At 42.0% G+C, this 143,777-nt stretch overlaps 3 protein-coding genes and 1 long non-coding RNA gene across 5 annotated transcripts; 2 read left to right on the top strand and 2 right to left on the bottom strand.

Moving 5' to 3' along the window:
* Positions 1–48,038: 48,038 nt before the first annotated feature.
* Positions 48,039–48,558, bottom strand: LOC125352277 (ubiquitin-60S ribosomal protein L40-like). Its single transcript, XM_048347393.1, has one exon. The coding sequence runs from the start codon at positions 48,524–48,526 to the stop codon at positions 48,140–48,142; it is 387 nt and encodes a 128-aa protein (XP_048203350.1). The 5' UTR covers positions 48,527–48,558; the 3' UTR covers positions 48,039–48,139.
* Positions 48,559–53,416: 4,858 nt separating this feature from the next.
* Positions 53,417–75,677, bottom strand: LOC125353087. Its single transcript, XR_007211260.1, has 3 exons — positions 75,428–75,677; positions 72,676–72,679; positions 53,417–53,444 (listed from the first exon to the last, which is right to left on the bottom strand). It is a non-coding gene; the product is annotated as an uncharacterized LOC125353087 (long non-coding RNA).
* LOC125353085 (desmoplakin) lies at positions 56,340–110,358 on the top strand. Of its 2 annotated transcripts, none has more exons than XM_048348546.1 (24): positions 56,340–56,567; positions 69,242–69,344; positions 72,406–72,554; positions 73,877–74,051; positions 81,031–81,159; positions 82,035–82,085; positions 83,668–83,829; positions 85,468–85,572; positions 86,664–86,759; positions 87,375–87,500; positions 88,023–88,175; positions 90,222–90,376; positions 91,931–92,057; positions 92,813–93,014; positions 93,897–94,123; positions 95,896–96,062; positions 96,587–96,725; positions 97,902–98,095; positions 99,940–100,102; positions 101,212–101,295; positions 101,751–101,858; positions 102,643–102,741; positions 103,494–103,991; positions 107,110–110,358. In XM_048348546.1, the coding sequence occupies exons 1-24, from the start codon at positions 56,380–56,382 to the stop codon at positions 110,356–110,358; spliced, it is 6,849 nt and encodes a 2,282-aa protein (XP_048204503.1). In that variant the 5' UTR covers positions 56,340–56,379. The 2 variants fall into 2 exon arrangements, with proteins under 2 accessions (XP_048204503.1, XP_048204502.1); XM_048348545.1 differs by having other exon boundaries at positions 103,494–105,788.
* A 6,715-nt stretch (positions 110,359–117,073) lies between these two features.
* Snrnp48 (small nuclear ribonucleoprotein U11/U12 subunit 48) lies at positions 117,074–133,476 on the top strand. Its single transcript, XM_048348547.1, has 9 exons — positions 117,074–117,255; positions 120,180–120,293; positions 120,534–120,594; positions 121,614–121,688; positions 126,672–126,860; positions 128,213–128,334; positions 128,886–128,974; positions 131,036–131,200; positions 133,302–133,476. Exons 1-9 carry the CDS (start codon positions 117,100–117,102, stop codon positions 133,348–133,350), a joined length of 1,020 nt encoding a protein of 339 aa, XP_048204504.1. The 5' UTR covers positions 117,074–117,099; the 3' UTR covers positions 133,351–133,476.
* The last annotated feature ends 10,301 nt before the right edge of the window (positions 133,477–143,777 follow it).

Below are 143,777 nucleotides of genomic sequence, written 5' to 3'. Positions count from 1 at the left end.
TTCTCAGGAGGAAAGTTGAGAATGATAGCAAGCATACGTTGAGTTTTAACTCATCAGTTGGGGCATTTCTTTTCTTTTTCATTGTTATTAAGTAGTTGTACAAGTTGTTGTGCCTAAGTCAGGTAATGAGTACAGCAATGCCTCTTGGATAGTGTCAACCCTTCCTTTGCTTTTCCCCATATACTCCCTCCCTCTCTGCCCACAAGTTACATAATTTTGTTTTGTTTTGTTTTCTGTATGCCAGTCCAGGGCTTGAACTCAGGGTTTGTGAGCTTTTCCTAGGCTTTTGTGCTCAAGGCTAGCACTCTACCACTTGAGCCACAGCTCCACTTTAGAGGTTTTTTTTTTTTTTTTTGTAGTTTATTGGAGATAAGAGTCTTACAAGCTTTCCTGCCCAGGCTGACTTTGAACTGGGATCCTCAGATCTCAGACTCTTTTTTTTTTTTTTGGCCAGTCCTGGGCTTTGAACTCAGGGCCTGAGCACTGTCACTGGCTTCTTTTTGCTCAAGGCTAGCACTCTGCCACTTGAGCCACAGCGCCACTTCTGGCCATTTTCTATATATGTGGTCCTGAAGAATTGAACCCAGGGCTTCATGTATATGAGGCAAGCACTTTACCACTAGGCCATATTCCCAGCTCAGATCTCAGATTCTTGAGTAGCTAGGGTTATAGGGATGAGCCACAGGTGCTGCGCCATAGTTCATTTTAAAAATAGTGTATATTAAATACTGTGACTGCATTTGCTCACCCTTCTGTTCATTCCTTTCCCTTACTGGGGCATTTCTACTGATGTAAAGACTATTGATAGGATATGTCCTGGCCATCCCAGGGGACCATGCAGAGATAGTCACGGACAGGAAAAGGTTTATAAGGAGGTTTATTAGTGGGGCCATACCTCCCATGGGAGAGGGAGAAACATGGCATCTGCACCTTATCCAAGTGGCAGCTTCTCTCTGGGGCTAAAGGAGAAGTAGGTAGGTATTAATAGTGAGTAGGAGTGGCTCATTAGGTATGGGTGGATCTGAGGGCTAATGGGAGGAGCTGAGGACCTGAGGCAGGGGAAATGCTAACATTCCCTCATTTGTTGTTTATTAATAACTAGGGAGGGTTACCAGGCGGGGAGTATGGGCAGAGGTTGTTTCTTCTGGAGCTACTTCCTGCTGTGAAGAGGTGAAGTAGTCAGGGGTCCCTGATTTGTCACTTGGCTGGGTACCATCCAAGAAGTGACAGTTTGGTTGGTAAAGGTCTTCATTATTTCCATGAAAATGGTTATCGAAGCCAGTGGGTGTCATGGTCTTCTCTGGCTACCTCCTGCAGCTTGGGAACATCAAGGAGTCACTGGGGCTGGGATCTTCAGGATCCAGATCTGTGCTGGACAGAGCAGTGTAAGTGAAGCCTTCATTTGCCTGTAGTAACAGGATGGCCTTGAACTGCAAGTTCCCAGGTGACATCTTGGGTGAGGGATGTTATCCTGTTAAAAGAGACTTTTGAAAAGGTCAGACAAAAGGCTGACTGGTTCACAGGGCCAGTTAACATGAACGACATGAGAGAACACACTCTGGCCATGAGCCAAAAGCAAAACAAAAAAATAAAAACCAAGAATGGCAGGTGGTGGCAAGGGCAACTCTATTTTTTTTTTTTTTTGCCAGTCCTGGGGCTTGAAATCAGTGCCTGAGCACTGTCCCTGGCTTCTTTTTGCTCAAGGCTAGCACTCTACCACTTAAGCCACAGCGCCACTTCTGGTATTTTGTATATATGTGGTGCTGGGGAATCGAACCCAGGGCTTTATGTATACTAAGCGAGCACTTTACCACTAGGCCATATTCCCAACCCTGCAACTCTATTTTTATACCACCAGCTTACTGAAGAGTTTGGTTGGGTTTTAAGATTCATGGCTCATTGGCCCTAGGACCACTTGTTCTACCTCAATCCGGTTTTACAATCCAATAACACAATTTAAATTATGTATCTTAAGGTGAAGATGAATGAAGTGTGCAGTGACTTCTTTTGTTGCTTATTGAGGAGGAGGGATTGCAGCAAGTCCAGAACTTTCTCTTCACATTCTACAGGCCTGATTTCTTGCTAATTTGCCCCCAGGTCACAGAAATATGGATCCCCAAACCCACCACTCTCCTTTGTGCCTTTGCTCATTCCTAGAGGGTTCCCTGTGATGTGTGCACACACATGTGTGCACACCAGTATTTGAGCTTGAACTCAGGACCAGGGTGTTCTCCCTTAGCTTTTTTCACTCATGGCTGATACTCTACCACTTGAGCCACACCTCCTCATATCTAGCTTTTATTTATTTATTTTGCCAGTCCTGGGCCTTAAACTCATGGCCTGAGCACTGTTCCTGGCTTCTTTTTGCTCAAGGCTGCCACTTGAGCCACAGAGCCACTTCTGGCCATTTTCTATATATGTGGTGCTGGGGAATCAAACCCAGGGCTTCATGTATATAAGACGAGCACTCTTGCCACTAGGCCATATTCCCAGCCCCTCACTGCTAGCTTTTTGCTGGTTAATTGGAGGTGAGAATCTAATAGACTTTTCTGTCTAGGCAGGCTTGGAACACTGATCCTCAGATCTCAGCCTTCTGAGTATGATTACAGGCGTGAGCCATTTGTGCTAGCCTTACCATATGAAAGTGGGGACTTTCACGTGCCAGGATAAGTCTTATTCATCTTCAGTCTTACCTTAGACCTTTCTGTCCTCCCATGAGGACTTCCTACCCCCTCATCCTATCTCCAACACTCACTAACTGATGGTACCATTAGCAGACTTTGCTTTTTTTAGTTACCTGTCAGTCTCTCTTTCTGTCCTGTGAACTCCTTGAACACAAAAGCTCTACATTGCTGGGGATATGGCCTAGTGGCAAGAGTGCTTGCCTTGTATACATGTAGCCCTGAGTTCAATTCTCCAGCACCACATATACAGAAAATGGCTGGAAGTGGTGCTGTAGCTCAAGTGGTAGAGTGCTAGCCTTGAGAAAAAAAAAAGAAGCCCTGAGTCCAAGGCCCAGGACTGGCAAAATTAAGCTCTATGTTTACATTTGTTATTCCAATCCTGGGACTATTCATGAGGGGAGTTTCTGGGTTTATTATATCCTCACAGCTGAACAATCTACTTGTAGGATTATCCCAAGTTAGCTCTTGCTCAGAAGTAAAAATTACACTCCCCCAAAATTAGGACACTCCCATTTTAGGGGTACACTCCCAGAGAAGCTAGTAAATTTGTTCAAAGTCATTGTTTATCTCTAGGGTGGTACAGTGCCATAAAATATATAGTTATACATGTGGAGTATATAATTTACTGTGTAATTAAAGATGGGTTGCTAATTGAGTCTACTTCCCCTCAGGAGCTGTGTCTTAGCAATCAGCATTGGAGGCCAGTTGTGTAAAAGTAACTTCAGACCTTGAATAGAATGAAACAGCCAAAACAAAAGAGTGCTGAGCAAACTAGCTGTCCTCAAGTCCATCCACATGTCACTAGTACAGAAGTATTTAAAGATCCTTTTTTAACTTTAAACTGACTGATAGGATAGCCACATCTTTTTTGTTTTATTTAATTTTTTTGCCAGTCCTGGGCTTGGACTCAGGGCCTGAGCACTGTCCCTGGTTTCCTTTTTGCTCAAAGCTAGCACTCTACCACTTGAGCCACAGCAACCATTTCTGGCCTTTTCAATATATGTGGTACAGAGGAATCAAACCCTGGGCTTCATGCATGCAAGGCAAGCAAGCACTCTACCACTAAGCCATATTCCCAGCCTCCGCCCACCCCCACATCTTTTTTATTTGTGTTTTTTAATAGCTTGTTTAAACCTCATTAGGAGGTTTTAGATATTTGAGAATACGATCAGTTGACAGTGGATATTTCTGAGAATCAGTTGTTGGTTCACTTGTAGGTTTAGTATGGTCCAAATGAAATGGCACTGGTATTTGATGAGACTTGGAATAAATAGGACCATGGGCTCTTTCAGAAACTTGGCCATTGGCAGGAGCAGAGGTAGGGATGGAGGTTGCTGAAGATTATACCAGGGCCTTGTGTCTGCTCTGCACATGTCTACCAATGAACTGAATCCTCAGCCCATAAAAAACTGAACTTGAACTTCACTGGTATTATATGGATGTGATTTCTTCATGTCATAGAGAAATGAGATTTCTTATATTTATTTGGTTATTTATTTCCTATATTTATTTATTTGTTTGTTTGTTCATTTGGTAGTGCAGAAGTCAGGGGCACAATGTACAGGCTATGCAAGCTCTGTATCATTGAGCTACATCCCAGAATCTAGCTACACCCCCAAATATAGCTACACTCTACAATACATTTCAACAATATATATGCCATGTGCCAAGATGTATTTAGCAAATGCCTTCCACATGCATGCTGTCCTTTGTCCTAAGTCCTGTGCCTCTCTGGTGCCAGTACCTGAGAAGCCCAAAGGCTTCTTCTTTCTGTTTTAATACTTTAGAGATAGGATTGCTGTGCTATACAGTAATTCTATGTTAGTTATTTTTTCCCTTGTCTACTGGGGTTTGAACTCAGGACCCTGAGATTGCTAAACAGGCGTTCTACTCTTAAGCCACACACCCAGCTCTGCCAACTTTTTGAGAAAAGGCTGAACTATTTTCTACATGGCTGCATTATTTTCCATCTCCAATGCATTAATATTTAATTTCTCTACATCTTCACCAACAATTATCATTTTATACTTTCTAAAAAGAAATTTTAGCCAGATATGGTGACTTATGCTTCTAAGTCTAGGATTTCATGGTGTAGAAATTGGGGGGATTATGGCTCAAGTTCAGACCAAGCAAAATGTTTATAACAAACCATCTTAATCAATAAGCAGGGGGTGGTTGTGCCCTGCCATCCCTTCTATGCAGGGAGTGGAAGCAGAAAGCACATACTGGAGCAGTCTGGGTTGGTCCAGGGCAAACATGACTCCCTAAGGAAAGCCAAAAGGGTTGAGGTGTGGTTCAAACGATAGAGGCTCAGTGCAAGGCACTGAGTTCAAACACCAGGATAGCCAGAAAAAAGTTATAACAGACATCCTAATGGGTCTGAAGTGGCATATCATTTAGGTTTCAAATTTATTTTACATGTGTCTAGTGACTAATAATTTGAGCAATTTTATGTGCTTATCTGTATATATTCTTTAGAGAAATATCTATTAAGTCCTTTGTTCATTCCTCCTCTTTTTTCTCCTCCTCCTCCTCCTCCGCCTTCTCCTCTCTTCTTTCTTTTTCCTTTCCACCTATATTCAGGCTAACTGGGAACTTACTATGTAAAATAGGCTTGTTGTAAACTCAGAATCCTCCTTAGCTCTGCATCCCAAGAGCTTAAAGGTATGTGCCCTCATGCCTGGCTGGTTTGAACTCTGTCTAGGTTATTAATCCATCTGAGTTAATTTTTGGATGTAGTAACAGATAGAAGCATCTTCTTTTGCATGTGGAATCTAGTTTTCCAAGGCCCATCCATTGAAGAGATTGCTCGTTCCTAGACTAGATGAACTTGGCATACTTGTGACCAGAGACATGGATTTATTTCTACATTTCCAATTCTAGTTCATTGGTATATACATCTATTATAATATACTACTCTGGGTTTTATCTTTGTTTGTGTGCTGGTACTGGGGTTTGAACTTAGGGGTTGGGAGTTGTCCCTTAGCTTTTGCATACTCAAGGCTAACCCTCTACCACTTGAGCCACAACTCCACTTTGAGATTTTTTGTTAGGGCTGGGAATGTGGCTTAGTGGTAGAGTGCTTGCCTAGCATGCATGAAGCCCTGGGTTCGATTCCTCAGCACACAAATATAGAAAAGGCCAGAGTGGTACTGTGGCTCAAGTGGTAGAGTGCTAGCCTTAAGCAAAAAGAAGCCAGGAATAGAGCTCAGGCCCTGAGTCCAAGCCCCAGGACTGGCAAAAAAAGAAAAAAACAGGTTTTTTTTTGTTAGTTAATTGGAGTAGCTAGGATTACAGGCATGAGCCAACAGCACCTGGCTTAGCTGTTTTCCGTCCTTCCTTTCTTCCTTTTCTTTCTTTCTTTCCTGGTTAACTGGAGATCAAAGTCTCACCAAGTTTCTTACCTTGGCTTACTTCAAACCACAATCCTCAGATGTCAGCTTCCTGAGTAGCTAGGACTACAGACATGAGACACCAGCATCCAGCTACTACTCAGTTTTGAGTAAAGTTATGTGTTGTTGTAGTTTTGAAATTGGGGTGTGGGATTGCTCTAATTTTCTTCGCTCTTAAGATAACTTATGAATTTTAAGTCTGGCAATGAGGACTCATGCCTGTAATCCTAACTACTCAGGAGGCTGAAATCTGAGGATTGCGGTTCAAAACCAGCCTGGGCAGTCTCACAAGTCTATGAGTGTCTTATTGTCTAAAGGAAAAAAAAAAAAAAAACTGAAGTGGAGCTGTAGCTCAAGTGGTAGAGTGCTATTCTAGCCTTGAGCAAAAAAGCTCAAAGACAGGACCTAGCCCCTGAGTTCAAGCCCTAGGACCTGTGTGTGTGTGTGCGCGCACACACACACACACACACACACACACACACACACACACATACAAAGGTAACCTGTGGCTCTTGGAAAACCTATACAGTTCCATATGAATTTTAGGATAGCCTTTTATATTTCTAAAAACAACAACAAAAACACCCCCCAAACTGCTTTCTTCCCCAGAGCCTGCCCTGGTGTCAGCTCCCCTCAAGCTCTCTGCATGACCCTTGTCACAGTGTTGGTCCTACTTGCCTGGAAGACAGGTTAATCACCTTCTGCCAAGAGCTTCCTCCCTTTCACCAACATTATGCACAGGAGGATACATCTGCCTGAAACTACTACCCAAGAAGCTCCTTACAGAGGTCCAAGGCCCTTTGTCTTCAACTAATGCTGTGTTTGAGCTGCATTAAGAGAGAGGAAGGGGAAGGCTAGAAGTGTGTCTTAACTGGTAGAGCACCAGCTGTGAAAGCAAGCGAGCAAATGCAAGGCCCTGAGTTCAAGCCTCAGTACTGCCATAAACAAACAAATAAATGTGGGTTTGTTTTTTTGTCAGTCGTGGGACTTGCACTCGGGGCCTGGGCACTCATTCCTGGGCTCTTCAGCTCAAGGCTAATGCTCTACCACTTGGGCCACTTCACCACTTCTGGTTTTCTGATGGTTAATTTGGAGATAAGAGTCTCACAGACTTTCCTGCCTGGGCTGGCTTTGAACCGTAATCCTCAGATCTCAGCCTCCTGAGTAGCTAGGGTTACAGGTGTGAGCCACCACCATCTGGCTGTTCTTTGTTTTGTTTTGTTTTGTTTTTTAAAGATGGCAAGGCGAGTGGCTGGGAATATGGCCTAGTGGCAAGAGTGCTCGCCTCCTATACATGAAGCCCTGGGTTTGATTCCTCAGCACCACATATATAGAAAATGGCCAGAATAAATTAAAAAAAAAAAAAAGAAAATGGCCAGAAGTGGCGCTGTGGCTCTAGTGGCAGAGTGCTAGCCTTGAGCAAAAAAGAAGCTAGGGACAGTGCTCAGGCTCTGAGTTTAAGGCCCAGGACTGGCTGGTAAGGCTGAGACTTAAGATCTCTGTCCGGTTGGGTACTGATGGCTCATTCCTGTAATCATAGCTACTCAGGAGCCTGAGATCTGAAGATTGCCATTTGAAGCCATCCAAGACAGAAAAGCCCATGAGACTCTTATTGCCAGTTAACTACCGAAAAAAGCCAGAAGTAGGTCTGTGGCTCAAATGCAAATAAAGCTCAAAAGATAACGCCCAGGCCCTGAGTTCAAGCCCCAGGACTGGCGCACTGGCAAAAAAAGATTCTTTTCTCTAGGTTTAAATTTATACACTTGTATTCTATTTCTGGCCTTCTACTCTACGTTCTAGGCTAAGGCAAAAATCCTACATAGATCTTTAACTTGTTGGCTATTGGGTCAGTATGAATTTGGTAAGAATTTGTTATTGCTAGCCCAAAAGCCTCCTCTCTCATACCTCAGCATGCTCTATCCCTGGGCAACACTGGGCCCATTTAGTAAGTAATTAGCCTCCATCTCCCTTTACTTTGAGATAGCACTCCTTTGGAGTAGCTTTAGCTATATAAGGCAGCAAGATCCCCTCAACCTCACAGGTCATGTAGGTCACCTGAGATGGCACTCCTTTGGGGGCAGCTATAACCATATAAGGCAGCAAGATCTCCCAAGCCTTGGAAGTTATAATGGTCACCTAACAATTGCCAGCACTACTTTTCACTTCTCTCTTGTGAGAAGGGGTCTTGCTGGTCCCTTTGTTGGCAATAAACCTTTCCTTTTTTCTTCATACCTGGATGTCTGTGAGGTTTCTGGCAAAGTCTAATGTATTCTAACAGTTATGTACTGAATTGGGCAGTGTAACAGACACAGGAGAAAGCTTATGTTTATGACCTCTGGGAGTTTGGAGTCTGATAGGGGAGTTTGCATGGTAGACCAGTGCACCAAATATCCGAAGCATGGCATGGTTATTAGCTAACCGTGCAGTGTGTTTTGTGGTACAGGTAGTATGTAAGATGGGGTTCAGCGGAGGAACAGCAGCTAAGATTGCAGTGATCATGAAGGGCTGCACGGAATACAATTGAGGTTGATTTCCTGAAGGGAGAAGAAAAGTGGAACACTTGGGGGCATGGCTCAAGTGGCAGAGCACCTGCTTAGCAAGCTAGAGATCCTGAATTCAAACCTTATTACCACCAAAGTTTGGGGGAGGGAGAGAGAAGCAAAAACATTCTAAAGATGCAAATGATGCTATGAAGAGAGATGACAGCAAAATCCAATACCTCAGTGGGAGTGAGCTTAATTAGTAATTGCCTCTGAACCAGTGAAAAATTTCCTTTTCATTGTAACCCACCCATACTAGAGAAGAGACAGGCCCCCAGCCACAGGGCTGGAGTAGAGCCCAGTCGACCATGAGCCAAAAATCTGCAGTTGTTGCTGTTCCAGGACTTAGTAGCTCATGTCAGGTAGTTTCAGTAGCCACTGACTTTCCAGTTTCCAGGGGGCCCATGTTCTCCATGTGAGGGTAGAATGCCATCCTCACAGGTGCCTTACCTGTGATGGAGCTGGGAGTGAAGTGGGGAAGATAATTAATCTGTTGCTATGCTAGCTTTCTACAACAAAGTATTGCTAATACTGTTCTGTAGTGTTCAAAGTAAAACTTTTCTTTTACTGTTCTGTAGTGCTCAATGTAAAACTTGTCTGAAGCTGGCCCCTGCTGTCAAGTTATGTAGTTGGATTTACCCAACTTGCTTTGAACTTGTTTTGCTCTGTATTGATCACACCCATAACACCCCCTGGAGAGTTTTATCCTGTTTGGCCACCTGGTTGTTGGATAACTTCTAGTGAAGATCAAGATGCCCTGACCTGTTGTAACTGATACCTCTTGGAAGTAACAAACCCCTATTGTTAAGCTAAAGGGAAAATTCCTGTAGTTTTGGGGTACATAAGCAACCTTCTGAGCTGGCCTGGGGCTACATCTTGAGATCCCTACCTTGAGTGCAGCCCTGGCACACCAGGACTTTCTAGCTTGATATAATCCTTTTTAAATTTTCTAGTCTGAGTGTCTCATTGCCTGCCGATCGGTGGACCCCACAACAGGAGCACCACCAGGCACACCCATGGCTCTAGCTTTTATTGTGTTGTCACACCCTGGTTACTCCTCACCTGGAATGACTGAAACAGCCTTATGTCTGACTTCCCTGCCCTTAGGCTCATCTCTGCTCCACTGTCTAAAGCACCCACAAGGTTCAGTGTCTCTCATCATCATGTCGCTCCTTTACTCAAGAGCGTCTCACAGCTTGGAGCTGGACTTCCAAAGCTCAGGCTTTCTGGGATTTTACTCATCTCAAGTGTCCCATAACTTCGTCGCACATGCAAAGAAAGCTGTTCTGGAGATGGGTACTGATGGCTCATGCCTGTAATCTTAGCTAGCCAAGAGTCTGAGATGTAAGAATCTCAGTGTAAAACTATCCCAGGCAGGAAACACCATAACACTATTATCTCCAATTAACCAGCAAAAAGCTGGAAGTAGAGCTGTGGCTCAAGTGGTAGAGCACCAATGGAGTTGAGAAAAAGATAAGAGGTAGTGCCTAGGCCTTGCTTTGTTCACTCAGTTTTTCAAATAGTTCCCGAGCATCTATTAGATCTCAAATACAACAGTGTTATAGGCTGAATGGTGTCTCTTCCCCCAAAATTCATGTGCCCAATAATCAGGCCAGTCATATGAATTCATGGAATAGGACCTATAAGGTCCTATTAAGTACCTATAAGGTACTTAAGATAAAGCAAAGTCATTATGGTAGACATTTTTTTTTTTTTATCTGTGTCCTTGAGATCAGGGCTGACACACAGAAGACCATGGGAGGATACAGAGAAGATGACAGCTAAGGCCAAGGGGAAGATTCCTTGGTCCTGTATTTCTAGTATCTGACAATGAAGGTGATAAATATCTGTGGTTTGAGCCACCCAATCTGTGTTACTTTTATGGTATTTCTGGCAGATAAATACAGATCCTTTTGCCAGACCTATCTTAATAGTGGCATTAATGTGCATGAGCGTTCAATATTTCCTGGTAAAAAATAAATCATATGGTATGTATATTTCAACCAAATACATCCTCTACTATTGAGCTCCAACAACTTGATTTTGTAACTTAGCCACTGATGCCATCCATACCAGTATTTATAAATTACCCTCATTCTTTCTAATATGTGCTTCCTCAATAGAAAAATGTGCTCAGGCCCTGAGTTCATGGCCTAGGACTGGCAAAAAAAAAAAAAAAAAAAAAAAAAAAAAAGAATCAAAATATATACACAAAACACGGCATCAGAGTCAGTCACTTTTTTTCTCCTTTGAAACAGGGTCTCACTGTATAAGCAGGCTAGCCTTGAACTGATACTCCTCCTATCCTAGCCTCTTCAGTACTGGGACTACAACTATGTACCACACATCATTTTACAGATGAGAAAGCTTAGAGCCAAAGTTCCATGGGAGGACTTCTTTATTTTTTTCAGTCCTGGGACTTGAACTCAGGGCCTGAGCACTGTCTCTGGCTTCTTTTCTTTTTTGCTCAAGACTAGCACTCAGCTGCTTGAGCCACAGCACCACTTCTGGCCGTTTTCTATATATGTGGTTCTGGGGGATCAAACCTAGGGCTTCATGTATATGAGGCAAGCACTCTTGCCACTGGGCCATATTCCCAGCCCCGGGAGAACTTTTTAAAAATATAATTTTATTGTTATTGTTTAGGTGTTGTACAGAATAATTACCATTTCATAAGTCTGGTAAGCAGCACATTTTTTTCTTTTTGTACAATGTCATCCTCCTCAGTTTCTCCTTCCTGTCCCTGCCCACAAGTTACATAGTTCATTTCTACATAGTATATACTGAATAGCATGATTATATCTGTTACAATTTGCTCATCCTTCCTCCCTCCCTTTCTGCACACCCCAAAAGGAAAAAAAACCCTCAAAAGCAAAAGCAAAAAAGCAAAAAGCAAAAACACTACCACCACCAACAACAACAAAACTATGTTTCTATTTCTTGGAATTTGTGGTTATTTTTTGTTTTTCTTTTGGTTTGTTTTTTGTCAGTCATGGGGCCACTTCCAATTTTTTGGTGGTTAATTGGAGATATGAATCTCACAGATTTTCCTGCCTAAGCTGGCTTGGTGATCTTCAGGTCTCAGCCTCAGTAGAACACAGATATGAGCCACTAGCGCCCTGCTGGAATTCAGCTTAATAAGTACTAAGTAATAATAATAAGTAATAAGTAAACATTCAGAGGAATTACGCCTTTAGGTTCCTACCCTAAGGGTATCTGAATGTGATAAATATTTCTTTTTAGCTATTTTTTTATTTTGTTATAAAGGTGATGTACAGCGTGGTTACATAAGTTAGGTAAAAAGTACATTTCTTTTTGGACAATGTCACCTCTTCCCTCACTCTCTCCCAGTTTGATAAGTATTTCTTATAATTGGAATAATAATATAAGTAGCTGCCCAATTTAAATATATATATGTCAGATTTAATCCATTTCCTAGGCATCAGTCACTACAGAAGCTCCTACTAATTATATTTGCAACGAAGCAGCTCACACTCAATTCTACAGTCTCAATTCCAGTCTGGATTGAGACCCCATAGTCCCCATTCAATCACTATGCTTTTGCCATTCTGTCCTCCTTGCTGTTCTTTAATAACCAAATATTCATTGAACACAACAGCCATTTCAATGAGCACTTCCCTATAAGTCCTCCAAAGATCTCTTGAAGTATCGAGGACCTGGCTGTGGTAGCACATGCTGATAGTTCCAGCACTCAGGTGGGCCAGGGTTGGGGGATGGTGAGAGCCAAGAGTTTTGGTTTTGTTGTTTGTTTTAATTTTTGAGATAGTATCTCACTATGTAACTCAGGCTGGCCTTGAACTTGCTATGTAGACCAAATGGGCCTCAAAGGGCCTTCAGTGTAAGAGAGAACTAGACAACATAGCAAGTCCTATCTCAAGAAAAAAAATAACAAAAGGGGCTGGGAATGTGGCTTAGTGGTAGAGTGCTTGCCTAGCATGCATGAAGCCCTGGGTTTGATTCCTCAGCACCACATAAATAGAAAAAGCCAGAAGTAGCACCGTGGCTCAAGGCCCTGAGTTCAAGAACCCAGAACTGACACCCACACATACACACATACACACACACACACACACACCCCAAAAGATGTATATAGGAAGATGTGTATAAATTCTATGCAAATACTGTATCTTGAGCTCCAGACCCAGAGCTCTTACTTCCATGTCTGGCTTTTTGCTGGTTAATTGGAGAAAAGAGTCTCAGATTTGTCTGCCCAGGCTGGCTACAAACCTACATATACACATTGAGAGTGTTATGTTTGTTTGTAAATCCTCTTTTACAGGTGAGCAAACAGGCTGAGAAAGCTTAGCAGCTTTCTGAGGTACATGGATAGTGAACAGGGGAGAGATGCAAGGCTGCCTATGTCTTCTTCAGCCCATGGGTCATGTCCTGCCTGCCCTTGCTTTCTGAGTAAAGATGGATTGAGCTATAGTAACAAAAGGGAGCATGAACAGAAGGGGTTAGAGAGGAGTCAGATCTTCAGAGGCAGACCTGAGAACACTTGGGTGCCTGGTAAAAGGATAGGAGAAATCTGGAACAAGGCTGATATTTCTGGCATGGGCAGCTGGTATATAGTGGGCTTTCCTGAGGTGGGGCACAGAAGAAGGAACAGGTAAAAAGCAACAAGCTCAGGTGTTGCTGTGATACAAGGCAGAAGAGGCGGAGGAGTGGCCCACAACTGGGGAGGATGCAGAGGAAGAAAGGGATTGGGAAGGTGTCAGTCAGCTTTTTATTACTGTAACAAATATCCAAGAGAAATGAACTCTGCAAAGATTTTGTCTTTTCTCAAACAGAGGTTTCAGTCTATGCTTGAATGACATGAGCGTGGAAACATAGGGTAAAGCAAAATCCACTTACATCATGAGCCAGGGAGCCAAAAAGAGAAAAATGGAGGAGCTGGGGTCCTCTAATCCCCTTCAATACTTTAAGGACATCCCAACCAGCCTCACCTCCTAATGGCTGGCCTCATCTCAACAGTACCACAAGCTAGCTTGCCAGTCCTTAACACATGAGCACTGGGGGGCCATCACAGACTCCAATTATAGCAAGAAGTGTAGGGTTGTGTTTAGAGAACCTTGAATGGCAGGCTGAGCAAGGTGTTACAGGTGGAGCAGAAATCCTCAAGTAGGGTTGATGTAGATTGATTTAAAATGAAGAGACTTAAAATGGGGAGACCGGTCAAAGGATTTTGCAATAATGCTGAGAAGTAGTAATGGCACCTGGGGTTGGATGGGGACACAGGGATTGGAGAGAAGAAGATGGTATAAAGTCAGTAAAAGGACTTTGATAACTAGATGTGCTGGTCCTGGGTCTTGAACTTGGGGCCTGGGCTCTGAAGCTGAGCTTCTTCTCAAGGCTAACAATCTACAGAGCACTTTCTGGCTTTTTTCGAATAGCTTATTGGAGATAAGAGGCTCATGGACTTTTCTGCCCAGGCTGTCTTTGAACCATGATCCTCAGATCTCAGCCTTCTGAGTAGCTAGGATTACAGGTGTGAGCCACCAGTGCCTGGCAGAACCAACTTCTTTGCTGGTGGTAATGTTCAAAACACATGCTTTTATCCTTGTCTCCCCGATGTGTTCCACACAATATTGATTCTTTGACTAAAGTATCTGAAGTACTTCCTGGATGGATCTGATAGGGTCCATCTCTGTCCCCTGAGAGACTATTTTCAGCACAGATATTTATCTCTCACTTCCCACAGATATTGCGATAGCATGCTCATGATTCTAGTTTTGGATAAGATGCTGGATTTTTGGGGGGTGATGGTGTTGGTACTGGGGTTTGACCTCAGGGCCTTGTGCTTGCTAGGAAGAAACTCTACCAACTGGGCCATACTTCCAGGCCCAGAATGCAAGATCTTGAGCACTAATATGGGATACTGCCAGGCCTCGCTCTACCTCCCCCCCATCTGCGTGGGAGGGGGTCCTGGGCTTGTCTGTCTCTTCCGTGTGGGATCCATTCTCGCTCTTTCATGCCTCCTGGCCAGTAGAGGTTAATCGGGGAAGCGGGGTCCCAATGTAGCCTCAGTTCACGTGTGGTTGCGAGACCCCACGCCCGCCAGCCCAAGGAAAGACACGGGTGTGTGGGAGTCTCGGAGAAAGCCTCTGGGGCGTTCTGTTTATTCAAATGAGGAGCCAACAGATATACCCCCAAAGGTGGGCACAGGAGAGGGGCTACAGGTTGGCCACAAGGGCTGTCCCTCAAGTGATGTCAGGGGACTTCCTCTATGGGCAGAGACCCAGCCCCCCAAGGCCTGGGTTCTGGGGTCCTGGCCATCAGACACGTGTCCCAGTGGTGGGGGCTTCTCTTCCTGTTAAAGGTGGAAGGGGAGGGGACAGGCTAAAGCCAGCTGTGGCCTCTTAAAGGCACAGCTGTCCCCAACAGGATACAAAGAGTTTTGGATTTTAAATTGTGTTACTAATTAATAATATGACCCTGAGTTAGTAATTTCCCTCTTTGGGCCCCAGTTTTCTCATCTATAAATGAAGATTTGTGTAAGACCAACGGTGTTACCAAACTTCTTTGGAATCAGCTCAAGATAGAGTGGAAAAATAGAAGAAGCCCTGATTTTTGGGTGATTGTCAATTTCTGTGATGTTAATTCCTTCTTATAAATGCCCGCTTCAAAATACCGACTTAAGTGCTGAGCATAGGAGATCTCACACCTGTGATCCTAGCTACTTAGGAGGCTAAGATCTGAGGATTATGGTTCAAAGCCAGTTGAGGCAGGAAAGTCCATGAGACTCTTACCTACAACTAACCAAAAAGCTAGAAGCAGTAGAATGCTAGCCTTGAGCAAAAAAGCTCAGGGACAGTACTCTGGCCCTAAGTTCAAGCCCCAGGACCAACACAAAATGAGACAAAAAATACACTGGCTTGAACTCAATAGGATTTCAAATTTCCTAAAAAAATTAACAATGCCTTTTGATGTCAGGATAACACCAGCTAGGATTAATGGCCACACACTATTTCTATCCTAAAGTCTTGTGATAATATATGTCTAAAACCTCTTCAGGGAAGAGGGTCTAAGAAAGAGTGAAAGAGGAAGTAAGTTTGATCGGAGTACATGTTATGCATGTAGAAAATAGCACAATGAAACTCCTTTGTACAATTAATTTTAATTCAATAAAATAAAGTAAAATCTCCTTCAAGGCCATAACACAGCAGTCCTCTGCTGCTGACATTGGTGAGTTTCCAATTGTCTGTATACACCCTGCATCTAACTCCCAGCACTGGCTGGCTGACATCGGTGCACTGGCATACTGATCACAGTTGGCTTATGTCCACATGTGGAGTGATCCTCCCTCTGAGGGCAGCAGCACTAGTCTGCCCTGTAGCCTTTGAACTAGGAGAGGTTCTGAAGGGCTTGTGGCTGTGACTCGTGGAGCCTGAGCCTTGAAACTCTGACAGTCATGGGAGAGCATCTGGGCCTTCCCTGCTGGTCTGATAGGTGATGACTCAGGGCTATGTCATTTCAGCCTCTGGTTCCCAGGGTGTCTGGAAGCCAGGAAGGCCTGAGAGCATTAAGCAGACAGGGAGGAAAAACTGGGAGAAAGAGAAAGGGCCCCACCTTGGGCAGGGCTTTGCTTCATTGTAGGCCAGGTGACTCATTCCTCATGGCCTAGGCAGCCACACCTTTTTGCCTGAGTTCTGAATGTCAAGTGGAGAATTTACCTAGACCAAGCTTCCTTATCAAGTCACAACAGGTCTCTGGAAAGATCATTCAAATTAAAATTAATCAAATCAGAATGGGCCAGCCTTTCTTCTTTCCTTTATTTCTTTCCTTCCTTCTTTCCCCTCCCTCCCTTCCTTCCTTCCAGAGTGTTTACAGAGGGGGTTCCTGCTTATAAAGACACTAGAAGTATAAAAGAAAGAGAAGAAGCCTATGTTGTTTACATCCAGAAGGCTGAGGGTTACCAGGAAAAGGAGTGGTTTTTTTAAAATATATTTTTATTATCAAACTGAATTACAGAGAGGTTACAGTTTCATACATTAGGCATTGGATACATTTCTTGTACTGTTACCTCATCCCTCTTTCCCCCTCCCCCCTCCCTCTTTCCCTTCCCCCTCCCCACAAAAGGAGTGGTTTGATTCCTGCCCTCCTTGCCATCTATCTCACTACCTTGCCAAAGAACCAAGCTGAGAGCAGCAAGGATAGGGCAATGCCATACAATGCTTGGGAATCTTCCTATGGGATGTATGTTGCATGGACACATGTACACAAACATAGAATGCTATTAAATTAAGAAGGAAAAATCTGATCTAGAAGGGGAAATTTGGGATATAACTGAATTTCAAAACCTGAAGGGCACATTTCCCACTCATCAGAATGGACACTATCAAATAAATGAGAAAGAACGGGTAGAGGAATCAAAATCCTGGTACGTTGTTGGTGTTGGGGGAGGGGGAAAGGTAAAATTGTACAGCCATGATGGAAAATAGTCCTTCAAAAAATTAAACTGAGCAAGGCACCAGTGGCTCACATCTATAATCCTAGCTTCTCAGAAGACTGAGATCTGAGGATAAAGGTTCAAAACAGCTCAGGCTGAAAAGTCTATGAGCCTTTTATCACCAATTTACCACCAAAAAGCCAAAAGTAGAAAAGTGTTTCAAGTGGTAGAATATTAACCTTGAGCCCAAGGACAGCATTCAAATCCTAAGTTCAAGCTTCAACACAGGCACAAAAAGCAAAACAAAACAAAACAAAAAACTCCAAACTGAATTATTATATTATCCAACAATTCTGCCCATGGGTACATGTCTAAAAGATTTGAAAGCAAGGTCTCAAGGAGACATTTGTACACCCATGTCCATTGTCCTATGTAATGTCCATAATAGCCAGAACGTAAAAGCAGCTGGAAGATTTGCTGATGGATGAATAGATACGAAAAACATCTGTCCTGTGACTTTGAAGAGGAAGGAAATTCTGTCCTGCACTACCACATGAAAGAACCATGAGGATTTTATGCTAAGTGAAATAAGTCGGACCAAAAGATGAAGGCTGAATGACTGCATGTCCTCCTAGAGGCTCCTGGGGGACTTAAATTTGAAGAAATAGAAAGGAGAATAGGGGTTGCCAAGGACGCAGGGATGGGAGTGTACAATTAATGCTTAAGTGCTATAGAGTTTCAGTTGGCAAGGCAAGAATTCTTTGGAAGGATGGTGGTGTTGGTTGCACAATATTGTTGTTAGGTTTATTAAAGTAGGTAGCTGATAAAGGAGAATGCCATGTGGTATTCAGACAGGAGAGAAAGTTTATTACTGAACTGCTGGCCTGTGGCCGAGTTGATGCATGGCAGGAGAGAAGACCCCCATCTGGCCCTGCCTTATCTAGGGCAGGGGTGGGGGGTGTGGCCAGGTGGATGAAGATGTGACCTCAGGGAAGGGGGAAGTACTGCCTCCAGGTGTACTTGTTACCCAGGTAACTGGGTGGAGACTTAACCAGGTAAGGGGCATCTGCTTGGAGACCTCCCAGGGCCGACCTTACAATTGTGAGTGTATTTGACATCAATGAACTGTGCATTGAAAAACGTAATTAGAACAGCAAATTTTTTTAAGACAGTGTCTTGATATACGGCTCAGGATGGCCTAGAAGTTTCAATCCTCTTGCTTCAGCCTTTCAAATACTGGAATTACAAGAGACAGACACTATGCCCTGTTAAAGATGATAAATTTTATGTTTTGTATATTTTATCACAATTTGAAAAGATTTTGCACACACACCCTACATTAAAAACTATACGTGTACGTGTATATGTAGATGCATGTTAAGTAAAGATAATCTAATATCTCTAGTGACCTTTTTTTTTTTTTTGGTGGCACTGAACTCAGGGCATTGTGCTCTCTTGCTAGGTAAGCACTCTACTACTTGAGCCACACCATCAACCCCTTTTCCTTGTTTTTTATTTTCAAGGTAAAGTCTCCCTAAAGGGTGCTGTGTCTCTGGGGATGATGGGTGTGTGCCGCTTTACCCAGGCATCATGCTTTTCCAGTTAGCTGGGATAATTGTCATGTACCACAATGCCAGCCAATGGTTAAGATAGAGTCTCATGAACTTTTATACTTGGACTAGTATCAAAACTCAGTCTCTCTGATTGATATCTCCCAAGTAATTAGGGTCATAGACTTAAGTATTTTTTTCCAGTCATGGGGCTTGAACTCAGGGCCTGGGCACTGTTTGTTCTTTTGCTCAAGGCTAGTACTCTACCACTTGAGTCACACTGCCACTTCTGGCTTTTTCCATATATGTGGTGCCAAGGAATCAAACCCAGGGCTTCATGCATGCTGGGCAAGCACTCTACCACTAAGCCACATTCCCAGCCCCCGACTTAAATATTTTTAAAAATATATTTTGGCCTCGTTGAGGATGGAATTCAAGGCTTTCTGCATGCGAGTCAAGTGCTTATATTACTGAGATGCCTCCCCAGTCCTAGTTAGCATTCTTAATTTGTCTCTGCTAATACATCCAAGTGTGGCTTTGCCTTAGATGTACTACATTCAGAGGTGTTGTAGGTTTACCAACATCATCAAAGCTTGCATATTAGCTTCCAGAAGTTGCTCTGTCTGTGTTGTCCACAGGAGCATGGGGTGAGTAGCTGGGGTAGGTAGTTGCTACAGGAACCAAATCAAGTCTGCAGCTAAAGCAATAAGGACAGAGCAGGCCTCCATTCCACCCTGGACTCAGGTTCCCTCTGTGCTCATTTGCCAGCAGCTAGCATGTGGCTCTAGAAAATGCCCTGGGAAGTTCATCTTCACTCAGAGAAGGTGGCAAAACAAAGGTAGAAAGTCTTTTATGAGATCTCAAAAGTTTATGACACAGTATTTAGAAAAGAAAGTAAAAGTGACAGGCTGCCATGGTGACAAGCTTTTGCAGAAAACTCAGGATGTCTTACCCCTCCATTGCCGGGGAGATATGTGGCAAGATATTCTTTTTTTTTCTTTTTTTTATATATATTTTTATTATCAAACTGAATTACAAAGATATTCTTAATTGTCACAAAATTCTGATAACCAACGTATCTAGTGAGTAGAATTCTGAAAAATTTCCTTTAATCCATAGAGCAGTCATCCAAAACAAATAATTATCTTACCCAAAATGTCAATAACACTGAGGCTAAAAATTTTTCATGAAGAATAACCAGAGAAATTGGAATAAATAACTTCTTCTGTGAAAGAAGCATGAAAATTAAAGGCTGTTGAAATGACATGGTTAAAGAGGCTCTAGAAGAAGGATGCATTGTGTATATGAGTTGAGTTTGACTTTGTGTATGTATGCGCACACACACACACACACACACACACACACACACACTGGTACTGGGGCTTGAACTCAGGATCGGTGCGCATTCCCTGAGCTTTATTGCTAAAGGCTAGCATTCTACCACCTGAGCCACATCTCCACTTCTGGAATTTTGGGTGATTAATTAGAGCTAAGAGTCTCACAGACCTTTCTGCTCAGGCTGGTTTTGAATCCTCATCCTTAGATCTCAGCTTCCTGAATAGCTAGGATCATAGACCTGAGCCACCAGTGCCCACCAGGCAGTATGTTTATTATATTTGCTTTTTTTTTTGCCAGTCCTGGGGCTTGAACTCAGGGCCTGGGCACTGTCCCTGAGTTTTTTGCTCAAGGCTAGCACTCTACCACTTGAACCACAGCGCCACTTTCAGCTTTTTCTGTTTATGTGGTACCGAGGAATCGAACCCAGGATTTCATGCATACTAGGCAAGCACTCTACCACTAAGCCACATTCTCAGCCCCTATATTTGCTTATTATTGGGAACAACTTTCTTTTTGAAACACTGAGAACTACTTTTAAATAAAGAGAGGGAAATTGCTTTGTGGGATACGAAGACATCTTTGTTTAGACCTCCCCAGGATTTGTCAGAACTTTTTCCAATCTTGCTCCACATGCAGGAGGAGTTTGTCCAAACGTGCAATCCTTTTCAGCTTCACAGTGGGTTAGACCTGGGAAACAGCTTTATGAGGCACAGATTAAAGTGAGAAAAGGGTTTGGAAAAGCTTACCAAGTGTTCTGTGCAGAACTGTGAAAGAACAGGAGAGGTCACTATATCTGGAGACGGAAGCCTCATACCTGAGTTCCTGGACACCATTCTTGAGGATCAAATAGCAGAACAGCCCAAGTATGTGGTGAGTGGGTCTGCCTGCTTGGTCTTGGGTTCTGTCCTCAGGAGAAGGGATATTGCTTTCTCTTACCCAAAATGAAGGGTAACAATACAATATCCCTTCTAGGGTGGTGGATAGATTAAATGAGATAACAGGCATTGTAAATGCTCTGGAAGTGTTAGTTGTTAACACTTAGCATATAAAAGTTCAAAGTGGTATGTTTATTTTAGATGCTGAGATTAAACCCAGGACTTGTTGTTCTCTAAATCAGAGACATATTATGCCTGTAGCAGTGGAACACATGCTATTTATAAAGTGCAAAGTATAGGACCTATTTACTTTTAAATATACCCAACAATTGTAATGTTGTGATTCTATCTGTAAGGGTTTTTTGTTTGTTTGTTTGTTTGGGCTGTACTAGGATTTGAACTCAGGGTCTCATACCTTCCCAGCAGACATGTAAGTTATCCTAAAATGCAACAAAACACGATTAATTATACCATCACTAATGAATGCTCACTGGGGAGCTGAGAATGTGGCTTAGTGGTAGAGAGCTTGCCTAGCATGAATGAAGCCCTGGGTTCAATTTCTCAGTACTACATAAACAGAAAAAGCCAGAAGTATCATGTGTGGCTCAAGTGGTAGAGTAGCAGCCTCGAGCAAAAAGAAGCTCAGGAACAGTGCCCAGGCCATGAGTTCAAGTCCCAGGACTAGCAAAAAAAAAAAAGAGAAAAGAATGCTCCCTGAAGTAGGAAGCAGGAATAGGGAGAAAAAGAGCCCCAGGAAACAGGATTTCCATGCTTGTCTATGAAAGGAAACTTAAAAACAGGATTTGTTTAGGTGAATTACAGGCTCTTCAGAACATCAGATGAAGCTGAGTAGAATTTTTATGGAAGATGAGGTGTACTGCAAAGGGTGTGGCTCAGTGCTAGAATGCTCACCTCCCATGTACAGTATCTTGATTCAATGCTGAGCACAGAACAAACACAAAAGAGATGTGAGCCAGATGCTGTGATTCACTCTGGAATTTTAGCTCCTCAGAGGTTGAGACCTGAGGATAGCAGTTCGAAGCTAGTCTGGGCAGGAAAGTCCATGAGACTCCTAGCTCCAAATAACCAGAAAAGATCAAGAGGCTCAAGTTATAGAGCTCTAGCCTTGAAGGAAAAGGCCAAGGGACAGGGCTCAGGCCCTGAGTTCAAGCCCCAGTGCCAAAAGAAAAGGAAAGAGAGAGAAGTGATACAATCTAAGAGAGAGTTGCACAATAAGGAGGAATCAGTCCATGGGCAAGATACCAGGCTTATGAAATATTCTAGAGATCTAGGAGAGCCCCATTGGAGACATTTGGAGTGCTTCTTTCTCATCTCCCATCCCGCACTGGGGCATCTTTAAGGAACTCTATTGCCCAGATTTCTCTCTGGATTGATTAAATCAGGAACCCGGGCACTTGCATATCTGAAAATGCTGTACAGTTCCAGTGTGCAGCCACATTGATGTTGAACACTGTGGTGTTGGGGTTGGTAATGAGACTCTGTGGTCAAGTGCTTGCTTAGCAGATTTGAGGCCCTGGGTTTCATCTCCAGCACTGTGAAAAGTATGAACTATGAAAAATTCTTGTTTAGACCAGTTATTCTAAACTTGAATGCCATTAGAATTACCTGGAGATTTTATTCAAATGCTAATTCTGTTGTGTGGGCTATGTAAAAGGAGAGAGAGGAAGGGTGAGAAGGAGGGAACCAGGGGCTCCAATGCCTTCATTCTAAGAAACTCTCAGGTGTATCAGTTCTGGACTCCTGAGGATCCTTATGGAGCTGCAAGCTCATATATTTGAAAATGGCTATATAAACAAACACCTAATAATATCATTATAAAGTGCCACAGTTGTTCTTTGACAGAAAATTCACCTGATGGACATGTGTATAATATACTTTGGCAACCTAGTCTTGGAGGAAGACACAGTTGAACTCATGGATTCCCAATCTCCAAGTTGTTTTAAATTTAGTTTACAATATATGGTATTTAAGTTGAGCAGAAAATATTGGCTGGGTTCTAGTGCCTCAAACCTGTAATTCTAGCTACTCAGGAGGCTAGTTCAAAGGCACCCTAGGTAGCAAAGTTCCTGAGACTCTTATTTTCAATTAACCACTAAAAAGCTGGAAGTGAGACTGTGGCATCAGCCTTGAGCAAAAAAGTTAAGGAAGAGTGTGCAGGCCTTGAATTCAAGCACCCAGTAAGGGTGCATAAATATACTTGTGTAATTAATAATAATAATAACTAATAATAAATACAACTTCTTGCTGTCAGGATTTTTAATGGGGTTTGAATGTTGAAGGGTGTTGGATGGGGGAAGAAAAATAATTTGTTATTGCTATTATTATTTTTTTTGCCAGTTGCGGAGCTTGAACTCAGGGCCTGAGCACTGTCCTTGGCTTCTTTTTGCTCAAGGCTAGCACTCTACCACTTGAGCCACAGTACTACTAGCTTTTTCTATATATGTGGTGCTGAGGAATCCAACCCAGGGCTTGATGTATGTGAGGCAAGCACTCTACCATTAGGCCATATTCCCAGCCCTACTATTATTATTATTAATTACGTTTGAGTAAAATCCAGCATGACAATTTATGAGTACAATGCATCTTTGTCAATGTCACCCCTTTCATCATTCTCAACATCTCTCACAACCCCACCCATCCCTTCAAGTTTCTGGTTCCATTTTTACATATACACGAGAGAGTTAAGTGTCAGAAAAGTACTGAAGGAAAGATATCTATGTAAAGAAAGCGACAGGAAGGTGGAAATTCAAGCAAGACGAGGAATAATTTCAGAAGAGTAAATTGAACAAAGTTTTAGAAAGGAATGTGGAAGAAAGTTATGAGTACCTGAAAGTTTCTGGGGAAAGGCAAGTTTTTCACTGAAAGTTAAAAAAACCTCATTTCTGAATGTGGCGTTTATCTGGGAGCTGCCTCGTGTCCATAGTATTTCATTTCACTTTGCACCCATCTATCATCTATCTATCTATCTATCTATCCAGTAATATTTTTCTGGGGCTTACTCAGATTAGTGTTCTACCAGTTAAGCCACAGCTGTACTTCTGGATTTTTTTTTTTTTTTTGCCAGTCCTGGGGCTTGGACTCGGGGCCTGAGCACTGTCCCTGGCTTCTTTTTGCTCAAGGCTAGCACTCTGCCACTTGGGCCACAGCTCCACTTCTGGCTTTTTCTATATATGTAGTACTGAGGAATCCAACCCAGGGCTTCATGTATACAAGGTGAGCACTTTTACCACTAGGCCATATTCCCAGCCCCTATTTCTGGATTTTTTTGGTGGTTAGTTGGAGGTAATAGCATCACAGACTTACCTTCATGCGCTGGCTTCAAACCTCAATCCTCAGCTCTCTGAGTAGCTGGGATTACTGAGCCAGCAGCTCCAGGATCCAGCAACCAGTGAGGAAACAGAGGTTACTTGGGACCTCATCTGAGCCTGTCTGCTACCAACTTTGCAGAGCTTGACAGGGTGACCCAGTCTTACAACATCTCTACCTGCTTATGCAAGCACAAATGGGCCTCCTGAGTGTTTAGACCACAGGACAAACTTGCTCCTCCTCCCCTGTGTGCCAGCAGATGCAGAAATGCTTTTGACAATCATTTCTCGCGCTCGAAGGTGTTGTTTTTTAAAAATCATAATTACATTTGTTAAAAGGTAGCATTATTTTAAATTAAAAAAAATTTAACAGGAGGATGTTCCTCAGCACCCCATATATGGAAAAAGCCAGAAGTGGCGCTGTGGCTCAAGTGGTAGAGTGCTAGCCTTGAGCAAAAAGAAACCAGGGACAGTGCTCACACCCTGAGTTCAAGCTCCACGACTGGCAAAACACAACAAAACAAAAAAAAATTATAACAGGGGCTGGGAAGGTAGCTTAGTGGTAGAGTGCTTGCCTAGCATGCATGAAGCCCTGGGTTCGATTCCTCAGCACCAGATAAGCAGAAAAAGCCAGAAGTGGTACTGTGACTCAAGAGGCAGAGTGCTAGCCTTGGGCAAAAAGAAGCCAAGGACAATGCTCAGGCTCTGATTTCAAGCCCCAGGACTGGCAGCCAGGAGTGGTGGCAACAATTATAAGTCAGACTATGTGGGAGGCTGAGATTCGGAGGATCACAGTTCAAGGCCCACCTGGGGCAAAAAGTTAGCAAGACCCCACTTCAACCAACAAGCTGGGTATGGTGAAAAACATCTATAACCCCAGCTGTGAGGCATAGGCTCAGGAGATCAGGATCTCAGACCAGCCTGGGGAAAAAGACCTAAAGCAAAAACAACTAAAGGCATGGATCATATGGTAGAGTGGTTGCGTTGTAAGTACAATGCCCTGAGTTCAAACCCTAATGCCATTAAAACCCCCAAAGATAGCTGTACTTGATATAAAAACTTAGAAATCATAGAAAAGCATAAGGAAGAAAAGAAAAATCACTATAGCTCCACTACACAAAGATGAGCCCTCTTCATACTTGAGTAGATTTCTTCTTATTCTTTGGAGAGGAAATTCAGTTGTTGGACAATAATAATAAATAAATAACCCTGGTGAGTTCATACTGCTAGATACATGGGTTCCTTTATAGTTTTTACATAGTGGGATGGTATTGCACATACAACTTTGTTATCCTACTTTCTTACAAAATTTCCTCATTAAATCATGCTTAAGTCTCTTAGGTATTAAGGAAAACAGCTTTTCTGGAGTACAAATGCCCACAGCTAAGTCATAGCCTGCATTATAACCTGAGCACAGTGTTTGGTAAGGGAAGTATCTTGTGTCTTAGAGATCTTGTGCTGAGTAGTCTCAGTAAAACATGGTTTCATTTGTGGTAAGAATTAGCTAAGATAGGTCTGTTTGTTCATTCTCTTATCACAGTATAATCTTCTTTCCTTTCTTACTTTTTCTCTCCCTCCCTTCTTCCCTCTCTTCCTCCCTTTCTCCCACTCCTCCCTCTGGATTTTCAAGACTAGCTCTACTATGTAGCTCAAGCTGGCCTTGAACTTGTGATCATCTTGCTTCATCCTCCCCCTTCCACCATTACATGGCAATATCCTTGAGAATAAGAATCTCCTTCCATCAGGATGGTAGCCTTACGGTCTTAGAAGTCCACTTGAGTTTTTGTAAAATAATCAACATATTGTCATAATGTTTGAATAATTGTAAGACCCACTCCAGGACATTTTCATACGAGATCTTGATTATTTTGGAAACACTCCTTCCTCTCACTTGTCTAATCGCAGTGATTCTCATTGAGAAGTTCTTTGAACAACATTTACTGAACACTGGCCATTAAGAATAATGGCTCACACCTATAATCATAGCTACAAGGAGGCTAAGATTTGATGATCATACTTTGAAACCAACCTAGGCAGGAAAGTTCATGAGACTCCTATCTCCATTTCATCACCAAAAAGTCAAGAAGTGGAGTTTCAATGGTAGAGTGTTATCCATGATGACAAAAGCTCAAAGACTAGAACACACAAGAACACACAGGTCAAGACTAGAACACACACACACACACACACACACACACACACACACACACACACACACACACACACGAATGGTGGTCCTAGCCAGGTGCTGGTGGCTCATGCCTATAATCCTATCTTCTCTGTAGGCTCAGATCTGAATATTGAAGTTCAAAGTCAGCCCAGGCAAGAAAGTCTGTGAAACTCTTGTCTCCAGTTAACCACCAAAAACAAAAACAACAACAACAATAAAAAAAACCAAAACACCCAGAAGCAGAGCTGTGGCTCAAGTTGTAGAGTTCTGGCCTTGAGTGAAAAAGTGAGGGGACAGTGCCCAGGCCCTGAATTTGAGCCCTAGTACACACACACACACACACACACACACACACACACACACACACACACACACACTACAGAAATAAATACAGAAATAAAAAAGAATGATTGTCCAAGCCCTTTTTCAGGCTATGACTTTGGGCAAGAAATTGCTGGTGTGAGGAGCCTGTGGGCAGTGGTTCTCATTCCTGATATGTGTTAGTCTCATCTGGGGAGTGTTGGTAAAGGCCAATGAACTAGGTAGTATCAGACAAGGCAATTGAGCATTGCTGAGGATGTAACTCAAATGTGCAGCTTTTGAAAACTTCATGTGAGCAATTGTAATATACAGCCAGGATCAAGAACCAGTGCCACATAGCAAGGCTATCGATGTGGCTGCAACCAAACTATCAATGGATGTTTTCTAATGAATTAAACTGTTCGGAGCTTACCCCAGGACAAATGGTCAGAATCTCTCTAAGAAGAGTCTGGCACCTATACTTTTCCAGAACACCACCAGATGATCTGATGCACATCCAATAATGAGTAAACCTATGTTTGAAGCTATGATTGGCTCTTAGGCCCTGCTAGCCATATTTGAATGCAGCATGATGGAGTTACTGCCATGAAGACATGTCAGAAAAACGAAAGAGCATGGCTGACAGCCTGCAGATCTGTTAAGTATTAGCTTGGCCATCTAACATTTGGGTGCAATGTCAGACAAGACACAGGGCCATACTACAACCCAGTACATTTTTTAAACCACACCTAGTGTTTCTAGACTTTTCCTTTTTCTTTTTTTTTTTTGTGCCAGTCCTAGCTCTTGAACTCAGGGCCTGAGCACTGTCACTGGCTTCATTTTGCTCAAGGCTAGCACTCTACCACTTGAGCCACAACACCACTTCTGGCTTTTTCTGTTTATGTGGTGCTGAGGAATCAAACCCAGAGCTCCATGCATGCTATGCAAGCACTGCACTGCTAAGCCACATCCCCAGCCCAGACTTTTCCTTTTTCTTTCCTAATTGCTGTTTTGCTGCTTCTGTTTGATGATTGGAAGATGGATATAATGATGCAAGAGGATCATGTCAAATGTGTGATTGCACATGTGTTTGTATATACAAACAGACAAATCAATAGGATTTTTTGGTGATTTTTTTTTTGTGTGTGTGTGTGTGGTCTGAACACAGGGCCTCGTGCTCTCACTTGGATTTTTCACTCAAAGTGGTTGGCACTCTGCCACTTGAGCCACACAATATACAAATTTGGGGGACAAATTTTTTCTACCCTGGTTCCAGGGATCATGCAGCATCTTCAGCATGTCAGGGAAGAGCTCTCCTTCTGAACTCTATCCCTAAACTAACACTTTATTTTCTAAAAAAAAAAAAAAGACTCCCAGGAAACTGGTAGAGAGCAAAGGAAGGGGTGACATTGCCCCAAAAGAAATATATTTATTACCTGATTTATGAAATGATAACCCTTCTGTATACCACCTTTATTTATTTACTTATTTTTGCCAGTCCTGGGGTTTGAACTCAGGGCTTGAGCAATGTCCCTGGCTTCTCTTTACTCAAGGCTAGCACTCTGCCAACTTGAGCCACAGTGCCACTTCTGGCCTTTTGTATATATGTGGTGCTGAGGAATCGAACCTAGGGCTTCTTGCCACTAGGCCATATTCCCAGCCCTGTATATAACCTTAATAATAACAATAGAACAATTTTTAAAGACACTCAGGTGCCATTATCTTAAAACATTGGTTATTTGCTAAGCCCAAAATTCTACTAATTATTTTGTATCAAATGTACTTCAAGCTCACAATGAAGTTATTAGAGAAAACAAGATTCCCACAAACAATAGTGTAATGGAAGATTCCCCCTTCTGTCCAATTGGGCATCAATTTTGTAAACAATTCCACTGAAAGACAACAGGGACTGAAGTTAAGGAATATACAGTCTACAATTAGATAATATATGCCTATGGCTCCAAATTGCCATTTGATTATGGTTCTTGTTATATTGAGCACATAGCTGTGACATGCTACAGCTGACTTGATCATCCTGAGAGACCAGTTGAGTACTGTGTTTGTCAGTGTCTGTCACTGTAGCAAAGTGCCTGAGATAATCAACTTATACAGACTTCAGCTCACACTTTCAGAGGTTTCAACCCATGGTCACTTGACTCTATTGTTTCAGGGCCTGTGTCTGCAAAGTACAGCACAGCTGGAGGGCTAACCTCTCACAGTGGAGAAGTTTGTTCATTTTCTAGGAGCCAGTAGTCAAGGAGAGAAAGAGGGAAGGAGAGAAAGAGGAAGGCCTGGGGTCACTCCATGTCTTCCAAGCTTCTCCTCACCCAATGACTTAATTCCCTCCCACTAGACACAACTTCCTAAAGGTTCCACCACCTCCCAATAAGTGCTATTAGGTGGGAGAGTAAGCCTGTAAGAAATAAATATTCAAGATGCAACCTATAGCAAGTACCAAGTTAATCCCATAACTATTGAGTCCACTGAGCCACTTCTATTTAGTGACCTATGACCTTGGTTAATGGTCAGTAATCTGTATTCATACAACTTCTAGCTAGATGATTGGTGTGGGCTTTGAACTTAGAGTAGCCCCATATTTTCTTTAATTATGGAGGACTAGTTTCTCATGCCCCTGGAAGTCCCCAACACTTGACTCATGAACAGAAACTCTATTTATGGAACCAGGGCCTCTTGTATAAGCACAGGCTCTACCACAGAGCTGCAAGGATGAGACAAGAGCCAGTCTGATAGGACTGCTGCTCTTAAGCTTGCACCCAGAAAGAAACAGGTTATTTGTGAGGTCCACAGCCCAGGAGGGCTGCAGGTGTTCTCACCTGTTTAAGTCTCCACTCAGTTACCTAGGTAACTGGCACACCTGGAGGCATACCTCCTTTCTCTGAGGTCACACCCTAATCTATCTAGACACACTCAGATACACTTGAACACACCTCTCACCCCAGGCATTGCCTGGGAGTGACTCTCTAGCCTGCCACGCATGCTTTCCAATTTTCTTAATAGAGCTAGTCAACTCCAGTCAACTCAGAGGAGTGGGAAGGTTGCCAGAGAAAGAATGTCCCCCCCCCAAATCTTACTTTCAGCAGGTACAGGAATCAGTTGCACATCAGTTGCGCATGATGGAGTCCAATCTGCTTGTACCATAGTAGGAGTGCTTAGGGTGGAGATGTAGATTCTTCTAGATGACTTTCAGGCTGTCCTTGATCTTAAGGGCAGGGGATGTGGCTGCAGCAGGCAGCAGTGTCTCCCAGTGGCTCCAATAGAATGTCACACCTTCTGTTGGGTTGCCTGCAATTTCCTGAGTAGACTGGTTAAAGAAGCTTAACCTAAGGCCTGACTTCAGTGAAATCCCCTAATATTTTTCTGGTTGCCTTTTAAGTACACTGACTTTCACAGGCTGGTGCCCCATTGAATTTCAAGACAGCTTTAGGCAATCAATGTCCCTAGGGTAATTTTTCCATGGCAATTAAGTTTAAATAAGATATTTCTAATAAGGCTAGGATTTTTTTAGGCCATCATAGAAGGCTCAGCCTGTAACCATTTCTCACAAGTGCAGTCTCTACTCCTGTACACTTGTTACCTCTGTTTTCCATGCCTCTAGTTTATCCTGTCTCATCTTCCCCAAAACAACTCTGCTCCCTTGATCCTAAAGGGAAGCTTATGGGCGAAGATCATCCATCTTCTGTAACTTCTTCAGGTTGACTCAGGGGTGTTGGTCTTACCTAGCCAGGAACCTATAACCTTAGTCTACTTTACCAAGGGGCTGCAGGATCAGATGTCCATTGGGAGCTTTACTCCAAACTGGAAATTACATTTAACATTTAACTTTTTTTTTTTGGCCAGTCCTGGGCCTTGGACTCAGGGCCTGAGCACTGTCCCTGGCTTCTTCCCGCTCAAGGCTAGCACTCTGCCACTTGAGCCACAGCGCCGCTTCTGGCCGTTTTCTGTATATGTGGTGCTGGGGAATAGAACCTAGGGCCTCGTGTATCCGAGGCAGGCACTCTTGCCACTAGGCTATCTCCCCAGCCCCAACATTTAACTTTTACCAACTGTACAGACTTCTCTTTGGGCTACAGCAGTGTAGCCTTTTAACCCTCTGGTTTGCAAAAGCTTTTTCCTGACTGGGGAAACTGGTCTCTGATGACCTAACAATGCCTAACATACCCTCATAGGCCTTAGATCTCAATAAAGACACAATCTCAGGTCCACAAGCTTTCTTTCCTGAACAGATGTACCAGCTCAAAATTCACTGCCAGGGCTTTGAGCAGATGCAGAGGGTTGGGATTTTAAACTATCCCCCCATTTGACAAACTTAGCTTTACTACCCACTACCACAGATAACTGGCAAGTTCCTGCCCAGTAGACAGACATGGGCATCAGAAAAGCATGCTTATGAACTATTCTTCTAGGACCTCCCGGCTTTGACTAACTTTTGAAAGGCCAAGCACACATGACTCTAACATCTGACACCATCTCTGCCATCCAAGCAGTGGCTTATTGCCTCTAGATGTTCCATTTGTCCCAGGAGCGACTTTTCCATTTGTAGTGGGTAGATTTCTTGTACAATTTGTTATCTCCTCCCTCATTTCCCCCTCTCTCTTTTCCTCTCCCCTCATGAGTTGTTCAGTTGGTTTACATCAAATGGTTTTGTAAGTATTGCTTTTGGAGTTGTTTGTCTTTTTATGGTTTGTCTCTTGATTTTGATATTCTTTTTTGTTAGGTCTTTTAAAGTAGGTAGCTGGTAAAGGAGAATGCCACACGGTATTCAGGCAGGAGAGAAAGTTTATTACCGAACTGCTGGCTTGTGACCGAGGTGATCCATGGCCTGAGAGAAGGGAGAGAAGGGAGAGAAGGGAAAGAAGGGAGAGAAGGGAGAGAGGAAGAGAAAGGAGAGAAGGGAGAGAAGGAAGAGAAGGAAGAGAAGGGAGAGAAGAGGTGACCCTCACCCAGCCCTGCCTTATATCTACTGCAGGGGCAAGGGGTGTGGCCAGGTGGATGTGTCCTCAGGGAAAGGGGGGGGGGGTAACTGCTTCCAGGTCTGCAGGTTACCCAGGTAACTGGGTGGAGACTTAATGAGGTGGGGGCATCTGCATGGAGCCTTCCAGGGTGGGACCTTTAATAGTTATGAAAAAGGATGAAGACTCTCTCTGCTGGCAAGGGGCATAGGCATTAGGGGTAAAAGGCAGAAAAGTGGCCTGTCCTGGAGAAGGCAAGCAGCAGGGTCCCTTGGTGGTAGATGCCAGTCCTTGAATGAAGCCTGGAGGAAGTCTCATGAGGCAGGGGCTGGACAAAAAAAATATTAAGGCAAAAGGAAGGGTTTAGGGCACAAAATTAAATTTGGATGACTTGGATAGTTCTTATACTCAGGCATGGACTTTAGATGGGCAAGCTACTATCTCTTGATCCCCGGCTCTGATTAATTTTGAAAGGGCTAGACAAAGTGATTCCATTTAGGATGTGATCATTTTCCTCTTACTCTACTCCATGATCCTTGTTCCCTGAACTGGCTGAGTCCCAGGGGTCCAGGTGCTTGTTGCTGGGATGGCTAGCCCCTATTGGCATTCACGGTTTGAACTCAGGGCCTGGGCACTGTCCCTGAGCACTTCTGCTCAAGGCTAGTACTCTACCACTTGAGCCACAGCTCCACTTCCAGCATTTGGCTGGTTAGAGATAAGCCTCTTGAGCCATGCTTCCAGCTTGGCTCTTCACTGGTTAGTTGGGAGATGGAGTTTGAGAGAGATTTTCTGCCCGGGCTGGCTTCGAACTGCAATCCAAGGAGTCTTTGCCACAACTTGGGAGTTTGATAAAGTAAACAAGTAAGCAGGCAGATGAGAGAGAGAGGAAGAAAAAGAGAGGAAAAGAGAAAAAGAGAGAGCCTGAATATAAGTGACTTCTGACCATTTACCATTGCAGTGGCAAAAACTGTATCTTTGCCAGTATTTCAAGCAGGCCCCATTGCACTGTCAAGAGGTGTACTAGCAGTTTCCCTGCTTGGGTGTTGACTGTGATGCAAAACCCAAAATGCACGGGAAGGAGGCGCCTGGTGAGTGGATGAGAGCTTACCGGGCAGAAGTGGTGGACGGAGCGGCAGAGAACCCGAGCAGCAGCAGTTTCACTCACCAGGGTAGACAAGTGGTGTGGAGGTGGAGGTGGATGTGGAGGCCAGCAATGGTATTAGTGAAAAGTGCTGCGTGGCGACTCGCAGCAGTTCGGCGGGGTCACATTGCCAAAGGGCAGATCTTATGTCTGGGTGCGGGGGGCATTCTATGAGCTTACACTTCCCTAGTTCTAATACCAGTATATACAATATCCAAGGTACTCAGATAAGATACAGTGATAGCATGGGGGCAACCACTGGCAGGAGATACAAGAGGATCATCAACAAAAAAAGCTATGGTTTCACATGGCATGTTGAAAATAATTACAAGTCATTTCAAAAACATGGAGTTCATTTCACTTTGCATCATCTTATGCATTCAGAGGGGCATCGCTATTAGGCTCATGTGATCCTCTGCTGTAAGTAGCCTAAACCTGTACTAATTATTCCCTATGAGGGAAACCATAGAGTCCATGTTTCTTTGGGTCTGGCTCACTTCACTTAGTATAATTTTTTCCAAGTTCTTCCATTTCCTTACGAATGGGGCAATGCCATTCTTTCTGATAGAGGCATAAAATTCCATTGTGTATATGTACCACATTTTCCTAATCCATTCGTCTACTGAAGGGCATCTGGGTTGGTTCCATATTTTAGCTATGACAAATTGTGCTCCAATGAACATTGTTGTGCTGGTGGCTTTAGTGTGTTCTTGCTTGTAATCTTTTGGGTAGATGCCCAAAAGTGGGGCTTCTGGGTCATAGGGGAGCTCTATGTTTAGCCTTGGGAGGAATCTCCATACCATTTTCCAGAGTGGCTGAACCACTTTACATTCCACCAACCATGTAGCAGGGCTTCCACATCCCCTCCAGTATTTGTTATTGTTACTTTTCCTTATAATGGACATTCTTACTGAGGTGAAGTGTGAAGAGGTAAAGTAAACCTCATTTTCAGGCATCCCCTGTTTTGTTGTCTGTTTAAACTATGAGTAAACCAGGCCACCAATTATCCCGGCTAGCATGACAAGCTTATTAGGGCCCAGCTGGTCAGGAAACTCCCTGCTTAACTCTAACTGCCTGGGAATGCTTAACTCTAACCGCCCCGGAATACCTCAAGCCCTGAGACAATCAGATTTGTACCCGTATCCTAATCTTGCTTGAACACCTGATTGCTGTAACTTTGGGTTTTTGCCTTTATAAGCTCTGTGAAATCTCAGCTCAGGGCCTTCCTCCTAACCTCCGCTATATTGGTGGGTAGGACGAGGCCCGAGTTGCAGCTGGCCTGAATAAAGCCTTGCTTTTGCATTTCGGAATGTCTAGCTCTTGGTGGTCTTCTTGGTGGTCTTCTCGCAACTTGGGCATAACAGTTGGGGGCTCATCCGGGATAGCCCCAGAGACCCCTGAGACCCCAGACTCTGAATGTAAGAATACAGCGCTGTTTATTTGTCTTGTCCTGTCATTTGTCTGTTTGTCTGCTTTGCTTCCTTCTTGAGGACAGCCGTTTCGACTCGTATTTCTTGAAGGGGTTGTCGAAGCGGACGTGCTTGCATGGCAATCCTGGAGGGACTGCCCCCAGTCCCAGACTCTCCACCCTTGAAAGGGGTCCCCTGGAGCCCCGCTTTGAACTTGGGTCCACTCCTTCTGCACCCTTCCAGGAGGTCATGGGCCAACTTGGGAGATCTCCAACTCGTAGCTTTTCTTTTTCTCAAGCCTGTGTGTTTTCCTCCTTTTGTATTAATTGTTTTGGTTTTTGTAGCCTTTTGGACAGAACATCTGATCAGAGCTATGGGTAACGTTCTATCATGGGAACCTCCATCTAGCCCCCTAGACTTGATCCTAGCTCACTGGAGGGAGGTTAGGGAAATAGCTCAGAACCAAGGTGTGGCCCTTAAGAAGGAAAAGTGGATCACCCTGTGCAAGTCAGAATGGCCCACCTTTGAGGGAGCTAATTGGCCACCCAAGGGGAGCTTTGACATAGGTAAGATCAAGACTTTGCAATGCCTAATCTACACCCCTCATTCGGGCCATCCAGACAAGAGAGAAACCAAGAAGGAAGAGAAGAACCCACCTGTCCTCCAGGGAGGAAGCACAGAGGAGGAAATGTTTCCCCCTCCATACTCCCCACCCCAGTTAACTCTACAAGAGGAAGACTCTGAGGAAAATGTTTCAGCTGTGCCCTCCACTCCAGAGGGTCCCGCCCAGTCAACTCGCTGGCGCCAGCAGCCCAGGACACGGACCGTCAGCCCTGAGTCCTGACCCGCAGCCGCTGACAGGGGCGGACGTGGGGCCAGCCCAAGCCACCCATGGGTGGCAGGGAGTGACCCCACCATGCAGCGCTGCCGTCTCTGTGTTGTTTGTAAGTCTGACAGTCTCTTTTGTGTCAAATCTGCATAGCTCATTGAAAAGATGTATAGGTGATGGTTCACAATCAGAGTGTGAGTGTCCACAAAAAGAACTCTGGGGAACCCCCACCCAACCTTCTTAAGCAGAAAATTATTTGGTGTGCTAAAATGTTTTACTAAGACTATCAAGCCCTGGAACATGAGGCTGGAGAATGCTAAAATCATTTGTTAAAGGTTTTGTCTTAAAATTTGTGTGTTGCAGGAGTAAGATTGACAAAAATACTTCTTGCTACTGGAAAATGTACGGCTGATGCTTATTTTGCACGCTTTAAGATCTTTTGAATATGTATGTGTGTGTGCATGTGTGAGTGTGAACATGTTCAAGACTGTAGTATGATGCAAAATTAAGTTTAAGTTTAAATTCAAATGGTCATCAATTTCGGGCATTAACAAATGTTTTAAAATTAGTGCATTGTCTTTTTTTTTTTTTTTAACAAACAGGAACTAGAGTTAAAAAAGGATTTCTCAGGGGCTGGGGATATGGCCTAGTGGCAAGAGTGCCTGCCTCGGATACACGAGGCCCTAGGTTCGATTCCCCAGCACCACATATACAGAAAACGGCCAGAAGCGGCGCTGTGGCTCAAGCGGCAGAGTGCTAGCCTTGAGCGGGAAAAAGCCAGGGACAGTGCTCAGGCCCTGAGTCCAAGGCCCAGTACTGGCAAAAAAAAAAAAAAAAAAAAAAAAAGGATTTCTCAGGGTTCTTTAATTAGCAGTAAAAAAAAAAAAAAGTGGGTATCTTAATTAAGACTTGTTTAACAAAGGGCAAGCTGGTGTGAATTCATCAAGCCCTATGGAGTCAGGATGGAGCCAATAGAGGGCTTTCTTTCGTCTTTGTTTTCAGGTGAACATTGGAAACCTTGTGGTAAAAATGAATAATTTGACTGGAATTTCTAAAACTGCCCCTTGAGAGGTACTAAGAATTGGAAAAGTTTTTTTAAATGGTTGAAAAGTTTATTTATCTGATGTGATCTGATTCCTGTGCTATTTTTGTAATTTGGATTTTAAAGGACATATTAAACTAATGGGGATAGGAGTAAACTCTCAATAACTCTATGTATGTAGGAAGAAATGGCAAAATGGGCTAACGTTTCTCACTAATTTATTGAAAAGCTGAATGGATAAGTATTTCTAATTCTGTAATTGTAATTCTTGCATTAAGGAAAAATTGTCATTTGGGTTCAAAGGTCTTCATGCCATGCGGTAACTGGGACTGAAGAAAAGAAAAAAGAGAGGTTCTTTTAAAACAAGCAGCCTGGGGGGCTGGGGATATGGCCTAGTGGCAAGAGTGCTTGCCTCGTATACATGAGGTCCTGGGTTCAATTCCCCAGCACCACATATATGGAAAATGGCCAGAAGTGGCGCTGTGGCTCAAGTGGCAGAGTACTAGCCTTGAGCAAAGAGAAGCTAGGGACAGTGCTCAGGCCCTGAGTCCAAGGCCCAGGACTGGCCAAAAAAAAAACAAAAAACAAAAAAAAAAATCACAAGCAGCCTGGAGGCAAAGGGCAGCACCTGGTTTCAGAATGCTTGTAAGCTTCAGAGTTTTTCCAATGCAGATAAAAACTAAAGTGTTAGTGTTAAAGCAGAGGTTAGTAAAAAGGCTTTGGAAATCAATAATACATCTTTAGATAAGAAACTTGGAAGTAAAATTGTCCTAAATGATTATTGCAAGGTGAGAAAAGGAGAATATGGCTACCAAAATGTTTAATTGCCATTCCAGTTTGTTTGTAGGTTTTTGGTAACAGCAGACAGTTGATTCCTACAAGTTTGTCAAGATCTAACATTGGCCATTAATAAGTTCCAGGTAAGAGTATGCTTAAAAACTACTTCTGTGTGGACCACCTTGTTCCTTTTAATTGGAGTAAAGTGGCCTCTTGTAAGACTCATTGATCTGAAATCTGCAGTTCAAAGCCAGCCCAGGCAGAGAAAGGTTCCTGTGAGAGTCTTCATCTCTAGTTGGCCAGCAGAAGTGCTGGGAACAGAGTTGTGAGTCGCTTTGAGGCTCAAAGTGGTAGAGTGCTAGTCTTGAGCTGGAGAACTGAGGGACAGCACTCAGGCCCTGAGTCCAAGTCCAGTGAAAAGTCACTCCTGGGACAAAAGTGATGGAGCATCCAGAGGCAGTAAGCCACTGCTTGGATGGCAGAGATGGTCAGATCCTAGAGTCACTCCTGTTTGGCCTTTCAAAAGTTAATCAACGGGGCTGGGGATATGGCCTAGTGGCAAGAGCGCTTGCCTTGTATACTTGAAGCCCTGGGTTCGATTTCCCAACACCACATATACAGAAAATGGCCAGAAGTGGCGCTGTGACTCAAGTGGCAGAGTGCTAGCCTTGAGCAAAAAGAAGCCAGGGACAGTGCTCAGGCCCTGAGTCCAAGGCCCAGGACTGGCAAAAAAAAAAAAAAAAAAAAAAAGAAAAAGTTAATCAAAGCCGGGAAGTCCTAGAAGAATAGTTCATAAGCATGCCTTTCTAATGCCCATGTCTGTCTACTGGGCAGGAACTTGCCAGTCATCTGTGATAGTGGGTAGTAAGGGTAAGTTTGTCAAATGAGAGGATAGTTTAAAATCCCAACCCCCCGCATCTACTCAAAGCCCTGACTGGCAGTGAGAATTTTAAGCTGATACATCTGTTCAGGAAAGAAAGCTTGTAGACCTGAGATAGTGTCCTTACTGAGATCTGTTAAAGGCCTGCAAAGGCAATGTAGGCATTTTTTAAGTCATCAGAGATCAGTTCCCCAGCCAGTCAGGACAAAGCTTTTACAAACTAGAATATTAAAAGGCTGCACTGCGGTAGCCCAAAAAGAAGTCTGTATAGTTAAGTTAAATGTTGAATGTAATTTCCAGTTTGGAGTAAAGCTCCTAATGGACATCTGATCCTGCAGCCCCTTGGTAAAGTAGACTAAGGTTATAGGTTCCTGGCTAGGTAAGGCCAATGCCCCCGAGTCAGCCTGAAGAGGTTACAGAAGATGGATGATCTTCGCCCATCAGCACCCCCCCCCCACTCTTAGGACCAAGGGACCAGAGTTGTTTTTGGGAAGATGAGGCAGGATAAACTAGAGGCATGGAAAAAAGAGGTAACAGTATACAGAGACTGCACATGTGAGAAATGGTTACAAGCCTTCTATGTTGGCTTAAAAAAATCCTAGCCTTATTGGAAATATCTGATTTAAACATATTGCCCTGGCAAAATGATCCAAGGGCCATTGATTGCCTAAAGCTGTCTTGACTTTCAGTGATGTGCCAGCCTTCAAAAGCAAGTGTGCTTAAGAAGGAATCAGGAAAATACTAGGAAATTTAACTAAAGTTAGGCTGTAGGTTAACTTAGGTTAAGCTTCTCTAACCAGTCTATGGAGAAAGTTGCAGGTAACCCAGCAGAAGGTGTGACATTCTACTGGAACCACTGGGAGCCACTGCTGCCTAACACCACCATGGCTCCTGCCCATTGCATTTGAGTGAGGATCAAGGAGAGTCTAACAGTCATCTGGAAGAATCTACATCTTCAGATGGGACTCTTATCACACGCAGCTGATTTCTGCTGGAAAGTGCTTTGGATCTGCTAAAACTTAAATTTTTGGGGGAACATTCTTGAGTTGACTGGAATTAACTAGCTCTATTAAGAAAATTGGATATTGTAAGAAATTTTCAAGCTGACTGGCCTGCTGCTAAATTCAAAGCATGTATAACAGGCTGGAGAGTCACTTACAGGCAAATGCCTGGAGTGGGAGGTGTGTCCAAGAGTATTAAAATGTGTCCAGATGGATTAGGGTGTGACCTCAGAGAAGAGAGGGAGGTAACTGCCATCAGGTGTGCCAGGTACCAAGGTAAATGGACAGATTTAAATTGCTGGGGGCATCTTGATGGAGCCCTCCTGGAGGTGGATCTTACAGATGCCACTGGCCAACCTTAGGCACTTAGAGGAACTGGAAACTGGAGAAATCCACTCTAAAATAGTAACTCATGATAGTTGGCTCTGGTCTGGCTTCTTAGGAGCAGCAGTCCCATTGGACTGACCTTTGCCCCATCTTTGTTTTCCCCAACAGCCTGTGGGTGGAGTCACAGTAAATTGCCTTGATGTAGTTGAGAGAAACTGGAAAATGTAGACAGTTTAAAACTCTAGCAGCAAAGAAGCCCCAGGAAATGTAAAGAGGAAAGGTAGTATAGAAAGCCTTGGAGAAAGGGATAGAGAAATGGTTTCCTCTGGATAAGAAAGGAAAAAGTAAATTGTCACAGAATGTTCCAGTAAGTCACTGATGGTGTGAGGAAGTAGAAGATGGTGTGAATGGGGATATGTTAAATTTTTTTTAATATGTTAAATTTTTAAGACACAGATTTTAAAACTGTATAAGGAAAGACTTTAGAGAGAGAATTGGGGAAGCAAAAATGTTTCCTTTAGATTAAAAGGTTTTGGCATGTTAAAAGTGAGAAAGACAATCCCTAGAAAGTTTGAGTATGTAACAAATGGTATCAGTATGTCTTAAAATTAGAGCATATGAGTAAAGTTGGTATGTAATCAAATTGGCTATCATATAAATAGGGTCAGAATTGGGGCTTCGGTGTAAAACTATGTTTATCTGTACCTGCATCTGCAGGGCTAAGGGACTTGTCTGATGTCATCTAAACATTATTCCTAACTTGCAATCGCATTTGTCATGAGCTTTTATACCCCCTCATAGCCCTATAGCAAGTCCACCAAGAGATCTGGCCCAAGCTAAAGGCCCTTTATGAGACTGGACCTCCTCCTGAGCCACACCCGCTACCAACTGAGTAAAGTGCCACCGACAACTTATGGTATTTCGGGCACAATACCAAACTGTTCCTACCGATTCTCAGTCAGAATCAAACTAATAAGCAAGAGAACCATGATTGGTTCTCGAGTTACCAATCAGAAGGGGGGAATGAAGAGGTAAAGTAAACTCTATTTTCAGGCAGCCCCCATTTTGTTGTCTGCTTAAACTATGAGTAACCCAGGCCACCAACTATCCCAGCTAGCATGACAAGCTTATTAGGGCCCAGCTGGTCAGGAAACTCCCTGCTTAACTCTAACTGCCTGGGAATGCTTAACTCTAACCGCCCCGGAATACCTCAAGCCCTGAGACAATCAGATTTGTACCCGTATCCTAATCTTGCTTGAACACCTGATTGCTATAACTTTGGGTTTTTGCCTTTATAAGCTCTGTGAAATCTCAGCTCAGGGCCTTCCTCCTAACCTCCGCTATATTGGTGGGTAGGACGAGGCCCGAGTTGCAGCTGGCCTGAATAAAGCCTTGCTTTTGCATTTCGGAATGTCTAGCTCTTGGTGGTCTTCTTGGTGGTCTTCTCGCAACTTGGGCATAACAGGTGGAATCTCAGTGTTGTTTTGATTTGTATTTCTTTTATGGCCAGTGATCCTAGAACATATCTTCATGTGTCTCTTGGCCATTCTCGTTTCCTCTTTAGAGAAGTCTTTTTTTAGGTCTTTAGCCCACTTTTTGAGGGGGCTGTTGGTTCTTTGGGTTTTGTTTTGGAGGAATTTAATTTTTTTAGTTCTGCATATATTTTAGATATGAGGCCTTTGTCTGTTGTATGGCCAGTAAAGATCTTCTTCCAATCTGTGGGCTTTCTGTTTATCTTGCAAGCTATGTCCTTTGCCCTCCAGAAGCTCTGCAGTTTGATGCAGTCCCATTGGTCCAACCTTTCTTTGATTTGTTGCATTTCTGGGCCTTTATTAAGGAAGTTCCATCCTGTGCCAAGGAGCCCAAGTATTTCTCCTACTCCTTCTTGTAGTGTTTTCAGGGTGTCTGTTTTTATTTCAAAGTCTTTGATCCACTTGGAATTGATTTTGCTGCGGGGTGATATATAAGGATCTAGTTTTAGTTTGTTGCATGTGTTGAACCAGTTTTGCCAGCACCATTTGTTAAAGAGGCTATCTTTCTTCCAGACTATTTTTTTAGCTCCTTTATCAAAGATTAAGTAGGCATAGTTCTGTGGGTTCATTTCTGCATCTTCAGTTCTGTTCCATTGGTCCTCAGGCCTGTTCTTGTGCCAATACCAAGCCGTTTTTATTACTATAGCTTTGTAACACCACTTGAAGTTGGGTATTGTAATTTCTCCAGCACTGTTCTTTCTACTTAGGATTGTTTTTTGCTATTCAGGGTCTTTTTATTGTTCCATATGAATTTCTGGGTTGTTTCCTCTATTTCATTTTTTAAAATGGTGTTGGGATATTAATGGGTATTGCATTGAATTTGTAGATAGCTTTTGGCAATATTGCCATTTTGACAATATTAATCCTCCCAGTCCAGGAGCATGGGAATTTTTCCATTTCCTTAGTTCTGCCTTAATTTCATTTTTCATGTTTCTAAAGTTCTCATCATAGAGGTCTTTCACTTCTTTGGTTATTCCTAGGTCCTTTTATGTTTTTTGAGGTTATTACAAAGAGAGTTTGTTTTCCTAATTTCAGCCTCGGTCTTTGGATTGTTGGCATATAGAAAAGCCATTTGATCATGTAGTTCTTAAACCCAGAACTGACTTGTAACGTGTAGGAATTCCCAAGTTTGGGGAAGTGGGCTACTGCAGCCCAGGGGTGTTGAAAATTCAGGTGATTCTAGTGGGAACTCAGAATACCAGAATGGCAATTGAAATACACACAATACTGTTCAAGAAGAATCAAATGCAACCAACGATTCTATTAAGTCTACACTAGAAGCCATTTGTGTTACATTATAGCTAAGAATTTTCTACATTTTGTCCATGTCTTGAGGCTTTGTGGAAGAGTGAATTTAAAGGTGATCAACAAATTAATCTGATGAAGGAAATTTAAAGGCAAGCTTTACACAGGTAATAGTATAATTATTTCTAGGTGCCTTTAGCCAGGCTCACAGTAAAAATCAGGGTAAAATGTAGAGCAAAAGGAATATAAAAATGTATAGTTTGGCAAGAAAAGCTTGTATAAAGTTGAGGCTAGGGAAGTAATGGAGAGATTAGCACCATTAAAAAAAAGAAGGAAAACAGCAGGACACTGGTGGCTTGGGCCTGTAATCCTGGCTACTCAGAAGTCTGAGATCTGAGGATAGAGGTTTGAAGCCACCCTGGGCAGGAAAGTCTGTGAGACTCTTATCTCCAACAAAGTACCAAAAAAGCTAGAAGTAGAGCTGTGGCACCAGTGGTAGAGCACTGGTCTTGAGCCAAAGAAGCCAAGGGATAGCACCCTGATAGACACTGAGTTCCAGCCCCAGGGCTAGCAAAAATAAATATATAATGATAAAGAAAGAAAACATAATTTTTAGTGAGCCCATAAGAAAGATACTTTAAAAGCATCTCAGGAATCAGGAAGAGCTCCAGGTTATAAATGTGTAAACTTGTTTAAAAGATTTATTCCTGCCTGGTTAGCGCTAGTGGCTCATGCCTGCAATCCTAGGTGCTCAGGAGGCTGAGATTTGAGGATCACTGTTTGAAACCAGTCTGGATAGGAAAGTCCATGAGACTCTGGAGCCACAGCACCACTTCCAATTTTTGGTGATGAAATGGAGATAACTGTGAGCAAAGATGCTCAGGGATCACACAGGCCCTAAATTCAAGCCCCAGGGCCAGCACAAAACAAAAACAAACAAAAGCCAAAACCAACTTTGCTTTGGGAAGGGAAAACTGTAAGCTTATCAAGATAGCACAAGGTTTCCTACAAAGCTGATTTCTGGGATTCAGCTGCTTAGACCTTCAGAAACCACAGGGCTAAAACTGGTGGTAAGTCTTGGTATTATCCATTACACTGCTCTTTTTCAGGGTTGCAGAATGCAAGTGTTATAGAGTTATGGAGGCTTCCACCTACACTTCAAAATAAATGCTGGAAGGCCAGGTAATGTGGGAGGTCAGAGTCCTTGCAGACAGCTCCTAAATGGTAATGTGTGAGGCCTCATCTGCATCAGAGACCCCAGGATGTTGGAGATGTGAAAACTCTGCTAACAAAAGCATCAGGCAATGACAAGAGGCAGCCCAGGAAATGGTTTATGTGGCCTGCACACAGCAGACATAGGAGTGGAGCTCCCAAACCGGGTGGAACCTACATCATGGATGCTAGAAATGGAGCTATATGATTTAGCATTTGCCCTGCTGTGTTTTTGTCTTGCATTTCTCCTATTCTTGCTTTTTCTCTCTTCCAGAGTTGGAATATTTACTTTGTGCCATTTTTATGTTGGAAGCATGTAACTTGTTTTTTATTTTTCAGGGGCTCACAGCTTATAGTTCATCTTGAGTCCAGAAGAGATTTTGGCCTTGGAGTTTGGACCATGTTGAACCTGTTATGACTTTGGGGACTCTCAGAAATGGAGTAAATGCATTTTGTGCTATGAGATTGCCACAGCCCTCTGAGGCTAGAGGTGGAAGGTTACCATTTGAATGTTATGCTATTTGAGGAAGTTCTGGAATATTTAAGAGGGAACACCAGCTGGAAGAAAAAGGTCACTGGGAGTAAATTCTTTAGAGTTTTATCTTCCTTTGGCCCCTTTCTGAGTCTCTCTTTGCCTCTTCGATGCTATGAAGTGAGTGGCATCTGCCACAGGCTCCCATGGCCATGCTATTCTGCCTTACCATAGGCCCAGCATCAACAGAGCCAAGGACAATGGGCTGAAACCTCTGAAACTGTGGACCAAATTAATTTGTGGCATAATTGACTATACCATGTGTCATGGGCTCAAGTGGTAGAACCTACTATTCAAGCCCCCACATGAACACACACACACACACACACACACACACACACACACACACACACACATGATTAGTGTTTTCTTCATTGATTTCTGTCAGAGTACAATTTTGTTGAGGTACAGATTTGTAACTTTTTATTTGCTTGTGTGTACCAGTCCTGGGGCTTGACCTCAGGGCCTGGGCACTGTCACTGAACTTTTTTGTCTCAAGATTATCACTCTACCACTGAAGCCATAGCTCTGCTTCAAGCATTTTGGGGTTAATTGGAAATAAGAGTCTCACAGACTTTTCTACCCAGACTGGCTCTGAACTGCAGTCCTCAGATCTGAGCCTCCTAGGATTATAGACATGAGTCACCAGTGTCAGCTCAGATATGCAGTTTTTCAAAATAAAATGATTTCCTTTTTTCTTTCTTTCTTTCTTTTTTTCTTTTTCTTTTTTTGCTAGTTCTGGGACAATGAAGAGGACCTTTCCACACCCACCTTTTTTTTTTGTTTTGTTTTTTGTTTTCCAGTCCTGGGGCTTGAACTCAGGGCCTGAGCACTGTCCCTGGCTTCTTTTTGCTCAAAGCTAGCACTCTACCACTTGAGCCACAGCTCCCCTTCCAGCATTTTCTATGCATATATGTGCATATATGTGGTGCTGAGGAATCCAACCCAGGGCTTCATGTATAGGAGGCAAGCATTCTACCACTAGGCCATATTCCCAGCCCCAATAAAATGATTTTCATAATTTAAAACTTGTAGGTCATTGAAAGTGTTGGTGATCTGCTTAATTTACCAATAAGTTCCTCCTAGTTATGTAAAATATTGGTGGGTTACTGTAACAATATTGTAACTGGAACAAATATGTGAATTCCTCTCTGTATCAGGCATATTGTTGTTTTGGTGGTCTTTGGGTTTAATCTCAGGGTTTCCTCAGAGGTGAGTGTTCTACCCCTTGAGCCATACCTCTAGCTCTTGTAGCTTTGATTATGTTTGACAATAGGGTCTCTCTCTCCAAGCTAGTCTGGACCATGTCTCTCCTATTTATACTTCTGTCCATTATTGAGATACAGGCCATCACATCTCACTTTTTTGTTGAAATCAGTCTCAAAAACTTTTTCCCTAGGCTGTCTTAGAATCTCATGTCTCCCATTCTCAGCCTTTCAACAGTTGGAAAGGGGTCTCCTGAAATTTTTTTCTCAGGATGGCAATTGCCACCCTCCTGATGGCCTCCTGAGTAGCTAACATTACAGATGTGAGTTTGGCCTAAGGTACACTCTTTTTTTTTTGGCCAGTCCTGGGCCTTGGACTCGGGGCCTGCGCACAGTCCCTGGCTTCTTCCTGCTCAAGGCTAGCACTCTGCCACCTGAGCCACAGCGCCCCTTCTGGCCGTTTTCCATATATGTGGTTCTGGGGAATTGAACCGAGAGCTTCATGTGTAGGAGGCAAGCACTCTTGCCACCAGGCCATATTCCCAGCCCCCTAAGGAACACTCTTGATTGTATCCTTTCTTAACTTCCTCTGTCTTATGGTGTTTACAATTCTAATTGAGGGTATGAGCACATACACAGTTTAATATCAGGTTAAGAAAATGCAAGGAGAAAACATCCTATATGGTTGGTTGCCAGGTGCTGTGAACATAGAGGAAAGGTCAAAGAGAGGAGAAGGAAGGAAAAGAGGTCAACTTTGTGTCTCTGTTAATTAGCACTTATTGACCATGAATAGATAAAGCTGACCCCCTTGAACCTTTGCTTTATCATCAATAAAATCAAGATTATATTACTTCCCTCATGATGTTATTATGGAGATAATATATGACAAAGCATTTAAAATTCTTTCTACTACTATACCTACATAAACAAAATGGTAGTTATTATTTATTATATTAGTTTGTGAATCCCTCCAAGGTGGATAGGATGTCTTACTAATTTTTATTTCCCCAGAATCAAGCATAATGTCTGGTTTATAGTAGTTTCTCAAAAAATAAAGTTTCCTGAGGGGATGGGAATATGGCCTAGTGGCAAGAGTGCTTGCCTTGTATACATGAGGCCCTGGGTTCGATTCCTCACCACCACATATACAGAAAATGGCCAGAAGTGGCGCTGTGGCTCAAGTGGCAGAGTGCTAGCTTTGAGCAAAAAAGAAGCCAGGGACAGTGCTCAGGCCCTGAGTTGATGGCCCAGGACTGGCCAAAAACAAAAACAAAAAATAAAGTTTGCTGAATGAGTGGATGGAAGGATGGAGCTCAAGCCAGGAAGAGCTCATCAATGATCTAAATAGACCACCAACACTTTCAAACAGTGAGCTCCCCCTCTGACTTCCCGGCTTTAACTCAGGCCCTTGAGGTCTCACTTAATCTTTTTGGTTAAGGCTGCCATTTGACCATTTGAGCCACCATTGCATTTCTGGCTTTTTGGTGGTTAATTGGAGGTAAGATTTTCATGGACTCTTCTGCCCAGGCTGTCCTTTGAACCTCAATTCTCAGACCTCAGCCTCCTAAGTAGCTAGGATTACAGGAATAAGCCCCCAGCACCTGGCTTCCCCTCTAATTTTTAAAATTATGAATTTAAAAAAAAAAAGCTTTGGGAACTTTGGGAGGTCTCATGAAGAGCAAGACTTGAAGTCTTGCACTGGGAGAGAAGCATGAAGCAAAGAGAAGATGAAGGAAAGTTCCCTGGGCATAGAGGGAAGGTTGATATTCAGCTGTGGGACCTCTGCCTTGTACTTTGCTTGCCAAGTTGGGGAATGTGGATCTTATCTGCTGACAGTGGGAGTCAGTGAATTTTTTTTTTCTAGTCCTGGGCCTTGGACTCAGGGCCTGAGCACTGTCCCTGGCTTCTTTTTGCTCAAGGCTAGCACTCTGCCACTTGGGCCACAACACCACTTATGGCTGTTTTCTATATATGTGGTGCTGGGGAATCAAACCCAGGGCTTCATGTATACAAGGCAAGCACTCTTGCCACTAGGCCATATTCCCAGCTCCAGAGTCAGTGAATTTTTGTGGACAATGACATGAGGAGACAACTTTTCAGAAGTCTGCTCTGGTGCTGGGGTGGGGTATGGATTGTGGAAAGAAAGGAAGTCGTTCCTATGCAATTGTTATGCCCCAAGTCGCGAGATGACCTCCAAGAAGACCACCCAGAGCCAGACATTCCGAAATGTAAAAGCAAGGCTTTATTCAAGCAAGCTGCAGCTTGGGTCTCGTCCCATTCACTGACGCAGCGGAGATAGGGAGGAGGACCCTGAGCTGAAATCTTACAGGGTTTATAAAGGCAAAAACCACAAAGTTATAGCAACCAGGTGTTTAAGCAAGATTAGGGTTCGGGCACAATTCTGATTGGCTCGGGGGTAAAACATTCCAGGGTGGACAGAAGTTACCAAAACAGTCCTTGGGTTGGCTGGGTTCTGACAACCTGCCCTGTTAGATGGAGTATTTGACGGCCTGAGTGGGCTCACAGTGCTTGTTTATCTTTGGCCAGCACGGCCATTTCTCAGAGCTTGTGCAGACCCAAGGTTACAGGCACAGAGTGGGGCCTGGCTGGCTTTAAGATAGCTTTGTTTAAGGAATTTACAGCTCAACAGTTTCAGCACAAACAAGTCTAGTTTTTACAGTCCAACATAAACAACAAGATGGCTACGGTTTCAAAATGGAGTCACTGCTGCCTCAAAGTAAGATTTACCTTCACTCTTTACAATGAGCTGAGGCTGTAGCTCAGTGGTGGAGCAGAGGCTACTTAAGATGGTCTCGAGCAGCACAGAAGAAAACTTCCCATTCAGTAAGGATTTTCCTGTGGCACTTCAGGATGCTATAAAGACTGGGTCTTCTCTAGAGTTTCATAAATTATTTATTCAATTAGATAAACATAAGACAACTGGAGAAAATTAGATGTAGTCATCTCTTTAAAATGTCTACAGAGGCTAAGAAACATGACCCTAGACAGACCTAGAATTTTAGCACAAATCATGTGTGTGAAAACTACCTTTTTTCTTACAGAATGGCTTACTTTCCTTAAAAAACAAAACAAAACAAAAACCTATGTTAAAATAAAGAGGAGGGAGAAGAAATGAAAAGTATATTCTAACAAGTCAGTTAAGATTCCTCTAACATATTTTAATATAAAATTCTTTAATATAGAAAATTTAAATTTAATACAAAACATAAGACTACTTTAATATAGAAATCTAATTTCCAGTGAAAACCTGTGTCTTTGTGGCTTATAAACTTCACATTTTTGCCTTCTTTGCCTGTCTGCATCCCTATGAACACACTCAGTTTCTTTTTTCTTTTTTTTTTTTACTGCTCCAGTCTACGTAAGGGAAACTTTATTTAGGCCCTGGGTGCGGGGCTGGCAGAAGCCAACCTGGCCCTCGGTGGTGGCCAACTTTAATTGACCTTCTTCTTGGGGCAGAGGTTGTTGGTGTGGCCACACTTCTTCTTGCGGCAGTTGATGGCACGGGGGTGCAGGCGGGCATAGCACTTGGGGCAGATCATCTTGTCGCAGTTGTACTTCTGTGCAAGCTGGCGCAGAGAGGGCTCGATGATGCCACCTCGAAGGCCAAGCACCAAATGCAGGGTGGACTCTTTCTGGATGTTGTAGTCTGAGAGGGTGCGGCCATCCTCCAGCTGCTTGCCAGTAAATATCAGCCGCTGCTGGTCAGGTGGGATGCTCTCTTTGTCCTGGATTTTGGCTTTGACATTGTCGATGGTGTGGCTGGGCTCGACCTCGAGGGTGATGGTCTTGCCGGTCAGGGTCTTCACGAAGATCTGCATGTCTGAGTGCCACCGACTCGCTCGGCCGCAGGGTGGATGAGAAAGAGGGCGGCGGAAGCAGAAACCGCCGATTCTCCCCACACTCAGTTTCTTAACATTTATTTGTAGTGTTAAGAATCATTTCATGTTCCTGAATATATTCTTCTGTATACTTCATATTTTCTCAGGCAGCAAAAAGAATATTGAATTTTTACTTGAAGAAGAAGAGTTCTTATTTTAAATCATGAGCTTACTTTGTACTTGTTCAGTAATGCATAATGAAAGGTTGTTTAGTGAAGGCAGCAGACACTTCTTCTGCCTCACTGGTAGAAAAGACTCTTGATACTTTGCTGGGTTCTGCTTGAAGGCAAAGTGCTTAGCAGTTAAAACTCGGGAGCTGTCAGACAGGTTTATGGAGAATGACGATGAAGAGGACCTTTCCACACCCACCTTTTTTTTGTTTTTTTGTTTTTTTGTTTTTTGTTTTCCAGTCCTGGGGCTTGAACTCAGGGCCTGAGCACTGTCCCTGGCTTCTTTTTGCTCAAGGCTAGCACTCTGCCACTTGAGCCAAAGTGCCACTTCTGGCTTTTTCTATATATATGTGGTGCTGAGGAATCAAACCCAGGGCTTCATGTATGTGAGGTGAGCATTCTACCACTAGGCCATATTCCCAGCTCCCTCTACACACACCTTTGCAAGACAAAACTACCTCACTGCTTTGTTGACATTTCTGTGGAAACAGACTGTATCTTTTATTTGTGAAATGTTCTTGTCCCCTGGCATCACCATTTAAATGCCTCAGAGTGGAGTTTTGCAAATGCAGAAATCAAGGGCAGTTCAATGTATTGTCATGGATATTAATTTGTGTGAGAAGAAACCAGCCTTTGAGTTCTTCTCTTGATTGTGGAAACTTTTTCTCAAATCCCACTCTGGCTACAGGGAATGGCTCTTTAAGGAAAACCTGAAGTGGTTCTTTCAGAGCTTCCCAAGTAGGAAGAGTCTGGGTTCCTGAATGTTTCTGAAAGAAAATTTCTCACCTGTACATCTGTAACACTGTAGAAGAGCTATAGAAGAGTGCCTGCGGACCTTAGAGCATACTTGTTTTCCTAAATACCATTGGTGGTTGTAACTGCTCTCCTCTCTGGAGTGTGTGTGTGTGTGTGTGTGTGTGTGTGTGTGTGTGTGTGTGTTACTTCTATATAGTCCAGGCTGGCCTGGGAGCTTCTAAGTAGACCAGAAAGGCTTCTAAGCATCCTTAAATGCTGGTACTGTAGGCATCACCCCATCACCCCATCCACATGGGCTGTGGAAAATTCTACAACACTGGCAGCTCTCTCATGAAGAGCTCCAGGATCTGCATTTTGACAACTTGAGAGCCTTAAACAGCAACAGCAACAAATAACAAATGCCACCAGAAATATCATGTATCTTTTTTTTTTTTTGGCCAGTCCTAGGCCGTGAACTCAGGGCCTGAGCACTGTCCCTGGCTAAAAAGAAATGCACTATTTACCTGACATATTACTGTAACCCTTCTATATATCACCTGTATAATAACAATACAAATTAAATATATATGCATAGATGATCAGTTTTTGTGTTTTATTAATTACTGACAGTGGGGTGTTATATATTTTGCCTCCTTCTTTAGGTTAATATCATTGGAATTGAAAATTTGGACATTTTCTTTAATCTTTAGTCTTCCCTTTCTGTTTTTTGTTTTTTTTTTTTGGCCAGTCCTGGGCCTTGGACTCAGGGCCTGAACACTGTCCCTGGCTTCTTCCCGCTCAAGGCTAGCACTCTGCCACTTGAGCCACAGCGCCGCTTCTGGCCGTTTTCTGTATATGTGGTGCTGGGGAATCAAACCTAGGGCCTCGTGTATCCGAGGCAGGCACTCTTGCCACTAGGCTATATCCCCAGCCCCTAGTCTTCCCTTTCTGCAACAATGAAACAACATGTTGCAATTCTTCATGATAATGATTGTGGGAATTTTTTATTGCCTGTGACTGTCTAAGATCTTGAAAGATGGTTACTTAGAAACTAGATTTTCATTCACTTGTTATATTCCAGCTAGAGTGAGATAAATCACTTGTGGCTTATTGTCTATAGTAATTTTTGATGCAGTTTCTGCTATGCCTCTAGTTTAGAAAAGACTAAATCAACTGAGAAATCTGTTCTTTCATGCCTAATTGGACCGAGATTTCCAACAGAATTGGAAAGAATTCTATGTGAAAGCAGCTCCCAATGTCTCTGGACTCACTGTTTTCTCTTATTAAAATATGAATTTGGGTTCGCCTGGCACTTGGGCTAAAGAAATGCTTCTGGAGGCAGAGCATTAGAGGGTGTGGTCAAAGGACAATGGAAAGAACAAACCCCACCCAGGCCACCACCAGTCTAGCAGTGAAGTGACCAGTTTATGCAGCTGGTTGTCCTCAACAGGTTTCATGTGTGGATACAGTTTGGTGGCTGTAAAAGCTGTGGAGTCACTGGTCTAAGGGTTGGGGAAGGAGTACCTGAGTGGTAGAGTGGATGTGCAAGGGTGAAGGGAGGGAGGGAGGGAGGGAGGGAGGGAGGGAAGGAGGGAGGGAGGGAAGGAGGGAGGGAGGGAGGAAGAAAGAAAAGGAAAGCCCAAACACAAGCAATTGGCATAAAAGTTTCTTGAGGCAGCTTTCATTTCTGAAATCTTTTATGTCTTAGGAGTTTTCAATTCCTTCAGCAAAAGCTGAAGAGCTATTCTTGTTTCTTCATGTAGCTATTAGCACATCCGTGTGATGGGTTCTGATATGTGGGGTTACCAGCAGTAACCTATGGCTTCACTTTATTATTAAAGAGGTTTGAGCAAAGTTCCAGTTACCAGATGTGATTCAGATTGACAGCTCCTCACAATCATGGTGAGCTTAGAGTATTACTTTGACAGTGTACTAAGGTTAACTGTCAGCCTCCTACTGTGTCACCTTGGGCTTTTATTTTTATTTTTTGCCAGTCCTGGTGCTTGGACTCAAGGTCTGGGCACTGTTCCTGGCTTCTTTTTGCTCAAGGATAGCACTCTACCACTTGAGCCACAGTGCCACTTCTGGCTTTTTCTGTTTATGTGGTACTAAGGAATGGAACCTAGGGCTTCATGCATGCTAGGCAAGCACTCTACCACTAAGCTGCATTTCCCGTCCATGGGCTTTTATTGAAAAAGACTCACACAGGAGTCTAATATGTGCACTATACAATGGAAGGAAGGCACGGTACTCTCAAAACATGAAGGTTCAGCCAGGTTTGGAAGTAGATGCTGATAAACCCAGGACTTGATAGGCTGAGTCAGGAGGATCATAAATTCTAGGTTAGCAAGCCAAATCAAGCAAATAAATAAACTTTAAAACCCACAATAAGGACAATTTACTATATTACCTGTGAAAAACCCAAAACAAGCAGCAACGATGAAAATTCTCATCACTACAGTGACAGAATATGTATCTGAGATACACATGGGTTATTTATATATAGGTTGTTTAATCTCTATGAAGTAAACCATCCTTCTCTGACAGAAACAAACAACAAAAAAACACAACAACTTTACAAACCCAACTGTTCTCCTATTCATGAGGACACTTAAACCAAAGAAAACAGTTTCGATTTCTGAAATAGATTTAACCTGTTTGTTTTTTTAAACATTGTTTTATAAACATCTTTTTTTCAATGAAATCTTTGGATAGTTTCTACAACTGTAGGAAAGATTGGTCTTATTTTGATAACATTGAGATCCTAGATGTTATTTCTGGAGGTTTCTAATTTGTTCCTACTAATAGAAGAGAAAACAAGACAGGTTTTGCCAGCACCAGTGGTTCATACCTGTAATTCTAGCTACTTAGAAGGCTGAAATCTAAAGAAAGGTTTAAGCCCAGAAGATTTCACTCAACTCTATCACCAAAATAGTCATCAAAAAGTAGTGTGTGTGTGTGTGTGTGTGTGTGTGTGTGTGTGTGTGTGTGTTTCCAGTGCTATGGATGGAACCCAGAGTCTCAAGCATGCCAGGCCAGTGCTCTATCACTAAGCTACATTCCCAGTCTCTATATATTCTATTAACAATTGCCAAATCAATAGGCATTTATCTCCAATAATTTTCAATCTTAGCTTCTGTTGTAGTTCTGATTTATTAAAACATTACTACTCTGATTGGCTGGATGATCAGTTATTTTAACTCATGGGCCTTTTTTTTTTTTTTTTGCTTTTTGTTTGCCAGTTGTGGAACTTAAACTCAGGGCCTGAGCACTGTCCATGGCTTCTTTTTGCTCAAGGCTAGCACTCTGCCACTTGAGCCACAGTGCCATTTCTGGCTTTTTTCATATATGTGGTGCTGAGGAATCGACCCAGGGCTTCTTGTATACGAGGCAAGCACTCTACCACTAGGTCATATTCCCAGCCCAGGTTGTAAATCTTTGTGCTACAAATGTATATCACTTTCCAACAAAGAGATATGAGAGGTCTCACTGGATTTTGAGCAAGCAAATGATTCCCTAATCTCATTGAATTCAAGATATTCTGTTTTGGTTTTAAAATCTGCTTAGTGTATTACTGATGACTATTTCCTGACTGCAAGGTCATTTCCAAGGTCACCTAGACTTGGAGTCGTCTGTCAGTGATCTGTCTCTATCAGTGTAAGGGGAGATAGCTACAAGTGGCAGGGAAAAAATAGCTGACCTTAGTCAGGACAACTTGTGAAAACTTTGCCAGACTTTGGCTTTTGTGTTTTTTTTTTTTTTTTTGCCAGTCCTAGGCCATGAACTCAGGGCCTGAGCACTGTCCCTGGCTTCTTTTTGCTCAAGGCTAGCACTCTGCCACTTGAGCCACAGTGCCACTTCTGGCCTTTTCTATATATGTGGTGCTGAGGAATCCAACCCAGGGCTTCATGTATACGATGCAAGTACTCTTGCCACTAGGCCATATTCCCAGCCTGGCTTTTATGTTTTTGAAAAACCTAGTTGTATCCTGGTGCCGGTGGCTCATGCCTATAATCCTAGCTACTATCTCCAATAAATTTATCAGAAAAAGACAGAAGTGGCACCGTGGCTCAGGGACATTACCCAGGTCCTGAGTTCAAGTCCCAGGACTGGGAAAAAAAAAACACTCCAAAAACCCAGTTGTAAGAAACACGCTTCATTTCAACGTCTTTACTATGTTCCTGAAATTCTATAAATACACCTGCTTTATGGCATGTCTAATGTTGTATTGTAGTTGTCTCAATGCAGATTTTGATATCCTACAGGGTAAGAACTGTATCTTATTCACCTTTGTGTATTTAGCACTGAATCTAATAAAGCATGACACATAATATATGTATGTACATGCACATGTATGTGTATATATATGTATATGAATTCTTTGTGTGTGTATGCTGGTACTAGAGCCTAAACTCGGGGCCCCAAGCATGGGCCAGTGACCTTTCACTTGAACCTCACCTCCACTTCTTGCTTTTTTTTTTTTTTTTTTTTTGCCAGTCCTGGGCCTTGGACTCAGGGCCTGAGCACTGTCCCTGGCTTCTTCCCGCTCAAGGCTAGCACTCCGCCACTTGAGCCACAGCGCCGCTTCTGGCCGTTTTCTGTATATGTGGTGCTGGGGAATCGAACCTAGGGCCTCGTGTATCCGAGGCAGGCACTCTTGCCACTAGGCTATACCCCCAGCCCCACTTCTTGCTTTTTACTGGTTAAATGGATATAAGAGTTTCACGGATGTTTTTAGCCAAGTTGGCTTTGAATGTCAATATTCAGATGTCTGCCTTCTGAGTAGCTAGGATTACAGACATGAAGCATCAATGTCCAGCCATAGTAGATACTTAATATGACTTTTTAAATGAATGTATGGTTGGGCTGGGGTTGTAGCTCAGTGGCTAGATAGCAGGCTCTGGGCTCCATCCCCAGTACTGCCAAAAGAAAAAAGAAAAAAAAAGAAACTTATGTTTGGGATATAAACAAGTAATATAATATGGATTATACAATTAATATTATAAACCAATATTTGCTCATTTATTAGCTATCTCTGAGAGAGAGAGGAAGGTTTACTGACTCACCTGAGGATAAAGACAGAAACAATATAGCTAAGATTATACATCCACCCATTAAGCTTTTTAGTGGGTGGTATATTAAGCTTTATGTGGTATTCCACAGTTTTCAAGAACAATCACCTATTTTATCTCATCTTGTCACTGTAGAGTTGGAGGGTTGGCAGGGCAAGTGTTACTATTTTCTGTTTTCCAAGTAAAGAAGTTGAACTTCTGCCTAAGTAATTTGTAGCACAGTGATCAGAACTACAGTCTTCTGAGGTTCAATCTGCATCCAAAAATGAGCCATCTTAGCCCACAATGTTGTGTGGTGTCTGAACTCCATCTTCCTAGCATGTCAAACCACTTATTTCATCCTCTTTTCTTTCTGTATCATTTTAAAGAAAGATAAATGAAGAGCCTTGTCTTCCCAGAACTGGTATGTTGGCTTGTCAGAAGCCATTTGTGCTCCTGGGAAGATCCTTAAAGAGTATTAATCGTTCCTCCGATTATGGAATCAACTTTCTGGGTGATGTGATGGGGTCTGTATGTCTGCTCAGCTGATACAGTCTTCAGTGTTGTTAACACTCAGCTCCAACTGGGAGTGACCTCAGAGCCAGTCGCTGGAATGCTGGGGCTTGGAATTCCTCATCTGCACCAAATAGGGAGGTACCTGTCCAGGGCTGTGGGGGCCCCAGGCTCAGGTTGTTGGAAGAACTTAGTTTCAGAAGGGCTTGGGACTCCTGTGGAGCGAGCTAGAAACGCATACTCAAGGTTCTTTGAACAACATGTGGAAAGTGAAGTTTTATTCTTTTGTTTCCTAGTGAAAGCTACCGACAAAAGGGAAAAAAAATTAAAAAGCAACATATTTTCACGTTATCCCATGAAAATTAGCCGTTGTGTTTTCGTATTTACTTTCATGCTCCAGAGAAAATATTTCTTGTGAAAAATTTTCTAGAGGTGGTGGTTCTCTGTTTAATAACAAGTTTTTACACGTCGGACATTCTGAGGCGATTTCCCGGATTAGGTTACAAAAGAGAAACCTTTTTAAAAGTCATCAAACAAACCCGCCCGCCAGCCGGGCGTCTGCCTTCAGTTGTGCTTCCCTTGGAAGCTGCGTGGCCTGGTTTCTAGGATGAGCGGAGCAGGTGTTGACAAGTAATTGTCCGACCGAAAGGCCCTTCCATTCCAGTTTATTTTCGCCCCCAGAAGGAAAGAAATCCTTTAAGGTTGGAGGTCCCCACGCTGCGCCGTGTCTCGGGGGAGGGGGTCAAGAGGGGTCGCGTGGGGGTCGCGGAGGAGGGGGTCACGGGGGGATCGCAGGTGAGGGGGCCAAGAGGGGTCGCGGGGGAGGGGGTCGTGGGGGGTCGCGCGCCCAGATCTCGCCCTCCTCACGGCGCCGGCAGGGCCGGGCCGGCGGCTGGCGGACGCGGGTGGGGAGGGGCCCGGTGGGGCGCGTCGGTGACACCGTGGAGGGAGGGACGGAGGGCGGGGAGCACGGGGTGGGGGGGGGGCCGCGGTAGCCGCACCCTGCCCTGGGAAGAAACCGGCCAGGTGTGGCTTAGGCGCGGGTGCCAACGGGGCGGAGACTCGCGCCCCCACCGACCAATACCGACACCCCGCCGGGACGCAGCTCCTCGGCGCCCTCGCCACGCTTGGAGCCACAACTCTCGCTCCACTGCAGCCGCTGCTTCGGGCCCATCGCCGCCGTCCTCGCGCTGCTTCTGCGTTCCCTACCCCCAGTCCCCCTTCCCCGGGCTCCTGGTCCTTGAACTCCTCCAACCTCGTCCCAGGCGGCCCGCCGCCCGTCGTATGCCTGGGTGCTGAGCGGTAATCCCGAGTGCCCGGCGACATGAGCTGCAACGGGGGGTCCCACCCGCGGATCAACACGCTGGGCCGCATGATCCGCGCCGAGTCCGGCCCGGACCTGCGCTACGAGGTGACCTGCGGCGGCGGTGGCGGCGGCGGCGGCGGAGGCGCCGCCAGGACCTACTACTCGCGGCGCAGCGCCGTCAACGACCAGAACTCGGACGGCTACTGGTGGGTAGAGCCTCGAGGCGGGGAGGCGACCGGGACCGGCAGGTCTGGACGGGAAGAGAGTGCAGCAGAGTCACCAGAGCACTAGCCAACCGCGCCGCACCTGGGCCCCAGGCGTCCAGACCGGTGTCGACCGTGGAGGGTGTGGGTGGCCGCCGCGCCCGGAGCCCCACCCAGTCCCCTCTCGCGAGCGCTGGCGGGCGGCTCGCAGGGGCACCACCCCTCCTTTCCCAGGCCAGCGGGGAGCCCGGGAGGCCTCCGGCACTCGCCCCCTCGGGCGGGCCGCGGCGGTAGCTTCCGGCCGCGGGTTCCCTGCCGTAGGAGTAGGTATCCTGGCGCTGTTCGCCGGCCTGGCGGGACTCGGGGCTCCGCCGTCTTCCCCAAGGTTACCACCGTGACGGCGCCTGGGCCTACCGGGCCCGCCCAGGGGTTTATACGGTTGGCGTGGCCTCTCGGTCGCTGGGAGTGCAAGACCCCTCTCCCGTAAAGACCCCGCCTCGGATCCGTCGTCCCCCACTACCCCGGGGAAAGCTTCTTTTGCCGGGGACTCCATGTCCTCTCAGTGACCATCAGTCCTGTCCAGCTAGCAACACCTGTGGCTTCCCGCCCGTTTCCTTAAAAAAGAAAAGAAAAGAAAAACATAGGGACAGCCGGGCGTCGGTGGCTCTCGTCTATAAACCTAGCTGTTCGCGAGGCGAGATTGAGGATCGCGGTTCAAAGCCAGTCCCGGCCGGAAAGTCCGTGAGACTCATCTTCAATTTACTACCAGAAATCCGGAAGTAGCTTAAGTGGTAGAGCGCCAGCCTTGAGCTTAAGAGCTCAGGGACAGCGCCCAGGACCTGAGTTCAAGCCCCACGACTGACAAAAAACAAAAACCCTAGGGATAGATCTCCCTGTCGCCTTTGAGGTGAAAAGCCTGCCCTGGGTCAGCCTTTCGATGTCGGGGAGAGGGGCGAGGTTAGAGTCTGCCCTCCCAGATTGCAGCAGAATCAGACCCAAGGGGTGCCCGGGGTGAGGGCGGGAAGGTGAGGAACAAGCTTTCACCCGATCCCCGGAGCTGGACTCGCATGCCCGGTGAGCTGGGAACGTGTCTTCGGCCGCCCCTTCGCAGGCCTTGTACGGCGTCGCCTCTCCGACTCCGGGCCTCGCCTCCCTCCCTCCTGGCCTGAGGCTGGGGCGGAGCCACAGGAACTCGTCGGAGGGGAGTTTTGTTTCGCAAGCAGTTTTGAAGGCTGGGACTACGCGAGTTGCAGCCTGTTTTCTGCTTAGATTTTATTTTTGGGTCATCCTGATAATCTGTTTTGTCATTTTTGTCTATGTGTGTGTTAGCAAAAAAAAAATTATCACAATCTTGGATATTTTTTATTTTCTAAGCAGAATATGGGGGATTTCCATGGGGGAAAAGTGCGAAGCAACAGAAGTAAAAACTTGGGCTCTCACAAAAAGTTTGTTTAAAAAAGTTTAAATCGCCAGCAATTTAAGTCTGAAGCTCTACTTTTCTACTTTTCTGTCTCAGTCTTCCAGGATTTTAAATGTGTGGATTTATCCAAGTTAGAATATGCACGATTTCTTTAGTAGGTTTCTCTCTCTCTCTCTGTATGTGTGTGTGTGTGAGTGAGAGAGAGAGAGAGAGAGGAGATTTATTAATCTTTTATTAATATTCTTTCTTTGTGTCTGGATTTCTTTGTAATTATTACTTTTGCAGCGTTGGGACTTGCACATTCTAGGCAAATGTTCTACCACTGAGCTAACTCCCCCTCTCCCCAGCACTTTTATCTTGACATTAGCCAGAGCCTGTGAGTGGAATATTTCATCCCTTTGACTTCTTACACACTGTGTGGAGATTTTCTTTTCTTTATATTTACTTCCTTTCCTACCCCTCCCCCCTTTCTTTTTGCCATTCCTGGAGCTATTCCCAAACTTCCTTTGCTCAAGGCTAGGGCTCTACCATTTGAGCCACAGCTCCACTTCTGCCTTTTCCTAGTATTTGTAAGCCTGTCAAGTTTTACATCCCCTTGAGAAGGGAAAGCAGACCATAGTGAAAAGATTACCTCACTTTGAGAAAAGAAATTTTTCCCTCTTACCTGGGATGTGTCTCAGCCTCACAGCCAAGTATCACACAGTAGAGCTTTTGAGTCAGCCGGGCAGGCTGTCCTCCTTTGCCCCCACCCAGGTGTTGGAGTCCCCCCCCCCTCAAGCCTGTTTTAGCTTGTAGGGGTGTTGCTGAATACAAAGTAGCCCATAAGTGCTGAGTTCTCCATTTTCAAATAATGGCTCCTCATGGAAGAGTCAGACCAGGCAAACTTACCTGTTTTTCTGGTGGCTTACAGTTTGTGCAGAGGGATCTGTTCCCAGACCAAGTGCTCTTAGAAGGAGGAGGCCTCTGCTCAAAGGGCAGATGGAGCCCTGCCCTCTGCTAAACAGATAACACTGAATTTTAGAAGTTCCTTTCTGACCAAAAGGCTTTTTTTTCAAAGTAAAAGGTCTTAAAGATCCTAAGGAAACAATTAACTGTGCCATTAAGAAATTGAAAGCCAAGTTTTTTCTTTTCTTTTTTAATGGCACTAAAACCAATGTGAAAACAGCTGGTTGGATTTATACTTTTTTTTTCACCAAAAACTGCTCCTTTATTGGCTTAATTAGATTGGTGATTTTTGTTTTGTTTTGTGTATTCAGCTCTTGCTTTTATATTGTATACCCAGAATCTGAGTATATTCTCCCATGATCCAACTCTCTTGTATTTATCTTAGGCTAATGAAATCCACAACAGCTTTTTAAACTCTTTCTTATATTCAACTTAACATTTTAGTAATGTTTAGTAAGTGTGTGCACCTAGTATGCAATAGGTATAGTTTTGAAAATTATAAACTTCAGATTATCATAAGAGATTAATACTGTTTTCAATTAAAGAGAACTTCTCTAGATTTGTTCTTAACAAATGCTAACTTGTGATGAAGTTTGTCACCTAAGTAACCAAGTTCACAGTTAGATTTCCCACCAATCAAAGCATGGATTTTGTAAGAGGATTAAAAGGCAAGGACATAGTTGTTAAGCTTCAAAAATATTTGGTTATATTGCTAATGCTTATTTTCCTCCAGATCTCACTATTTCAAAAGCAAAACAAAAAAGAGTTCACAAAGTAGATGAGTGGTAGAGCCAGTGCCTTTGTGTCGCCAAACAGAGAGACAAACACGAACTCCTATTTCTCAGCATGAAACAGTAGAATCATTAGTACTGATTTAGAGCAAGAAGAATCACTGAGGGTCACTTTACCACAATTTGTTCCTCTGTGTCATCACTGCCTGACTCTTAGACTGGATAGTACTGTACTTAAATGACAATATCTCAAATTTAATATTTTCATAGGCAAGTATTTTCATAGACATGCATTAGGTAGTGACAAGTGAAAGTTAGAATGCTTGAGGACTATAGCTCGGAAACAAGACAAGTACCGTGATATCAGAGAGCAGAGTTAGGGTGTGGCTCAGGGCTGGAATACTTGCCCAGCATATGTGAGGCCCTGGATTCCATGGCCAGCAATCCAAACCAACCAACCAACCAAACAAAAAATCATGGGCTGATGTGAGGAGTGTAAAGGACTTCAGAGTCTTCACAGGAGATAATGACCCTCCCCCCGCCCCTATGGGTAAAGCTTTATAAAGGAAGTGGTGTTGGATTAGATTTTGGAATATTACAGCTGGTAAAGAAAAGGTGAGAAAAGTTTGGGAGGCCTTTCTGGGCATTCACTATAAGTAGGGGAGCACTAAAAAGAAAGGCAAAGGATAGTTTGGAAGAGGATGGAGAGGGACTTGGCCAGTTGGCAGAAGGCCCTGGCAGGTTCTCATTGCAGCCAATGAGAGGCTATTCTGTTGAGGGAGCAAGGAAGTAGAGTGGTCATAACTGAGTGGTCACAAGATGTTCTTCAAAGAACACCACATCTCTGTGTGGGGTGGGGAAGTGGGAAGAGACTACTTGGAAGAGTAGGAATAAGGAAGCCCTTACCCTCCTGTAGGAGGAAGGGAATGGAAGTCCTAATGTGGGCAGTGGCCGTGGGAAAGGAGAGTAGGTATAGCCCAGGTGGAGTGATAGCTTCAGCTGACAGCTTGAGGCCAGAGGTCAGGGAGAGTCTTGGAAACAGGTTCAGAGCTTGGGTAACTCATAGAATGTATGATCTAAATATGTTTTCAGAGAAATGATGGCAAAGTAAGATTCAGGTTGGCTTAATATATGGTGGGCAACATTTACATGGTTATTAAATGTGGGTAAGTTGTATATTTTATTAAAGATCAGATCCATGGCTAATGGTTGTTCCTATTACCTGGTAGACATCTCTGATATACCAGGTATATTTTATATGTGTTGCCTCCCACCTCACAAGTAATTTCAGTTTGCTGATAGGAAACTGAGGTTAAAATAGTTAAACTGTTTGCCCCAAGGTTGCATAGGGAGTAAATGGTGGAGTTTCAATCCAAGATACCACATTACCCAGGGAAAAATCAAACATTTCTTATTAGAACTTATCATTTCCTCTTGTAAAGTCTTCCCTAGCAAATACAAGGTTTTACTGCTTTTAATTTGTTGTGGTCCTTCCTCTGCATTCCTGTGAAATATTAATTTTAGAACCATTGGTTTCTTTCATTAATACTCTTACATAAGTTTCTATTCTCTTAAAGGAAATTTTTTTTTAAGGGAAAAAGCCAATATGATTCAGCACTGAGGATCACTTGTTGATTCTGTTTTCAGCTGTCTCATTGTTATTTAATAGGACACACAGCTTTCAATGGTAGTTAATTTTTTTTCTCTAAATATGGGCATGCTATCATTGTTGTTCAGGAGATTGAAATGTCTTACAAGAGAAAATCTGCTGATGTCTTGATGCCTCAAAGCTGACTTCTTGAAGGGTGGAGCAAAGGAGGGCTTGGGTGTGACTGGGAGAATTCTACCTTGACTCTCAAAGAACCAGTCTTTCCAGATGAGGAGGTTCTAGAAGATTGTGGAAGACCTCTTAGTCTGGAGGGATCCCAGGCTTTCCTCCATCTCTCTTCTGCTAGGTTGATCCTGGTGGCCTTGACTTTGAAAACTAAAAATGGTCTCACGTAGTTCTGATAGTGAAGCCAGAATCCTCTGAGACCCAATGAACTGTGTGTTTGGAGTGACCTCCTATGAATGTCCTTTCACCTTGAGCTGAAGGACCCACATCTTTAAAAACACCAGGAAGGTTAACTCTATACTTCCTGAAAAAAAGACAACTCTTTAGTGAAAAGGTGAAGCAAACACATCTAAGGTTTAGCTTGGAAATCATTGTTTTTTTTACAAATACAACATGCCTTGTTTATCTGGCATCTAGAGGAAGATAAAGGTTGACTTCTTTATGGGTAACAAGGCAACTTGTTAACAATTTGGGGGTGCTCAGTAAAATAAATGTAAGTTTCTGAATAGGGAAATAATTCAAAGTAGAAATTCTTTTTTGGTATTGAATTTGTAAGAACCAAATGTTCTTATGACATCCCCACCCATAAATAAATAAGAGAAAGCATCTTTTTGTGAATTTCCTCATTCCTTAATAAACATTTTTCATGCTATTTAAATATGTTATTATTGTTGAACTGTAGAGCTATAGATAATCTTAAGAATTCCTAAAAATGGTTCACTCAATTCTGAATTCATCTTCTTTAATCCCTCTTATTTTTTGTGCTATTAGTGGGGCTTGAACTCAGGGACTCATGTCCTTGCTTAGCTTTTTCTGCTCCAGACTAATACTGTACCACAAGAGCCACACCTCCATTCCAGCTTTTTTGTGAGTTAATTTTAAATAAGACTCTCTTAGATTTGCTGAGCTGGCTTTGTACCAGGATCCTCAGATCCCAGCCTCCTAAGTAGCTAAGATTACAGGCAGGAGCCACCAGCTATGCATATCACTTGTTAAAAATATAAATTTACTTTAACTGCTATCTGTGTGCACTCTTGTTTTTTTTTTTTTCACTCCTACCTAGTTTTCTACAGACATTAGAAATTATAGATTGGGGCAAATACAAAAGCACAAAAAAATTTCAGAACTGTGCAATGGTAGCAGCCACCACAGGCAGAGCCCTTGGGAAGTGAGGAGTTCACTCTGTTGTTCCTGCAGGCTTAAGCTTCACCTCATCCAGGAGTTGGGTGTTCCCACCTGCCTCTGATGAAGACATGACCGGCAAGCACTGTGAGGGCTGGTCACTCCAGCTTGCTCAGAGGCAAAGGCTCTGTGTTGGGAGTTGGAATGGGCTCCAGCTATGCCCAACCTCACAGTCTTAGTGAAGGCAACAGGAAGTGATCAGGTTGCCCCCTTCCCTATACCATACACAAACATGTAAAATAGAGAACTATCCAGACAGGAAGTGGGACTTTTGTCCCAGTACTCTCTCCCTAGCTCCTTGGTGAGAGCTAAGTGAAGGATCTGGAGATTTGGGAGACTCTTTCACTTAGGGCTATCATAAGAAACCCTATTTTTTTTTTTTTTTTTGCTCACTTGTTGGAACAGGAATGGGGGAGGGGGAAGAATAGCTGTGCTTCCCAGTTGCTCTTTTCAAATCAGGTAATTTGCTTTTTTTTTTTTTTCTACTTTATTAAGTCAAATAAACATACCTCAGAAACCTTCTGTGTTCAAGGCCTTGTGTTTTTAGGCATGTGTAGGAGTGAGGATGACTAAGGTGCAGAACTTTGCTCTCCAGGAGTGTGTAGTCAGGTGTGCAAATAGTGTAGAAGTGGGGGCAGAGTGTGACCAGGTGATCTACCCTGAGGATGCAACATTGGTTAGTCATTCCTCCCACATCTCTGATGTCTAGGGTGTTTAGTGAATCTTGGAGGGAAGATATCTTACTTGTGTGAAATAAATAATTTCTTCTTTTTGCTTAGGATTCTTTAAAGAAACAAAATCACTATAGTGTATATGTGTATATGAAATATGTTAAAAATTGTAAAAAGTCTGGGGAAGTATCCAGTGGTATAGCACTTAAGCATGTGTAAGGCTCTGGTTCCATCTCCAGTATTGAAACCAACCAAAAATTATAAAGAGCTAAACAAAAAGGCCACAAGCCCAACATGAATGTTTTCTTCCAATAACAATTAACAAACAACATTTCCTGAGATTTTCCAAGCCAAATTCAATGGGCCTGATTGCAGAGGAATTTGTTTGATGAATACATACAAGACTTTGTGTCAATTAAATTTTTGAAAAAGGTGGAAAATGAGAGAGGTGTGGAAAGAGAAATGAAGGAAAGAAGTGATTCTGTGGAAAAAATATACACATAGAAAGAAATACAGTTAGTATGGATGTCTAATGAGCAGTAAAAACAAGAGTAACTATAAAAATAATTTTACTCTGTAATGCTGTATGCTTCTCTTTAGAATATTTGTTTTCTAAACTAAAATATTATGGTAAATAGTGTTAAACTTAAGAAAACATTGTTGGAACATAGTAAGAAAAGATGTAGTACTAGGATGCTGTTCAGATGTAGCTCATGTGAGCTGTTTGGATTAAAATCCAGAACATATTTTCCTTATAGCCAATGGTCTTTATACAAATGCTTAGAACCAGTACTTGTTTAAACAAGTAAACGAGCTAAAAAAAATTGCACAGGCAGGTTCTTTGTAGTATGCGTCATTTGTCTTTGTGAGTTTGAAGATAAAACAATCTTAGAAGAATTAAAAAGTTTTGTGCTGGGGTGTAGCTCAGTGGTGGAGTGCTTGAGGAGCATGTGTAAAGAAAGCTTTGGGTTATATCCTTGGCACTATAAAACATACAAACACCCAAAGAAGAACTTTTAAGGACGTGTTAATTTTTCAAAGACTACTATTAATTCTAGTTTAGAAGTCAATATTCCTTTTTTAAATTTTAATTTTTTCCTTTTATTATTTTTTTTTCTAGTCCTGGGGCTTGAACTCAGGGCACTGTACACTTGAGCCACAGTACCACTTCTGGCTTTTCTATATATGTAGTGCTGAGAAATCGAACCCAGGGCTTCATGTATATGAGGCAAGCACTCTGCCACTAAGCCATATTCTCAGCCCTATTTTTATAAATTTTATTTACTTTTTGTTTATTTGGTACTAAGGAATTGAATACAGGGCCTCATTCATGCTAGGCAAGCACTCTAAGCCACATTCACAGCCCAGATGTCAATATTCTTTTGATTGATTTGAACCAAATGAGTTTTCTTTTTTTTCCCCAAAAAAGGTGTCTGCTATCATCTGTCTTCTATGCCACTGAAATGAGACTTAAAAATAAAAGCATGGGTGCTGGTGGCTTCTTCCTGTAGTCCTAGCTGCTATTCAGGGAGCTGAGATCTAAGGAATCAAGGTTTGAAGCCAATTCTAGCAGAAAAATCCATGAGATTCTTGTTTTCAATTACCAACAAAAAGCTGGAAGTGAAGGTGTGGCTCAAGTAGTAGAGCATCAGCCTTGAGTGAAAAAGGTAAGGGATAGTGCCCAGACCCTGAGTTCAAGCACAGCTCTGGTGTGCGTGCATGCGCGCGCGCGCACACACACACACACAGAGGAAATTTGATGCATGTTAATTCAATTTCTAACATAATTTTAAATCTTCTGCCTCTAACATCCATTTGTAATAGTATTGAGATTTATTTTTCAAGCTAGAGTTTTAAAAACCCACACATTAGTCAACTGATATTTCTACTTAACTTATTTTTTTCACATATGATAGTACTCTGTGTGTGCAAGAGGAAACTAGTTTACCACTAAATAGATGTGTTCCAGGAAGCTGAGACTCTCAGAAAGAAGACTTTGCACTCCACAGTCTTCCACCCCTGGCACTGGCACTGGCACTGGTGGCCTGTCTGACTTGCTTGAGCCTGACCAGGTAGATCAAATCTTATCGGTCTGTGCTTTAAGGCTGTCCTTGGTTTAAGCACAGCCAGTTCTGAGTGGGGTTTTTTCTCTGGGCTAAGACAAGCAAACTGAAGTGTCAAGGTGGGTTTTCTCTTCACTGAACTCCAGTTGGCTGAGTCTTTTGTGATGGACAGAGCCACTCGACATGCTCCCCTGCTTCCTTTTCCCTTTGCTTCCACACTTTAGACTCAAGGCGGATTCCTTTGGATGAAAGGTAGCATAGCGGGTCTTACTTAAAAAAGAAAAATTGTGTACAGCAAGCTGTCACTCCTTATCCATAGTTTCACTTTTCTGCGGTTTCAGTTACCCATCGTCATCTAAAAGTATTAAATGAAAAGTTCTAGAAGTAAGCAATTCAGAAGTTTCTAATACCTTCTATTATAATATACTGTTGTAACTTTTCTATTATCAATGTTAACCTCTTATTGTGCTAATTACAAATTAAATATATATGAATATATTTATTAAAATACATATGAAAAACTGGATATAGGGTTTAGTACCATGTGGGGTTTCTGGTATCTCCAGGGGGTCTTGGAATGTATCCCTTGTGGGTAAAAGGGAATTACTGTATGAGCTGAAATTTGATTAATGAGAATATTGTTTCCCATATACAAATTATAATACAAAAGATGCTATGTTCTTTCAGTTCTTTTAGCTTTTCCTTTTGCTCTTTAAAGAAATGAGATTTCTGTGAACCGCCCTTCACATACAGTTGCTAACCTATAAAATGCAAGGTGGGTTACATGAATGCTCAGCTGTAGCAAGGACATGTTGTGAATGTATGAAAGTCATTTAATAAAGCACAAAAGGACATTTAGTATTATGAACAGCATCTGAAATTGCCTGGTTCTGAAAAGTTCAGATACATGAGGGCCAAGGAGAAGAGGAAAGCTCTCTTTTCCCTCTAGAGAGGCCAGCTGATCTCTAGAAATAGGAAGGTCTTCTAATACTAAGAGGGAATGAAAAATCAGAAAAAGTTCTCTCATGTACACTTTGGATACATTTATTCACAATTGGATTTGACTTCCTATCTCTGTGTATGTTAGATAGAACTCAGGGTAAGAATGCACTGTGTCATTGAGCTACAACCCCTCCCCACCCCTTAATGCATTAGTATTTTGGAATAGTTTAACATTGCAGAAAAGTTAGTATAAAGTTCTTGCATATACTTTACCCAGTTTTCCTTAACTACCTCTGTCTTATAGCTCAATTTATTGTAGTTTTTATAGTGGCACACTTTGCTAAATCACTTAGAAACTCTGACTTTACATTCTGCTAAGAGATAACTCATTTATATGCTCAGGACTGGCATTCTTTGTGGGGATCACTCTTGGAGCTAACTTGCTGATCAGAATTTCCAAATATTTCAGATGAAAGGTGCTCTCATTTTCTTTCAACAAAGGCAACAAATACAATTACATAAGACTCCTAATTTCCTTTAAAAAAAAGTGTACGGAGTCTTGCTGTGTTATCAGTGTGATCTTCTCAACTCTCAGACTTCAGCAATTAGAAAGATCTTCTAGTTTCTTACTCTTCTAGGGTTGGAAATGGGGTTTCTGTGTCTCTTAATAATGTTTCCTTTGTCTCTTGAGTTCCTTTCTTGTGTTTTCTAACAGGTACATTTGAGAAAGTGTTCTAAGGCAGTTGGAATTCTGCACAAGTTAGGACAATGGGCGTAGTCTGACTTATGCCTCAGCAGCATGAGAAACATGCCAGATTTCCTGTACACTTGAGTGGAGGAGAGACTGGTTATATTCATGGTGGAGCGGAGGGGGAGGCCAGCCTGGCTTTGATGGGTGGACAGCCCAGGCAGCACACTGTCTGGGCCTGCCTGGCAGAGCTGGTATCATCCTTTGGGAGTGGTTCCCAGGGAGGGCTGGGTTCCTCACCCACATTCAGCTAGTACAGGCTTGTTAGGAAGCCTTACTTGCAGGCAGGGACCCTAAAGAGGTGGCAGGAAAAGAAAGTACTTCCTTATGGTGTGATGATACGTGGTCATGGTGTGATGATACGTGGTCAAGGGCTGTGGGAAAAGTTCCCACATTCTTGGGATCCTACCCACCTGTGTATAATATGGCCATTATATATTTCTAATATCTGTTGATTTTCTTCCCTTTTTATTGCTGGGAATGGAACCCAGGGCCTCATATATGATAGGTAAACACTCTATCTGTAAGCCACACCTTCAGCTCAAACTTACCTCCTTTTTTTTTGTTGGTCATGGGACTTGAATTTGGGGCCTGAGAACGGTCCCTGAGCTCTTTTGCCCAAGACTTGCACTGTACTGATTTGGGCCACAGCACCACTTCTGATTTTCTGGTGGTTAATTGGAGATAAGACTCTAATGGGCTTTCCTGCCCTGACTGACTTTGAACTGAGATCCTCAGATCTCAGCCTCTTGAGTAGCTAGAATAACAGGTGTGAGCCACCAGTTCCCATCATCAAACTTACCCTTTTTTAAAGCAGTGAAATTCTTTAAAACTTCTATGGAGCCAGGAGCCCATGGCTTGTCCCTATAATCCTAGCTACTCATACGACTGAGATCTGAGTTGAGGTTTGGAGCCAGCTTGGGCAAAAAGGTTGGTAAGACTTCTATCTCATTACCCAGAGAAAAAGCTGAAAGTAGAGCTGTGGCTGAAGTTGTAGAGCCTTTAGTGAAAAAACAAAGGGACAGTGCTAGGCTCCTGAGTTCAAAGCCTAGTGCTTGCACACACACTATATACACAATGTATATTGTATATGATGTATATTGTAAATGTGTGTGTGCATATCATCTACATCCTTCTGCAACACCACCATTGTTTTAAGGTTTCTGCCATAAGTCTTCCACCAAAGTGTCACACTTGAGAGGTACATAGAATGAATCCCACTGTTGAGAAAAGTATTTATTCAAGGAACTTCTAAAAGAAGAGACTAACTTTTGCATTAAAGATACTGAAATTTCCCATCACTTTCTCCACAACATGATCCTTTGCCATTACTGGCTTTGAGATTGCAAACAATTCTTTTGTAGAATAGCTGTTCTCTCTTCTAGTAGACTTGCAAGTGAAATCTTTATACTCCATAGTGGACTTCAGGAGGATTTCCCACAGAGGGACTTGTTCTATTGGGAACATGGCATTATGAATTGCTGTGGGCTGAAGTGGAAGTCTTGATAGTCTGAAGTGGCTTCCCATTATTACTTGAAATGTGTTTTTACAACTACAAGAAAAGTTGTAAAGAACTGTATTGGTCTAAGTGGTAAAATTTGAAAAAAGTTTTGAAGATTGGAAAATAGTTACACCCATTTTAGATTCCTTGACGTTGGTAATTGCACCATGTATTCTGAGGAAATGTATGCTGAAATGTAACAGGGCATAGTAATGATCTCAGAACAAAGGTACATATGTACAAACAAATACAGGTATGTAGAAAGGAGAGAAAGAAACAGCACAATGCTACCAGTTGGGTAATCTGGGTGGAAAGCCTCAAGGGAGTATTTTTATCCCCTTATTACAATTTATATGAAAATTTCAGATAATTTTACAATTAGAAAAAATTGCCGGGGCTGGGGATATGGCCTAGTGGCAAGAGAGCTTGCCTCGTATACATGAGGCCCTGGGTTCAATTCCCCAGCACCACATATACAGAAAACGGCCAGAAGTGGTGCTATGGCTCAAGTGGCAGAGTGCTAGCCTTGAGCAAAAGGAAGCCAGGGACAGTGCTCAGGCCCTGAGTCCAAGGCCCAGGACTGGCCAAAAAAATTTTTTTTGCCATTTTATGTCTGATTTCTTTGTGTTTTCCTCCTCAGCCAAACTGGCACCGTGTCCAGGCACCAGAACCAGAACACTATCCAGGAGCTCCTGCAGAACTGCTCAGACTGCCTGATGCGAGCAGAGCTCATTGTGCAGCCTGTAAGCTTTCTTTCTTCTGGGTGCTTCTGGCAAAATCTCATCCATGTTCCAGTGGGTTTCTGGTAGCTTTCAGCTCCCTGATTGCACATCCTGTTCTCTGACCTCTTTCCCATACTTAGTGTGTAGAAACAGTCTTTTTTTCAGAATAGGCTGGAGGGGGATACATATCATAATACAATACCCTAGTCTGGGTCAGTTACAAAGAAAAGAGATTTATTTTAGTTCACAGTTCTGGTCTAGGATTGAGAGGCCACAAAGGCATCACCAGGCAAGAGTCAGGGAATGGACAAGAAGCCCAGCCAAATTGGCTTTCCTAGCAGCCTCTCTGTGAAGGTGACTTATTTGCCTGTGAATCCATTGATCCCATGAATAGTTTAATCACCTCTTAAAGGTCCTATATCTTAATATCTTCATAATAGGAATTCAGTGTCAACCACCATTTTACAGGGGACAAGCATAGCAGGCTTTAAACCATAGCAGATATGTATCTTAACTTATTTGTAATGCTAGTTTTCAAATAAAGTCTCCTACCATAGATGTTTCCATTACAGACTGATGGGATCTTTTTGAAATTGTAACAATTGTTCAACATTTTCTGAGAAATACAGCATGACATGTCTCAACTACTAGATAGGGATGGATTGTCCCTTGCATTGTCCACTTTAGGAAAAGTGACTGTATTGAGAGAACAACTCTACTACACAAACATAAAACTATGGAAAGTAAGCAATTGAAAGCTAGGGAAAATGATAGCACTGTGAGAACCTTGTGACTTTTTATTTTTTTAAAAAAGAAATAACTTTATTTTCTTATTTCTTACGGAGCTGAGATAGAACCCATGTGAAGCACATGTGAAGCAAGCACTCACATTGAGCTACACCCCTGGCTCTCATATGATATTTCTTCAGAAAGCTAGCTATTTTAAATCATTAGATTGGGAGTAGAACTCATAGTTTTCATCTACTTGCTGTGTAAACTGCCAATTTAAATATGTTGTGGCAACTTGAGTTTCATCTGAATTTGTCAAAGACAGACCAGAGAGTGGAGGAGAAGAATTATTATGTCTTTTCAGCAAAGGAGTTGGGTTCCAGTCTCTCCAGTGGTGACATTAATATAGGAGTTACAACTGGAATCTGCTAAATCAAAAAACACTCTTTAAATAGTCTATATTTGAAACAGATTTTAAGTAAGCCAATTTATAGGTTTTTTTGTTTGAAGAATAACTTAATGTTCTTATATCTTAATTAAAATACTGGGTGGAGTTTTGTTCAAGGCCAGCATTGACTGCATAAAACGACATATTCTCTCTTTCCTCATCTCTCTGACTCTGTCTGTTTTTCTCTGTCTATATGCCTGCCTATTGGTCTGTCTGTCTTTCATAAAGCTAAATTGAAGGTATTGGTAGCTTAATGTTGAACACAGCTAATCTCTGGACACAATTGAAGTGATTAGATACGTTTACATGTTCTAAAACCTGACATGGCATCATTAAAAAAATTATTTCTACTGACATGCATTGAAGTGCAAAACTGTTTAAGAAGAAGTATATCCTGATTGCTAACATTTTGTAAAGAGAATTGAGGCTTATTTCGCTGGAAACCAAATGAAAGCAGTAGATATAAAATTCTAGAATAAGCTTCCAAGTGACAAGGAAATTTTCTATGTAAAGAAGAGGTGGGCCAGGCACTGGAGGTTCATACCTGTAATCCTAACTACTCAGGAGGCTGAAACTGAGGATCATTGTTTGAAGGCCATCCAGGGCAGGAATGTCTGTGAAACTCTTTATTTTCAACTAATCACCAAAAAGCTAAAAGAGGAGCTGTGGCTTAAGTGGTGGAGTGCCAGCCTTGAGCAAAAGTGCTCAGGGGACAGTGCACAGGCCCTGAGTTTAAGCCCTAGGACTGGCAAAAGAAAAAGAAAAGGTGGGAGAGACATGCTGGAGGCATGGGTCAAGTGATAGAGCATTGGCCAAGCTAGTCTGAGCCCCTGAGTTCAAACCCTAGTACTTCAAGAATGAAAGGAAAAAAATCCTATTTAATAATTATAGACTCATAAGAAATTGCAAAAATAGTTTACTTAGTCTTGTATACCCTTAATTCCCTTAATTGAGTTTCCTCCATGGGTGACATTTTATGTAACAGTAATGCATCATCTAAACTGGGATGAGGGGAGGTCCAGTAGATATAGTTCACCAAACAAAACCTGCTTTCCTTTTTTTTTTGGTTTTGTTTTATTTTCTTTTGCCATTCCTGGGGCTTGAACTCAGGGCCTGAGTACTGTCCCTGGCTTCTTTTTACTTGAGCCACAGCATCACTTCTGGCTTTTTCTATATATATGTGGTGCTTGAACCCAGGACTTCATGTATATGAGGCCAGCACTTTACCAGTACTGGCACTTTATGCCAGTACTGAGGCTTGAACTCAGGGCCTCTCACTCTGTCTTGTTTTTTTTCCATACAAGGCTGGTGCTCTACCACTTTCATCAAACTTCCACTTCCAGCTTTTTGTTGATTAATTGGAGATAAGGGTCTCATGGATTTATTTATTTTTGCCAGTGTTGTTTTTGAACCTCAACTCTCAGATCTCAGCCTCCTGAGTAGCTAGGATTACACTCATGAGCTACTAGCATCCAGCTCCAAAGCCTTATTTTTAAGAACTGAAAATTTTATTTTCCTATAAGATACAGGAGAGTCTCAGTTGATGTATAAAAGGCCTTATCTTATCTGGTTTAATGTTACAGTGTTTTGCCACAGTGAAAGTGCAAAACTGTTTAAGAAAAAGTGCACATTTACTGAGAGCTCAATGTGACTATGAAAGATTGACATTTAGCATATTGAAGCAAAGGAAAGCAAATAATCGAGTTACTAGAGACACTTCATAGAATTTAGTTCTTCCTTCTCCCTCTGTTTCCTCATTTTATATTAGATTGTTTCAGTTAGAAATCTTCTATGGGGAGGAGGGAAGGGAGAAGGGCTTATTATATATTTGTTACGAAGGTTTTGGCTTTTCACTAGTATCCCAGTCTTAAGTATTTTTACCTCCTTGCTCCTTCTTTCTCTTAGGAACTAAAATATGGAGATGGAATACAGCTTGCTCGGAGTAGAGAACTGGATGAATGTTTTGCACAGGCCAATGACCAGATGGAAATCACGGACAGCTTGATCCGGGAGATGCGGCAGATGGGCCAGCCCTGTGATGCTTATCAGAAAAGGTACTTCCCACACAACAGAGCATGATTGCACTGATCTTGTGACAAATGCTTTACACCCTGTTGCTTAGTCCCATGATCTGAGTCTTTTTCTGGAGGTGGCATGCACACTACAAAGGATAACCCCCCTTGTCCTGTAGCTGTAAGCATCTCTGTTACAAATCACCCCAAACCATGACCTTCCTCTTTTGTAGAATTACCAAGCTTTCATGAAAATTAAATAACCTTCCCAAGGAGTGTGACCATTTTAAAACCCCAGTTTGCATTTTGAAGAGTTCATTATGAGAGATTAACTGCCCCACCATTTAGATAACAGCTGAGGCTCCTGGCACAACATCTGATTCCTCTTCTCTTCTCTTCTCTTCTCTTCTCTTCTCTTCTCTTCTCTTCTCTTCTCTTCTCTTCTCTTCTCTTCTCTTCTCTCTCTCCATCTCTTTCTCTCCCCTCCCCCTGTGCTCTCTCCTCTCCTCCCCTCTTGTTCTGTTTTAGCACTCTACCATTTGAGCCACAGTTCCAATTTCAACTTTTTCTGAGTAGTTTATTGGAGATAAGTCTCATGTACTTTCCTGCCTGAGCTTCCTGAGTAGCTAAGATTATAGGTGCAAGCCACTGGTGACCAGCTTCTTGCTCTTTTTCTTTTGTTTGTTTTCTTGAGGTACTGAAGTTTAAACTCAGGACCTCCAACTTGATAGGCAGGTTCTGTACTATGTGAGCCGCTCCTTCAACTTCTGCTTTCTTTCTGCTTAGTTTTTTTTTCAGATGTGGCCTAGAGTTTCCCTGAAACCAGCCTTGGACCTTGACCCTCCTACCTGTACCTTTTGTATATCTAGGACCACAGGTGCTGACCACCATGCCCAGCTATTGGCTGAAATGGGTTCTCACTAGTGTTTTGCCTGGGCTCACCTTGACCCAAGATCCTTATGCTCTCTGCCTCCCAAGTAGGTGGGCTTACAGTTGTGAGCCACCCTGCCAAGCTAGCATTTGACTTTTTCTTAGATTCATGAGTACAAAAATGAGACTTGGAGTTGGTAGTGAACTCCCCAAAGCAGTGATGTAAGGTATGAATTTGCTCTTATTGTCCAGGGTACAAAGAGTATCCTGATGAGAAAGCAAAAGGTGCTATAAGACATTTCTGTGTCAATACCTTTGAGCATCTTGTCAGGAATGAATGGAAATGATCAAGTTCTAAGTCATGGAGTAAAGAAAAAAATACCTTCAAATAAAACATCTGTAGCCTGTACAGTGACCTGTTGGAGATGCAGCTGAGGGACATTTGTCCCACACCTGTTTCCTGCAATGCTGATGTTTTTTCCCTTTCCTTTCAGGCTGCTCCAGCTCCAGGAGCAAATGCGAGCTCTGTATAAGGCCATCAGCGTCCCTCGGGTCCGAAGGGCCAGCTCTAAGGGAGGTGGAGGCTACACTTGTCAGAGTGGCTCTGGCTGGGATGAGTTTACAAAGAGACTCACCGGTGAATGTCTGGGCTGGATGAGACAGCAAAGGGTAAGCAGCACCATGATGGTTCTTTGACCCTTCTATGCCCTGCTGTGCAAAGGCTGGGGTTTTAATACCCATAGAGTTCTGATCCTCCAGTGACAGTAGCCACATGCAGTTATGTGCTAAATGACTTCTTCATTCTGCATGGGGACTTGCTCACCTCATCCATATTGCATATAAATGTGTAGAAAAGAAGAAAGAGCCTGGGCTGGGATGTATCTCAGTGGCAGAGCACTTGTCTAGCAAGCACAATGCCCTGGGTTTGATCCCCAGTAACAAAAAACGAAAAGAGAAGAAAGAGCCAGGCAGAGAAGGCGCACACCTGTAATCTTAGCTACCATGGAGGCAAAGATCATTAGCATTTCTGTTCCTGACCAGCTGCAACAAAAATAAAAGTTTGAGAGACTACCTATCTCAGCAGAAAAAAGCTGGATGTAGTGGTGTGTGCTTTGTCAGTCCAGCTGTGATCGAAAGTACAAATAGGAGTATTGAAGTACAGGACAGCTCCAGGGGGAAAAAAAGGCCCTATTTCAAAACTAACTAGAGCAGAAAGAGCTGGAGACTTGGCCCAGACAGTACCTGCCTAGTAAGCTTGAAACTCCAAATGGAAAAAGAAAAGAGAGAGAAAAAGGATAAACATCATGGTGGTTTATTTAAACTAACAAATTGGAGGAGTTGAAAACAAACGATATTCTGGTTTGGGCTTCTTGGTCTCTTCCCTTGTAGTTCTGAAGTGTTAGTTGTCTGGTTGTGCAAGGGTCATGTCACTGGTGTGGGAGTGAAGTAAAATGATGGCATTGAAGTCTGTGCTTATCCTTTCTCCAGAGAGTTTCTACAGAGCATTTTCAATGCTAATTATTGTTGTGTTGTTTTATGTAGTGATTATGCCCTATAATGAGCAGGTGGCAGTAGAAGTATGCCATTATCACCTAGATGGGAATTTTATAATGAAGGCCTACTGCTTGAGAAAAGGTGGATGTGTTAGAATGATATTTTGTGGGCACACGGTTATGCAATGTGGTTTTTGATTGTAAGAAAGCCTTATTAGTTCTGGCTGGATCCAGTTCTAAAATTTCTTAGCCACTTAAATTTTCATCTGTTTTTTTGGAGATCAGGTTTCATTATGTTGCTCAGGATGTTCTTAAATTCATAGGCTTAAAGTGATCATCCTAAATCAGTCTCTACATACACACAAGCTCTACCACATTCAACCTTTTAAAAGTTTTGAGTATTTTATTTGTCTACATTAACATACATTAGCTTTTATAAAGGGGGCTTTTATTGTGACATTTTCAGCAAAGTTGCCTTTCAACCAACCTCATTCCTCTATCCCTGTCTGTTACCACCTTCCTGCTTCCTAATACAATTTCAAAAGCTTTCACTGTTTTGTTTTCACACATGTTGACAACCTATTTTGACCAAATTCATCCTCTTTCACCCTTGTTAGCCCAACCCACACTCGCTAGTACCAACCCACAATACAGTTTGTTTCTTTTTCCCCTCCCTTCAACCTCATATCAATCAACAGCTTTCATTGAAGTTCTTTATATTATTTTCATCTATAGTTGCTGTGTGTCTCAAAATTATTCACCCTGGGGCTTGGATGCAGCTCAGTGGCAAAGCACTTGCCCAGCAAGTGCAATGTCCTGGGTTTGATCCCCGGTACCAACCCCCCGCTCCCCCCAAAATACATGTATATACTTTTTTGCCCTGTATCTTTTTTCTTTTTCTTTGAATATTTTCTTCCTAAATGGTGCTTTTGCTAGTAAACATTTATTTATTCATCTAACCTTTTATTCTATTTAGTTTTATATTTTCAGCTGTTTTATTTTAGAATTTGTTTTATTGTGTTTGTTTATTGTGATAAACAGAGGGGTTACATTTACATGTGTTAGGTAATGAGTACATTTCCTTTTGTACAGTGTCATCTGTTCCCTCAGTCTGGTTTTTTTGTTTGTTTGTTTGTTTGAGACAGTTCTGATATGTACGTTAGGTTGGCTTTAAGGTTAGGATTCTCCTGCCTCAGCCTCTCCCCCATTTATTGATAAAGACTGTAAAGTATTACAGGAAACGGGGTGCATAGAGGGTAAAAGTCAGTGACATTCAGAAATCTAGATATAAACTGATTGAGATTCCCTTCAAATCTTTGGACACACACACACACATCCCTACCATTCCAGGAACTGATGGTTTAAAAATCATGTAAAAGTAAAACTGGATGCTGGTGGCTCACACATATAATCCTAGCTACACTGGAGGCTGAGATTGAGCACTGAAGTTTGAAGCCAGCCCAAGCAGAAAAGTCCTTGAGATTTGATCTCCAAAATGCCCACCAAAAAAACCCAGTGGCTCAAATAGTAGAGTACCAGCTGAGCAAGCATGAGGCCCTGGGCTCAAATCCCAGTCTATGTCTGTCTGTCTATTTATCCATAAATAATATGCATATATAAATAAATGCATTTTTTTTTCCTGAACATTACTGCTGTGAGAAATAAGATACATGTCAAATAATTCCTGTAGGAGCTTTAGAGCAGAAAAGAAGATGGTGCTCTAGTCCTGTGAAAAGAAGACTTGAGATGCTGAGCTTGAACTGTACCTTACGATCCTTGATGGCAGGCAAACCAACCTTGGAGCCAAATCATGACACATCATATCCCTTGATGTTTCCTAAGACAGTATGACAGTTACATAAAATGACAACTCATAGTTTGTCATTTTCTCTATTCATGTTGGGTGTAGCTTTGTAATATTTATGAATACTTTGGAGAGGTGGGCGTGGTAGTGCATACTTATAATCCCAGCACTCAGGAAGCTGAGGCAGGAGAATTTTGAGTTACACACCAACCTGGACTACATAACATACTACTGTCTGAAGCAGGCAGGGGTGAGTGGTAGGGGGAGTAGGTCTGTTGTTCTACCACTTAAGGAGTGGATACAGGAGGATCATGAGTTTGAGGCCAGGCAGGCTGGCATAATGAAAGCTGTGGTTGTTATCTAGTGGTGTGCACTATGACCTGGGTTCAATCCCTACACAACACCACCACCATCATCTAAAAGAGAATTCCATCAATAATATAATAAAATTTCCACCATTTCTTAGACAAGACTCAGTGGTGTGTTTTTTTTTTTTTTTTTTTTTTTTTTTTTTTTTTGCTTTGTTTTGTGCTGGTTCTGGGACTTGAAGTCAGAGCCTGGGCACTGTCCGTGAAATTCTTCTGCTCAAGGCTAGTACTCTACAACTTGAGACATAGCTCTGCTTCTTGCTTTTTTGACAGTTTGGTGGAGATAAGAGTTTCATAGACTTTCCTTCCAGGGCTGGCTTTGAACTGTGAAGAGCTCAGCCTCAGACCTCAGGGGTACAGGTGTGAGCCACCAGTGGCCGGCTAAGGCTCAGTGTTTTTAAATGTCAGAAAATGACATTACCACATGGACTCAGTTTTAGATAATTTCCTAACAGAGACCCACTGGAGACAAATTCTTTCTTGATATCAGGCAGATAACCCTCATGGTTTCTAACAAACTAAAAGCTGTTGGGTTCCTGCTCACAAATTTCTCTGAAATCCTTTCTTTTCCCTCTAACTATTCCTTCCTCCACACATAGCATTCTTTATTTGATCCTACGAGATCCAGTGAAGCCTCTGCTGATTAGCAAACTCTTTCCAGAGAAACACAAGCTGTGGACAGGTGTACATCTCCTTTGCCAGGTTTTTGTTTTGTTTCCCTGATTTGTGCTTCTGCGGATGGATGAGACAGATAGCATATACCTGACTGGTAACAAGCAGCTGGTCATCTCACTAACTTCTGTGTGCACAAACCTGCTGTTTCTGTTTTAAAGCTGGGATGGCTGTGGGAGACAAGGGGCAAAGTCCTTGGTAACCTTCAGTTATCTGAGTCTGAAACAGCTCCCCTTTCTGAAGCCTTGCTAAGTGTACTAGAACGTGGATATGGCTTGGAACAATTGCTTTCTGTTCTTGCTGCCACCTGGGCTGGAATGTTTGCCGTTGGCATGTCCAACTGATGATAAAGGTGATTTGGAAATGTACACACGCTCATACAAAAGAGATGACATCATCAACTCACTCCATAATGAAATTTGTGGGACATTATGTTTGATTCGTACATTGCTTTTTTTTTTTTCTTAGTGCCAGTACTGGGGCTTGAACTCAGGACTCTGTGCTCTTGCATTGGCTTTTTCACTGAAGGTTGATGCTCTACCACTTAAGCTACACTTTCACTTCTGTTTTGTTTGGTTTTTCTAGTTAATTGGAGATGAGAGTTGCATGGGCTTTTCTGCCCAGGCTGGCTTTGAATTGAGATCCTCAGATCTCATTTTACTGAGTAGCTAGGATTATAGGCATGAGCTGCCAGTGCATAGCTATAGAGCATACATTTTTAAATTAAATTAAAATTTTATTTTTATTATAAAGGTGATGTACAGGGGTCACAGTCTTTACCTGAAAAGAGTACATTTCTTTTTGGACAGTGTCACTCCTATGGCTCAAGTGGTGGAGTGCTAGCTAGCTAGCCTTGAGCAAAAGAAGCTCAGGGATAGTGTCCAGGCCCTGATCTCAAGCCCCAGGCAAAAGAAGAAGGAGGAGGAGGAGGAGGAGGAGGAGGGGGAGGGGGAGAGGGAGGGGGAGGAGAAGGAGGAGGAGGAGGAGGAAGAAGAAACAACAGCTTAGACAAAGACATACATATCCTTTTCAACTATTGGTGCTGGGAGAACTGGGCAGCCATATGCAGAAAACTGAAAGTGGACCCTAGCTTGTCACCAAGCACTAAGATCAACTCAAAATGGATTAAAGACCTCAACATCAGACCTGATACTCTGAAAGTATGGCAGGACAGAGTAGGAGAGATACTAGAACTTATAGGCATAGGCAGGAACTTCCTGAATAGAGTCCCAGGGGCACAACAGATTGGAGAAAGACTTGAGAAATGGGACTATATTGAAATAGAAAGTTTTTGCACAGCTAAAGACATTGCAACTAAACTAAAGACAGCTAACCAACTGGGAAAAGATACTTACCAGAAAGGCAACAGACAAAGGCATAATATCCATCATATACAGAGAGCTCAAGAAACTAACCCCTTTTCAAACAATAAACCAATCACTAAATGGGCAAAAGAAGTAAATAAAAGAAGAAAAAAATGGCAAAAAAAGAAAAAACATGTGAGGAAATGCTCAATATCCCTGGCTGTAAAGTAAATGCAAATAAAAACAACACTGAGAGGGCTGGGAATATGGCCTAATGGTAAAGTGCTTACCTTGTATACATGAAGCCCTGGGTTCAAATCCTCAGCACCACATGTATATAGAAAATAGCCAGAAGTGGCGCTGTGGTTCAAGTGATAGAATGCTAGCTTTGAGCAAAAAAGCAGCTGGGACAGTTCTCAGACCCTGGGTTCAAGCCCCAGGATTGCCAAAAACAAACAAACAAACACTGAGATATGGGGCTGGGAAATGGCCTAGTGGTAAAGTGCTCTCCTTGTATCCATGAAGCCCTGCGTTCGATTCCTCAGCACCACATATATAGAAAAAGCCAGAAGTGGCACTGCGGCTTAAGTGGTAGAGTGCTAGCCTTGAGCATAAAGAAGCCAGGGACAGTGCTCAGGCCCTGAGTTCAAGGCCCAAGACTGGCAACAACAACAACAACAAAAACCAGACCCAAAAAACCCAACAAAACAACAAAACACTGAGATACCACCTTACCCCAATAAGAATGGCCTAGACTCTGAATTCAGACAACAACAAATGCTGGCAGGGTTGTGAAGAAAGAGGAACCTTCCTGCACTGCTGATGGGAATGTAAATTAGTACAACCACTCTGGAAAGCAGTTTGGATGTTCCTCAAAAAACTAAACATAAACATACCCTATGACCTAGCCATACCACTCCTAGGCATCTATCCCAAACAACAGGAACCAAGATAGGACAAGGACACCTGCACCTCCATGTTCATTGCTTCACTGTTCACAATAGCCAAGACATGGAAACAACCCAGATGCCCCACTACAGATGAATGGATTCAAGAAATGTGGTACCTATATACAATGGAATTTTACACTGCCAACAGAAAGGATAAATGGTTGGAAAATGGATGGAACTACAACAAACCATGCTGAGTGAGACAAGCCTAGAACAGAGTGACAAATGGCATATGGTCTCCCTGATATGTGGGTGTTAGAATTAAAATGCAAAGAGATACAATAAAGTAAACAGATCTCAAGATACCAAAATACAGTAAAAAGAAAAGAGGACACAGGTCCTAAATTCATTGTCCAGTGTGTGCATGCACACATGCACAGAGGATTGAGTAAAGCAGTATCTATTGATATTTTATAACATTATATATGTTAAATCTGTTCATACACATACTTACATGCATATATGTAGAATTTTCCTCTTTAAGAAGACATAATCTGGGCTGGGAATATGGCCTAGTGGTAGAGGGCTTGCCTCGCATACATGAATGAAGCCCTGGGTTCGATTCCTTAGCACCACGTATATGGAAAAGGCAGGTATTTGATCTACTGCTTGAGCCATGCTCTCTAGCTCCCAAGGAATTCGTTTCTGCATTCCTTTCTCAGCCCATTTTTGAATGATGGGGCATGTTGAAGAATGTATTTGATCCTCTCTCCATTAGCTGTTTAAGACTGTTAATCTTAAAAAATTTTAGCTTCTATCATACTTTATATTTACATTTTTAGTTTATTATGACTTTATTTCCTCTTAGAAAACTAGTTTTTAAAAAAATTTTTAGATGGTATCTTACTTCATTGCCCAGTCTAGTCTCAAATTCCTGAGTTCACATGATCTTCCCATCTCAGCCTCCCAAATAGCTGGCCATCCATCTTCAGTTTTATCTGAAGCAGAGCTATTATGTTCCCTGGTATTTTGATCCCTGACGCTGTAAAGAAATGAACATGTTGCAGACAAATGACAATGAAGGGCACATCCCTTTCGCTTTGTCTTCCCTCTGTAGGCAGAGATGGATATGGTGGCATGGGGCGTGGACCTGGCCTCAGTGGAGCAGCACATCAACAGCCACAGGAGCATTCACAATGCCATTGGAGACTACCGCTGGCAGCTGGACAAAATTAAAGCTGACCTGGTACCTTTCAGCTTCCTACTAAAGGATTGTGCAATTACTCTATCTCATATAATTTTGTCTGGAACATTAGGCTCTTAATTTCTTTCCCAAGAATTTGGAAGTTCTAAATATTCCATTTTATAAAGGGGCAGTGGAACCAAGTACTGTCAATCTAATGTGAAATGATTTCCCCACCCTACCCCCACACCAGAGCTTTGTACCTTGAAATCACATTCAGTGAGACCAAAGCTATATTCATTGTCCATACTTGTATAGCTTTTTTTTTTTTTTTTAGTAGGGGGGAGCTTAGTTTTGTCCACTTGGGTACCTGGTCAATTTTTTCCCTCATTTCTCAAAGATCTATAACATCCTAAATTTTTGTTGTTGTTGTTGGTCGTTGGGCTTGAACTCTGGGTCTGGGCATTGTCCCTGAGCTCTTCAGCTCAAGGCTAGTGCTCTATGACTTGAGCCACAGTGCCACTTCCAATTTTCTGGTGGTTAATTGGAGATGAGAGTCTCACAGACTTTTCCCGCCCAGATTGACTTTGAACCACGATCCTTAGATCTCAGCCTTCTGAGTAACTAGGATTACAGGCATAGGATTATACTGATGCACAGCTTTAAATTGTATTTTTAAACTTTCAAAAAGTTTGTAACAAGCAGTTCTTGACAGTGATAGTTCTTTCATTAACTTTGTGGGTGGGACAGTGAAGGATTGCTTTAAACCACCTGGGAAAGGTTCCTGTGGGTTAAGACTCTATAGAGCAAATCCATCTTTCCACTGAGGGGCCTGAGGCCTGTACTTTACAAAAAAAAAGTGGAGGTTTAGGAGAGCTACTTTTTTCATGAAAATCCACAAAGGTAATGCAATAGTTACCTCATTTATCATCTTCTAGCGTGAGAAGTCTGCAATCTACCAATTGGAGGAGGAATATGAAAACTTGCTGGTAAGTCCATTTCTTCTGATAAGTGTGCAATCTCTGTTTTCAATTTAGATTAGTTCCTAAATAAATATCCAGTACCTCCAAAAGACAGGGCACCTGTTTGATGTCACATCCCAGATCCCAGAAAAGACACTAACCTCTGTGCCATAGATTGTAATTTCATCACTACTGCTGATTTTCCTTAGAAGTCAATTTTAATGCTAGCTATTCATGAGATTGAGATCTGAGGATTGAGGTTCTCAGCCAGCCTGCACAGGAAATTCTGAGACTTTCAACTTGAATTAACATCCAAAAGCTAGAAAAACACCTATGGCTCAAGTGGTAGAGTAGTAGCCTTGAGCAAAAGCATCTCAGGGACAGTGCCCAGGCCCTGAGTTTAAGCCTCAGGATCAAGGAAAAAAGGGGAAAAAAAAGTCAATTTTAAAGGATTCAATTGTTTTCCTGAAAACTAAAAAGAGATACATGAATACTCAGATGGAGAGAAATAGAGTAATTCTGGAGGTTCAGTCATTTTTCTAAAAACAGTGTTCTTTCCCTTTTGCTTTCTTTTCCCCCTCTTTTACGTGTGTGTGTGTGTGTGTGTGTGTGTGTATGTGTGTGTGTGTGTGTGTGTGGTATATACCAGGGCTTATTATACTATGGCTTATACTGCGGGTCTTGAGCTCTTGCTTGGCTTTTTCTGCTCAAGTCTGGCATTTTAACACCTCCACTCCTGACATTTTGGTGGTTACTTGTAGATGAGAGTCTTACGGACTTTTCTGCCAGGCTGGCTTTTATACTTCAATTCTCAGACTCATGACTAGCTGGGATTACAGGCATGAGCCATCAGTGTCTAGCTGTTTGTGCCTTATTTCACCTTTTCAACATTTCCTTGTTGGCAGCATTGCTTTTTTTTTTTTTTTTTTGGCCACTCCTGGGGCTTGGACTCAGGGCCTGAGCACTGTCCCTGGCTGCTTCTTGCTCAAGGCTAACACTCTGCCACCTGAGCCACAGCGCCACTTCTGGCTATTTTCTGTATATGTGGTGCTGGGGAATCGAACCCAGGGCCTCATGTATACGAGGCAAGCACTCTTGCCACTAGGCCATATCCCCAGCCCCAAGCAGCATTGCTTTTTAAATAATATGAGAAATGGTAACAAAACAATTTTTCTATCATGGCTGGTGTAAAACTGATGGTACTTTAAAATTTTGGTGGGGGAAGGTGCCAGTAGAAAATGTTTCATTCACTTTTGTTGTCTAATATTATCAACCCCAAATATCATTATCTGAGCCAAGAGCCTTTGGGGGCCAGGGATGTAGCTCACTAGTAGAGTACTTGCCTAGATTGAGGGAGGCCATGGGTTCCACCCCCAGCATCACATAAAAAAGAGACACTTTGGGATGAGACCATTTTAATCTAAAATTGCAATCATTCAGTTGGGTGGGTCCTTTCCCATACCAGGTGGCCAGTGAATGTTAGTTTTCAGCTATTCCCAGGATTGTTTTGGCAAAAGAACTACTCACCTGCATTTACCTATGAAGTCTGCAGGGAACCCTTGTCACGGGTGTGTCAATTGTCTAATTGTCTTTTGAACTTGCTCTGCAGAAATCATCCTTTGAGAGGATGGACCACCTGCGTCAGCTACAGAGCATCATCCAGGCCACATCTCGAGAGATCATGTGGATCAATGATTGTGAGGAGGAAGAGCTGCTGTATGATTGGAGCGACAAAAACACCAACATTGCTCAGAAGCAGGAGGCTTTCTCTGTAAGCGGCCCCCCTGTCGTTGTAGGCCAGTCTTTTGCCTTGGGGATTTGGGAGTGGGGAGGTATGAATGGCCTTTTAATAATGTAAATAGCCACTATAATTCAGTCTTGGAAAAACCATTCCTTTCTGAAAGCTGGCTAGTGCATGTAAAGGACAAACACATTTTTTCTCCTCTTGTCTCCTTTTTTAATGCTGGTACTGGTGCTTGAACTTAGGGCCTGGTGTACTCTCACTTGGCTTTTTAGTTCAGCACTGTACCACTTGAGCCACCTTTCTACTTCCCTCACCTCACCTCTCCCTGCTGCCCAGGTTAACCTCCAGTTTTTGTGCTTACGTGAACCTTCTGCCTTGGTGCCTTGAGTATCTCTGCTAAAGATACATATCACTGCATTGGGCTAAATAACTTTTTTTCTCCCAAGTACACTGTTTAATATCCCAGAAGAATGATTCCCTAGGTAGTGTGAGATTAATTTATTCAGATAACCTATAGTGGAGTAGCTCTGTAGAATGGTAGATTAAAACCTGGAATTAGGAATCAGAATAGGATGAAAATCTGTAATTTAAAAATCTGATGTTTAATGCCAGAGGTCAGTGGCTCATGCCTATAATCCTAGCTTTTCAGGAGGTGATCTGAGGATCTCAGTTCAAAGACAGCCTGGACCAGGAAGTTCATGTGACTCTTTATCTCCAATTAGCCACCAAAAAGAAAAAAAAATGCTGGGAGTGGAGTTGTGCTCAAATGGTAGGATGCTAGCCTTGAGCAAAAACCTCAAGAACAGCACCCAGGCCCTGAGTTCAAGCTCTAGGACTGGTGCGTGTGTGCACACACATATACACACACACACAGAGACATTTTTTTTTTTTTTTTGGCCAGTCCTGGGCCTTGGACTCAGGGCCCGAGCACCGTCCCTGGCTTCTTCCTGCTCAAGGCTAGCACTCTGCCACTTGAGCCACAGCGCCGCCTCTGGCCGTTTTCTGTATATGTGGTGCTGGGGAATCGAACCTAGGGCCTCGTGTATCCGAGGCAGGCACTCTTGCCACTAGGCTATATCCCCAGCCCTGAGACATTTTTGATAGCTAATGTACTCTAAAATTTGGAATTTTGTGAATGCTGACACGATACCTTAAGTGAAAAATTCCACACTTGACTTCATGTAACAAGTGCCATTCAAAACACAGGTGTCCCATAAATATTTTACAAAATTACCCTCAGGCATAAATGAGTGTCATGTTCAGACTGGGACCCGTCTCCAAGATATCTCATCATGTATATGTAACTGAAAAAAAATCTGAAAATAACAATATTCAAAATCGAAACAATTCTGGTCCTAGCATTTTCAATAAGGTATACTCTCTGAGCCAGCTCTCTCACTTTGCCTGAATGGTCTTGGACAGACCATGTTATCAATCTGTGGCCAGATGTCCTGTCTGGTCACAAATATGCTTTCCAGCCTTAAAAACATTGTGGCTCTTCGCCCTAGTACTACTGAAAAAATAAATTATATTAAATATGCTATGGCAAAAACGTAGCATGGATCTTTGACATTGTTCATTTCTAAAATGTAGCATCTCCTCTAAGTAATGTGGCCAAACCTAATGTGGTTTCAAGGAGTTTTTTTCTTTTCTTTTCTTTTTAAGATTCGTATGAGTCAACTGGAAGCCAAGGAGAAAGAGCTCAATAAGCTGAAACAGGAAAGTGACCAACTTGTTCTCAATCAGCATCCAGCTTCAGACAAAATTGAGGTAAGCATCATGGGATTTCAAATTTTTGTTAGGAATTGGGCAATTTCCATTAAGAAAAGCTGTTTAGATGACTAATTCCTTTATCTTAAACTGTGCCAGCTATTTGGATGTCAACAGTCTAGGCTGGGAATTGATAAGTTTTTTTGTTTGTTTGTTTTTTTCAAAAACCAGATAAAAATATTTTAAACTACTGGGCCTTGTTGGTCTCTGTTGGAATGGGAACTCTCCCTTTGTGTGACAGAAGCACCCAGAGACATGTGAATGAATGAGTGTGTTTCAATAAAACTTTATTTACAAATAAAAGTAGTGGGCCTAAGGTGGCTCTTAGGAAGCAGTTTGCTGACTTCTGTGGGCTCTACTCTAGGGTGAGATTAGATGATAGTGTTGACATGGCCATATAGAGGTTTTTTTTTGTGTGTGTGTGCCTCTACCTGGGCTTGAACTCGGCCAGAATGCTTTCCCTTAGCTTTTTCTGTACAAAGCTGGCCTTACCACTTGAGCCACAGTTCCACTTCCAGCTTTTTGCTAGTTAATTGGAAATAGAGTCTCACAGACTTTTCTGTGCAGGCTGGTTTTTAACCTCAGTCCTCAGATCTCAGCCTTCTGAGTGGGTAGGATTACAAGGCCTAGCCACTCAGGGTGAGGTACCAGCACCCCACCCATATTGTTTCTTAAACAAAACGTCCATGTAAGCTGGTAAGAGTCATGGCCATAAGCTCCAGCAGCTTTCTCTGTGGATGCCTCATACCTCCCCATAATCTAATACATGTCTAGAAATAGATGTGGCAGAAAGACCCCACCCCAGTGCTGTCCCCAGAGGGGACTGTCTTGATTGGTCTGCATTTGGAGTAAGACATTTTGTCCAATGGTCCTAATGGTTGCTGTTTTGAAAACTATAGGCTAATTTCTCCCACATTATAATTTCTCCTTGGGCAAATTCTATTTTTGCTCTTATACAAAGGTTTTCTCCACTTCAAATCAGATTAAAAGCATTTCTTGGCTTCCATCGGACACACAAGTCTACCATGGAGCACACACACCTTTGTCTGTACATTGAGTGGGAATGGGCAGCTGACACTTTCTTGTTTCAGGCATACATGGACACTCTGCAAACACAGTGGAGCTGGATTCTGCAGATCACCAAGTGCATTGATGTTCATCTCAAAGAAAATGCTGCCTACTTTCAGGTTTGCATACCTATTGTATAAATCCTACTTTTGGTTTTGGTTTCAAAGAATGTAGATTTGTAAATTTGGTCACCAGTCACTCAATTTCCTGCTCCCACATAAAAAAAAATATTTGTGCTTTCAAGTTTTTCTTTAATCATATAATCAAAGAGAGGCACCATAGAAATAGAACTACCAAATGATTGAGTTAGTTATCTTCCTGTCACCGGAGCAAAATACCCTGGGATAATTAACTTATAAAGAAAAAGTTTCCTTTTGGTCACACATTTGGAGGTTCTGGTCCATGATTGCTAGGCCATTACTTTAGGCTTGTGGTGAGGTGGCACATTTTGGTAGAAGCATTGGACAGGAAAGAACCATTTAATTTTTACTAGCCAGGGAGCAAAGGGAGAAAGAAGAAGGGACTGAGGTTCTATAATCCCCCTTGGAAGGCCCTCTTCCAATGACCTGCAAAAGGTCTCCCTAAGGCCTCTTCTCCCAGTGGTTTCACCACCTTCTAGTAGTATTTCCCTGGAAACCCTACCTTTTACACATGAGCCTTTGGATGATATTCATGATCTAAAGTATGATAATGATCTTGGTTATTGACATGAGATTGTACTCATCTCTTAACAGTTTTTTGAAGAGGCACAGTCTACCGAATCCTATCTGAAGGGCCTGCAGGACTCCATCAGGAAGAAGTACCCCTGTGATAAGAACATGCCCTTGCAGCACTTGCTGGAGCAGATCAAGGAGCTAGAGGTGCTTACTACTTATTCCTAGACTTCAGCAGCCACCCCCAGGGGCAGATTAATGTAGTCCCACACACAGCTCACATGGCCATTGATATCACTGTATGGTACACACTCAGGGCCCAAGTTAGCATTTCTTTTTATCCTCCAGTAGCTTTCTTTAAAACAAACTTCTTTGTACAACCAGTGACTGCTTCAGTGTCTGAATAACTTGCTGAAAACAAATTGCAAGAACATCAATAATAGCTTTACAACTCCTGTGGGGAAGTACATTTCATGTTTTATCCACATGGCCTTTCACATAGGATATTCTTTCCCTCACACTTACTTCAATGCTACATAGTCCTAGAGGCTTATCATGGAAAGTTCTCATATTCCCTGTTCAGGAATCTGTGGCTTATTACATTCAGCTAATGCAACTGCAGTGGTATTTCATTTGTAATGTCCTCTGATCTGAGTCATTGTCTGTCATTTGAAGGGCTCTGAAATTCACAGGGAATCTGTGTTAATCAGATTTGATTTGCATTTATAGAAAGAACGGGAGAAAATCCTTGAGTATAAGCGGCAGGTACAGAACTTGGTAAACAAGTCCAAGAAGATTGTGCAGCTGAAACCAAGGAACCCAGACTACAGGAGCAATAAACCCATCATTCTCAGAGCTCTCTGTGACTACAAACAGGACCAGGTGTGTGCTTGGTTGTTCAGATGTGTACCAAAGTTGTTCCCTGCTGGACGCCGGTGGCTCATGCCTGTAATCCTAGCTACTCAGGGGGTTGAGATCTAAGGATCACAGTTCAAGGCCAGCCTAGGCAGGAAAGTCCGTGATACTCTGATCTCCAATTAACCAGCAGAAAACTGGAAGTGGTGCTGTGGCTAAAGTGGTAGAGCTCTAGCCTTGAGCTGAAGAGCTCAGGGACAGCACCCAGGCCCAGAGTTCAAACTTCACAACCGACAAAACCAAAACAGAACAAAGTTGCCCCTCTCTCTACACGAAAGATTGTTGTGAAATGGTTTAAGAACATTTTAATTTCTTACTGTAGAGATAAGTAAAAAGTAAATAGGAATGGAGATCGAAATGTATAAAAATAATGCTTCATACATCAGTTTACTGGTTCATAGTTGTTCATATTGGATGTAGGGTGTGTCTGTGTGTCTGTGTGTCTGTGTGTCTGTGTGTCTGTGTGTGTGTTGCTGGCAATCAGACCTCTAGGCAAGTACTCTGTCACTGAGCTATATTTCAAGTGTCTAGCTATTTTAAGAAGCTATATAGATGCTAGACTTAACCTTTAAGCAAAACTTTATAGATACTAGGGTTTATTTAGTTATTTTCTGGAGACTAGTCCCAGAATGTTTCTTCTCTTCTTCTTCTTCTTCTTCTTCTTCTTCTTCTTCTTCTTCTTCTTCTTCTTCTTCTTCTTCTTCTTCTTCTTCTTCTTCTTCTTCTTCTCTCTCCTCTTCCTCTTCCTCTTCCTCTCTCTCTCTCTCTCTCTCTCTCTCTCTCTCTCTCTCTCTCTCTCTCTCTCTCTCTCTTTTCAGTTCAGGGGCTTAAACTCAGGGCCTGAACACTGTCCTTGGCTTCTTTTTGCTCAAGGCTAGCACTCTACCACTTGAGCCACAATGCTACTTCTGGCTTTTTCTATATATGTGGTGCTGAGGAATTAAACCCAGGGCTTCATGTATATGAGGCAAGAACTCTACCACTAGGCTATATTCCCAGCCCAATATTTCCATTTTTGTTCTAAAATTTTTAGAGTAAGTGATTCTCCCTGTTCATAATCAAAGTCTAATATATAAAACATTCACAGAAATAGATGTGTGATAGGGTAAGGTTTTGCTTTGCAAAAGGATTTTTTTTTGTCCAGGTGGATTCTGCAAGTCATTTTCTCTAATTCACTTACAGTATAACTGAATTTATAGACACACTTTTTAGGTTCCAATGTGTTATTTATTTATCTATGTATTTATTTAAAAAAATTGTTTTTTGCCAGTCCTGGGCTTGGACTCAAGGCCTGAGCACTGTCCCTGGCTTCTTTTTGCTCAAGGCTAGCACTCTGCCGCTTGAGCCACAGCGCCACTTCTGGCCGTTTTCTATATATGTTGTGCTAGGGAATTGAACCCAGGGCTTCATGTATAGGAGACAAGCACTCTGCCACTAGGCCATATTCCCAGCCCCCAATGTGTTATTTAAAGCATCAGTGTTGGCTGGGGATATGGCCTAGTGGTAAAGAGTGCTTGTCTTGTAAAGCATCAGTGTTACTTATCATTTTAGCATCCACTAGGGATGTGACTCAGTTGTAGAGTGCCACTAGCAAGTACAGGCCTTGAGTTCAAACTGCAGAACCACAAAAAAAATCCATATTATGAAGTTATATAGTAATTAGCTTCATCTAAGGGAGAAAAATAAGAGCATTACCACTTTGCATGCTTTTATCTCTGTTTCTTTGAGAACAAGGATAAAAATGTATACTTAGAAATAAAGGCAAGGCTGGGAATGTGGCTTAGTGGTAGAGTGATTGCCTAGCATGCATGAAGCCCTAGGTTCGAGATTCCTCAGTGCCATAAAAGAGAAAAAGCTGGAAGTGGTGCTGTGGCTCTAGTGGTAGAGTTGCTAGCCTTGAGCAAAGAAGCTTAAGGACAGTGCTCAGGCCCTGAGTTCAAGCCCCAGGGCTAGCAAATAAACCACCAACAAGAAAAGAAATAAAGCCAAAACATGGAGCTGTTTACCTTGCAGAAAATTGTGCACAAAGGAGATGAATGCATTCTGAAGGACAACAATGAGCGCAGCAAGTGGTATGTGACAGGACCGGGAGGCGTGGACATGCTTGTTCCTTCTGTGGGGCTCATCATTCCTCCTCCCAATCCACTGGCTGTGGACCTCTCTTGCAAGTAAGTGTGGACATTCCTGAAAGCTGTGGCCTTAATGCAAATGAGGGAGAGGAGAGTGGGTAGACAGGTAGTTAGACAAGAAACTGAAACCAGCATTTTCTTACAGTAATCACTCCCCATAAAAAACCCTTCTGAAGGTCATGTTTACTTTGGCACTTGGAGTTTGAAGGCAGTATGATTACACTTGGAAGATTGTGATCAGCCAGCCAGTGTCTGTGGTTCATACCTGTAATCCTAGCTACTTAGAAGGCTGAGATTTGAGGATTGTAGGTCAAAGCCAGCCCTGGCAGACAAATCCAAGAGACTTTTATGTCCAGTTAACCAGCAAAAGCTGGAAGTTGATGTGTGGCTCAAGTAGTAGAGTGCCATCCTTGAACAAAAAAAGCCAAGTAAGAACAGAAGCCTCTAAGCTCAAGCCCCAGTACTGGCACAAGAAAAAAGAACACATTGCCATGTAGGAGGCCAGAGTGAATAGTACTTGTCATACACTTGAAGTTTCTTCCTTCTTAGCAAATCAGTCATTTTGCATGTAACTATAAATATAAGTTGCCTTCAATAGTATTATTTGTTCATTGATAGGGAGAACATTCTTTTTTTAAAATTTTTTAATTTTTTTAAAATTTTTAAATTTTTTATTTTTTGCCAGTCCTGGCCTTGGACTCAGGGCCTGAGCACTGTCCCTGGCTTCTTCTTGCTCAAGGCTAGCACTCTGCCACTTGAGCCACAGGGCCACTTCTGGCCATTTTTTATATATGTGGTGCTGGGGAATCGAACCCAGGGCTTCATGCATACGAGGCAAGCACTCTTGCCACTAGGCCATATTCCCAGCCCCCCTCTTTTTTTTTTTTTTTTTTTTTTTAACAAATACTTCAAAGTTGCTTAGCATGGAAACACAGGATGGGGAGAGAGACGTGATGAGTTTCTATTTCCTCATAATCCAGCTTTAGGGGTCATAGACACACAATTCATTTTCCCTGTTGTATTAGACTTCTCTAAAATGTTGCTACAGCTGACACTGGTGGTTCAGGTCTGTAATTCTAGTTACCCAGGAGGCTGAGATCTGAGGACCACTGTTCAAAGCCAGCCTGGGCAGGAAAGTCTGTAAGACTCTTTATTACTGATAAACTGCTAGAAAAAAAGCCAGAGGTGGAGCTTCTCAAGTGGTAGATTGCTAGACTTGTGCAAAAGAAGCTCAAGCACAATGCCCAGGCCCTGAATTTAAGTCCCAGGATTCTCTCTCTCTCTCTCTCTCTCTCTCACACACACACACACACACACACACAATTGTTGCTGATAAACAGCACAGCAATAACAAAAATAATACTGCATGTCTCAAGCAAAATGATTTGAGAAATATATACTAATGCAGATAAAATGTCTGTATTTTTGGGGAGATTTGTCCCAATATTGAAAGTTTGAAAAATTATACATGGACCTTTTACTTCATAAGGGGTCATTTTAGTTTTTGTGCAGTTATGTAGAGGTGTCCTGGTTTCCTGTTTGGGCTGCAGTACAAAAGTCTGACTCCAGCTTGCTTCCCTTTGTGCATCCTAGGATTGAGCAATACTATGAAGCCATCTTGGCTCTGTGGAACCAGCTCTATATCAACATGAAGAGTTTGGTGTCCTGGCACTACTGCATGATTGACATTGAGAAAATCAGGGCCATGACTATCGCCAAGGTATGTTATCAGGAGTACCTCTGCTTGGAGGCACACCATGCTGCTTATGGCACAGCTGTGTCTACCAGGCAGACCTTGTTGGATACTGGGTCTTTACCACTCAGTTTTCCACAGAGTTCTAATCTGTCTAATAGAACTGGAGGGGGATAGGAGTGGAGCTCAGTGGTAGAGCACTATCTTAGCATGTGGAAGGGTCTGGATTTGATTCCTAGCCCTGCATAACAAAAACAAAAATGGGAATTGGCATATGGCTGGTTAGGAGACAAAGTGACCTGTGGAAAAAAGCAAAGTGGGCCTACAATGTTCTGGATCCTTGTCTGCCTTGAGGTCATGAAGAATTAGGTCATAAGTAATTCCCTGGATATCATACGAAATGTCTGATAGAATTCTTGGAGAATTCTGAAAGTATTAGTTACGCTAGATCGGATGTGATCTGAAGAATCCTAGGTGGATTCTTAGTGGGATGGTGACAAGAAGAGTCAAATGAAGAGAGGTGCAGAGAATGAGTATGTTTGGGGGCCTCTCTTAAGTCTATCTGCTTTGTAGCCAGAACTTTTCTGTGCTCTCCTTTATAATCAGGGCTTCTGAGTAAGATTTTGTTTAAAGAAAAAATAATCTGTTGGGAAAACAAAAAATGGTAATCCACTGCTGTGGTTTGTAGAATTACTACAAGACAAGATTTGCCTCAGGCTCCATCTAGTGGAGACACTTTTCAGAAATCACTTCTTACCTTTCTCTACCTGACTTACTTCTAGCTGAAAACCATGCGGCAGGAGGATTACATGAAGACCATAGCTGACCTTGAGCTTCATTACCAAGAGTTTATCAGAAACAGCCAAGGCTCTGAGATGTTTGGAGATGACGACAAGCGAAAGATGCAGTCTCAGTTCACCGATGCTCAGAAGCATTACCAGACTCTGGTCATCCAGCTCCCTGGCCACCCCCAGCACCAAACAGGTCATCTTGGGCACCCTTCTCTTTGTATCAGCTACACAGATGATTTGGAAAAGAAATCCATTTGTATAAAACTAGTTTTAGAACCATTTCTTCAAAACATTCTGTCACAGTTATGTTTTAGATTGTTATAACAAAAATAGGATAATTAGTAAAGCAAAGAGGTTTGTTTGGTTCACAGTCATGGTGCCTGGGAAGGGAAAACATTTAGTGGAGAAGTGGAAAGGGGAAAACAGGGGAGAGCCTGTGAGTGCATGGGGTATCTCACTTTAGAGATAGTCTCTCACTCTCCTGAGAACTAATCTAGTCTCAAGGGACTTAATCAACCTGGTGCTGGTGGCTTATGCCTATAGTCCTAGTAATTTAGGAGACAGATCTGAGAATTGAAGTTCAAAGCCAACCTGGGTATGAAAGTCTGCGAAAGTCTCTTATCTCTAATTAACTACCAAAAGGCTGTAAGTGAAGCTGTGGCTCAAATAGTAGAACACTAGCCTTGATCAAAAAAGCTCAAGGTCAGTGTCTAGGCCCTGAGCTCAAGCCCAGGGACACACACACACAGGACCCATTCTCAAGAGATGGGCATTCTTGCTGGCTAGGAATAATCTCATAATCTCAAAAAGTGCTCCTGTAATCTCATCATCTTTCCTGAGGTCTCACCTCTCAGAGGTTTTATCTTAGACACCAGTTCCAACACATGAATCTTGAAGAAGGTGGTGGTAAGGAAATCTTAGATAAGTTAAAAAAAAACACCATCCATATGTCAAATTTATAGAATCAGATCTAATGAAACAGGCATACTTGTATGCAGATTGGAGGTTTGTTTGAGGCCTAGCACCCTGCAAGCTAGGAACTTCTAATATTTTTGGTCCTAACTCATTTCTACAGTAACCAAGACAGAAATCACACATGTTGGTTCGTGCCAAGACGTCAATCATAATAAAGTCATTGAAACCAACAGAGAAAATGACAAGCAAGAAACATGGTTGCTTATGGAGCTCCAGAAGATTCGCAGGCAGATGGAGCATTGTGAGGGTCGGATGTCCCTCAGAAACCTCCTGCTGACAGACCAAGCCTCTACACACCACATCACAGTGAAAATAAATGAGCTCAAGGTAGGTACACACAAGTCCGTTGCCTGAATTCACATTTACTTTTAGATTCATCTGCAAGTGAAAACAAAACAAAAAAGACCACCAAAACCTCAGTTTGCACGTTGATTGGCAGGTATATTGGTTTGTTTTCTGTTGCAACAACAATCATAAGAATCACCCAGCAGAGAATAATTAGCACAGGTTTAGGCAAGTCACAGCAGAGGATCACAAGAGCCAGTAGCTATACCCTTATGATCACATAAGATGATGCTAAGTGAAATGAACTCCATTTTATGGAAATGATTGTTATATCACAGTTGTAACTACTTTCAACATCCCATGTGTATCTGTAGTTTCTACTATTGATGATGTTCGTGTATCACCTTCTTGTGATTGTATCAACACTATCTCTGTAATCTTATCTGAGTGTATGGGAAACAGTGTGTACTGGTATTAGAATTAGGAAATTCAAAGGGAATACCAAAATTGAGAGATAAAGGGTAAAATAAGAGAAACAACAACAAAAGCAATACTTGCAGAACTGTTTGGTGTAAGTGAACTGAACACCGCAGGGGGGGAAAGGGGGAGGGGGAGGGGGTATGAGGGACAAGGTAACAAACAGTACAAGAAATGTATCCCATGCCTAACGTATGAAACTGTAACCTCTCTGTACATCAGTTTTATAATAAAAACTTAAAAAAATAAAAAAATAAATTCAGAGGAGTTGATTGTGAGAAAAGTCAAGAAGGTTATGCATTTCTGTCATGTGTTAAAGAATGTGATATGTCCAAAAAAAAAAAAAAAGAATCACCCAGCAGAGTATTGATCACCATATGATCAATTTGCAGAAATTGTGGAATAAACACACAGTGGAATAACATTCAGCCTTAAAAGGAATTCTGCTGTGCTGGGAATGTGGCTTAGTGGTAGAGTGCTTGCGTAGCACGCAAGAAGCCCTGGGTTTGATTCCTCAGCACCACATAAACAGAAAAGACCAGAAGTAGACCTGTTGTTCATGAGCAAAAAGAAGCCAAAGACAGTGCTCAGGTCCTGAGTCCAAGCCCCAGGACTGGCCCCCCCAAGAAAGGAATTCCACTAATTCCAACAATATGATGAACCTCGAGGACATTATGCTGAGTGACATAGATTAGAACCTGAAGGACAAGCACTGCATGATCTCATATGTGTGGAATCTTAAGAGTCAAACTCACAGAACTAGAAAGAACATGATTACCAGGGATGAGGCCAGGGGAGGAAATGGCAAGGTATAATAAGTTATAGGGTAAAACAAGCAGTTAGGTAGGTTAAGTCTAAACATATAGTATATGGCAGAAAACTAGTAGATAATATTGTGTTTCTTGAAAATCTGCAAAGAGATAGGCGGTATTAACACACACCCATGCACAAAAGTAACTGGAAGGTTGATGTTTCACACACACACACACACACACACACACACACATCAAAACAGCATGTCGTATGCCTTAAATACATGTGATAAAAAACAATTTTAGCCAAGCTGAGACTTGAGGATCATGGTTCATAGCCATCCTGGGCAAACAAGTCTGTGAGACTCTTGTCTCCAATTAACCAGCAAAAGACAGACATAGAGATGTGGCTCAGAGCCTTGTGTGGCTCTAGCCTTGAGTGCAAAAGCCAGGCAAGAGTGCAAGGCCCTGCGTTCAAATCTCAGTACTGGTGCACATACAACACACACACACACACACACACACACACACACACACACACCTTAAAAGACTGCTAATGAAAGAGCTTGCTTTCTTTTCTGACAGAGCATACAGAATGATTCACAAGCGATTGCTGAAGTTCTCAACCAGCTTAAAGATATGCTTGCTAACTTCAGAGGTTCAGAAAAATACTGCTACCTACAGAATGAGGTGTTTGGGCTCTTTCAAAAGCTGGAAAATATCAATGGTGTTTCAGATGGCTACTTAAATAGGTAAGCACAGCTAAACTAATCAAAGACTCTGCTTTCCTAATGCTCCAGTCTTGACCGGCTTCTGTGCTGTCTGTGCTCTGCTCATTGGAGCTTGTGTCTTACTTTGCTGTGTTTCTCCAGGGAATTGCTTTTATTCTCCTATGGCTTAGAAGGAACATCTTCCAGCCAAGAATGTTAATTCCACTATTCCAAAATCTTACAACTATTTTTATGTAGCTTAGACCTAAGGTATACTGTAGAGCCAGAACTTGAATTTCTTTAGGGAATTTAAAGGGTAGTCTGAACCAAGAGGGCAGGGGAAGACAGAGAGAGGGAGAGAGAGAGAAAGAAAGAGATAGAGAGGGAGAGAGAAAGGGGGGAGAGAGAGAGAGAGAGAGAGAGAGAGAGAGTTTTCACAGCCTATGGAATAGACAAAATAAATGTTATTTTCTTTAGCATGATTCCTGTGTCTGAATAGTGCCAAGAATTGAAGGGTCATGATCTACATCACCTCAGGTTTTATCTGTCTTCCGTGCTCTTCCCAGCTTATGCTCAGTGAGAGCCCTTCTCCAGGCTATTCTCCAAACGGAAGACATGTTAAAGGTCTATGAAGCCAGGCTCACTGAGGAGGAAACTGTCTGCCTGGACCTAGATAAAGTGGAGGCTTATCGCTGTGGACTGAAGGTAAACCCACTGGTTGGAACAATGGCCGGGTTGTACAGGAAGTATGGTGGGACCCATTCGCCTTTTACAAAACCTCACCAAGTTGTCATGAGTGGGTTACTTCTTTTTTTTAAGCTGTTGTTTATTTTTCAGAAGACATTTCTTTTCTTACAATAGTTCTAGATTTACAGGAAAATTGGCAAGATGTTACAAAGTCCAACTATATCCCAACTCATTTCTCCTATTATTAACACCTTACATTTGTGTGGTATGTTTAATAGGATTAATGAGTCCACATTATTTTGTTAGTGTGAGCTAACTGGTACTTTATTCAGATTTCTCCTCAGTCTCAGAAGTTTTGAAGATTATTTACTTTCATTGGCCACACATAGTTGATATTAGTCTAGTCTTTTTACTTTCTGTCTCCCAAATAACATGGAAATTAACTGTGGTGGTGAGGTTCTTTGGGGGAGTGTGAAGTTGAGCTGGTTTCTTTCCTATGGGACTTCCCAGAGGCCTTTGTAGTCCTTAAGAGTCTATGCAGGAATGGAATGGAATATTTAGCACATCCCAGCCTCATACATACACTGAATCCTTCTTTTTTTTTAAACTCAGCACTGTCCCTGGCTTCTTTTTGCTCAAGGCTAGCACTCTGCCACTTGAGCCACAGTGCCACTTCTGGCCATTTTCTACATATGTGGTGCTGGGGAATTGAACCCAGGGCTTCATGTATACGAGGCGAGCACTCTTGCCACTAGGCCGTATTCCCAGCCCCCACTGAATCCTTCTTTAAAGGAGTAGCACAGAGAATTATGTCACTCGAACAAATACTGGAAAATTGTAGTTCAGAACATATGTTTTGCTGAGTTGACAATGATAAAAGATATGACTATTCTGGATATTTTGAAGCCTCTTGTGAACTTTTTAGGTTTTTTGATGTGCTGGAGATTGAACTTAGGGCCTGTGCATACTAAACATGTGGCCTATCACTGAGTCATACCTCTAGCCCCCCAATTTTTAAAAAAAATTAGTGACTTGGGTTTAATTGAGCCCTTGTTAAGCAAGGCCTTGAGATTGATCCTTAGCTTGCACACACTTGAGTGTGTATACCCTCCCCCCACCAAAGCAGTGACTTGTGGTACAGTGGAAGAAGGGACTAATCTGTATGTGCTCATGTTTTCCTTTTGACTCTTGCAGAAAATAAAAAATGACTTGAACTTGAAGAAGTCACTGCTGGCCACCATGAAGACAGAGCTACAGAAAGCCCAGCAGATCCATTCACAGTCTTCTCAGCAGTATCCTCTCTATGACCTAGACTTGGGAAAGTTCAGTGAGAAAGTCATACAGCTGTCTGATCGCTGGCAGAAAATAGATAAACAGATAGACTTCAGGTGTGTGCAAATCTCCTTACTCATTCCCATCCTATTTGGCAGATCAAGGATCATGAAAATGTCTTTTGACAAGGGACTGTATAAAAATACTGACTTAGATTATATGGAAGTTAAGCTTCATAGGTGTTTGTCTCAGGAAGAACACAGCACGGAAGCCCTCCAGGGTGTTAGGCAAATAGCAGAAGACACTTCACAGCACTTTTGTGCCCTATAAACTCTTATTATGACTATAGGAAATAGGAGCTGCTTTGATTGAGAGATCTCCAACAATGTATGAAAACTAAGTCTTAGATAAAAGAAACCTTTAACAGAAAACAAGGCTCCAAAAAGTCTCCTAAACTTTTTCATTTTAGTAGTAATACTTGTTTAAAATAAAAACTTTCTGAAGCCATAAGTTACATACCACATAGTTCATCCATTTAAAGTATACTGTTTAGGGCTGGGAATATGGCCTAGTGGCAACAGTGCTTGCCTCAAATACATGAAGCCCTGGGTTCGATTCCTCAGCATCACATATACAGAAAATGGCCAAAAGTGGCACTGTGGCTCAAGTGGTAGAGTGCTAGCCTTGAGCAAAAAGAAGCCAGGGACAGTGCTCAAGCCCTGAGTTCAAGGCCCAGGACTGGCCAAATAAATAAATAAATAAAAGTATACTGTTTAAGTGAACTTTATACATACATACACACACACACACACACACACACACACACACACACACAGACATTTGCTGAGATGGAACCCAGTGCCTCTCACATGCTAGCCAAGCCTTCCATCAGTCACATCCCAGCCCTAACTGACTTGAGATTTGAACATTTTCATCATCCCACAAGAAATCCCCATGCCCAGTAGTTGCCCCTTCCCTTCCCCCCTTTTGCCCCCTAGCCCTAGGCAGCCAGTGTATTTTGTGTCTCTTAAGAGTAGTTGCCTGTTTTAGATATTTCATGTAAATATATACTATGTGGCATTTTAATAATGATTCATTTTATATATATCACAGTACTCCCAAGGTTCATGCTATTGAAATATATTTTGGCTCTTCATTTTTTTCTAAATCTTTTTTTTTTTTTTTTGCCAGTCCTGGGGCTTGGGCTCAGGGCCTGAGCACTGTCCTTGGCTCCTTTTTGGTCAAGGCTAGCTCACTACCACTTGAGCCACAGTGCCACTTTTGGCTTTTCCTATATATGTGGTACTGAGGAATCAAACCCAGGGCTTCATGTATACGAGGCAAGCACTCTAACACTAGGCCATATTCCCAGGCCCTCTAAATCTATTTTTTAATTTTTATTGTTATTATAAAGGTGATGTACAAAGGTGTTAGTTACATAAGTCAATTAAAGAGTATGTTTTTGTATAGTATCACCCTTCTTTTGCTCTTTCCTAGTTTTTCCCTTCCATCCCCACCCACAACTTGTATTTTCAACAGTGTCCAGTGAGTACTACTGCTGCATTTGTTCACCCTTTATCCCTCCATTTCTGTGCCTCCTTACCCTTCCAAAGACAGATAAATGAACAAGACAAAAAGAAAACAAAACAACAAAGAAAAAAACCTCTTGTTTCCATTTCTTGGAGTTCTTTCTTTCTTTATTTTTCCATCTCTTTTTAATAGGTAGATAGTATTTCTATAACACATTTCATTAATCCTTTCATCAGTTAATGGATATTTGGGTTGTTTCCAGTTTGGGGATGGTATGAAAAAATGATTTTATGAGTGTTGATGTGTAAGTTAAAGGCACATGTTTTCAGTTCTCATGGAAATATACCAAGTAGAATTGCTAGGTGATTCAATATGTTATATATTTTAGAAGCTAATAACAATGCTTAATAGTTGTATTGCATTTTCCCAGATTATGGGACCTGGAGAAACAAATTAAGCAACTGAGGAATTATCGTGATAATTATCAGAGTTTCTGTAAATGGCTGTATGATGCCAAGCGTCGCCAAGATTCCTTAGAGTCCATGAAGTTTGGAGATTCCAGTACAGTCATGCGGTTTTTGAATGAGCAGAAGGTATAAGCCAACTTGTTCTTCTGTGACTGCTTTGAGATTAATTATGCATGTATTGTGTTTTCCTCTGGTTTTTAAATAGTGCCTTTGTTCTAAATGATGTATATTTCATATTATGCAATACTTTGCAAATGCTTAAAGTACACCTAAAGGAAAAGTGACTCTGATATTAGGAAGAAATGCAGTAACTAGTCTAGCGCTGTATTAAAGGCTCATTCTTGAAATCCTAGCTACTCAGGAGACTGAGATCTGAGGTCCAAGGTTTGAAAAGTCTGTGAGACAAATTATCTTTAACCAGCCACAAGCTGAAAATGGTGCTGTGATTCAAATGTTATAGTGATAGCCTTGAGCTAAAAACAAATGAGGGCATAAGGTCCTGAGTTCAAGCTCCAGTACTGGCACCAAAAAAAGGAAAAGAATGTAATTATAAAAATAGAAATAATGTATATTCTTTCATATTATATAAAGTATCATTTTATTTTGTTTTGTGCTAGTCCTGGTTCTTGCATTCAGGGCCTGGGTGCTGCCCCTGAGCTATTTTGCACAAGGCTAGCATTTTACCTCTTGAACCACAGCTCCACTTCTGGCTTTTTTGGTGTTTAAATGGAGGTCAGAATCTCTTGGGATTTCCTGTGTTGGCTGGCTTTAAACTACAATCTTTAAATTTTAGCCTTTTGAATAGCTTGGTCTGTAGGTGTGAGCCACTGATGTCTGGTTATATACTAAAGTATTTTTACAAATTGAGGTGATAAGGGCACATGCCTGTAATCCCACTACTTGGTGGACAGGAAACTGGGGAGTTGGGGCCAGCCTGGGCTATACAGCAAGATCCAAGTTTAAAATGATAATAATAAATAAAATTAAAGTAAAAATTGAAGTGAGATGACCCCAAAAAAGTACTGACTTGAAAATAGCCTCTTAAAAAAAATAATGAATTGGAGAATTTTCTTCTCTTGCTAAATGGCAGAAAATATTCTCTTCTAAGCTGTAACTGAAAATACAATGACAGTACATATAGCAGTAAGCTGAAGAAGGAAAAATAACCATTGTAAAGGAATGACATGACATTAAAAGATATTTATATAACATTTGTAAATATTTTCTTTATATAGAACTTGCACAATGAAATATCTGGCAAACGAGACAAATCAGAAGAAGTGCAAAAAATTGCTGAACTTTGTGCAAATTCAATTAAGGTAGGTTGGCTTCACTCAGTGTTGATATTTCAAGCCAAGCATGCCTGTACTCCTAGCTACTTGGGAGGTGAAGATCAGGAAGACTGTGGTTCAAGACCAGCCCAGGCAAAACAAACAAACCAAAAACTAATGAGAACTCGCCTAAATTATGTAGCTGGATGTAGTGGTATGTGTGCCTTGCCCAACAAAATGTGGATCTCAGCTACCAGGGAGGTATAGGTAAGGGGATCAAAGTTGGAGGCCAGCTGTGGGCAAAAATACAAGACCTTTCCTCAAAAATAACCAAAACAAAAAAAGGATGATTATGTGGCTGAAGTAACAGAGTTCAGTGATAGAACATTGGCCTAACATGTACAAGGTCTTGGGCTTGAACCCCATTAAAACATGTACATGTACCCACTTCCTCCTAACACCATATACACACATGTTTCTTAAAAATTTTTTTTCTCCTGCAGGATTATGAACTCCAATTGGCATCGTACACTTCCGGACTGGAAACTCTGCTGAACATACCTATTAAGAGAACCATGGTTCAGTCCCCATCTGGGGTGATTCTGCAAGAGGTATATATGTCATTACAAAACTCTTAGCATCTGTCCTTCTGCCTCTCTATTCCCTGTTTCCTGCCTGACATCCCTATTATCTTGAATGCATCCTTGTTACAGACAGTCCACTTGTAAAGTTTAAGAGGAGGCAGATTAGGCTACCTCCAGCATAAGGCACTCAAACATAATATGTTTTAAGAAATGTTCAGTAAAATCTGAGTGTACTATTTGAGCCTTTGCAGTAATTGGATTTAAATTTCTGGCGATGGAGAGGGAGAAGTGGAAGTCATGTATTAGATTTCTGAAAGTCAACTTCTCGCGTTGGGAATATGGCCTAGTGGTAAAAGTGCTCACCTCATATACATGAAGCCCTGGGTTCGATCCTTCAGAACCACATATATAGAAAAAGCTGGAAGTGGCGCTGTGGCTCAAGTGGTAGATTGCTAGCCTTGAGCAAAAAGAAGCCAGGGACAGTGCCTCAGGCCCTGAGTTCAAGCATCAGGACTGGCCAAAAAAAAAAAAAAAAGTTGAAAGACAACTTCTCCCCAAAGATAATTGGAGAGTGTGTCAACCATGGGGGGTGGGGGGCGGTGGTTAAGGGAAAAATGTGGTATGACAAGGATAGGATGCACATTTTGTTTTGCTAGACTTCTAGGTTTTTGGAACTGGTACACATGATGAGAGAATTGGTCCTTTGCATTATAATGTGTCAACTCATTATTTTAGAAAACAAAATTGGTCAACTTGCATAGAACTTTTTATAATGAAATATGCACATGTTTTCTTTTCCTTTTTCTCTAAGGCTGTAGACATTCATGCTCGGTACATAGAGCTACTTACAAGGTCTGGAGATTATTATAGATTCTTAAGTGAGATGCTGAAGAGTTTGGAGGATCTGAAGGTAATTATTTTCTTGGAGTTCCTCATTACAACACAGATTTGGAAAGTCTTTGATCAAATTGCATTTCTAAACATTCCACCAAATACAGTGTGTTTGTTGGAATCACTTCCATATTCTAGTATTACTACTGGAAATGGATTCAGGTAATATTTGCAGAATTATAATCAATTTACTAAAACTCAGTAGTTTCATTTGCTATTTGGCCAAGGAATTGGCTTTATTTCTTTGTAAACTTTTGGATGAGCACATCTGGAGCTAGCTGGATTTGAATCTCTCATGCCAAGTGAATAATTTTATTTTTCCTTTTTGTAATACTGGAATTTATATGTAAACTTATTTTGTACCTTGAAATAAAAGCAACAGCATGTTAGAAATTATAAAATGTTGATCCTAAAAGAAATTACCTCATTGTGCATTGTGTGTGTGTGTGTGTGTGAGCAAGCGAGAGAGTGAGAGAGAGAGAGAGGACTAGAAGATATACATTGGTATGGAAAGAGGCATGTGCTGTTTCTTTCCCGTTATCGAAGGTGCTTTTCTTTTTTTAAATTAAATTTTATTTACAAGGTGTTGTGCAAAAGGGGTACAGTTACATAATAAGGTAGTGAGTACATTTCTTGTGATATTTGTTACACCTTCATTTTTCTTTCCCTTCCCTAGATAAGGTAGGCATATATACAATATCCTGTGTACCTAAATCACAAACAGTATAAGGTGCTTTTCTTTTAACATAATTTCTGATTTCATATCCACAGCTAAAAAATACCAAGATTGAAGTTTTGGAAGAGGAACTCAGACTGGCCCGAGATGCCAACTCAGAAAATTGTAATAAGAACAAATTCCTGGATCAGAACCTGCAAAAATACCAGGCAGAGTGTTCCCAGTTCAAAGCAAAGCTTGTGAGCTTGGAGGAGCTGAAGAGACAAGCTGAGCTAGATGGAAAGTCAGCAAAACAAAATCTAGACAAGTGTTATGCCCAAATAAAAGAGCTCAATGAGAAAATCACCCGACTGACTTATGAGATTGAAGATGAAAAGCGAAGAAGAAAGACTGTGGAGGACAGATTTGACCAGCAAAAGAATGATTATGACCAGCTGCAGAAAGCAAGGCAGTGTGAAAAAGAGAACCTCGGCTGGCAGAAATTAGAGTCTGAGAAAGCCATCAAGGATAAGGAGTATGAGATAGAAAGGTTGAGGGTTCTGCTGCAGGAAGAAGGCGCCCGGAAGAGAGAATATGAAAATGAGCTGGCAAAGGTAAGAAAACACTATAATGAGGAGATGAGTAATTTAAGGAACAAGTATGAAACAGAAATTAACATTACGAAGACCACCATCAAGGAGATATCTATGCAGAAAGAGGATGATTCCAAAAATCTTAGAAACCAGCTTGACAGACTCTTGAGGGAGAACCGAGATCTGAAGGATGAGATTGTCAGGCTCAACGACAGCATCCTGCAGGCCACTGAGCAACGAAGGCGGGCTGAAGAAAATGCTCTTCAGCAAAAAGCCTGTGGCTCTGAGATCATGCAGAAAAAGCAACATCTGGAGATTGAACTGAAGCAGTTCATCCAGCAGCGTTCAGAGGACAATGCAAGACATAAGCAGTCCCTGGAGGAAGCCGCCAAGACCATTCAAGACAAAAACAAAGAGATCGAAAGACTCAAAGCTGAGTTTCAGGAGGAGGCCAAACGCCGTTGGGAATATGAAAATGAACTGAATAAGGTAAGAAACAGTTATGATGAGGAGATCATTAGCTTAAAAAACCAGTTTGAGACCGAGATCAATATCACCAAGACTACCATCCACCAGCTCACCATGCAAAAAGAAGAAGACACCAGTGGCTACCGAGCTCAGATTGACAGTCTCACCAGAGAAAACAGGAATTTAGCTGAAGAGATTAAGAGGCTAAAGAACACCTTAGCTCAGACCACTGAGAATCTCAGGAGAGTTGAAGAAAATGTCCAACAGCAAAAGGCTACTGGCTCGGAGATGACTCAGAGGAAACAACAATTGGAGATTGAGCTGAGACAAGTGACTCAGATGCGGACTGAAGAGAGCATGAGATACAAGCAATCACTTGATGATGCTGCCAAGACAATCCAGGATAAAAACAAGGAGATAGATAGATTAAAACAACTGGTAGAAAAAGAAACCAATGAACGGAAGTGCCTGGAAGATGAAAATGCAAAATTGCAAAAGGTCCAGTATGACCTGCAAAAAGCTAACAGCAGTGCATCTGAGACCATAAGTAAATTGAAATTTCAAGAGCAAGAATTGATGCGCCTGAGGATAGACTATGAAAGGGTCTCCCAGGAGAGGACCGTGAAGGATCAGGACATCACACGCTTTCAGAGCTCTCTGAAGGACCTGCAGTTGCAGAAGCAGAAAGTGGAGGAGGAGCTGAATCGGCTGAAGAGGACAGCCTTCGAAGATTCCTCTAAGAGGAAGAAGCTGGAGGATGAGCTGGAAGGCTTGAGGAGGTCTTTGAAAGAGCAAGCCATCAAAATCACTAATCTGACCCAGCAGCTGGAGCAGGCATCCATTGTTAAGAAAAGGAGTGAGGATGACCTCAGGCAGCAGAGGGAGGTGCTGGATGGACACATGAGGGATAAGCAAAGAACTCAGGAGGAGTTGAAGATGCTGTCTTTGGAAGTGGAGGCCTTGAGGCGGCAGCTGGTACAGGAGCAAGAAAATGTGAAGCAGGCTCACTTGAGGAATGAGCACTTCCAAAAGGCCATAGAAGATAAGAGCAGAAGTCTTAATGAAAGCAAGATAGAAATCGAGAGGCTGCAGTCTCTCACAGAGAACCTGACAAAGGAGCACTTGATGTTGGAGGAAGAACTACGGAATCTGAGGCTGGAATATGATGACCTGAGAAGGGGCCGGAGCGAAGCGGATAGTGATAAAAACTCTACCATCTCTGAATTAAGGACCCAATTGCAGATCAGCAACAACCGAACTTTGGAACTGCAGGGGCTGATTAATGATTTACAGAGAGAGAGGGAAAATTTGAGACAGGAAATTGAGAAATTCCAAAAGCAGGCTTTAGAGGTATTCACAAATATTTGATCACAGCTTCACTATTTTCTCAATTAACCTTGTTACCATCTGATCTGGAGCGTCTAATTTTCCCTTTTGTTGTTCAACTACTACCTGTCATGAACCTAGAAAAATGCTTTTTTATTTCAATGCCCTTTGCCCTTTATTCCTGTCACTGCATCAAATGTTTGTCTGTGTGGAATCTGCTTAGCCTTGCTTCTAAGAACTTTAGCATCCATGTAACATTTCAGATCACTTCATCTGAATGTTCCTTGCTCAGAGTAGAAGAAATTAGCTACCTAGTTTCTTCAAGGTATCTTTTGACTAGGGGTATAGTTCTGTGGTAGCGTATCCTTAGCATGTATAAAGTCCTGAGTTCAATCTCCAGTTCCAAAAATTTAAAATAACCAAATAAAGTAGCATGTCGTTTTTATTTAGCGATCTAGGATGTACATTTGTGTGTGGGAGGTGTGTGTGTGTGTGTATGTCTCACTACTGGGGCTTGAACTCAAAACCTTGAGCTCTTACTTGGCTTTTCCACTCAAGGCTAGAGCTCTACCACTTAAGCCATATCTCTACTTCCAGCTTTTTGCTGTTTAATTGAAAGTAAGTCTTAGACTTCCTGCCTAGGCTTGCTTTGAGTTGCAGTCCTCAGATCTCAGCCTTCTGAGTAGCTAGGGTTATAGGTATGAGCCAATGTACATCCCTCTAGGTTGTACATTTCACATTTAGATTTTAAATCACCGTTTCTGTCTTGCATAGATGATTTTCTGCGTACATTATCCTGTTCTTTCTGATCATGATCCTAATACTTTTCTGCTTTTCCTCTTTTAACCCATAATTGAAAAAAAATAGCTTCTTGTAACTTCTAATACATTTGATCTCTATAGACAATATTTGTGTGGGGCTGGGTGGGGGGGTATGTGTATATATCCCCTTATTTGTATTCTTTTATTAAACATGTCACTGTGGCTGTGACAGGTGAGATGGAGTTATAGTAGGGGTGACAACCTTAGAAGAAAACCCGTCGTTTTTCACACCATAATTAATGTTTAAAAATAAGACTAGCCTACAGCTTTGCCTAGTTCCTTTTTTTTTTTTTTGGAAAACCCACAAAATATAAGTATGAAGTCATGTATCACAATGGTAACATGAATTTACAGAATGTTTTCTATGAATTTATAGGATAGCAAGCCAACTGTATGTTCAGGGAAAGCACAGAAAGGAAAGCCAAGTAAACAAATTTAAAATATGTATAAAATGAAGTTACATTATGATACTGATATAAAATCAAAACATTATTTTTTCCCATTTCTTTCTTCTTAAATTCCAGGCATCTAATAGGATCCAGGAATCAAAGAGTCAATGCACTCAGGTGGTTCAGGAGAGAGAGAGCCTTCTGGTGAAAATCAAAGTCCTGGAGCAAGACAAGGCCAGGCTGCAGCGGTTAGAGGATGAGCTGAATCGTGCAAAGGCAACGCTGGAGGCAGAAAGCAGGGTGAAACAGCGCCTGGAGTGTGAGAAGCAGCAGATCCAGAATGACCTGAATCAGTGGAAAACTCAGTATTCTCGAAAGGAGGAGGTGATCAAGAAGATAGAGTCAGAAAGAGAAAAGAGTGAGAGAGAGAAGAACTGCCTGAAGAGTGAGATCGAAAGACTCCAAGCAGAGATCAAGAGGATTGAGGAGAGGTGCAGACGAAAGCTGGAGGAGTCCAGTAGGGAGACACAGTCACAGCTGGAAAATGAGCGCTGCAGGCTTCAGAAGGAGATTGATAAGCTCAGACAGCGCCCCTATGGGTCCCATCGGGAGACCCAGACTGAATATGAATGGACTGTTGACTCTTCCAAGCTGGTGTTTGATGGACTAAGGAAGAAGGTGACTGTGATGCAGCTCTATGAGTGCCAGCTGATTGACAAGACAACGTTGGACAAACTGTTGAAGGGGAAGAAATCAGTGGAAGAAGTGGCTTCTGAAATCCAGCCTTTCCTGCGAGGTACAGGGGTTATTGCTGGTGCTTCAGCTTCCCCCAAGGAAAAATACTCTTTGGTAGAGGCCAAGAGGAAGAAATTCATCACCCCAGAATCTACAGTCATGCTTCTGGAGGCCCAGGCAGCTACAGGTGGTATCATTGATCCCCATCGGAATGAGAAACTCACTGTTGACAATGCCATAGCTCGTGATCTCATTGACTTCGATGACCGCCAGCAGATCTATACAGCAGAAAAAGCTATCACTGGTTTTGATGATCCCTTTTCAGGCAAGACAGTATCTGTTTCGGAAGCCATCAAGAAAAATTTGATTGACAGAGAAACCGGAATGCGCCTGCTGGAAGCCCAGCTTGCTTCAGGTGGTATAGTAGACCCTGTGAATAGTGTCTTCTTGCCAAAAGATGTCGCCTTGGCCCGTGGGCTGATTGACCGAGATTTATATCGTTCCCTTAATGATCCCCGAGATAGTCAGAAGAACTTCGTGGATCCAGTCACCAAAAAGAAGGTCAGTTACATGCAGCTCAGGGAACGGTGCAGGATTGAACCCCACACGGGTCTGCTGTTGCTGTCAGTGCAGAAGAGAAGCATGTCCTTCCAGGGAATCAGACAACCTGTGACCGTCACTGAGCTGGTGGATTCTGGTATACTGAGACCATCCACTGTCAATGAACTGGAATCAGGTCAGATTTCTTATGATGAAGTGGGAGAGAGAATTAAGGACTTCCTCCAGGGTTCAAGCTGTATAGCAGGCATATACAATGAGACCACAAAACAGAAGCTTGGCATTTATGAGGCCATGAAAATTGGCCTAGTTCGACCTGGTACCGCTCTGGAGTTGCTGGAAGCCCAGGCAGCTACTGGTTTCATAGTGGATCCTGTTAGCAACTTGAGGTTACCTGTAGAGGAAGCCTATAAAAGAGGCCTGGTAGGCATTGAGTTTAAAGAGAAGCTCCTGTCTGCAGAACGAGCTGTCACTGGTTATAATGATCCCGAAACTGGAAACATCATCTCTTTGTTCCAAGCTATGAACAAGGAACTTATTGAAAAGGGCCATGGCATTCGCTTACTGGAAGCACAGATTGCCACTGGTGGAATCATTGACCCAAAGGAGAGCCATCGTTTACCTGTTGACATGGCCTATAAGAGGGGGTATTTTAACGAGGAGCTTAGTGAGATTCTCTCAGATCCAAGTGATGATACTAAAGGATTTTTTGATCCCAACACTGAAGAAAATCTTACCTATCTGCAACTAAAAGAAAGATGCATTAAGGATGAGGAGACTGGGTTGTGTCTTCTGCCTCTGAAGGAGAAGAAGAAACAGGTACAGACATCACAAAAGAATACCCTCAGGAAGCGAAGAGTGGTCATAGTTGACCCAGAAACCAATAAGGAGATGTCTGTTCAGGAAGCCTACAAGAAAGGCCTTATTGATTATGAGACCTTCAGAGAGCTGTGTGAGCAGGAATGTGAATGGGAAGAAATAACCATCACAGGGTCAGATGGGTCTACCAGGATAGTACTAGTAGATAGGAAGACAGGAAGTCAATATGATATTCAAGATGCTATTGAAAAGGGCCTTGTTGATAGGAAGTTCTTTGAGCAGTACCGATCGGGAAGCCTTAGCCTCACTCAGTTTGCTGACATGATCTCCTTGAAAAATGGTGTAGGCAGTAGTAGTGGTATGAGCAGTAGTGTCAATGATGATGTTTTTAGCAGCTCCCGACATGAATCAGTAAGTAAAATTTCCACCATATCTAGTGTGCGGAATCTAACCATCAGGAGCAGCTCTCTTTCTGATCCCCTGGAGGAATCGAGCCCCATTGCAGCCATCTTTGACACTGAAAACCTGGAGAAAATATCCATCACAGAAGGTATAGAGAGGGGCATTGTCGATAGCATCACTGGTCAGAGGCTTCTGGAAGCTCAGGCCTGCACAGGTGGCATCATCCATCCTACCACTGGGCAGAGGCTATCACTTCAGGATGCAGTCTCCCAGGGTCTCATTGACCAAGATATGGCTACCAGGCTGAAGCCTGCTCAGAAAGCCTTCATTGGCTTTGAAGGTGTGAAGGGAAAGAAGAAAATGTCAGCAGTAGAGGCAGTGAAAGAAAAATGGCTCCCCTATGAGGCAGGCCAACGCTTCCTGGAATTCCAGTTCCTCACTGGAGGCCTGGTAGACCCAGAGGTGCATGGGAGGATAAGCACAGAAGAAGCCATCAGAAAGGGGTTCATCGATGGCCGAGCAGCTCAGAGATTGCAAGACATCAGCAGCTACGCCAAAATCCTGACCTGCCCCAAAACCAAATTAAAAATATCCTACAAAGATGCTATGAATCGCTCCATGATGGAAGATGTCACTGGTTTGCGCCTTCTAGAAGCAGCGTCGGTGTCCTCCAAGGGCTTACCTAGCCCATATAATATGTCTTCAGCCCCAGGCTCCCGCTCAGGGTCCCGCTCAGGGTCCCGCTCCGCGTCTCGTTCAGGCTCTCGCTCTGGTTCCCAAAGTGGGTCCCGAAGAGGAAGCTTTGATGCCACAGGGAATTCTTCCTACTCCTATACCTACTCCTTTAGCACCAGCTCTACTGGGCACTAGTAGTCAGAGGGAAATTTATATGAATTTCTACTTTTAAGTAACAACAAAAAAGAAAACCTGGTGCTTGCAGTATAATGATAGAACTTTCTGTACTTTAAACATACCCAGGTGCAATGAGTAGGGAAGGCAGTTCGGGTTTTTTTCTTTCAACTCAGCTAGTATAGTACACCCGGTAGCGTATATGTAGTGCTAATCACTCATAAGGATAGCACACATTGAATTTAGAATTCTTCTACTTTAGATTTTTGATCTATTCTCGAACCCCTTTTTGGCCCCCGAGGCACATTTTTATTCTTGGAGACAAAATTAAATTGATCTCTGATATTTTAGTCAACATGCTCTTTCTCATCTACATATTTTGATTTTCTGTATTAGGAGAAAAATTGCACCCCCCTCCTCATCCCTAACCCCAACCCCAACAGTTTGGCATGTGTTTCCTTCAGTTTAAGAACATAGGTTGTATAACCTGTATACCCTTTAATGCACTTGTTTGGTTTGGTTTTAATTTGCTCATGATAGCAGCAGTCTTTGCTTTTCTTTGGTTGAAGTTTTCTGTTCTTTTTGCTTGTCATTTTCTATGTACTTAAAATAAGGTGTCTTCATGAAGTTTACTGTTCTGGCAATAAACTTTTGGATTTTGGAAGTTTTTGTGTTTTGATTTAATAATGCTCATATATACATGCATTTAGCAGCTGCTTTTATTATGAAACAGGTCTAAACCCATTTATTTATTTAAAACCTAATAAATATCATTAAAATATTATTTTATATGATTTTTCCCCCTATGCAGAGAGTTGAATTCAGTGACTTGAGGTCGCATTCCACTTTTTTGTTAATGGCTGGCACTCTCTACCACTTGAGCTACACCTGCACTTCTGACTTTTTTGCTAGTCATCCATCTGAAGATATTCTTTTTTTTTTGCCAGTCCTGGGCCTTGGACTCAGGGCCTGAGCACTGTCCCTGGCTTCTTTTTGCTCAAGGCTAGCACTCTGCCACTTGAGCCACAGCGCCGCTTCTGGCAGTTTTCTGTATATGTGGTGCTGGGGAATCGAACCTAGGGCCTCGTGTATCCGAGGCAGGCACTCTTGCCACTAGGCTATATCCCCAGCCCTGAAGATATTCTTATGGGTTTATCTGCTTGGGTTGGCTCTGAACTGAGATTCTTAGATCCCAGCCTCCTGAGTAGCTAGGATTATTGGTGTGAGCCATCAGTGCCTGGTTTAGTTTGGAATTCTTGTTAGAAGTTTGTACCCTGAAGTTAGTTCTTTGAACTAACATAGTTTAGAAAGAAGCCCATAAAAACAGGCCATTTGAGATGCCACCACCCTGTTTTGGTTTATTCTGGACCATGAGCTTCAGAAAGTACTGGCAAAAATTACCATTATATCATTGAAAAATTATGAAATGACTAAAAATAGGTAATGTTACATTTTTGTCCACCAAGAGGAAAGAACCATCCTTGAATCTATGAAAGTGGTTATGCCTAAAGACTTCCTGGTGCTTTGTTGAAAGACAATAATAAGCTTTGAATCAAAGAATACCTTTGAATCAAGAGAAAGTAATGAAATGCTTCAGATTAATTTGATTTGTCACCAAATTAACTTCAACAATACTGTTACTTTTTTGTAGCATGGAAAATGCTCAAGAAAAATGGCTTAGAAGAATTACTTATTTTGGCTCATGGTTTCAGAGGTTTTAGCCTGTAATCTTTGGCCTTGTTGCTTCTGAGGCCATGGTGAAGCCAAACATTGTTCCAGCAGGACCATGAATCAGAGGCTACACATCTCATGGTGGACAAGAAAGAGTGACCAGGAGGAAAGGAAGAAGAAGTGGGAGAGCAGGATAGAGATGATAGCATGACAAGATATAAGTCACAACACAGTGACCTGTCTCCTCCACTAAGTTTCCAGAACATCCCCAAATAGCAACACCAATGAGAGGCCATGCTTTCCACAATGAGCCTAGGAGAAAACATTCCATATTCAAACTAAAACACCTATATCTGGCATTGGGCTCAATACTTTGAGGATCCAGTAGAATTTATAAGATTTTACAAGGTATTTGCAGTATGGGTGGGGATGAAACATATAAAACAATCAGTGACCACTTGTGTATGTCAGCAGTATATACCAATACAATCAAATGTAGTATAGACAAAATAGGAAGGCATATGATGTTCGGGACACTGGCAACAAGGAAACAAGATTAGGTACTATTTGAGCTATCTGCTTTGCCTTTTTTTTTTTTTTTGCCAGTCCTGGGGCTTGAACTCAGGGCCTGAGCACTGTCCCAGGCTTCTTTTTGTTCAAGGATAGCACTCTACCACTTGAGCCACAGTGCCACTTCCAGCTTTTCTATATATGTATACAAGGCAAGCACTTTACCACTAGGCTATATGCCTAGCCCCTACTATTTGAGCTATCTGAAGCTATTTTTTCTTTTTTGCTAATCTCAAGTTTTGAACTCAGGATTTAGGCATTGTCCCTTAGCTTTTTTGTGGTCTTCTACTACTTAAGCCACAGCTTCACTTCCAGCTTTTTGAGGGTTAATTTTCTTGCTGAGGCTGGCTTCAAACCACAATTCTCAGATCTCAGCTTCCACTTGTTCTAAAATTTTCCTTCATAGTTCTTTCATGGGAATAAAGTGCAAAGGGAAGCACAGATTTTACAATCAAGCCTGAAAAAAAGTATATAAAAGAGATCAGATTCTGGGGGCTGGGGATATGGCTTAGTGGCAAGAGTGCTTGCCTCGTATACATGAGGCCCTGGGTTCGATTCCCCAGCACCACATATACAGAAAACGGCCAGAAGTGGCGCTGTGGCTCAAGTGGCAGAGTGCTAGCCTTGAGCAAAAAGAAGCCAGGGACAGTGCTCAGGCCCTGAGTCCAAGGCCCAGGACTGGCAAAAAAAAAAAAAAAAAAAAAAAGAGAGATCAGATTCTGGTAATTTAAACTAGTTGTAAAGAAAAGAGTTGATTCCAGGTCTTAAAAGTAAATAGGCTATCAGAGCAAAACATCCAGAGACTAAACTGGATAGGTCAAAGGCACACAGGGTGCTAGTTTGATGTGGATTCCATGGGCCACTTTTGGATAATTTGAGTATTGATAGGAATTGTGGTAATGGAGTACATAATACTAAATCTTAAAACCTTAATTTGTGATACTTTTTTTTTTTTTTTTTTGCCAGTCCTGGGGCTTGGACTCAGGGCTTGAGCACTGTCCCTGGCTTCTTTTTGCTCAAGGCTAGCACTCTGCCACTTGAGCCACAGCGCCACTTCTGGCCATTTTCTGTATATGTGGTGCTGGGGAATCGAACCCAGGGCCTCATGTATATGAGGCAGGCACTCTTGCCACTAGGCCATATCCCCAGCCCTGTGATACCTCTTGATTCCACAGTAAACAACAAAACAGGCATGGAAAGTGCTCACTAATAAATATAGAAGATGTAATATTGTATGAGAGCCATCACTGCTAATTTATAATAACAGATCTGGTGAAGAGTTGTGTGAAATAGTTAAGGGTCTCAGGATGTCAAAGTATGGCCAGAAATGACTTGCCAATTACCAAGACAAAAATATACAATGGAAACTGGGCACTGGCTGAGATCTGAGGATTGCAGTTGAAAGGCAGCTGGGGCAGGAAAATCCTTGAGACTCTTACCTGCAATCAACCAGCAGAAAACTGGGGGCTGGGGATATAGCCTAGTGGCAAGAGTGCCTGCCTCGGATACACGAGGCCCTAGGTTCGATTCCCCAGCACCACATATACAGAAAACGGCCAGAAGCGGCGCTGTGGCTCAAGTGGCAGAGTGCTAGCCTTGAGCAGGAAGAAGCCAGGGACAGTGCTCAGGCCCTGAGTCCAAGGCCCAGGACTGGCCAAAAAAAAAAAAAAAAAAAAAAAAAAAAGAAAACTGGTAGTGGCTAACCTTGAGCAAAAAAAAGCCAGGGACAGTGCCTAGGCCCTGAGTTCTAACACTCTACCACTTGAGCCACAGAAAAAGCCACTTCTGGTTTTTTCTATATATGTGGTGCTGAGTAATCAAACCCAGGGCTTCATGTATGCCAGGCAAGCACTCTACCACTAGGCCATACTCCCAGCCCCAATATTTAATATTATATATGAGAGACTTAGCTACTTCTTTTACCAAGGGATCACATTTAGCATTGCTAACAGGACCTAAGATTATATATATATATATATATATATATCCATGGATATATAATAAAAGATACACATTTCCTGTGTGGTATTCCTGAAAAAAATGCCTAAGCTAATCAATGATAGAGAAAACTGACAAATCCAGAATGAAGGATTTTATAGAAAACTGGACTAGGCTCATTACAATTAAAAAGGATAGGGGAAACTTGTAGATTAGAGACAGTAACCGATTTTATAGGTCATAAAGTTAAAAAAGCATAATAAAACATGTTTGAAAGGAATTTGAGAGACAAAGGGAAATTTGAGCTCTATATGATTTTATGAATATTGTCAAGTTAGATGATGTAGAGAAGAGACCCTGAGAAATTAAAATGGAGAATGGCCATACAAACATTTTCTGTGTTCTTTAAACTTTTTTGTGGTTGTAATTTTTTTTCTGAAACTATAGTTTTTCTTTGTGTGTGCACATGCACCAGTACTGTGGCTTGAAATCAGACCCAAAGATCGACTATTCTGGCCAGGCTGGCTTTGAACCTGGATCCTCATACATTAGCCTCTTGATGTAAAGCCAGAGTGAAGGACCAGAGTAACTTCATATTGTACTAAGATCCCATTCTGTACCTGACTGACCTTACCACAAGTCCTACCCCCCACCCCTTGCTTCCTGGTAAAGACCATGTCCAACTGTGTGATTTCCAGTAATTGTGAGTGAGATTTTCAGTATCTAATCGTGAGTGTGATTTCCAGTATTTGTGAGAGGTATTTCCAATATCCAACTGTGAGTGCAATTTCCAATATCTAATCAAAACCCTGAAGCTGTGCACACATCCCCCTTGCTACACCCCTATGGCTTAACCAATTTTAAATGTGTGGTCCTTTGACCCTTTCCAGATTCCTTCCTGCCACCAAATGCGCAAAACATGCTTTAGGATTATTTTTTAGTTTTCCCGCGGTGTGTGTTGATTTGTTAAAAGATGCTATGATGTATGCTAAGTCCCTGCCTTCCCCAAAGAATGTATAAAACAGTTGGAAGCCCTAGGCTAAGGCCTCTTAGCATCACCAGCATGCTGAGTGCCCGGAGGACCCAGCTAGCTCGAAATAAACGCCCTTTTTGCTGCTTGCATTGGTCTTGGTCTCTGGAGGTCTTTCAGGGGATCCTAACTCTAGCATTTCACTGAAAGCTAGGATTACAAGTAGGAATAGGCCAGTATCTTTATTTTCCCCCATAAAAAACCCCCAAATAAGCGTGGTGCAGATGGCTCAGCCTGCAATCCTACTCAGGAGGTTGAGATCTGGCGATCCTGGCTGGAAGCCCGCCTGGGTGGAGAAGGCAGAAGCTGGAAGAGGAGCGCCAGCCTCTAGCACAAACAAGCTCTGGGACAGAGCCCAACCCCTGAGTTCAAGCCCCAGCAGCGTGAAACAAAAACAAAGCAGTTGAGGAAGGTACGAAGTGCCACTCAAAAAAAGTCAGGCAAGGAGCTGAAGGAGCCAGGCCTTGGAGAGACAGGAAAGCACGTTTCAGAAAGAAGCCGCCAAAAGAAGCCGCCACCAGAATGTAATCTGGTTCAGCCACTCAGGCTAAATATAGAACTCCCCTATGACCCAGCAGCCCCACTTTTGGGTATCTATCCAAAAGACCACAAACAAAATCACAGTAATGCCACCAGCAGAACAATGTTCATCGCAGCACAATTTGTCATAGCGAGAATCTGGAACCAACCCAGATGCCCCTCAGTAGACGAATGGATCAGGAAAAGGTGGTACATATACACAATGGAATTTTACGCCTCTATCAGAAAGAATGACATTGTCCCATTTGTAAGGAAATGGAAGGACTTGGAAAAAATTATACTAAGTGAAGTGAGCCAGACCCAAAGAAACATGGACTCTATGGTCTCCCTTATTGGGAATAATTAGTACAGGTTTAGGCAAGTCATAGCAGAGCATCACAAGGCCCAATAGCTATACCGTACTTTTGAACACCTAAGATGATGCTAAGTGAAATGAACTCCATGTTATGGAGACAATTGTTATATCACAGTTGTAACTACTTTCAACGTCCCATGTGTATCTGTAGCTCCTATTATTGATAATGTTCTTGTATCACCTTCCTATGGTTGTACCTACACTATTGCTGTAATCTTATCTGAGTATATTGGAAACCGTGTATACTGGTATTGGAACTAGCAAATTGAAAGGGAATACCAAAATTGAAAGACACAGGTTAAAACAAAGACAAACAACTACAAAAGCAATACTTGCAAAATTGTTTGGTGTAAGTGAACTGAACACCTCAGGGGGGGAAAGGGTAAGGGGGAGGGGGAGGGGGGTATGAGGGACAAGGTAACAAACAGTACAAGAAATGTATCCAATGCCTAATGTATGAAACTGTAACCTCTCTGATAATAAAAATTTGAAAAAAAAAAAAATGAAGCCTCCACCAGCTCTCCGCCGAGCTCCTCCCAAGCGCTCGCTGGTAGGCTGTTGGAGTCACGTGGCGCAGAAGCCCCGCCCACAACTCCCAGAAAGCCCCGTGCTCCCCGAGCACGGCTGGCCTACTTCCTGAGTTTTGGGAGCTGTGGCCATGGATGCCGAACCACCTCCGATTGAGGAGCGGCGGCGGCTGCAGGAAGAGTTGAGCGAGTTTGTGGAGAAGTGCTGCCTGACGCTGGAAGATGCGACGACATCCCTGGGCTGGAGCCTGATTCAGCTGGACACTGGGGAAGAGGAGGCGCCGGAGGTGAGGGCGTGGCTGCTGGGCCTTTCTGGGGTCTTTGGGCTCGCGGTTTTTGCAGAGGCGGCTTCCGACCTGGGCACCCGCATCGGGCCGCAGGGTCGCGAGGGGACTCCGGGTCCCGGGCGGCCGGACGTCTCGGGGTTCCAGGCCGAGGCGCACCAGGGCCTTCCGTTGCGGCCTCCTTGGGGTGTGCGGGCTTGAGGAGAGGTACGGTGCCACGGCTGGGGAGGGTACAGCGCTGCTGACGCGCGGCCTGGGCGTGGCGAGCGCGGTCTTGGAGCTGGGCGACTAGCCCGGTCTTAGGGCAGGAGATTCGGTGTCAGGATAACTGTGAATACCTTCAGTCTGGTGCTTTTGACTTGGACTTTCGTGATTCTGGGATTCCTAAAGGACATCTCCAACAGCTAGTTACTCTCTATAGTTAAAGTTCTACCTGGACAGTAGAGCTGCTTTCCTAAAAAAGAAAATGTAGGCCGGGCGCCGGTGGCTACTCGGAAATCAGAGAGCTGAGGATCGCAGTTCGAAGCCATTCCGCTAGGAAAGTCCGTGAGACTCACATGTCCAATAAACTACTAAAAAAAAAAAGGCCGGAAGGGACAGCGCCCGGGTTCAGAATTCAAGCCCCGGTACAGCCCTCCCCACCCCCACCCCCCCAAAAAAAATGTAGGCAAGTGTATTCCAGGGAGACATCTTTCTTGTTTTTGTTTTCGATGGAGTAGGACGAATGGGAATAATTCAATGTAGGATAATTTCATGTTTTTTTTTTCTTCTGGATAATACTATGCTGTAATGATCTCTGCCAGATTTAAGTTAAATATCTGATTCCTGAGAGATGTTTAAAGTATAATATATATATATATATATATATATATACATATATATGCCATTCACTGTTGTATTAAAACCGCAGTTTTTTTTTTTTTCAATTTGTGTCAGAACTAGGGCTTGAACTCAGGGACTGGGCGCTGTCCAGTAAGTTTTCTGCTAAAGGCTGACACCTAGGCCCTTTGTTCAAGCCCCAGTTCTGCTGCATATTTTAAAAAATTCCACTGATAAATGATTTCTACAATTCCTAAAATAGATGCAATCCAGATAGTTAACGAGTGTCCATTCTTCTATGGTGGTAGTACTGAAATTTAATGGATGGTGATCATTTCTTTCCTCCTAGAGCTGCTTGTCAGGTGGTAGTGAGGAATACTACAGAAGCAGCAGCCATGACAGTGATGGATAGAGCTGGATTGTTATAGTAAAGGAAGTCAAGTCTTGCTTTTTTCTGGCTGGCCTGGGGTACAGTTCCTCCTGAGTGAGTAGTTGGTGTTACAGATGAAACCTCCATACCCACCTTGTTTTGTTGAGATGGGTTCTTGCTAACTTTTTGCCTGGACTGGTTTTGAACCATAGTCTTCCTAATCTCTGCCTCTTCAGTAGCTGGGCATTACAGATGTGAAGCACATTGCCTAGCTAGATTTAGGGGGGAATTCCCCTCTCCCCCTTATTGGAACTTACACTCAGGATCTAGATGCTGTCCTTAGCCTTTTCTGCTTAAGGTTGATGGCCTACCAAGCTACAGCTCCACTTCTGGCTTTTTGCTGGTTAATTGGAGAATTACAAGTTTGTACAGGCTGAAAGCTTCCGATCACAGCCTCCTGAATAGAATTATAGGTAATATTATTGCCCAGCGAAAAAGGAAAGAAAATGAAAAATAGTTTATGCCAAGACATATCAAAATCATACTTGCATTTTAATAAGACAACTACCTAATTGTTGAATACTTTGAGTGTACCCGTCTCTATTCAAGTTGCTTAATGTGTGTAAACATCTCCACAATAGCTTTGTGAAAGAATAAGTTCTTAGATGATGAAACTGAGGCAAAAAAAAGCTCATGTCCTTGCTCAGTTTTGCTCAGCATGGATTCAGAGTAGAGGCATTGTGGAGACTAGATTTTAGTGCAGTAAGATGAAGCATTGATGGAAAGTAGTTAGGAGATGCTGGTGTAATCCAAGAGAGAAGGTATATCCTGAACTGTGAGGTGGCAGTGGGAATAGAGCTCACTTTAGAGGATTTCAGAGACTAATTTTGGAGAATTAGCAGGCCTGAATAAATGAGGAGATGAGTGAGGGTCAGAAGAGGCAGTCTCTTGCATAAGCAGGTAGAACTTTTCACTGAAATGGGAAGATGCAAAGGAAATAAGTTTGGGTATTAGGAGGCCATGAATATATTGAATTTAGTTTTGTTCATGTTGAATTTTTAGTGATTTTAGTCTAAAGTTACTCAAGAGAGAAGCTAGGTCTAATGGTCTAGGTTTTGGGAGTCATCACTGCTGGGTTAGAATTGGAGCTGTAACATTCCTTATAAGCACTTACTGAATGGCAAGGGGTTGTTAGCCTTCTGCGAAACACCTGTTTTTAAAGGGGACAAGCTAAAAAAGAAACATCATCAGAGGAACCAACTTTCTAGTTGGATCTTTCTAGATCCAGACAGGTAGAAAGAATGTGGAAAGTGTTGTGTCAGGAAGACAGAAATGGACAAGTGGGTCATGGCCTTTCAAGATTCAAATCTCTCTACCTCTTGCATTTAATCTTCCCTATACCAGGGCCTGAATTCAAACAGATCTTTCTCACCCTGCTAGCTCATGCCTGGAGCTCTACTATTTGAACTACATGGATAGCCAGGAGTTTAAAGGGCTTTGATATGTTCTTTGACTTTAGCAAAAGAAGGTTGCTGGTGACCTACTAACTGATATCAGTGGGTGAGACACAGCTATGGGCGAGGTAGATGACAGTGAGTGTAATCAGATTTTTCACAAAGTTAGGCTTTGAAGGAAGCAAAGGCTTTAGAGGGATGTGGGATTGAGGGAGATATTTTGTAATTTAAAATAATTTTTAAAATATTCTCTTTTCCTCTCTGTTTCTGTTTAATTTTTATAGGATCAAGTTGTGATTTGTCCTTATGATTCCAATCATCAAATGCCTAAATCATCTTTGGCAAAGCACATGGAATCTTGTAGATTGAGGAAACTGGGCTATACGAAAGAAGAAGAGGTACAATATATTATATACATGTCACATAATTCATGCATTATTATATTTACAGTATCTGCAAGATGTGAACTTTTCTGACATGAAGTAGTAGTCCTTGTAGGGTGGGATGGCACTTGCCTAATTTCATATACTTAGTACGATAAATATTTAAATGGCACTAAATTATTGTTAGTTTATGTTGAATCTTAAGATACTCAATTATCTAATCCTCAAGAAAGCTGTTTTTTTTTTATGGTTTAGGATGAAATGTATAATCCTGATTTTTTCTATGAGAATATGAAGGTACCTTCTATTACTTTGAGTAAGTATTATGTTATTAGATTATAACTTTAAAATATTTTAATATTTATTTTTGAATTACTTAGTTAATGCATTCTACCCAGTGGCTCATGCCTGTAATCCTAGTCAGAAGGCTGAAACCTGGAGGATAGAAGTTCAAAGTGAGCTGGGATAGATAGGTCTGCAGATTCCATTTCCAATAGACCAGCAAAAATGCCAATCTGGAGGTGTGAGTCAAGTGGTAGAATGCTAGCTGAACATACAAGCTGAGTGAGAGATCTAGGCCCTCAGTTCAAGCCCTAGTACAAAAAAAGATTTTATAAGCATGCTTATGATTAAGAGGGTTATATCTTGAGAATATAAGGTTGATTTATGGACAGTGAAGCTAATTCTTATAATCTGAAATTAGGGGCTAGACTTAGATTAAATAGTGAAATCCTGCAAAATTTTGTACAGTAGAGCAGATACATTCCTTCTATGTTATAACAAAAATCGAGCATATACCATAGGTTTACAACAAAAATAAGGATGTGGATATTTTTCAGGTATTCACTGAATGATTAAAGTCTTAAACTCTAGACACAGAATGCCGTGGGTCCACTCCTGGTTTTGTCAGTAATGTGTAATTTTCAGCAAGATATTTACAACTGTTTGTTGCCTAGATACCTTTATAAAATGAAAGAAGTGAAAGTAGCATTTAGGTTCAAGTGATATATCTAATATACTTAGGATAGTGCCCGAAGCTTAGCTGCCCTCCAAGACATGTTACCTATTACTAGTTGCTCTCATTTGTAGCTGCTACTCCTACATGCCTGATTATTGTGTTTTCTAAACTTCTTGTAATCTGGTCACATAGGCTCTAGAGACATTGGAAAGAATTCTGTATTTAGATTACATTGGCATATGGATTATATGGATGTTTTCTCTCATGATTCTGGAAAGTTTGCAAATGTGCCCAAAGGTCTTGGATTGGAAACCAGTTAATAATTTAGTTTTGGACACATGTCTCATAATATAATTGTGATTTTTCTTTTTTGACAGATAAGGATTCACAATTTGAGATAATTAAGCATGCTAGGATCACAGCTGGAAAAGACGGTGATTGTTACAGTCAAAGTAAGTGATATCATAGTTTTGAGCTAATGGATGAGTCAAATTATTTTTCTCCTACAAACATGTCTCTAATTTTCTTTAAGAAAAATGTTGTGAAATGGTTAAGAAAATATTAAGTTCTATATTTAACATTAGGCTAATTTGTTTTGCTTCAGTTAAATATTTCCTGCCTAGATGCCCCATGGTCTCAGGCACTTTAGTGGTGGGTTGCCTGGTTTGGATTATTAAATGGTGAGGTTGTCTAATACATTGTCCTACTTTTTTCTTTTTGTTTTTTTCTGTGCCAGTGCTGGGATTTGAACTTGGGGTCAAGGTGCTATTCTTTAGCTACCCTTTGAGCCACAGTTCCACTTCCAACTTTTTTGGTGGTTATTTGGAGAAGAGTCTCTCAGACTTGCTTGCCCAGGCTGCTTTGAATTTCTGTCCGCAGGTCTCAGCCTCCTGAGTAGTAGGATTACAGTCATGAGCCATGAGCCCTAAGAGCTTGGCTAAGGTGAGGTTCTTACCCTGAGAATTCATCTCAAGCATGTTGAAATGTAATGTTAAAGAAAAGAAAGAGGTTTAAGGTAAAAAGATGAGTTGAAGTTTTGATATCACTTAGCATAATTTTTAATTTGGGGGGGTTTGACCCCTTTGAGATAATGAATGCTAGGGTTAGCTTCCACAGAAAAAGATACATTGTGTTTAGAGGAGTTTTGTACTTTTCATTGTTCAGCATTGGAGTTTCTTCCTGAGACATATAGAAACTAGGTTAAAATTTTGAAAACTGGCAGAGTGGCTAAACTATATTGTACCAGCCACTTAAGCACAAGGCCCTATGTTTTACACATGTCACCAAAAAAAAAAAGGTAAAGCATGACTGATTCCTTTTAGAATGATTTCTGAATTTTTTGTTTGAACCTTCTGCAGAACAGCTTTCCTTTTTCTCCTTGCTGTCACTCAGGTTGTAATCAGAGTTCTTTTTCTCTCTTGTTGAAGTTAGTCTATTTTTCTGGTTCTGGGGATTGAACCCAGAGCCTTGTACATCAAAGAATTACTCTGAATGGACAGCTCTTTTGATAGATAAGAGGAGCTGGGGTTTGGTAAAGTATCTGCCTAGCAAGCATCAGGCCCTAGACTCAAACTTTGTAGTATGAATTAAGATATCGTTGCTAAGAAAAACTATTTCTCTGTGATTTGTAATCCTGTTTTGAAACTTTTTTATATCCTTTGTAGAGTGCTTCCAATTTCACAACAGGATTTTTTTTTTTTTATGGCTCACTATGCCTTAAATGTTTTTTAAACATTTGGCTTTGGGACAAGAATATCTGGAAATATCTTCTTACTGATTTATTTAATTTGAAAGGAGAATGAAAAATTTTGTATTTCCCTACCTAATCACTTGTTTTGTACATACTGAAAAAATTTTAAGAGATATGTTTTTCCTTTATTAGTTCTATCAAGCTTAAACTCAGCACACAGAATTCTTGATCTGTTAACCTTGGTGCAAATTTCAGTGACTGTCATCTACTCTTCAACTTCACGCACAGTAACGGAGATGCCAATTTACACTGTCAACAGTGCACCTCTGTACTTAGGAGTTTATTAATTTTCTTCAACATTGAATATTCAGGTAGCCATGGTTATGTCTCATGAAGTGTTTTTGAGACTGGCCATGATTTAAAGCCCAGTGTCTTTCTAGAACCTTAAAGAACCAGGATAGAATGGCTTTCTAAAGACCATTTCTAAAATGATCTGCCATTCTTTCTGCTGTGAGACTTTAAAGAAAGTCATTTTTACTCCTTTGAGTCTGAATTTCTTCATTTTTAATGATACAGAATTATTTCTGTATGAATTCTTCTGTATTTCTGTATAATATTCTAGATTTGTATTTTGAAGCATTTCCTTCTACTAATTAGTGTTTAATACCATATGCCATATGTTTGAGATGCCTTGAGTTGATGACAGAAGTAATTTACAAGGAAGAATAAGAATTATGAGTTTTATTTTGGGGTGATGAGACGTCTTGGAGATGTCTGCTGGTGACAGTTGCATAGCAGTGTGAACATATTGCCTCTGAATTGTACGTTTAAAAATGATTAAAAGGGTATAACCTATCCAGGCGCTGGCTCACATCTGTAGTCCTAGCTACTCAGGAAGCTGAGATCTGAGGATTGTGGTTTGAAGCTAGTAGGGATAGGATAGTCCTTGAGATTCTTATCTCCAACTAATCACAGAAAAATCAGAAAGTGGCTGTGGCTCGAGTGGCAGAGCACTCACCTTGAGCAAAAGTTGCTCGGGAGCAGCACCCAGGCCCAGAGTTCAAGCCCCAGGACTGGCAAAAAAAAAGGGGGGGTGGTGTGTAGGGGGTGCCAGTGGCTCATACCTGTAACCCTAGATACTCAGGAGGCTGAAATCTTAGGATGGCAGTTTGAAGCCAGCCCCCAACAGGAAAATCTGAGAAATTATGTGTGTATGGTAGTGGAGCTTGAACTCATGGCCTGGTGCTGTCCCTTAGCTTTTCTGCTCAAGGCAGCGTTCTACCACTTTGAGTCACAGAACCACTTCCAGTTTTCTAGTGGTCCATTGAAGATAAGTGTCTCATGAACTTTCCTGCTCCCTGGCTTCAAACCCCAACTCTCAGAGCTCAGTCTTATGAGTAGTTAGGATTACAGGCATGAGCCAAGCATTCAACTTTGAAAGACATCTCCAATAAACCATTCAGACAAAGCTGGAAGTGGTAGTGTGGCTCAAGTGGTAGAGTGCTAGCCTTGAGCAAAAGAAGGCAAGAACAGTATTCGGGGCCAGAGTTCAAGCCCCCAGGACCAGCTGAAAGAAAAAAAAAAGATTAAAAGGGGTGGGAAGCTGAAATTTGAGGATCACTGTTTGAAGCCAGCGTAGGAAAGAAAGCCCATGAGACTCTTTGCAATTAACACCCAAAAGCTGAAAGTGAAACCTTGGCTCAAGTAGTAGTGTACCAGCCTTCAGTGAAAAAGCTGAAGGATAGCATCCAGGACCTGAGTTACATCAAGCCCACGGTGCAAAAGAAAAAAAAAAAACCCCACATTTTTTTTAATACTACCAAAAAGGGGCCACAATTATAGCACAAAAATTCACATTTTATGTAAATGTAAGCTTATTTAAAAATGTCCTGTTTTGTCAGAATATCTGTGTTCTGAAAGATTTGAATGTAGTTTGTTGCTTAACCTTTCCTGTACTTTTTCTTTTTCAGTAATTGGGGTGAGTATAAGAGGAATTAGGAACCTGAATGTACTCCTTATTTAAAGATATGCAGTATCCTTTTTGCAAATATCCTTTTAAAAGTGTCGTTTATGCTTATCCATCTTAATAGCTGTCAAAATATTTCAGTTTTGATTTGGAATTTTTGTTGAATTTTAAGATGGTTATTAATCTGCCATAATGAAATTCAAGATGAGTAAGTCACAGAAAATACCAAAATATTTTGAGGATATTATATTTCTTTGTTGAAAGATTACCAACATAGGTTTGTGAGGAGCTTACTTATAATATATTGTTTTCTACTTTTTATATTTTCCCCATATTTTTATAGCCTATATACTCCAAGAAATTAGGTTTATCAGAGCTAATTTTATATTATAAAATTTAATGATTGAATAGCTGGCTACCTAAAAGGATTTTTGATAATGCTCACCAGTATTAGTATGAAACTGACTGACTTAGAGGAAACCTTTCTTATTAATTCCAAACTCCTTGTCTAGTGAAAGTAGCCGAGTATCTTTATCTACTGATACTAGAACACAGTCCCAGATCCACTGTAGCGCTTTTTAATTTGTGGATTAAAATCCTTCCTGCCTCCTTCCCTCTTTTTTCTTTCTTTCTCTCTCTTGTTATAACTCTTAGTTCATAGTACATCTTATTCTTTTGCCTTTGTCCTCAGAAGATTAGACTTGATCTAATAGAAGTAAATAATTAGAGCTTTGATCTTGTACATAGTTTTTTGAGCCAGTCAATACTTTAGGATGATCTAGCAAACATTAGAATTCTTTAGTAATTTGTATCCTTTGTTTGCTTTAGAAAGTGGTGTTTTAAGTTGTTTTATTCATAATTATAGCAATTTTATTTGAGAACATGTGAATCTCAAAGCAAAATTTTTCTTTCGTGTTTTATTAATATATCATAGTAAGGTATTGCATTTACTTTTTGTCATGGATAAACAGATTTTAGAAAGTTTTGTAACTATCAAATGGCACTATTGTTACCACTTTTCTGCTACTTTGGTTAGTCCAGTATGCTTCCTCTTCAGGGAACTAGAATGAGTATAGTTTCAGTTTAATATGTGTTTCTCTGGTCTAAGGAAGTATTTATTCTCTTTCTCTTCTCCCCCCCTTTTTTTCTCCTCTTTTCTTTCTCTTCCTTTCTCCTTCTCCTTCCTTTCTTCTCTCCCTCCCTCCTTCCCCCCTTTCCTTCCATTTCCCCTCTTCTCTCTTTCCTTCCTTCCCAGTTTGAAAAATAACCATAATGTTGATTATTGAAAACATTTTTCTTCAGCTTTTATGAGGAAAACCATATACACAGGAAGTAATAAGCATTTTTGTAGTATGGGCAATCTTAAAAATTATCCAAAGGACTTTCTTAAGTGGGTAGTGTGGTATACACCTATAGTGCCAGCTATCTGGGAGGCAGAGGCAAGAGATACCTTGAGCCAACCTGAGGCAAGGTACTAAAATTTCATAACAAAAGGTTTCCTTACGACCATGGTTTTCTTAATGTTGATTATTGCTGCTTGTCTCATGGGGTCTGTCCTAACAATATTGGATGGTACATACTTACCATACATAATGTTCAGGATAGCCTTGGTTTACCAGTTATTACATAGATGTGTTGATGTGTATATTTAGAGATTATTATATAAAAAACAGTGGGTGTTAATATTGCACTGTTGTATCACATGTGCAAAGTAGTAGATTTTTTAAGTTCACAGTGCTTCATATATTATTTATTCTTGTGGCTTTATTTTTACCCTAGGAATGTATTCTTCACTACCTGTTGAAGTCCCTCTGAATCACAAACGGTTTGTTTGTGATCTAACCCAAGCTGATCGTCTTGCCGTTTATGATTTTGTTGTTGAAGAGACGAAGAAAAAGTGCTCTGATTCCAATATTATTGAAAATGACAGTGATCTCTTTGTTGATTTGGCTGCCAAAGTCAATCAAGGTTTGAAATAAATATTATTCATTTCTTACTATCATATCATTTTGCATGTTCTTTTTTTTTTTTTTTTTTTTTTTGGCCAGTCCTGGGCCTTGGACTCAGGGCCTGAGCACTGTCCCTGGCTTCTTCCCGCTCAAGGCTAGCACTCTGCCACTTGAGCCACAGCGCCACTTCTGGCCGTTTTCTGTATATGTGGTGCTGGGGAATCGAACCTAGGGCCTCATGTATCCGAGGCAGGCACTCTTGCCACTAGGCTATATCCCCAGCCCTTTTTTGCATGTTCTTAAAATTATTTCATTATACTGCCACTCTGAGTTGAGGAAAGTATTAGCATATTAAGGTGATTTGTGTATGTGTGTGTGTGTGTGTGTGTGTGTGTGTGTGTGTGTGTGTGTGAGAGAGTGCCATGGGGCTTGAACTCAGCTCCATGGCGCTGTCTGTGAGCTTTTTTGCTCAAGGCTAGCACTCTACCACTTTGAGCCACGGCGCCATTTCTGGTTTTCTAGTGGTTAATTGGACATAAAGAGTCTCACAGACTTTGCTGTCCAGGCTTTCTTTGAACTGCCATCCTCAGATCTCAGCCTTCTAAGTAGCTAAGATTTTAGTTGTGAACCACCAAGCACCTTGTTACTCAGACTTTTTACATTAAGCATACCTTTTTTCTGTCAGAATGCTGCTTATTACTATATTGTTACTTTAGTTTGTGGACTTAAACACTCTTTTTTTTTTTTTTTTGGCCAGTCCTGGGCCTTGGACTCAGGGCCTGAGCACTGTCCCTGGCTTCTTCCCGCTCAAGGCTAGCACTCTGCCACCTGAGCCACAGCGCCGCTTCTGGCCGTTTTCTGTATATGTGGTGCTGGGGAATCGAACCTAGGGCCTCGTGTATCCGAGGCAGGCACTCTTGCCACTAGGCTATATCCCCAGCCCTTAAACACTCTTATGTTCAATTAATGGTTAGAGATATGCAATGATGTAAAACACTGTGTGTGCATATGTATAACACACAAACTGTTATGCATATTATCTTGAAACTGTGATGTTTTTGTTATTTCCTGGTAGTTCTTGAAAATTTCAAAATTCCTAAGGATATGGTAAAGCTGGTTATCAGTGGCTCAAGCCTGTAATCCTACCTACTGAAGAAGCTGAGATCCTAAGATTGTGTTTCAGAGGCAGCCCAGGCAGGAAAGTCCATGAGACTCTCAATCTCCAATTAACTACCATAAAGCTGGAAACGGTGCTGTGGCTCAAAGTTTAAGAGTCTTGAGCACAAAAGCTCAGAGACAGTGTCCAGGCCCTGAATTCCAGCCCCAGGACACAAGAACACCCTAAGGATACAATTTTTTTTTTTAAATTAGATAATAGCCGAAAGAGTCCAAAGTCTTACCTTGAAATCCTGGCAGAAGTGAGAGATTACAAAAGAAGACGCCAGTCCTATAGAGCAAAGAATGTTCACATAACGAAGAAATCATACACCGAGGTAAGTTCTACATTACTTTGTAGATTAAGATTGAGAACAAAAATTCCTTGTAGATAATTTTCTAGTGTATTCTGGATTTCTTCAAGTCTTTGGAGGTTTTGTGAAGAAACCTGCCTAGATGGCCATAATCTGATTTGAACCTGATTGCTGGGGCACGTTTAGACCTACTCTTACTAGGCAAAGGCTGTTAGAGTACCAGTCTTACATAAAGGTGGTACAGTCTTAAAAGTCAATTTTTGAGATGTATCATGAGGAGAGTCTTAAGTTTTCAACAGACCTTGGTTCAAGGTGTTCTGTTTAAATTTTAATCTGGGGTTTAAACTCAAGAGGCTTAAATTTTACTAGGGAGGTACTTTGCCACCTGAACCACACTTTTTTTTTTTTGCTCTATTTTGAGGTAAAATCTTGCATTCTTTAAAATGCATACATGTCATAGTCTGTTAGGACATGACTTTTAGTAAATTCTTGGTTTTTAGCACTGATTCTTCTGGCTTTATAGTCATTAATTTCCAAACAACTTCATTTGATATTTGGTGCTTGTTTCTCCCAAGGTGATTCGAGATGTGATAAATGTACACATGGAAGAACTCAGTAACCATTGGCGAGAAGAGCAGGAAAAAGCAGAGGATTATTCTGAGAAGTATGACAGTGTCTTAGTTGGTTAAACTGTTGGTGTTATTTCATTTATTATTATTTTATGGTGTTAGAATTGAACACAGGACCTATGCAGTACTAGGGAAGTGCTCTACCACACAGCTCATGTATTTTTGAGATAGGATCTCACCTTATGTCAGGCTCACCTTATGTCAGGCTCGATTGAACTCAGCATGTAATCTAGGCTTTTGATCCTCTTGCCTCTACCCCTGAAGTTCTTTGATTACTGATGCCTTAAAATACTATCTTTTAAAATATATTACTTATAATTGTTAATGTTAACGTTTTCAAGACCTATGTAACATACTGTGATATTGTCGTCAGTGCTCAGGATTATTTTACTTAAAAAAGACTAAATTAATTATACTTAAAAAGGACTGAGGGGCTGGAGATAAGGCCTAGAGGCAGAGTGCTTTCCTCATATACATGAAGCCCTGGGTTCAATTCCTCAGCACCACATATACAGAAAACAGCCAGAAGTGGCGCTGTGGCTCAAGTGGCAAAAAGAAGCCAAGGACAGTGCTCAGTCCAAGCCCCAGGACTGGCCAAAAAAACCAAAACAAAAACCCCAGCACTCATACCAAATAAAGGCTCACACTTAAAAAAAATAGTTTTAAAAAGGACTGAGGGAAGGACAAAGAGTGTCTCTTTCCTTCTCTGCCCACTCAGATTGTAAGTCCTTGTTACTAGAGAAAGAAGGAAATGGAAAGTCAGTAGCACTCATGCATTTTCAGAGATGCGAGGAGTAGGATGGTGAGGATACGAGGAGTAGGATGGTGAGGATACGAGGCTAAGAATTCTTTCAGTCTTCTAGCCTTACTGAATAGAATCAATGTCTTTAACCTATTCTTTGTGCTTTTACCCCATTAGTTCTCTCTAACCAGATAAGATACTTGTGTGTAGCCCAATTAATAATTTACTGTGACTGCTTTTAAAGCTGAAATAGCTCTAGCTGGAAATGATGGAGATTGATTTCTAGAAATATTTGGGGTCCAAGAAAAGCCTCTTCAATTATTCCAGCAAGTTCCTAACTTGTGCTTTTTTTTTTTTTTTTTTTTTTGCCAGTCCTGGGGCTTAGACTTGGGGCTTGAGCACTGTCTCTGGCTTCTTTTTGCATAGTGCCACTTGAGGCTTTTTCTGCTTATGTGGTGCTGAGGAATTGAACCCAGGGCTTTGTGCATGCAAGGCAGGCAGTTTACCACTAGGCCACATTCCTAGCCACCCCCCCCCCCGGCTTCTTATAATTACAGTCCCTGATGCACCATTTCTATAATTTATTATTATTATTAGTGGTAGTACATATTGGGGATTAAACTTAGGGCCCCATGCTCTTGTTTGGTTTTTTGGTAAGATTGGAGCTCTGCCACTTCATCCACTTCTAGCTTTTCTGCAGTTTTTTGGAGATAAGAGTCTTCTGGGGCTGGGGATATGGCCTAGTGGCAAGAGTGCTTGCCTCGTATACATGAGGCCCTGGGTTCAATTCCCCAGCACCACATATACAGAAAACGGCCAGAAGCGGCGCTGTGGCTCAAGTGGCAGAGTGCTAGCCTTGAGCCAAAAAGAAGCCAGGGACAGTGCTCAGGCCCTGAGTCCAAGCCCCAGGACTGGCCAAAAAAAAAAAAAGAGTCTTCTGAACTTTTCTGTTCAGGTTTTCTTCAAACCTTGATGCTCAGAAGCTTCTCTTCTGAGAAGCTATTAGGTATAAGCCACCAGTATTCAGCCATTTCTGTAATTTTAGGTTGATGAGTTCAAATAAAACCAAAATAAACTTACTCCTCAGAAACTTTTTTAAAAGGAATATACAAAAATTATTCTATGACCTTGCTAGTTTTATGGAAGAGTCTTAGGGAAGCCACTATATTAAGTGAAGCATGTTACCAGAACAATTTTTTTTAAACCTCCCTTATGAAGTATAAAATTATTTGTGTTTATTTGGACCCTTGTACTGTTTGTATGATACAGAATAGTTTATGCTAGTTAGGTTGCTGTCTTATGTGTATTAGGGATTGGAGGTGAAATGGAGTGATTAACATTTCCTCTGTTTCAGGAATGAAGAGAGGCGATCAGTCTCAATAGATTCTCGACAGTCTGGTGGAAGCTATTTTGATACAGAAAGTTCACAATATAGAAGGGATTGGAGTAGGAGTCCACATAAACGAAAAAGAAATAAGGATAGGGATAAAAACTCTGTGTCGAGAAGGAGAAAAGAGAGGTGAGTCTAACTATGTTCATCCAACATTGAATTGTTTACTCTTGAAAAGCAGACCAGCTCTGTTTTCACATTGTGAAGTAAAGCAAGGGGAGACTCGTAGTTCAGTTCAGATACCACCCTCTGGTGACTGAGTTTTCTATGTGTGCATTAAGGTGTGGCTTACCCTTTCTTATCACTTGCTTCTTCGCCAAGACACAGGAAAGTTTTGTCTGGTTAAACCAATAATTGTCTTAAAATGGTGTTTGCATGGATTCTTTTCTCTGCTCTTTACCTCTTACCCTCCTTTTAAATTTTTTTTAAAATTTTCTTACTGATTCCTCATTTGAAGTGTAGTTAGTGGCAGAAAGAAATCCAAACTAACACCAGTCATTTTTGCCGTTACTATTAACCCTTACTAATATAATTTTGATAGCTGGGAAATATAAGTTAATACAGAGTGCTAAATTTAAATCTGAGGTTTATTCCTGTGTACCAGCTACTTTCTGGCCATCTGCCTGGATCTCATGCTCATCAGGGCTATATAAGTAACTAAACATCTTTTTCTCAATACTCTTTCTCCCTGTTATTCTTTTTTTTTTTTTAAAGTATTTATTGTCAGAGGGGTTACAGTTTCATGTGTAAGGCAGTGAGTACATTTCATATCAAACTTATTACCTCCTCCCTCATTTTTCTCCCACCTTCCCCCTCTCCCTGTTACTCTTATCCCTGTTAGTGGGATAGGACCCACATCTACATCTTTGCCTTTGCTCTCATTGTATTCTATTCTGCTACCTTTTTTTTTTTAAGCCTTCTTAGGAAATTCTTAGTCTTTAAAACAAGCTCTATCATCAGGCATTGGTGGCTTATGCTTGGAATTCTAGCCTCCTAAATTTCAGGAGCCTGAAATCAGAATTGCCTTGAGTTAAAACTCTGTTCCTCCAAAATAAATAAGTTAACCAGAACAGCAACAAACTTCAGAGGGAGAATGGAAGCTAAACCCGGCTCCTGTCATTTCCTGAAGTCTTTTACACTCATTTGGATAAAGATTCCTCTTTTTCCTCCTATAGTCATGCCACCTTATGCTTGTTGTTGAATGTCATAGTCATTACTTTCTCTACTAGACTCTGAGCTCCTTTGAAGGCAGGGTGCCTGTCATACTCTGGTTTATGTGCATGGCTCCTGTCAAATAATAGGCTTTCATATTATGATATCCTATCTTTCCAGGGCCACTGGTAATGAAGAATTAGTAAAGCTTTCTCTATTTGGCATTTTTTCTCATCTTGCTACCATCAGGAATTTTCTTCTGATTTATACAATATGATTATATGTACACAAGTTAGGTCCTGCTTATCTTCAGAACTTAAGTGCTTTCACTTGAAATTTTTTACTGTTTCTTCCATCTTTTCCATCCCCATAGAATGAGTACATTTGAAATCCTCAAAATCTAAATGTGAAATAAATGTCCTTTAGACAGGATAAGTGAAGTATTAGCAGGATATAATTCTTAATAGGGTAAGCTAAGTTTTTGATATCTAACCTGAGGTGGAATAAGTTGATAGACAGAATTTAAAAAAATCAGTTCTTTAATTCTCCATGTGACTAAAATTCTATTTGAAATTACTCTTAGGTTCTATCATGTGCATTCAAAGTTAATTTTAAAGCAGAACTCCAGGGCATACATTTATTTTGCTCACACCTATTTTAGTTTTGTTCTTAGTTTATAATTGATTTTCCTAATTTCCTCTTAAAACAAATTACTTTGCTGTACACTAATCGCTCACACCTGTAGTCCTATCTAATTCTATCTGTAAGCCTATCTGCAGGCTGAGATTTGATTTTGGTTTTAAGGCAGCCTGGGCTGGAAAGTCCTGGAGACTCTTATCACTAAATAATCAGCAAAAAGTGAGATTGAGCACAAAAACTCAGGGACAGTACCCAGGCCCTGAATTCAAGCCCTAGGACTGCAAAAAATGAAACAAGACAAAACCAAGTTATCATTCAGTTCTTAATTTCTTGTAGCTCCTTTCTAATAAAGCTACATTACTATTGAATATTATTTCAGTGCTCTGATATTGTTATGTCCATCACTTAAATACATTTTAAAATACCTTTTTTATTTCAGGGATGGAGAAAGACATCATAGTCATAAAAGAAGAAAGCAAAAAATATAAATAAAATGATTATATGCATTAATTAGGTTTATGTCATAATCCAGTAAGCTGTATAATTATAATTGCATGTGGTTATGATCTGTGGGAGTACGTATCATTTTTCAATAAATACGCTTCAAACCATGAGTTCACAATTAATGTGTGTGTGTGTCTTGTGTCTGTGTCTGTCTGTCTGTCTGTCTGTCTTTACACATGTGTACTGGGGCTTAAACTCAGGGCTTTAATGCTCTTGTTCAGCCTTCTCTCTCACAGCTGTTGCTCTACCACTTGAGCCATACTTCTACTTCTGTCTTTTCGAGTTTGTCTACTCAGACTGGTTCTGATCTCAGCCTTCTGAGCAGCTAGGATTCATTCCAGGTGTGAGCCATAGTTGTGTGCCCAATGACAAATAGGCCTTATAACAACATAATACTAATATCTTAATAGATGGTTTGCTTTTTTTTTTTTTCTTTGTCAGTCATGGGGCTTGGATTCTGGGCCTGGGCATTTTCCCTGATGTCTTTTGCTCAAGGCTAGTGCTCTACCACTTTGAGCTTCAGCTCCACTTCCAGTTTTCTGTTAGTTAATGGAGGTGAGTCTTCTGTACTTTGCTGCCCAGACTGGCTTTGAACCATGATCCTCAAATCTCCATCCAAAGTAGCTAGGATTTTTCAGGTGTGAGCCACCAGCACCTAGCTGGTTTGCTATTTATTAGTGATTTGTTCATCCTTTTTGGTAATTTATGTACTATAAAATTATTTTTAAAGTTAGTATTTAGCTGGGCATGGTGGTACATGCCTATAATCCCAGCCACTTGAGAGGCAGTATGAGTTTGAGGCCAGCCCAGGTAAAGTTACTGAGACTATCTAAAAAAAAAAATACACTGGTACTGGCTCATGCCTGTACTCCTACCTTCCTACTCTGGAGTTTGAGATACAAATGATCTTAGATTGGAGTCCGTATAGGCAGAAAAGTCTACTAGCCTAAATTTCCAAAATATCTAGCAAAAAGCTGGGCTGCAGGTATGCCTGAAGTGGTTGAGCACAAGCAGAGTAAATGAGAGGCCCCTGAGTTCACATCCTAGTACTAGTAACAAAAATAAAAATACAAAGGAAAGGACTGGGACACAGATTGAGTGGAAGAGAGCTTGCCTAGCATGTATGCCATCCTGAATTTAACCCCTAGTACTGGGAGGACAGTCAATATTTAAAATGTAATTATATAAAATTTATGTATAAATTACATAATCTGTGTTAAGGGCAATAGCCTATCTATATTAACATGGATCTGAAAAGCATAATGTGAAGTGAAAGTAGAAAATTGTAGATAGAAATAACTTAGAGGGGCTGGAAATATGGCCTAGTGGTAGAGTGCTTGCCTAGCATGCATGAAGCCTTGGGTTCAATTCCTCAGCATCACATACACAGAATAAGCCGGAAGTGGTGCTGTGGCTCAAGTGGTAGAGTGCTAGCCTTGAGGAAAAAAGAAGCCAGGGACTGTGCTCAGGCCCTGAAGTTCAAGCCTCAGGACCAATTTTTTCTTTTTCTTTAAAGCTTAGGTCTTTGTGTATTCATTGTGTATTCATTGGCTGTAAGGATAGGCCTTCAATGTCACAGGTGTATGGTTCCAAAACCACTACTCTGGTTGCATGCATGAAAATCCTAAAAATTTCACTTTACAAATAAATCGCATTAACTTTTACCTTGCTTTTGGTGTGCCATTTGTGTCAAGTGAACTTCATAATAAACATATGGGAATTTATTATTTTTTTGTCTAAGACTGAGAGTCAAACTCAGAATCTGATGCTTTCACTCATTGGCTGACACTCTACCACCTGAGCCACACCTCCAACCCCTATATTTTTGTTTTCATTTTTTTTTTTTTTGCCAGTCCTGGGGCTTGAACTCAGAACCTGAGCTCTAGTCCTGAGCTTCTTTTGCTCACTCTGTCACTTGAGCCACAGTGCCACTTCTGGCTTTTTCTGAGTAGTTGATTGTCAAAAAGAGTTTCAGGACTTTCCTGCCTGGGCTGGCTCAACCCAAGATCCTCAGACCTCAGTCTCCTGAGTAGCTAGGGTTACAGGCATGAGCCACCAGCACCTAACCTGAAATTGTGTATTTTTAAAAAAACTTAAACCATACTTGGTTAAACGCAGGTGTAATAAATTTACAAAGAAGGACATTCAATTTAGGGCCTCCCAATTGCTATGGAGGCACTCACTTCGACACTTGATCATGCCTCTGGCCCCTTTTTGTGTTGGTTATTGTTGGAGTAGGGCTTTGCTTTATGTCAGTGCTGGTCCGAACTGCAATCCTCCTAGTGCAGTCTGTTGTCCCTGGAGGCAACATGTGCTGAAGCTAGTAATTAAACACATTCCTGCAGAATGTAAGTTGTAAGCAGCCAGGTTTTGGTGCACACATCTATATAGTCATCAGTATTGGGGCAGAGGTGGGAGGAGTACAACTTTGAGGCCAGCCTGGGCTACTCTGTATCAAAAAAGAGAGGGGGGCGGGAGAGAGGAAGAGAAAGCAAAACTTGTAATTAACTGGTAAAGCTGCTTTATTCACTCTTGACACCCCCCCCCCCCCCCACCAAACCCCACTTCCACTCATCTGGAGAATGAGGAGATAAGTGTATATTTTAGGCCACCATCACAAAGCAGTGAGTGCTTTAGCTTAATTTCATTAGGGGAGCCATTTGTAAACAAAAGGAAATTCAGAAAGCTTGAATATTTAGATTGACATTGGTTGATTTATATATTGGCAAATTGGCTGTTAAGAGACCAAGACACTTGATTACATTAAATAACAACTTATTGCCCAGATTTTTAAATTAGATCAGTAATTTCCAATTATTTGCCATTTTTGAGTTGGCTCTTTCATGAGAATTAGCTGTTAAATGATAAATTGAGATAAAATACTTTTACGTTGGCACTGAAACGTATTTTAATTGCCTCTTGCACAAATGAGATCAGATTTAAGGGGCTTTGAGTTATATTCATCTTCACTAAGGTGAATCCACCTTTACTACATGAGTTTCCTATTAAAAAACAAGGCCGGGGGCTGGGAATATGGCCTAGTGGTAGAGTGCTAGCCTTGAGCAAAAAGCCAAGGACAGTGCTCAGACCCTGAGTTGAAGCCCCAGGACTGGCAAAAATAAATAAGGCCATCTAAGAATATGTATTCTACCTTAAAATAGAACATAACTTACTCATCTTAAAGGAAAAGCAAATAGTTCTTAAACATTCCTTTAGTCCTTAGTAACAGAAGTGACTTTAGTCCTTGAGTAACAGAAGGCAGGAGGCAGTGCTAGCCATGACGCTAAATGGAGCAAAACCCTAGGGAATCCTGTTTTCTGCCCTTCACATCTCCATATTGATGAATGGATCTGGGATGAGACTGATTACTCTATGAAGCTTAGTTTCCCACAGTCAGGGAATTTTAGTAACCTACGTTGTGTTTGAGCGCCAAGCCATGATTATTAGTCTAGAATAAAAAGGTAATTAAGGGAGCTTTCAGAAGTATACTACTGTTTACAGACACTACTACATAAGCACTATTAAGAATTGTTCACATATTGGAAGCAATAGCATTGATCAATGGTGTAATGGGATTAGATAGGTGGTTACAATATAGGTCTACCCCTCTTGGTAATATAGAGCAAATTCTCAATTTGCATGCTTCTCATTTCTCCATAGATTGAGAATAACCATATCAGGGTTATGGAAAGGTTTTGATTATCTCAAATGTGACATACAGTGTATAACACAGTAAGTGCTAAATATTTGCCATTATTACCATTTATAACAAGTGTTTTTTTTCTTTTTTTTTTTTTTTTTTTTCTACTCTGAGCTTTTTTTGCCCTACTCTAGATTCTATTGTTTTTTCTTGGAGACCTACCTAGATGCCTTACTGTGCTTACAGAAAATTCTCCAACACTAGTATTGGCATATACTCCATACATCTAAAATGGATATATGGGGCTGGGAGTATGGCCCAGTGGTAGAGTGCTTGCCTCATATACATGAAGCCCTGGGTTCAATTCCATATTCAGCACCATATATATAGAAAAAGCCAGAAGGGGCGCTGTGGCTCAAGTCGTAGAGTGCAAGCCTTGAGAAAAAAAAAAAAAAAAAAAGCCAGGGACAGTGCTCAGGCCCTGAGTTCAAGCTCCAGGACTGGCAAAAAAAAAAAAAAAAAAGGGTATATTATACAGTATTTTTCTTTTTCGGGGTGGGGAGGGGCGTGCTAGTTCTGGGTGATGATTGAACTTGGCCTTGCACTGTCCCTGAGTTTTTGCTCAAGGCTATCACTCTACTACTTGAGTCACAGCATCACTTATGTATTTTCTGTCTAGATAGTACTGAGGAATCGAGCCCAGGGCTTCATGCATGCTAGGCAAGCACTCAAACACTAAGCTACATTCTCAATAAAAGTGTTTTGCATTGCCTACTTCTAGGCCATATGTACAGTGGGAGTGGACATAAAATAGTAAGCAGCTAAGGCTTGAGGGAACATGGTAGCTTCCCTTTAGTGAGTGCTCCTAGAGGGTACTCCTACTTTGGGGTGCTTCTAGAGCAGGTTCCCCAAGAACAGTCTGATTGAGGTTTGATGCAGGGAGTGCTCTCAGGACCTGCAGCTGTGGGATGGGGCAGGACTGGCCGGGGGCAAGAATTGAACTACATATTGTAGTATCCTGGCCACCCAGGACATGCACCCATGCCAAGAAAGTCACCAGCACTCCGTCAATTGGGCTAGGAGTCTTTATTTAGCTGTGCACAGCATCTCTCCACTATCGGGATGGTAAGGAACCGCAAGCCAGCACAGGGCTGGGTTGTTACCATGTTTCCCTAATATCAACTAAGCAAGCATGAGCAGGCTAAAACAATCCAGTGCTCAGTCGTAAGTGGACCAACCTGACAGTCGCCATGGCATTTCTGTAACTACTACTATGTTTATTTCTATAATCTATTACTATGATCATTTTTACAATTCGTTACTATGGCTGCTACCTAGGTACAGAAAGGAACAAGGGCTACATATATTTTTAAATGTCAAACTACAAGGAACTAGTTTCACGGGTGGGAGTGCATGGAGTCAATAAAATGGAGTTATAGAAGCTAAGAGCAAACTCTAAGACAGTGAAATTTTACATGCCCTATTGTTTCTAGGAGCTTCTGGGGCTACGCTTTTCCTTGGTTTTCACAATACTTGGGTGAAAAACCAAGTGAAAAGTGTAGGGGAACCCCCTTCTTTGAGTCCCTAGAAACAGCAGGCTTAGACAAAGTAGTGGGCCTGGGGAGGGACAAATGTAAGCAGAATAATGAGCCCAAAGCAGCTAGACCTAGGCAAAAGAAAGGAATGAGGAAGACCACTCAATTTAGGTGAAGTTCTAGGAAGAGAAAGCTTATGCCTAAGTAGTCACACCTAGAACCAGGAATTGTATTGTTTGATTACCTTGTTTACTGAAATTGTATTGCTTTGCCTTGTTTACTTGAGTTTACTGAAATCCTATGGCTTTGATTGCTGGGGCTTACTGGAATTGTAATCACTAACAGTAATTCCACCTCCTTGCTTTGTCTACCCTGACAGACCACCTGCGTGTGGTGAATGTGATTCTTCTTTCATGACCACCTACATGTGGTAAATATGATTCTTACATCATGACCACCTGTGAGTGGTACATGTGATACTTGCACTTAAAAAGCCCAGCCCTATTTGGCCTCGGCACGGTTTGTTGCCTAGTGGTGGTGAGCAGACGCTGTGCACAGCTAAATAAAGACTCCTAGCCCAACTGACTGAGTGCTGGTGACTATTTTTGTGGGTTCGAGGCCCACCTGGGTATCTGGCATGCAACAATGTTGTCATGGAAAAGCCCTTATTTAGTACACAGGAATTAAGGCTTCTGTCACTGGTATTGTAAAAAATAGGGCTTGTAAAATTTCACTGTCTTAGAGTTTACACTTAGCTTATATAACTCCATTTTGTTTTTGTGACTCCATGTTCGAGGGCTGCACCCTCACTCATGAGACTAGTTCTTCATAGTTTGACATTTAAAGAAATATGTAGCTTTTGTTCCTCTGTATCTAGGTAGCAAACATAGGAACAGGTTGTAGAAATGGTCATAGTAATGAATTATAGAAATAATCATAATAATAGTTATAGAAATGCCATGGTAACTGTCAGGTTGCTTCACTTATGATTGCTTACTGGATTTTTTAGCCCGCTTATGCTTACAGTAATGTTTTAGCTTCTGTAACTTCATGCTTGGCTTGGACCTGTAGGAAAGAACCATTAGTTACTTTCCTCTTCTGAAGGCTGTGTGTGTGGGGGGGGGGGTGGGGCGGTAGGCTTTGTGGATCTGGCTGGTAATAAAGACTTTCTTTTGGCTGTATTCTGTGGCTAGTCTTCTCTACAATAATATGGTTCTGCAGAGTTGTTCCTGTTAAGGAGGGCTCCATGCAGATGACCCCACCCCCTGTTTAAGTCTCCACCCAGTACCTGCATTACTTAGGTAACTGGCACACCTGGAGACAGTTCCCTCCCCCTTCTATGAGGTCACATCTGAATCCTCAGGCTGGTACCCCAACCCCCCCTTAGATAAGGCATGGCACAGCATGGCTCATCCCTTCTTTCGGGCCATGTATCATCTTGGCCATAGACCAGCAATTTGGGAATAAACTTTTATCTCTTGCCTGAATATCACGTGGTGTTTTTGTTCATTGGCTACTTACTTTAATAAACCTTACAGTCCCTAGCAGGTAAAAATGGGGAACAGGTCTTTATGTTTCCACCTCCACACTCAATACTGCATTCTTCCTCCAACATCCCAGAGTGGCTGAAACCTTGGGTGGGATCTTCATTCCATCTCAGATGGAAGTTGTACAATTGTACTCTTGGCAGCTGTGTGTGTGTGTGTGTGTGTGTGTGTGTGTGTGTGTGTGTCTGTCTGTCTGTCTGCTGGGGAGCATACATTCTGAAGCATACAATATATTTCCTTGTCATCTGATGGGCAGGTACTATCTCTGTCAGTCTCCACTAGGATGATGAGGCAGTTGAGGCTTAGAGAGATTGAGCAGCTTGTAGAAGATCTCAAAGCTAGTTGTAGAGGATCCAAATCCAGGGCTGACAGCTAGACTCGACTCTTGGAGGCTTGAAGCCTTGGTGGGATTCCATGAGACACTGGTGCTATACTCTTAGTGAATAGTGTTAGGTAAATTAAGTAGGTAGCCAATGAACAAGAACACCACATGGTAATTAGGCATGAAAGGAGAAAGTTTAATTCTAAACTGCTGCCCTCACTGGGCATGGAGGAGGAGACTGTGTGGCCAGAGGTGCTGAACCACTCCTGGGCCATGTCTTATCTAGGGCTGCAGAAGAGAGAAGGAGTGGCCAGGCGAGGGGAAGATGTGGCCAGCCAGAGATTTCAAAGCCTGGGAACATCCCATGGTTCCATGGGAGGCATGACTGGGGGTGGTCCAGGATGTGAAGGGGGAGAAGGGGGAAGTGACTGCCTCAAGGTATGCCAGTTACCTTGGTAATGCAGGTACTGGGCTGAGACTTAAACAAGGTGCCTGCACAGGGCTGGGTGGACCTTACAGCTAGCGTTTTTTTTTAGGTAAGTGATTTTCAAGCATGGTAAGATTTTCTTAATAGAATTAAAAAAAGAAAAACAGCTTAAAGTGCTTTTTTATGATCCAAGGATCATAGTTTAAAGCCAGCCTAGCTGGGTAAGTCCATGAGATTCTAACCACCAAAAAGTCAAAAGTGGAGCTGTAGCTCAAGTGGTAGGGCATTAGTTTTGAGCAAAAACACTCAGGGACAGTGTCTAAACCTTGAGTTCAAGCCCCAGGACATACACACAACAAAAGTCATCCTTTTGCCTTTAAGCCTACATTTCTCAAATCCACATAACAAACATACCTTTTCCATGTGTGAAGTCTGCAAACAACTCAGGTGTTTGTACTAAGTTATTCTGTACGTATGGAACTGTAAGGGCCAACCTGAGAACCTGAGCGACTAAATATGTTTTTTTTTATTAATTAAATTTTATTAACAAGGTGTTGTGCAAAGGGGGTACAGTTACATAATATGGTAGTGAGTACATTTCTTGTGATATCTGTTACACCCTCATTTTTCTTTCCCTTCCCTAGTTCAGGTAGGCATTATACAATATCCAGTGTACCAAAATAATAAACAGTAATCATGTAGGGTACGCCAAAGGAAATTCACAAAAACATTAAATGTAATGTCAACAACAGAATCCTCCTATGTCCTTTTCTTGGAGCTGTGTTTGCTTATCCTCATCTTATATAATCATGTGTACATAGTTGTTGATTGTGATCCACTGATAGGTCTATCCTAGACCTTTTTGTTTATTTAGTAGTTGTTTGGTTTTAGATGCATAACGTAAAGTCACTGACCCAAATGTGGAAATACCATTTGAAAAGAAGTTTGTTATTTTGCAGACCTGGTCTCTACAGTCCCCCCCCTTCCCCAATAGTCATATATCAAGGAGACCATGCCCCTTTGTTTTCTTTGTTCTGTGCTTGTCTTGATCAACACTATTTTTTCAAGCTCTGACCATTTCCCTGTGAATACCAATATTTTATCATTTCTAATCGCTATTTAGTATTCCATGTGTACAGGTACCACCTTTTTTGGATCCATTCATCTGTAGTGGGGCATCTGGGTTGTTTCCTTTATTGGCTATTGTGAATTGTGCAGAGATAAAAATGGATGTGTAGATGTCTTTATGCTATCCTGAGACCTGTTGTTCAGGATAGATGCCTAGGAGTTGTATGGCTGGGTCATAGGGTATGTCTATGCTGAGCTTTTTGAGGAACCTCCATACTAGTCTCCAACGTGGTTGTACTAATTTTTACTCTCACCAACAGTGGAGAAGGGTTCCTCTTTCCCCGCATCCCCTCCAGCATTTGTTGTTGCCTGAGTTCAGAGTATAGGCCATTCTAACTGGAGTGAGGTGGTGTCTCAGGGTTGTTTTTATTTGCATTTCCTTTACTGCCAGGGATGTTGAACATTTCCTCATGTGTTTCTTTGCCATTTTTATTTATTCTCCTGTGAAGTCTCTCTTTAGCTCCTGTGGGAGAATAACTTCTCTGACCAGTGGGGGACATAGCCTCCACAGACACTCTGATGCCTTATTAGCAAACTAATAGGCCTATGGGGAAAAATCTCCTTAAAAGAGTCTCCTGTGTTTGTTGGCCAAAGGAAGCCACTTTGTTATGAGACTCTCCTCACCTGTATAGAGCCTCCCTGAGGAGACTTGTTTGCCCAGCTGCTCCAGTGAAAGCTTTTTACAGTAAATAGGGAAGTCGATGGTGTAAGATAATTAGTCTTGAGGAAATAGTAGCTAGGTGATAGAGTTCTGCCTTGACTGGTTTAATCCTTTGTAGTATTAGCAACACCCTCTGTAGTCGCGACAACCTTTGTAGCAGCGACATCCCTTGCAGTAGTGACATCCGCAACTTTTGTATTGATATGGATATCTTTCTGTACTAATTTTACTTTTGAAGTTGTGAATTGATTTCTAACCCTATATAAACCCTGGCCCTCCTAAAATAAAATGTGCATTGGTCCACTCACCTCTGCATCCTCCTTGTCCTGACTACGGTTGCAGTTACCCGGGTCCAACAACTGGCTTCCGGATCCAGGGACCTGATAATTGATCCATACGAGATTGTGGAACTGCATTTGAGCTCTTGAGTAGAGGTGAGAGATATTTTGATTCACAGGAGATAGGGGAATTGTGTGGTGAGCTCCTAATAGATGAAATATTATAGGGTTATGGGACAAGCTGATTCTACTACTTTTCCTAATCTTATCCACCATGTACTGAAATGTAACGGAGCTATGGTCTCGTGTTCACAAATAGATGAGTGCATACAGGTGGTAGTGCAGTATAATCCTTGGTTCCCGGAGGAAGGTGCTTTAGATTTAGAAGTCTGAGAATGAGTAAAGAATAATGTGGAAAAGGCATATCGATGTGGTGACAAGGTTCCAGTTACATTTTGGTCTATTTGGGCATTAATGCGCGCAGCACTAAGTATGATGTCTCGTGATGCTGTCGTAACATCAGCTGCTGAGCTAGAGGCTGACGTGGAGAAAGCCATGAAGGCCTATAATCTGCCAGAGGAAGCAGAAACTCAAATTGGACAGGAACTAAAAGAGATGGCTACACCTGAACAATCTCTTGTCAGTTTTGTTAAAGAAAAATTAACATCAAATAAGCCTTTGGCCTCTACATGCTCCTTCAGAGAATGATGCTTTTCAATCCAATTATATAGGGGAATTGGTAAAATACTCATAAATTGTCAAAAGGAAGTATGTGTGCTGATTTAAGACACATTTAGCTTCATTAAGGGATTTCAACCAGGAACCTGGTAAAAAATTCTATCGATGTATAAGGGAATGTTTGGGTGGTGATTG

This window comes from Perognathus longimembris, chromosome 6 (assembly GCF_023159225.1).
Source record: "Perognathus longimembris pacificus isolate PPM17 chromosome 6, ASM2315922v1, whole genome shotgun sequence".
Taxonomy (NCBI): Eukaryota; Metazoa; Chordata; class Mammalia; order Rodentia; family Heteromyidae; genus Perognathus; species Perognathus longimembris.
This window is presented reverse-complemented; position numbering and strand designations above follow the sequence as displayed.

Excerpts from the sequence above, each read along its gene's own strand:
- LOC125352277 (XM_048347393.1), bottom strand. The coding sequence starts at position 48,526 with ATGCAGATCTTCGTGAAGACCCTGACCGGCAAGACCATCACCCTCGAG.
- LOC125353085 (XM_048348545.1), top strand. The coding sequence starts at position 56,380 with ATGAGCTGCAACGGGGGGTCCCACCCGCGGATCAACACGCTGGGCCGC. Across the intron at positions 87,501-88,022 it reads AGCAGATCAAGGAGCTAGAG|AAAGAACGGGAGAAAATCCT; the intron begins GTGCTTACTACT and ends TTGCATTTATAG. Across the intron at positions 98,096-99,939 it reads GATAAACAGATAGACTTCAG|ATTATGGGACCTGGAGAAAC; the intron begins GTGTGTGCAAAT and ends GCATTTTCCCAG.
- Snrnp48 (XM_048348547.1), top strand. The coding sequence starts at position 117,100 with ATGGATGCCGAACCACCTCCGATTGAGGAGCGGCGGCGGCTGCAGGAA. Across the intron at positions 120,595-121,613 it reads GGTACCTTCTATTACTTTGA|ATAAGGATTCACAATTTGAG; the intron begins GTAAGTATTATG and ends CTTTTTTGACAG. Across the intron at positions 128,975-131,035 it reads GCAGAGGATTATTCTGAGAA|GAATGAAGAGAGGCGATCAG; the intron begins GTATGACAGTGT and ends CCTCTGTTTCAG.